This window comes from Anguilla rostrata, chromosome 5 (assembly GCF_018555375.3).
Source record: "Anguilla rostrata isolate EN2019 chromosome 5, ASM1855537v3, whole genome shotgun sequence".
Taxonomy (NCBI): domain Eukaryota; kingdom Metazoa; phylum Chordata; class Actinopteri; order Anguilliformes; family Anguillidae; genus Anguilla; species Anguilla rostrata.
In genome coordinates, this window is record NC_057937.1 from 36,383,721 (window position 1) to 36,527,899 (window position 144,179).

The 144,179-nt window shown below is 42.1% G+C and overlaps 1 protein-coding gene and 1 long non-coding RNA gene across 2 annotated transcripts; both read left to right on the forward strand.

Annotated features, from left to right (window-relative positions):
- The first annotated feature begins 28,242 nt into the window (after window positions 1-28,242).
- Window positions 28,243-86,963, forward strand: LOC135255177 (inhibitory synaptic factor 1-like). Its single transcript, XM_064336005.1, has 3 exons — window positions 28,243-29,257; window positions 29,483-31,368; window positions 85,623-86,963. The coding sequence occupies exons 2-3, from the start codon at window positions 31,222-31,224 to the stop codon at window positions 86,496-86,498; spliced, it is 1,023 nt and encodes a 340-aa protein (XP_064192075.1). The 5' UTR covers window positions 28,243-29,257; window positions 29,483-31,221; the 3' UTR covers window positions 86,499-86,963.
- Window positions 86,964-116,284: 29,321 nt separating this feature from the next.
- On the forward strand, window positions 116,285-123,367 carry LOC135256122 (uncharacterized). Its single transcript, XR_010330389.1, has 3 exons — window positions 116,285-116,452; window positions 117,267-117,315; window positions 122,872-123,367. It is a non-coding gene; the product is annotated as an uncharacterized LOC135256122 (long non-coding RNA).
- The last annotated feature ends 20,812 nt before the right edge of the window (window positions 123,368-144,179 follow it).

The window sequence follows — 144,179 nt, forward strand, 5'->3', positions numbered from 1 at the left end:
TGGGAGAACCTTTGTAATACAATGCATGAGATTTTTAATTTTGTGCTCCCCTCCAGCCGGACAGCTCACCCTGCTCCTAATTGATTGGTGAAGTGCACCTCTAATTGGTTTAAACTTTGCTCCAGCTGCCAAGGGATTCACACGCTTAATTTTAGCAAAGGTCAATATCACTAAATCCTGCATTTGGAGATGCAGCAGATGGAAAGAGCTCCTCCATCGCCTCCCTCACCTGGAGGAGAAAGAGGAATGGGAGGGGAGGAAGAGAATAAAGGGAAATCTGACCCCACATCCTGCCAATGCCAGGGGAGGAGGGGCGGGGGAGAAGATTGAAATTTCAAGCTCGGCCAGTCCACCATGGTGTCAGCTGTTTATTGCCACTGACCTCTGCCAGATGAGGTTAGATTTTCATATTATAGCAAAGCAACTCCTTTGGCACAAGTGGTAGCAATATATTCAACAGAGGCATAATGAAACAAACAGACGGTAGAGGGAGAGAGAATTACGGGGAAAATGAACTCGGTGTGTGTGTGTGTGTGCACGTGTGTGTGTCTGTGTGTGTGGTGGGTAGTGGGGTCATGGTACAAGGTGGTAATCACGTGGTCAGTGAAGAGAGAGAGAGAATGAAACAGTGTGTGGTAGTCTACAAGTTGTTCCCTGGGTGAACAGGGCATTTCATATTTGAGTGCTGTTCTCAAAGGCCCCATAATGAGCTTTCTCTCCCGCTCCCTCTCATCATTTTTCACCAGTATGGACTGAGCATGCCCAGTTCTCAGAAGCTGCTTGTACTTGTGGGCTTCCCTCAGGAGTTCAGTGTGGTAAGCTGAAGTCATTAAGTGGGTGACAAATTAAATCTTTAATGCTTTCCAGGTATTCTTCATTTTCTAATACCCTGGAGCACACCAAACTCCAAAGATAAATCAGAGACGGACCAACGGAAATAGCTTAAGAGCCCCAACATTTTGAAAACCGAATCATTTTATAAATGGACGTATATAATGAGCCCATCAGCCGGAGGGTCAGCTAAGGGGAAGCCCTTTTTTTACTTAATTATCACTTCATGCCTGCAGTCAGTTTTTTTTTTTTTTTTTTTTAAGACCGAAGTTAAGGCTAGCGGACTTCGACTACACTTCAGCGCTTTTGTTCTGAATTTGAATATCAGCCGTAATTGTATTTTTTTTTTTTTTATCTGTACCTTTTTTTTCTTTAATTTGACCAAATAAATGAGGTGCAGAAGGGAACGGTGCCGTACTGCCGATGCGTAGACACAATAGAGCAGTAGCCGGGTAATTATCTCATCTGGTCATCCGTGCTACGCTGCTTCAAAGGCAGGCCTTGGCGGGCAGGGGGAAATTAACTGCTTCTTTACTCTGTTCTTAAAAAAGACCGCATGCTACATTCTATTTTTCGCTCAAAGATAATTACCCTCCATAAGGCCCGGAGATCCGGGTCGGTGGGCGGGCGAGCCTGCCTTGATAGATTGCACGCAGGTAAATATAGAACCGTCTAGGCATAAGACTGTATTGTTTCTTTTTCTCCTTTGCAGACAACTGCAAGCCACCACACACGTTTGCACATAGACCTATAGCATCATACGTACACACACGCACACAGTGTTAACGGCTCGGAGGGTGTTGGGAACTCCTCACCTCACATGCCCTCGCAGCACAGCCTCCTACCCAACGTGTCATCATTCGCTGCTTCGCCCCACAAATGGAAATAAATCAATCAGCCATCTTTTCTGCAATGGCAGAAGGCTCCAAGCGAATAGAGAAAGAGTCGCTAGAAACAAGGAGAGACACTCCGCTGGGTGAAATGATTTTACATCCATGATCACAGCATTGCTAAATCACTTCTTAGGACAAGCGGTCTTCCGACGAGTATGATTAACGTACTCTGTGGAGAGGCGCTCTCCCGCTACAGATCACAATAGGACTGCTTCTACAATGACAGACACACAATGCGCCAAGAGGACATTTACAGCTATTCTTCCACTGTTCATCACTCTACAGGTAGTGCTGAGGGTATGGATGAGCAGAGGGGTTTACAAATAACTGTCGATAAGGTCGATTAGAAGGTTAATTTGGTTTTACATTATTGAAATATGACGATATCATACTCTAGTTATACTGATGGTTCTTCATCTTCGATGGTTCTTTATCTTATTATTACTATCATTAGTATTACTAGAAATATTTCAGAACTATTTAATGTGATCATTATCACCATCTGTAAAAAAAAAAAAGGTTAATATTGTGATATAAACAGTCCACAATAATCCTGCACATAATCAAGATGTAAATCACTCAGTTATAGCTATGTAACACTAACTCCTTGTTCCAGAGACGCATAGCTATAGAATGTGATGAATACAGGACAAATTACTAGCTCAGAACACATCACAGTTTTGGATCGTTATTGAACAAGGTATTACAAGGCTGACTTAGATTTTTAAGCCCTGACTGATGATGTCTTATCTTCTTCATAAAGGGGTGAGGCCATTTGGAATTGCATATTAAATAAGCTGTTGATGTTGGGTGTTATCGGGGCTGGGGGTGGGAGGGCATCACTGGGTGGTGCTTCAAGCGTGGTGCCATCATTTGCCAGATTATACAGCATTGGGTTTGCGGTTAGAAGAGTAGCCACACGCGGCAATGATTTGCGCCCGACGTCTGCAGTCCCAGCTGAATGGTCCAGTTTTCTCCAGGATCACGGGATTGTCGCTTAATAACACTTCGTGTCTGATTAGGCTAGGTGGCCCCCATGGGGCTCTCCAGAGACACAGCCCTGTCATACCCACTGACAGGACCATGCGGGAAAAGATAAGAGGGACAACAATGCCTGATGGGAGTTTTTTTTTTTTTTTTTAATCGAGGTGGTTTATAATCCAGGATTTTCACAAAATGGACTAATCATTTGTGGTTTTCCAAACACCTGAGCCAGTCTGTCCCTGTCAGCCTCTTTGTAAGCCTTACTGAGCGACAGAATAATGGTTAAATATTAATTATCGCGGGTTCATCCATTTACCAATTGGACAAAATAGCTTGGCTCTGAATTCAGTGACACGCCAGCAAAGCGGTGAATCTCAAACACGCCCGAACGTGGCTGCACGGGTGAGGGCCCTCGAAATGATTTGGAAAAGAAAAACAAAACAACCAAAGACGGAGCACTGACCACCGAGGCGTGTGATGCAAATTAAATTCCTGTCACAGGGGGAAACCAGCCAGGCTGAACGGCAGACCCCCGACGAGACGTCCTCCAGCGCCGCGGAATGCGGCTGCTCTGGCGCCGTTCTCGCGGCCAACCGGGCGCTAATGTGGCAGGCGCATTCGAATGCCCCGCTCAGAGGACCCCCGGCGGCAACCTCCCGAGCGGCAGACCGTAACTACGCGTGGCAGGGCCCGTCTCCCGTCGATTATGAGAAGCCATTGTTCGCGTATTCAGGAGTGTGCGGACTGCCTTTCTTTTTGATACGGCAGGGCGTTTCATTAACAGTCGGTTATGGGAAAACCTCTCTCTGACACAGGCGGGGGAGGCGGGCAGCTTTAAACCGAGGAGACGAGCGATAGACCCCGCAGACGTCGAAGCCCGTTGACTAAATGAAAGCAGGCAAGGTTCCTCAGATATAATGGCAGATATCTAAACTCAAAGGTGCATTAGCGCTGCTTACTTTAACAGTCACGGGGGGGGGGGGAAGCGGGCTGAATATTGCACTTTAAATCAAACAGAAATAGGCCCATCAGAGCCTGTGAACTGGGCTCACCCAAGCAGCGGCTTCCCTCGGCTGAAAATGTACGCAGGCTCGGTAACGGCACTGATTAACGGTAAGCGAAGCTGACTCCGCGGTAAGACAGCGGCGGCAAGATATGATGGCTTTGGAAGGAGGAGGGAGAAAAACTGAAAAAGAGAAAAATATTTTTTCGGGATTTATATCACCTTTAATTTAACCTCTTTTAGTCAAAATTGGTCTTTCATTGTGTTTTAGAATTGGTCTGCCAAGTCATCCCCCATTCACATTTTGGTCGTGTCTGACTCCAGGTCTGGTCAGTTCATTTGTAAGTAGGGGGAGTAACATTTGCTTCAGAATGATGAATACAGAATGCTTCTGCAGTATATAAACCGTCCTTTTCTACATTAATTCTGTGGTAAAAAGAAAATTAAATTTAGTGCATGTTTGCATCATATTATTACATTACATGTATAGCCAATAAATTTAAGCTGAGTGCAAATTTAAAGAAGTGAGTGGACACACTTGGGGTCAGATGGATCATCAGTTATTTTTTGACTGAAAGGTAGAGATGGGAGACTTCTCCAGCCGTGTAACTTATTGGATCACATACTCAGGGGTTTACAAAAACTCAACCTACTCAACAATCAACCATCACAGGCCGTTTGCCAGTAAACGCTCAAAACAGAGCTATGCACTGTTACGGCCTGTATCCAAGCAACATTTGTCCTTAACTTTGACTTACATAAACACAAGTTTTTTTTTTACTTGTTCTTCTCAAACTCAGTTTGGAAATTACGTTTTGATTGATGATTCTCCAACTTGTGTTTATGAAACAAAGCTTGCTTGTGTCCGTTAGTCAAAGGTGAGGACAAATGTTGATTTAATCCTATGCTGTTTTCTCAGGCAATGGGAATGTGCACCAAGGTCGACATCGACTCCCAAGGAATTTAAGTTCAGGACCAGGACCACCGCACCCACCTCCACGCCCCCAATGGCACCGCTCGTCATAGCAACAACCTTGAGACACTGCTTGAATTCACCAGATTCGTCTACCTATATGTCTCTTGCCTTCTCTTTTTTTTTTGCTGGTGGCATTTTCTAGAAAATGGAAGACCCCTGTTGTTATTGTGTATTTTTCTCCTTTTTTCCTTCCCGTCTGTTGTATTAACTTACAAAAGTGTTCCTCCAAGTCTTCCACCTGCTCCCCCTCACAAGCTAGAGAGCTGCTGGCCCCTCTAATTTCTTCTCAGGAGAGCCACGCTTCACAGATGGGGACCAGGTTGAATACATCTCCTGGAAGGCGGGTTATCTTCTGTCTCGCTCTTCTCTCTGAAGCAGCATTAGCATTCCTATATTTGAGAAAGAAGAGGGACAAGAAGCTCTTCTCACCTCCATGCACCACTCCATCCTCAGCTGGAGGCAAAAACAAAAATGCAAACAAAAACACGTGCAATACATGTTGTTTTAAATTATATTAGACATTCGAAATGACATTTGAATGTGCCAGCATGTTTTCCTTGAAACTGACACGAAGGCACATTCAGTGGCCTAAAGTATTTGACATAAACTGTGTATAGTCAAGTAGTGTAGAGTAGTGGCATATTATGTAAAGTTGGCATGGTTGCACATTTGATAGTTTATCAGCTGAAAGATTGGGTTGCTTAATATATGACATATACCTTCACAAAATATTTTATCATTCCCTGATCATCAGCATCTCCCTACTAGGTCAATAATAATTGTGACTACAGATTTAAAATACTATAACTGGAGGATAACATAAAATAGTTACTAATTACTGAGAAAAAGCATATGTGTCAGCATCTGTTTGCCTCAGTCAAAAATCTGTTTTTAAAAATAAGTTTTCAGATCAATTTCACTTCACCTCATGAAACCCAATCCACATTCCTCCCCAAGGACAACTTGTGCTGGGCTCACATAAACAATCCCCTGGATTTAAATCAAATGCACTTAGTTTAAGGGCGTATGCAATTAAATCAAACCAGGCGTGAGTTTTTTCAAATCCAATAAAACAAACCTTAAAGCTGGAAAATCCAAGAAACAGCTTGTTTTCTTTTTTATTTATTTTATTTTATTTTATTTTTTTAAGCAAGTTTGTGTTCAGCTTTGCAAACCCCACTGTTCTAATGCTATTAATAAAATATAATGGTTAGGAAGGCCTGGAGACTGGAGGCTTTACAAATGGCTGAGACGTAGATTTAGGAACATCGGTGGTTTATTTGCAGCAAGTGCAATCCCAGTATTCCATGCTCCAGTGCAGAATATTTACTATAAATAGAGAGTAGAGATCACACACATAAAAAGGAAATAACTAAAATATAAAAATTTACAAACTGTACAAAACCAACAAAACAGGGGTTAGGCCATGTCTATTATATGAAACCAATAGACAGTGCTTCTCAGTTTATGCAATCTCTTCTGAGGAGCTCTACCCTAGCACAGCAGCCTCTTCCTTCAGACAAACATAAAAATATGTAAACATTAAGAAGTCTGAATTACAGTACAAAAAGTTATAACACAAGATATATTATCTATTCCACCAGACAACAAATAAATAACATAAAATAAAGGCATTTAACAACTTCTATAATGCAATAAACATTTAACAGTCACAAATCTCCCATTGCCTCCTAAACATTGGTTGCACCCATAGCTACCCCTCTTGAAATGTCCCTTTGTACCAGCTTTACTCAGTGTGCCATTTTTCAAACATGGTACAAATTGGGAACGTTAGTATAACAAGACAGAATATACTATCAATGAAATACACAACACATCTCATTAGAGTGTCAAGCTTTGAAGGTGTAAGACACTCTTTTATTATTGTATGTTTTGTTACTATTCTTCCATAGTGGGTGTCTACGGCAGCACCCATTTCTGGCTTCTTTTTTTAACTCGGCATACTGCTAGAGGGGCAAGTCATTATCCCTTTCCCCCACTTTTGGGTTAATTAGCCCATGCATCTAGCTTTACCATCAGGGCAAATTCTCAATTTGCAAAGGGCTGGTTCTCCCACAACAAGTGACATATAGTCATGAACCTATGATCTGAAGATGCTGCTGGGCTTGGAGAACAAATTTGCCTAAAGGACCCATAACTTCCGCCATGATGGATTTTCTGCCATTTGGAATTTGCTGAAAAACCCCCTTTTGCAAACTAGCCCTGGGGTTGTTTTTGCCCATCATCACCAAATTAGGCTTGAGAGAATCTCTGGAGTCTGTCTTTCAGTAATTATCCAAATTAAATCAATCAAATTTTGTGGGCATGGCCTCTTGACACAAATGGATGTAAATCATGAATTCTGTGTCCGATCCTCACCAAACTTGGTACTCAAGTGCAATATCTGCTTTGGATCCTTTTTTGGATGTAAGATGTGGTTGAGTATTTTCACCAACAGATGGCCCTATAAGGAGCAAATCATTGTAAATACCAATAATGCCTCAACGGTTTTACTAATCGTCTTTGCGCAAGGTCCCACCAGTACTTACAATAATGAAACAATATATTTAAAAACATGGCAGCCATCAACCCATCAGTTATCAGCAACCATTTGACAGGCCAACAATGGCAAATCATTATAAAACTTGGAGAGTATGAATGACCTCTTCACTTAGTACCATGTAAAATTTGGGATCAGTCAGTCATTAGGGGGCACTATATCAGAAATGCAGGTTTTCAAAAACAGTATATTTGACTATGGTTAATGTAAAACCTGTTACCCTCAGCAATAATGGTTCTGGAACTGGTGTCATGTGTATGTATCAACATCGTATTGGAAACAAGGCTAAGTATGCATTTACCATAACTATTTAGTCTTACCATTATTAGCCTGCTGACTAAAGCACGGTAAGCTAAGTAGTTAGCTAAAGCAAAGCACAGTCAGCTAAGTGGTTAGTTCAAGCAAGTGAACTGTAGAACGGCCTGTTTGGTATTTCTGGCTAAAGCACTGTAAGCTGAGTAGTTAGCTAAAGCAAGTGAACAGTAGAAAGTATGGAAGCCCTAATACATTGAGGATGATCGGAAACTGCAATTATGACTGGCGTACTGATAATCTTAGAAATAGAAGTGCAACCAGATCTTCACAGTGCATTCAAACTGTGAACGTTAAAATTAAATAAATTCAGCCAAATTTAACTTGGCTTTATCACTCATAAGTTATCAGCTAGATACAGAGTCTTGTTAGCTAGCTTTATAGTGTGTACAGCTACGAGCAGTTCCAATGACTATGTAGTTTTCACAAGCTAGTATAAAATATTGCAACGGGCATACTGCCAACAGAAGCGCAGCCAAATCTTCACAGTGCATTCAAACCGTGAGCGTTACACAAGTATGACATTAGCTTTATCAAGGTAGCAGCTAGCTACAGAGCCTTGTCAGTTAGCTTCATAGCTAATACAGCTACGTACAGGCTTAGTAAACAAACAAACCAGTTACTTGTACATACGCATGCACAAAACAACGTACTGTCATTTGATAGCATTTTATCCAATAACGGGTTGCCTGGAAGCGGAAGGCAAGCGTTATTTCAGAGCGCAACAGGTTTTGCAGTGACAGGGGATTGAGCAGGTTTGTGATAACTGCAAGATGACAGAAAAATCACTGGGGGAGGGGGTAGTGGCGTCGGTATGTGTTTCTGAAGGCCTGGCAATGTATTAATATTCCCTCATGGGCAACACTTTAATCTGCACCAAGGTGGGCCAGAGCCAAACAGCTCCTTGTTAACGCCATGTTTTATGTATGCCCCGCGCCCACCACAGCCATCCTCACAGGGCGTGCTCGTAGTGACATGTCCTGTTGTTTGCGTGGCAGGCCGTACGTCACCTCACCGGTGGTAGTTGGGGAGGGTGGTGCTTTTAAAGGTGACAGGGATAATTTATATGTTAATGAAACACAATTGCTCGTGTTACCAGCTCAATTCTCATTCACCATGCGCGCAAGAAAACGGGGCAGGGGGTTCTGTGATGACAAAAACACAAATTTATTTAGGCTAAGTTTGACATCCTGAGGATGTGTTCTGTTTAGAAAAAGGAGCTTAAAGTTATTTGCAGGGATGCACGGTCCTGTTTTCTCTCTTCTGCATTCAGGCTGGGTGGACCTGCTCCTTGAATGGGATGTGAGTGGACTAGTCATTGAAAAACAAGCTATGTGCATTAAAATACACGTGCTCACTTCCCCTGTTTGATATTAAAAAGTCTGCGCTCATGAAAACATTTAGGCTATGTCATGCAGTGGTGCAAGGAAATAATTTAGGAAACATTGGGTAGCATTGCTTTGGAATACACCTTGTTTAATTTGTCTGAACTAAGATGGGCAATATTGTTGCATGTAACTTGGCACAATTTTGATATCAATACTGTTAATGACAGGCCTACATTAGAATGCATGACTGTGTATGTGTGAGTAACATGGCATTTTTGTATGTTGAAAACGTATATTTTTCATCAGATAACCTTTAGCAATACAAAGAGTAAAACATGATTTCTATGAAATAGGTAAATTAGAATAACAATAATGATAGAAACATGTTTAAAACTGTGAAAGATAACCTCTGAAATGTATAACACTAATAATTAATTTGATAATCTTGAAACTATATTTAGAAAATGGTTAAACTCTATTAGTCTGATTCAAAGTTGGGCACATACAGATGTCACTGCAGTCAATGTGTGCCCAGGACCTGCAAAACAGACAAGACAGCCAGACCTCCCTTCGTTTTGAATAGCTCTCCAGGCAAACAATTCAGAATTCATCATCCTCCTCACTTTCATCCTCTTCCTTTTGTGCACTTCTTTCTTTTCCTCTTTATGTTTTTTCTTTCCTGCAGAGACCTTTTGCTTTGCTTTTGAGGAAGTTGTTTTGTTCTGCTCCCCCTCTGGTGAGTTCCATTCTTCCTCCCTTCTCTCATCCTTATTTTTTTCCCACTGTTTTCTTCTTTTCTGCAAAGAACCTTCATTTTAGTTTGGACAAGGGTTTCTTGTCCAGGTCCTCCTCAAGGGCCTGTACAAATTGTAGTGGTCTTCTGTCTTCTAGCTTTAGCTGTCTTTTGGGGCCCTGCTTTTGGGAGTGGCCTCACCATGACAGAAAAAAAAGATATCAGGAATCAAGGAGGATGGTCCAACAGTAGGCATGGTGCAGGTCATGGAGAAAGGCCCAGTGGCAGGCATGGTGGAGGCGATGGAAGGTGGCGCAGTGGCAGGCATGGTGGAGGTGATGAAAGATGGCGCAGTGGCAGGCATGGTGGAGGTGATGGAAGGTGGCCCAGAGGTAGGCATAGTGGAAGTGATGGAAAATGGTGCAGTGGCAAGCATGGTGGAAGTGATGGAAGGTGGCGCAGAGGTAGGCATGGTGGAGGTCATGAAAGGTGTCCCAGTGGCAGGCATCGTGGAGGTGATGGAAGGTGTCCCAGTGACAGGCATAGTGGAGGTGATGGAAGGTGTCCCAGTGACAGGCATGGTGGAGGTGATGGAAGGTGTCCCAGTGACAGGCATAGTGGAGGTGATGGAAGGTGTCCCAGTGACAGGCATGGTGGAGGTGATGAAAGGTGTCCCAGTGGCAGGCATCGTGGAGGTGATGAAAGGTGTCCCAGTGGCAGGCATCGTGGAGGTGATGAAAGGTGGCCCAGTGGCAAGCATAGTGGATGTGAAGGAGAGTAGCCCAGTGGTGGAAGCAGTGGAATTTGGACAGGTGACGAATGTCTCAAGGTGATATGGATAGTCGGTGACACAGGATGGTGCAAAATCAGCATTGATGATAATTTCCCTGTTACCGGCCAAATCCCCATGCACTTAAAGCCAGCCTGGATATTTGAGAGTGTGGCATGACAAAGCATCCCAGACAGAAGCCATCCAGGCCAGAAGGTTGTGGCAAAATGCAGTGATTCTGCAGCACTTGTTCTGTCTGCCAGAAAACCTCCCAGGTAAGGTCCACTACCCTGGATGGCCCATGACCACCACTACATCCTGGTCATACTAGATTACACCACCCGATACCCAGAGGTGATACCCCTGCTCATGGCCACCTTCAAAGCCATTTTGACGGAGCTGTGGCAGCTGATGAGCCGCATCACCCTGCCCTGCAAGATCCTAATGCACCAGGGCACACCATTCATCTCTAAGATCCTGACTGACATCTGCTGCCTCCTGCTGCGCACTTCTGTATACCACCCCCAAACAGATGGAATTGCAGAATGCTTCAACCAAGCTCAAAAAGGTAACCAAATCCGAGGGGTGCGATTTGGATCCCCTTTTACCTAATCTCTTTTTTTTCTTTCAACCTGCTGTATGGCTGGCAACCACAAGGCCTCCTGGATTTTTCTAAGGAGGCCTGGGAAACACAACCTCTTCCCACAGCAGGATCTATGAACATGTGGCTGGTATGCCGGAGCATATTTCAAAAGTCATGCCCCTTGTTTGTACCCATATGGAGAAAACACAGCATACCCAGCAACGAGTTTACAACTGCCCTTCCCAAGCCCGCACTTTACAACTGGGTGTAAACCCTGGTTCTCATTCCTGACTCATGAAATTCATTTCTTGCTTTCTGGTGGGGGCCATACACTATATTGGAGCAGGTCAGGCCCACCTGGAGCAACCTGATCGGCAAAAAAAATAACAGGTATACCATATAAATCTGCTGAAGATATGGGTACAGGGGCCCAGTGTTGTACCAGTCTCCACCACTGCGCCACCACCAGCGCCACCACCAGCCACAATCTGCCAGAGGCAGCGAGAGTATGTATGGGAAAGGACCTTTGGCCCTGCCAAATCCAATTACTAAAAGAGCTGTTGTCCCAGTTTCAGGACCTGTTTTCCTCTTGTCCTGACCGTACCAACTGGGTCAAGCACTGCATCTGTATCCTGCCTGGCACGGTGGTAAATGTGTGGCCTTACAGAGTGCCCGAGGCCTGGTGGTGTGCCATCTCAGAGGAAGTGGTTTTGCAACGACTTCAGGTGCCGATATCCAACTTTGATGCCTATCCGATACCCCAAGCAGATGAACGCGTCGAATGCCTGGGTGCGTCCTGCTACATCAGCACGTTGGATCTGACTAGCTTTTTCTCACCCTGGCTGACAAGGAGAACACCACCTTCACCACCCCTGGAGGTCAATACCAGTTGAGAATCCTCCCTTTCGGCCTGCATAGAACACCTGCCATCCTCCAGCGGCTAGTGGATGTGTTGCTCAGGCCATTTTAGTTCTTTAAGGCAGCCTCTCTGAACGACATAAAAACTTAAGAATTGCACCCAGAGACTGTTAGCCTGCAATGGACATTTGGTTCCATAAGGACAGCACAGTGTTTTAAAAAGAACAGCACGGAGACTAACAAACTGTTTACTAAAAACATTTAATTTCATGCTTGAAGTAGAATAATAGTATGAATTGATGTAATTGACCCAAACATTGTAGTGTGTAAAGACGGTCTGCATTAGTGCATGCAGTTCCTTTGCTTGACTATATCATGCCCCGTAACAGCAATGTCTCGCTATATCCCTATAAAGTCTAGTGACGAAACGGGAAATTCCCAGGAAAAATTATACGCAGGGAAGAATTATTAACTACACCTGGTCAGGTTTCTGCAACTCTGCAATCTGGCCCGTTTCCCTCTAGAACAGTCCTGTCGGTGCCTGGGGGCCCAAACTATTATGGTACCTTGAACCCTGAACCAAAAAACATAATTGACAAGCAAATACCTGCATCTAAAGAGGGGTTAGGTTTGTGCTGTTTCTCTGTATGGGTCTGAAAGTAATGTACAGTGCTACATTATTCATTGCAGTATCACAGTGATTTACTTTAATTTGTTTAAATTTGTTTAATTTAATTATCACAAAAATATGGCCAGTGCAGTTTTTACCAAATTTACTTCAAAATTGAGCAGATTGTTCATGTCGATGGAGACTATTTTCAGTATGACAGCACTTGTACTTTTATATATTTCAAACCTTCCACATATCGAATCAAAAAAGCATTCGCTATCACTGCATAAAGTTGTTTGAGCAAAGAGTACAAGGGCCAGGTTCATCAAAATGATTAATTATACTGACCAAAGCAACAAATGGAAATGTAAAAATATGCTGGTCTTGTCCTTTAGCCCACAATTTTGGAACCACTATTTTAAACTGCCTGCAATCACTAGTATCTTGAAATGGGCGACGGACAAAGAGGTTATTGATGAAGAAAAAGCGTCCCGTACAATTAATGAGAATCTGGTCCTCGTTATTGGAGGTTTGTGCCTATTTGTTTTTGTTTTGTTTTTAAATACCCCAAAGTACAGCGACGGTGTTAATTATTAATAGAATGCTTTGTTCTTCATCCCATAAGATAATGCAGTTTGTCCACTCTTAGTCCAACTCCTACTGTTCACCCGTGCAAAAATGACTGCAAATAAAGGGCTTTTTTCTGCTTTCCATATCACTTAAATATTATGTCTGGTCTTTAATCTAGCAATTAATAATGCACATTCAGTTTTGAAAAAAGAAATTCAGCACTCTACAATGTAAACTAGAATGTTTACAAATAAATCTTACATATCACTAACTAGGTTCATCTGCCCAGGCTATGGCTGCATTGAGCCTCATTTTAAGTTTATGTGGTGCTTTCTGATACCTAAAGAGAATACAGAAAACCTTAGAGATATCTGAAAAGATATCTGAATCTGAAATGGTTGTTCGTAAACACCTATCATAATTAACATCTTTCCCTTTAGTAGCTAGCTAGGTATCACCAGCACGACATTGAGAAGCTAGCTATTTTGGCAAAATCCATGCTAGCTAATTGTGATATAAACCTAGTTAGCATTAGCGTGTAATGTTCATAGTGTTCATACTGTAGTGGCTAGTTAAATCATATTACTGTAAATAGACTTTCCAGGTTTGAAAGGATGAGTATGATTAAAGAAAACATCTATAAGCTTATAATGCTATGGATGAAACCAGTGTTAGATATTGGCAGTAGTTGTACTATAGTCTAGGGGTGGAGGGAGATGGCACTATTTGTATTTGTATTTGTTCAACGAACAAAATGATTTGTATCTGTATTCATCTTCAGATAAAAACTGGAAGTGGGCATGGCGTAAACCGGACGTGGATGAAAACAGTGGGCCTCTTTCCCTTTAATGTGCAAAATACTGCAATTAATGCAGGGGTTGGGAGGGCTTCTCTCAGGTTTGAGACACTTAGACAAGCTGGACATCTTTCTTCTCCTGGATATATAAAGTAACCAAAGGGTTGCTACTGGTATTGTCCTTTGTGAATATTCAAGATGCATCGCATGTAAAGTTTCAGCTTCAGGGCCTCAGGGAGACATACAGAACATAATGACATTAGGGGTATATGAAGCTGACCATCTGGTTGGTCTATAGCATCTGTGAGTGGCCTCTCGTTCTCGGACTTGGTCATGGACTGACAACCTGAGAACCTGTATGGCCTTTGTTGTCAGAGATACACAAACTATGACTCAATCTCAGGCCCAGTAGTGAACGTTTAAGTGATTTTATCCATTGCCTAAAAGATGTGATGAGAGGGTAGTGTACGTGAGTTGTGAGGAAAGTGAAACCTCATTCAGGCTGCACTTTTCTGACTGACAGCCACTTCCTTTTTGACCCCTGTTAAGACGTGTTAGCAACTCTGGGAACTCAGGCAGACAGTGTGTGAGCAAGGTAGAGATGGCTCTATTCTCTTCACTGATTGATATTCTGGGCTATTGCAGCCTTGATACATTTATTTACAAGCCATCAGGGGTGGCCTTCAGCCATCATATATAATGAAATGCTTCCTCTAACACACACTCACTTACACACACTTGCCTGAATTTGAAGACTTCTGTTCTATACACGTTCATTAAATAATCTTGGGATTTTTGCTAGGTGATCAGTGACAAAATCCCTGATTCAGTTTAGATTCTAAAGCTGTTTCCACTAAAAATACCAACCACCTTCTAGACGTGAATTGCGATACAGCTGTACTACAACTATATCACAATCTATAGTAATATAGTCTGATAAAAGTATGTTATGTGCTTTCTCTGAGATATTCTCAGAACAGTGACATGGAAGGCTCTATCTTTTGTCTTCTGAACAATGTTGGTCTCCTGGCAATCTCTGCAGCAACAGCCACCCTGCTGATAACTCTTCTGGCCATGGCTTTGTTGAGGCGTAGTAAGGAAATTGAGGGAAATCTAGCAGCAAATATATAACAGCAGCAACAACTGAACTCATTACAAGTAAATTAAATGGAATAAGATATTGCTCCTTCAACTAGCAGTGAATAAAGTAGAATAATAGCTGCAGCACGGTGGTGTTAGGCCAAAGGACTACAAGGCGTACGAGTCCATTATGATTTATTGACTTTCCCTGTTTAGCCTTTGTGACAGAAGGCTTTGTCACTGGGCTCCCATACACGCACACTTACGCACACACTCAGCACATGCTCACACACATTTCAGTTTCCATAATTTTAGCATTTGGTGCAGCATCTTGCTACTGCTATCGATCAAGCGTGGGGATATATCCAACAGGGGTGTAAAATAACAAATTACATTTACTCAAGCTGCAGTACTTAAGTTGTTTTTTCAGTCAAATAAATATAAACAAAGGGAGTAGAAAAGCTTCATAGTATATATATATATATATATATATATATATATTTGTTGTTATATAGGGTGCAGTCACTTTGTTACTGCCAGCTCAATTAATGAAAGCATGACTTCTATTAATCCTAGTAAAGCTGGCTCTGCTAATGTTGTTCAACAGGTAGTGACGTTGCTAAAAGGAACTGATAGCCATTTGATTTAGAATTACTGTTTTAAAAAAATGCTTTGTTCGGTCAAAGTCAAACACACTAGGCACAAGTTTCTATGATCAGCATCTAGAGGCACTATTAACGTACCCTGGGTGATGCCAGCATAGTGGCTCATAGTGCCCTGCTTTGTTAAAATTCATACCACTCACAATGAGTGTCTTTCAAGAGGTTTATGCTATTCAGTAATGTGTATATTTCACATACTGTAATGTAAGTGGCTAAGTCATAGGTTGTATTTTATGTTTATCATAAGCTAGAGCATTGCCAACATTTTTCTGATGGTGGAATATTATTTTATTGTAAATTTACTGTACATAATATGGGGTATTAGTGTATACATCGACTATACTTGTCATTTGGATATACTTGGATAAACAAAATGCTTGTTTAAATTTACTGTGTGCTGATATGTGCTGTATGAATGCGAAATTTCCCATGGAGTGATCATAAATAGTAGCATTTATAAAATATCATCCCATCCACATGCAAGAATGATTAAATTTAGGTATGTGTACCACAGTGTGTCACAATGTTTTTGCATGATTTTTCGATGCAATATCAATGTTTCATCTTGCACCATAATAAGAGGCTAATTTATATGTTATATAATGTACAGAACTAATTTTAGTCATTTTTTGGAGAGGCTTTGGATAGGTTTTCGGACTCCTAGATATCTTAGACCCCTACACTGATGAATAGATAGTAATTCCCTTGGTGCAAAAGTGAGTTTCATGAGTCACGACAGTTGCTTTAAATGGTAAATGGACTGCATTTATATAGCGCTTTTATCCAAAGCGCTTTACAATTGATGCCTCTCATTCGCCAGAGCAGTTAGGGGTTAGGAGTTAGGTGTCTTGCTCAAGGACACTTCGACATGCCCAGGGCGGGGTTTGAACCAGCAACCCTCCGACTGCCAGACAACCTCCTGAGCTATGTCGCCCCCTTTATATGATTATTCTATGATTTACAGCAGTGCACAACTTAGCCATTTTGGATAGACTTGGAGACCCTAAGGGACACCAGGGTACACTGCTTACATTTTGCATCATATATCTTCTGTTCTGCATGTCAATCTCATGTTGCACTCCTTGTGGTCAAGGACTTTATGATCCAGGAAATGTATAGTTTTACCTGTTTTATATATGTGATCTGTCAGTATTTAATTTAAAACTATAGGATAACATTTTTGCATTTACGGTATGAATATAAATTAACCTGCTGTTGTTAACCTATTGTAAATGACACAAGTGTCTTATTTCATGTGATACTCACATCTGGAGTTATAAAGCCTTAAATAGAACACCCCCTAAAATAGGCGAGGACTGGCCAGATTAGGTATCTGTGCAAAGGGGTTAATGGAGGTCAGGGGAGAGAAAACATTGTACAGGATACAACCACTAGAGCTGCTAGAAAACAGAAATCTGCCATACAGTATCTGAGCATGCCTGCTCATTTTTAGAAATATGACATGTGGCTAGAGAGATACTTCCTTGTCCATGTTCGCTCCCATATGTAGTAATTGCAAGGCCTGTCTCCCATCAATATAGTACTCTGACCCAATCTGACGACATGCATTCAGGGTGGATTTCTGAATCCCTCCAAGCTTTGCATATTCTTAAAATGGGTGTTATTAACCATTCTAATATAGTACTGATTTATTTATTTTTATCAGCGTATTAAATTTAAAAATGTAGTTATGTTTTTGCATTGAGTTTGATTAACTGATGGGTGCAGAGCTAACAGAGTAAGATGGCCCCTGGTATGCCAGAGAAACTCAGTCTGTGAGTTTGACTGCGCCATAGGGCAGTTGGCTGAGTGCTTGAACCTCTGTATATATGATGTTTTGATTTTCTTTGGTTGTTTTGTTTTCTGTTATTATTACACGTATTGTTTTTGTACTCTTACTGCGATTGTACTTCCACGGGTAATTAGTAAGCATCATTTCACTGAAGTGCTACTTGTGACTTTGCCATCATTGGATATTTAAATGTTTTATTCAGGTTATTTTGTGACCCACGGTACCCTGCCTGTGGGGATTTTAGCATTTCATGTTTTTGCATAATATGAAATATCCTTTCCATCCATGAGGTACATAAGTATACCATCTGAAACTCTGTAGCTGGACAAAGTTTTTCCACACAAAGGAATGCAAAATTTAATACTTTTTGTCAGCAGGTTCCAGTGATGGGCAACGTGTAAATTAAATGTAGCTATGTGACAAATAGAAAAACAGACAAACATTCTGTGTTTTGTTTTCACTGTAAATATTCAAGGCACCCAGTGAAGGTGAGAATCTGTTTGTGCGACTATTGATTTGTTTTTTTGTTAATTCCTCCCTGAGGGAGTCGTGTTTGTGGGAAAACTCCCTACTGTTTCAGCAGCTCACCGGCGGTTTGGGTGTAACAGGCCTTCTGTGTGGCTCTGACAGACTGGACAGGAAACAGTTTAACTGCCTTGGACCCAAAATGGAATTCTCACTTTCAAGGGTAATGGCTCCCTGGCATAATGCAGTTTGTCTTAAAAATGACTCACCACCCCCCTTCCCCGTCCCAGCCCCCCACCCCCCCCACCCCTTGTATTCCTCTCAGTGCCAGACATGGCTGGCTGGTCCCGTGGAAACGGATGGTGGGCGATGGCGAGGATGACAGACATTGAGAGGCCCTGATGAGTCGATGACAGAGGCAGGGAGGGAAGCGTTCCGTCTGGGTGATTGGTGGACATGTCCTCGCCCCCCTCCGCCTCCGCCACCCCCCTCCCACCCGCTGTGCAGACAGACTGCTTTGTGTAGCCCTGCACAGTGCTGCGTCGGGAGGGGGCCTCCAGACCACTCCTTGCGGTCCGGGGCAGCTCCCGCTTTGGTCCTGGCTGCGAGTGTTTTCTGCTGAGACGACAGCTGCCATGGACACCAGGAGGCGACCAAAATCAGCGCCAGCAGCTTCAATAATTTGGGGGCTGTGTTAAAAAAATAAATAAATAAATAAATAAATAATATACTTTGAATATTTTTTTTTTTTCCTCTGTGGATTAATTAGACTTTTTTCCTCCTCCCTGTAGCCCGAACCTTCACTTCCAGCACATACTTTACACTTCAAATCCCATGAATATCTGAATAAAGTAATGGCTCTTCTTGAGGGAATTAAATGAAATCATTAGCCGGTACCTGAGAAGCACGTCCGGTGTACTTGAAGAATGTGTTGCTGCAAAAAAAAAAAAAAAAAAAACACTCCAGCCATTTTAGTTCAAATGTTGCAGTGAAAAGGGGGATTGAACAATAGTCTCACATGGACCCGTGTCATCCAAGAACAGAAATATGATTTTTTTTTTCCATAGCACTATTCTGTGAACAAGACAAATGCTTTGTGCAGTAAATTGTGCAGGTTCATCAAGGCGGGATGTCAGTCGAATATGTCATGGAGACTCCCAAGAAACAAGCTGCGGCCGCTGAAATGCATCTAACTGGCTCCCAGTTTCCATTGATATACCGATGAGAAGGAAGCCTATTCTGGCTGCTGCAGAAACACAGGTGACATGAAATCTTGAAAAATATCAGCGCTAAATCAACTCTGACATGGTTTATATAAGTCATAGAGGGAACAATTTTCCATTCACATCGCACTGGTTTCAGGTTCTGAGATGTGATTGACCCTCTCTGACCTTCAGTAACATGAGCAGCTCTGCTGTGTTAAATGACAGAATTCCAGAAGCACCCTTTTTTTCTTTTCTTTTTTTTTCTTTTCTTAGTCTTCCTACTTGTCAGGTCTGCTTTCACAAACAAATGACTCATCAGTGTGAGCTGAGAATGTCTTTCTGCTGATAGCTGAGATGAAGTGTGCTGGGATTAAATGAGCACGTGCTGTACGTGGTGTGCTGGAAACCAGGGAACCAGTTTGCCACAAGGTTAGATAGCCGAAGATGGGAGATGTTTACTGATGCATCTCAAGATGCTCCTGGCGGTACAGGTGGCTGGCAGTACAGATGGTCAAAAATTTAGCTTGGTGGTTTTTATTAAGCAGGTGGAATGGGGAGGTCAGTGGGGGTCATTCCACGGGATTCTGTGATATGAAGGAGTGGGAATGAAAAAGACACCGTGATACAAACATTGCCACATTCCCTTATAGAGCTGTGAAAATGTTACCTCAGATAAATGGCCACTTTCATACAGTCACCTTGAGAGCCAGGAATCTGTTTGTGTTTGAGGATCTGTCCCACCAAAACAGCCACTCTGCCATCGGACAGAGGCTGTATCAGATTTCATTGCCTACGCATGCAGCGCGATGACACACAGTGGGACATGAGCAAACTAGCAATGCACGATGCACTGGGGACAGCCAGGTGTGCAATGTGTGCAGTGTGAGTCTCGCCACCAGAGCAGACATGTGCTGCTGGAATAAAATAAGTTCTTGAGAAGGCGAGTGAAAGGAGAGAAAGAGAAAGATAGAGAGAGAGAGAGAGAGAGAGGCGAAGAAGTGGCTGGCTGGGGTGGAGATGACCTACATTGGCGGGACTCCCTCTGAATGCACAATGAAGCACCCGGGCTTGTTAGCGCACGGGCGGGGAGGGCCAGGTTGATCAGGGATGCACAGTCGGCCGTCTCGACTCGCCCCTGTGCAATTCTATTACGCTTGTTTACAGCTCTTGGCAAAGGCTGGTCCAGAGGCACTTCAGCAACCGAAGAAAGGGCGAGGGTTAAGGGGGGGACGGGTTTCTTAGAATCCTGGAAGGCGAGAAAGAGACAGGGTAAGGGAAGGAGAAAGAGAAAAGAAAACAATGTCAACAGGGAGCAAAAAAGGCCAAAGAAAAGACGGTTAAATTGAAGGAAGAGATAGCAGACATATGATTTGGTAAACAGCCATAAAACCATGAATGGATTTTTATGCATAATATAGAGATACTGTGACTGCAAGGCATGACGCAACAAGAAAAGAGCAATGTGAAAGCAATGTATGACAGGGAAACATTAACATATGCCGCATAATACAAAGGTGCATAAACAAGGTTGGCATGGGTATTTCAATAAATCAAAATGTATGTCAAATGTCACAGTCTCACTTCTCATTTATGCATCCATTGATAGAACTGAGCAGCCACAGTATGGCTCATCCTGCAGAATTTCTGCTTCATCAGAGTCTGCAGGGCCCAGAAACAGAATGCAATCCCTTTACCATTGCTCTTCGCTTTGGTCACTATGGCCGAAGAACAATCAATTCAGTTGAGACGACAATGAAAATCGGTGAGTCGCTTTTGCTGTGTGCATATGCAAGTGCTTTGCCTTTGGCTATTATATTCACACACACAGCACTTTTCCCCTTTCATTGGTTAATTTACCAGTGGATTAGTTACAGAGTATAAGTAGGGCTGGCAAAAGCTCCAGTGAGAGGGTGATGGGGTGGTGGGGGGTGGGGGGCAAATGCAAATATTGCGATATTTGAGACAATGTTCAATGAGATATGTACTTTACTTATGTTCCACGTTAAATATTTTCAAATTGATAGAAGTGCAATTACTTTAAATTCAGTTGGACATGCACAAGTCCCCAACAGGAAGTGCATCTTTGAAGGCGCTCAATTGTAGCTACCTGTGTCTGTCAACACGTACTTCTATCACAACTGAACATAAACATAAGGACAAAATCATCAGCTGAAGTAAACTGAGAAAGCAGCTTGCATGCAAGTGCACACATTTAAAAAAAAAAAAAAATTCCATAGCATTTGCGGCTAGCTAGCCCATTGCTTTTGATGTATATTCAGTACAAATATATAATAATAATAATAATAAGACATTGTATTTAAAAAGCGTCTTTCAGGTCACTGAAATTCACTTCACAGGGAAATCAGCATAAGACACAGTACAGAGGATAAACAAACAAAGATGTTAGGTTCTACAGAATATCATTAAGGGAAAAGACAAAACGATAAAATTTACTTTGGATTAAAAAACAAGAAAGTAAATGTATTCATGTGTGCCTGTGTGTATGTATTTAAATGCCTTACCCGTACACTTGCCTGAATAAGTGGGTCTTGAGCTGTTTTTTGAATGAAGAGAGTCTGAGGTGGGAATGTAAGAGAATTTTGGAGCTGCACAGCTAAATGCCCGATCACTAAGTGAGGACAGGCGAGAGGAGGGGTTGGGGAGTAGGCCAGAAGAGGAGGAGCGAAATGAGCGAGAGGGTGAATAGTAGTGAGTTGCAGAAGGTCAGAGAGATAGGTGGGAGCTGGGTTATAGAGGGCTTTGTATGTTAGGAGGAGGATTTTGAATTGAATTCAGAATTTAACTGGGAGCCAGTGGAGCATGTGCAGCGATGATATGGTCATGTGGTTTTGTATGGGTCAAGAGACTAGTAGCAGAGTTTTGAATTTGTTTTAGTTTATCGAAAGCTTTGTTTGGGATACCTATGAGAAGTAAATTGTAAAAATCCAGTCGGGATGTTACAAGTGTATGGATTAGAGTTTCTGTGTTGTAATAAGTGAGAGAGGGTCTGAGTTAGGAGACGTTTCAGATGTGGATAAAGGTTTTGGTGATGTTTATTATGTGTGGTTGAAAGGAAAGTGTAGAGTCCAGAATGACACCAAGCCTCCTGGCTTGAGCAGAGACAGGGAGAGGGACATTGTTGATGGAGATGTTGAAATGAGAAGTTTTAGATAAGACAGGTTTGTAGACGACAACCTTGATTCAGTTCTTGGTACTGTTGAGGTGAAGTACCAAGAAGTGAATCAAGGTTGTGAAGTCTTGGGTCATGCAGGTTTTCAATGTTATTTAAACATTTAGTGAGAGATAGAGTGCGAGAACAGGAGAGGAGGGTTTGGAGCTAATGTATAGTTGACTATCATTGGGGTAACAGTGAAATCCACTGCCGTGAGATTGCATAATCTGACCAAAGGGAAGAAAATGAGTGATGAAGAGTAAATGGCCCAGCACCGAACCTTGGGGGACACCTCTAGTGACAGGAGCAGAAACAGATTTGACATTTGACTGATTTGAGAGGGAAATGTATTGTTGCCTGTCAGACAGATAGGATGTAAACCAAAAAAGTGCCAGTGACACAGAGGCTAGCTAATCTTTGCAGATGAATGTGATGGGAGAATGTGTCAAAGGCAGCACTCAGGTCAAGTAAAATTAAGATGTTTATCAGGCCAGGGTCAGCTGCACGGAAGAGATCTTGGGCGATCAGGCTGTCGCTGTGCTGTGGTTAGGACGGAAACCGGACTGAAAGGATTCAAAAAGATTATTGGAGGTAAGGTAGTCGTGAAGTTGAGCGGCAACCACACACTCAAGCCCTTCAGCCAGGTTTGAAATTACTCAGAAGTTTTTGAAGTCTATTCTTTTGTTGTTTTCCTGTGTTCAAAACTGCTAAGGTTAGCTGTTAACTGTTGTTATTTAGCTTACAGTTCAAGACAGATGATTGAGGAACTTGTGCTTGGCTCTGTTTGTGTGCTAGCAGTCTTGTGTTTATTTGTGGAATTGATATTGTGATTGCATTCTTGAATGGATGGGCTCATGGAATATTTGGCTAGTGTTGCCAAAGATGTTTGATTTTAACTTTTTCTGCTACCTAGCTAGTTGGTAAGCAAGGGTTGACTGCTATGTTTATGGTGGTTCTCAAGTAACCAATCAGTGAGTCTGCTGTCAACGGCAAAAACAATTATCTCTCACATCACCATAGGTGCCTAAGGGGGCTGGCCCACCATTTGCACAATAGCCATGCTTTTGGGAATATGTACTGTAACCTCACCAATTTGGGGCAAGTCATGCTATAGGGGTTTAATCACATGTGGATTTAATCTAGAAAGTGTGTCATTCTGGACAGTGAGTACCTGGGGTTATTTTTTCCTTCACTGATCCTACATCTTCTTGCAGCTGAAGAAAAGAACAAAAGAGGAAGACATCACATTTTATATATTTATCATTTCCCCTGTGAGTATAGTGACCTCTATTTGTGAACCAAAAAAAGGGATAAAAAAGCAACGCAGTGGTTCCATTTTTAACTGGCCTTAAAATAAAGGCGCCAGGCCCGGAGGGAGATAACCCCTGATGGGGAGTCAGCTGCGATCCATCACATCCTGTTCCTGTGCGCAGTACTGCGCTCATCCTTCATCTACATCACAGAGAGAGAGAGGAGACTGTCTCCCACATACACACACACATGCACACACACACAGACACACACACACACTCACACAGACACACACACACACACTCACAATGGGTTGAATCAGAAGAGGTTGGTGGAAACACAGCTTTGTGAATATGGTGTGCTCATACATAGAGAGCAACCTGGATCTAATGAAGGAGAGGCCATAGATACATGTTGTGTTTCGTTCCACAAGGACGTCAAAAATACACCTAGTTCTCGTCTCCTTTCTCTAAGAGAACATCGTCCCTGAGGTCTGTGAGGTTGATGCTCACTGGCAGGAAAATAACAAGCGCAACACGGTATGCGTAATGGTTAGCGCTGTTGCCGCGCAAGGAGGTTTGCCTCCTCTCTGCGTGAAATTAGCATGTTCTCCCCGTGTTTGCCTTGGTTTCCTCCGGGTACGTCGGTTTCCTCCCACATCGAAAGACATATGCCAGTTAGTAGTACACCTAACCTGCATATCAGGTTAGGTATACCACTGCCATTGCCCTTGAGAAAGGCACTGACCTCAGAACTGGAGTTGGTCCCGGATACTGCACTGTGGCTGTCCGCTGCTCCTAAGTGACTAGAATGGGATAAATGCAGAGTACAAATTACCCCACAGGGTTCAATAAATGTGTATCTTATCTTGTCTAAGCACTTTGTATAGAGGTTTTTCAGCCTCAACAGCCTCAATAGTAAATATGGGCTGATGCTCAGGTGATAGCTGTGAAATGTACCAAGCCTGAAACCTTGACAAGCTACAGATGCAATGCCTCCTATGCACCACACTCGTTTTTAAAAGTTTCATTTAAAAAAATACATACATTTTATAAATATGGTATGTCACGACTCGCCCTTGTACCAGATTTCAGTCTTTTATTTTTTTTGTCTGTTTGTTTTTTAAGGGTAGACCGAGGCCTTTGTATAAAAATACATTTCTTACAACCTGCTTCTGCTGCAGGTTGAATCTTTAAAGTAATTAATTATCTTAATGAGGCTGATGTAGATTAATTTAGACAATGAAGACTCCCAAGGGTGCTGGGTATTTTGTACACACTATAAGCACACTTGCTATAATCCAACCTGGTATTCGACTTCATCATAGTGTACAATGTTGTGTCTTATCTCATACAGCATTGGTAGTTATTTAATTTAGTATAACTTTGTTGGAACAGTGTGTAAGGGTTTAGTTCTTCAAGTATAAAATTAAATAGGATTGTGAATATAGCACTAAGATTTTTACACTTTAGTATCTTTGTTTTATTTTCCCAATTTTATGTGATTGTTCTGTCCAGTCCTGTGCAGGTGTGACAATGGAATGTGAGGCCAGCATCAACATGGCTGCCCCACAGTGCCCCACTGTGGACACTCATAGAATGCTGCCCAGTTGACCAGGAGAATATCTCACATTTAGCAAATAACAAATGAAATGAATTACATTAAGGGATTAATCCATCACCCTTGCTTAACAAGTGTTTGAATCTTTATTTTCTTTTTTCTTATACATTTATATAATCCATGCATTTCTCTTTCAGAAATGTATGTAAATAAGCTACAAAGTCAAACACCAAATATTCTTTGTGGGCAGCCATTTTGACACAGGTCATAGCTGTGTTTGAGGAATCAATAGTGTCTCTCCATTGATCCTTTTGTGTTCATCTCACTCAGGTTTATTAGAAAATAAATCGGAAACATACCCACAGTTGAGCTGTTGTGGATATGGCGGCTGCCACTGCAAACAAAAAATTTTTACAGTCATAAAAAGACCCGTGATGCTCATAGTATCACATGGCTACCGTTCAACTGCTGACTGCCAGAGAAACAACGACTGAAATAAACTTCCAAGACAATGTTATGCTTCCACATTAACAAGACAATTTCCTCCTGAGGTTTACTTGCAAGTGGATGTGAGTGCTCAGAGAAAAAAAAATTACTGTGTTCTATAAACTTTCTCCATAAATGGCCTGGCACGATAAATCCTAGGTAGAAATCTGAAGTGGGACCAATATTTCTTTGAACTCATGCCAGCTCCCTAGTAAAAACCGCCGGGCTGGATGACCTTACTATTAAAAATATATATTACAGGGGGAAAATATAATAATGCAATTGCTTTTCAATGAAGGCATCTCAAGGATGAGATTATGTTCAGTGCACACATGGTCACTTACAGCAGGTCATCTGGTGAGCTGATTTCTTATTGGGGACAGACGCATTAAAACACTTCCACTGTGGCCCTTGCCACTGGTGATACCGGTTTTAACAAATCAAGTTTTCAAGCCAGTGGGCAAAGAACAATGGAAGAAAACTGCTTTTTCCTTTAGACCTATAACCATCTTGAATCTGTTTTTAGCAGTTAAAGGAAGGTTAGCCCAGGGCTATTTTTCTTATACTTATACAGTGAGCTCCATAACGTTTGGGATAAAGATATATATTTTTTTGATTTGGCTCTGTACTCCACAATATTAGATTTGCAATCCATCACATATGGTTAAAGTGCAGATCTTCAACTGTTATTAAAACGTATTTTTATACATTTTGGTTTCGCCCGTGTATGACTTTACGTTGTTTCTAATTAGTCAGGTGTCTTCAATTGCTTCCTTAGTGCAGTTATAAGACAGCTTTCAGTATCTAATCTTGATTTTAATTGCCTTTGGAGTCTGTTATTGGCATTTGTCAAAACGTGGACCTGAGTTGTGCCAATGAAAGTCAAAGAAGCCATTATGAGACTGAGAAAAAAGAACAAGAAATAGTCAGACATAGGCCAAACCTTAGGCTTACCAAAATCAACTGTTCAGAACATCAATAAAAAGAAATAGAGCACTGGTGAGCTCTGTAATTGCAAACCGTCTAGTAGGCCAAGGAAGACCTCTACAGTTGATGACTGAGGAAGTATCACCAAAATGAAAAAAAAAATAAAATCCAGCAGATCATTAAAAAACTCTTCAGGATGTGGGCATGGATGTGTCAGTGACTGGTGTCCACACTAGACTTTATGGACAGAACTACAGAGGAAACACTGCAAGATGCAAAGCGCTAGTTAGCTGCAAAAACAGGATGGGCAGGTTACAGTTCCCTATGAAGTACCTAAAGAGTCTGCAGAGTTCTGGAAAAAGGTCTTCTGGAAAATGGACAGATGAGACCAGTATTCACGTGTATCAGAGTGATGGCAAGAGCAAAGTGTGGAGGCCAAAAGGAACTGCCCAAGATCCAAAGCATCACTTCCATGATGCTTTGAAAAGTTACCACACTTTCCCTGTACATAACACACATCTCCTGCACGGAAACCTTTCGGGTAAAGATCCTCCTTCCCAAACAAATGTAGTACATAAGCTGTGACTCAAGCTGCCACTTCCTTCGCCTCTGCGCAGTCTGAATGGACATAAGCAGATCACTTGTACACCCACACACTCACTTGCACGCATATGTACATCCATGCACATTCACAAAAAACGCACACACACACTCATTCCTCTCTTCATTACTGGTTTAATTGTCTCCTTGTTCATGAATCTGTATCAAAGCCAGAGAGCACATTTCTGTTTCGTACATGATCGAACTAGAGACAGCATCCTGAGGAAAATGTAGCCGGTAACACATTTCTTTTGTGTGCTGATGGGAATTGAAGTCCAGAGCCAATACAAGTTCTCCGAAAGCCTGTGAGTATTAGGCTTCAGCACTTCCTCTCCTTTGCCTGTCGAACTCACCTCAGGACTGTGATAAGTCACAGATAATTCCCCTCTCAATAACCACGCTCTGCACCAAGGCATGACCACGCTCTGAACCGAAGCAGAACTGTACTCTGACCCAAAGTATAGCCATGCACCGAACCATAGCATAACCACACTGAGAACTGAGGCGTGAGCACACTCAAAACCGAAAGATAAGCATACTCTTAAACTGAACAGAAAACCACCCAATAATTTTCTTTTCCAAAGAATAATCTACAAAAGATGTTTTGATCAATGAAAACTATGAATTTTCTGCAGTGGTTCTCAAAGCACTGCAGTCTAAATGTAGGCTCTACGTCCATTTCTGTGACATAATTCCTTCTAAAATGATTGAAAAATATAAAAAAATCCATAAGATGTTCACATACCGCAGCCGATGCTATTAGTCAACCGTCATGCAATGTGTCAGAATTTCCCCCACCTAAATATATTGTGATCTCATAAATAATTTAATATGTCATTCAGGTAAGATTATTTGAAAGGAGTTCCATCGTAATATGTGTGTCCTGCATGGCCACACGCTTAAGTGAATGCACAGCACGCATATACACACCCACACGCGCACAGACACGCGCGTCATCCCTGTGTACCTGTCATAGCTGCGGACCTTAAGCCCAGCGCAAACTGTAATGATCCTGTAGCGACAAAGAAAATCCCAGGATTTGTGTCAAGCACCTGTTTTCCCATCTGATTGTGTGCGTGGGACGGGCACGTGTCTGGAGGAGGAGGCGCTGGAGAGGAGCAGAGATAACGACACCGCGGGGGTCATTGTGCCTTTAAACGACCGGGCCCCTCCCCCCTCAGAACAGCTGAGCCGCGATCGCGCAGCGCCGGAGCCCCCCTTGACTCCAGCGGTGACCTCCCCCCTTACCGGGAGTCTGTGGGGACACGGTGGGTCACGGGCAGGAGACAGAGAGAGAGAAAGAAAGCGATGGAGGGTTTGCGATTTTGTTTTGTTTCTGCCATCGTTGATGTCGTCACCCGCTTACTCATTTGCGGTTAGCGTTTGACTGTATTTTACGGCGCGCTGCTTTAGCGGCACAAAGGTCTGTTGACGTGCAAATAAAGCATATTTAAATTTGAACTTGAGAGGGAGGGAGTGAGGGAGAGGCTGGGGGTGGGGCGGTCAGAAACGGGAGGGCCAGGCCGCTGCTTCTCCACGGCCCTCCTGTTATAATGCTGAGCCGCTTTCACAGAACAGCAGTGCTGATGACGAGAGAGAGAGAGAGAGAGAGAGGTAGAGAGAGAGAGAGGGAGCAGAAGGAAGATCCAGCCACAGTCTTTTTCTAATTCCCTCCTCTTTCTTTTGCCGCTTTCAGTGCTCTCTCCTGTCATCCCTTCCTACCTCTCCCTGCCTCCACAGCCACGACTCCACGCCTCCCTCTCCCTGCTCCTCATCCACTGAGCTGCAGCAGTGAATGAGCCCCCTCTATCTCGGACTCAAGCAGACAGTAAGACAGAGAGAGTGAGAGACAGAGAGAGAGAGAGAGAGAGGGTGAGGAGGGAGAGAGAGAGCAAGAAAGGGTGAGGAGGAAGAGAGAGAGCGACAGAGAGAGACGGGGTGAGGAGGGAGAGAGAGACAGCGAGAGAAAGGGAGAGGAGGGAGAGAAAGAGAGAGCAGAGAGAGAGAGGTGAGAGAGAGCAAAAGAGAGCGTGAGGGGGAGGGAGCAGGAGCGTGTGTGTGTGCGCGCGCGCTTGTGTGTGTGTGTGTGTGTGTGCGCTTGAAGGATACAGAGATTGAGACTGCAACAGAAGTAGAGGGATGTGCATGGCTTGGCTGCAGCTGTCCTTGCAGTCTGGAGAGAGCGCTCGGCGGCGTAGAGCAGACCGGCGTGGAAGGCAAGCCCTGGACACGGAGCTATAAAGAGAGAGAGGTGTGTACAGCCGGGGTGGGGGGGGGGGGGGTGGGGGGGAGCAGTGCTCCGGACAGGGGGGCGGGTGGTGGGGTGGGGGTGGGGGGATGGATCAAGAACACATTTTCAATGGAGCTAAATCGACAAGTTGTAGCACTGCTGTTTAATGTCTCTCTCTCTCTCTCTCTCTCCCCCTCTCTCTCTTTCTCTCTCTCGCTCTGTCTTCCTCGCACTCTATTTGCAGAGCTGCGCACCCCAGAAAGAGGAGGGCAGAAGTGCGTGCTTTTCCGGTCCCTCCAGGTGTCATGCAGGATTCTCTGAGCGTTTCTCTGGCAACGGCGCCGTGGATTTTGCGCGAGCCGCTCGGTCTCTCTCCGGGGAAACGCTTGCAGGCTTACCTCCTCCCGCCAGACTGCGGTGGTCTTTTCCCTCGGTGAAAGCCCACAACTTCTTGCTGAGGAAGGGGGGGGGGGTTTGAAGAGGGCAATCGACAAGAAAAATATAACTGAATGATACATTAATCTGCAGACCCTGTATGACTAAGGATTCCCTTAGCAACAGCTGAAGGAGTTATATTAATTGGTCGTTTTTTTGTTTTTGTTTTTGGCTTGCTCCCAGCTTCCTGGTTTTTTGGTGGTTCCCCTATGGACGCGTGTCGGGGAGTGGATTGGGGTGCTGGACGGCCATGAATAGGGGCATGACAGACGTCGGAGGGAGAGCCGAGCGTCCCCACTGCCTGGACCTTACGCCCTACGTCCCCTGCTCTACCTGGCCCCTCTTCTGAACGGGCAACATTTTTTGACGAGTTGCTGTATCTCTTTTTTTATACCAGTTTCTTCCTTTTCTGCAACCCGAGAATCAAAAAGATGCTAAAACAGGGACTGTTGATTCCAGGCTTCCTTCCTTCTTTCCTCCTGGACAAAATAACAAACAAAAAATAAAAGGGACGTGTCACAGAGGTCCCAGAGGAGAGGGCCACGTGCAGCCAGTGAATTTTTTGACGTGGGAGTAAAGACAACTCCAGCCCAGGGCCATTGGAATAACCAGGGATAACATCATTGCATTGAACACTGTCCAATGTTTTTTCTTTTTTCTTTTTTCATTTTTCTTCCCCTCATTAGCCCACAAGACAAATTCACACCGGGGAGATAAATTTAGAAAGAATAAGAATCTCATCCCTACTGGCTAACAATGATTTAGGACAAAACTATTTTAAAGAAATTGAGCTAGCGCTGGGAGTTCTATTTTTCCATTAGCGCTGGATACCGCAGCGCTACAGGGGAGGTCAGAATGAATCCCTTGTTCGGGTCGACAGCCGCGGTTGCTCACGCTTTCCCCGGGTGACCCGCGACAGGGGAACGACCGAGGCACAGCGCTGGAGAATCGTTTAGGAATGACTGACAGGGGAAAGTGAAGAGCGACGGAGGAAACTCCAACATACAGACTACAGTGACACACACCGCTCTGTACGGTCTCCATAGAGGCAGAGACACACGCGCATGTAAAGGCATAGACAGTACACATATACAGGCACACATTTGTACACGCAGACACACACACACACACACACATACACACGCACACACACACACATGCTCTCAAACAGCGATGAGTAGGCTCCGTCTCTCATTATGTAAGGATTCTCGCCGACTAGGTCTCCCGCCGTCTTCCCCACCGGCTTTGCGGCGTTCCCCCGGCGCCCCGCTCCCTCTCCCTCTCCCTCTCCCTCTCCCGCCGCGTTTCCCCGCCGACCGAGGGACATGGGCCCGTGGACGCGACGCGCGGACAGCTAGACGACAGGAGCGGCGTCCACTGCCCAGGTGCTTCTAAGATGTTGAGATCTCCCTCCGACTCCGGGGCTCCCGTTTGGATCAGTACCGCCGCCGCCGCCGCCGCGGCTCCTCGTGGCCAGAGACATGGACCCCGAATCGGCTCCCCCCCGACCACAGCGCGCCGCCCCCCGGCCCCACGCCGCCCTGTGAAGGATGTCCCTCAGCAGAGCGCCAGCCCGGGACACCTCTGAAACACCTCCCAGCCAGAGAGAGCGAATCCGCAGCCACATGAAGATGGTGATCGACCAGCTGGAAGGCATCCTCAAGGAGCTCAAGGATGTGGCCAAGGAGCTTCGGGAGGTGAGTCTCAGGACACGAGGGAGGGCTGCCAGTCTTTTCTACTCTGCCATTGAGTTAGCGACAGGGGCGGGGAGGGGGGGGGGGGAGGGTTTCGGGGGACAGGCGGTGCTGAAAGTTTGGGTCGGAAGCGTTTCGGGATGCAGCAGTCCTCTCGGATAAGCCACGAGGGTGGGTCTTAGTCCCAGCCCCCCCACCACCCCCCCACCCCCCCCCGCTTCACGCTCGGAAAGTGGGTCGTTTGTATTTACGCTTATGAGCTTTGCACGTCCGTGTTTACTTTGGAAGACTGCACGATATTCAAGGCTGTAGGGCAACAGTGAGGCACGGAGTGTTGTTCAAAGGTGCGCATGTTGCGGATTTATGACACAAAAATAGAACAGTTCCGGAAGAAATGATCCCATGGTGCTAGCGATAGAGAGAGAGAGAGAGAGAACCAATCCGGTCTAAAATACGGAGGTTCACTGAGGTAAAACAGGACCCGTTACCACTCAGGTTATGTAACTAGTTTGTTAACAGTTGGATTTTTGGTGTGTTGCTTATTGAGGACTGCCATGGTAACAAGATGGGACGATTCCAGTGTTTGTTTGTGTGCGCGTGTGTGTGCGCGTGTGTGCGTGTGTTGCAAATGTAGCATGTTTATATATTTACTAGTTGTGAGTATGAACATGCATTTGAGTGCTTATGTTAGTTCCAGAGTGTGCATGTGTGTTATCATGTGTATGTGTATGAATGTGTATTGGTGTCCCCCTGTGTGTGAGGGTTTATGAGTGTGTGTATGTATGTTGCATGACTGCTTGCTTCAGCATACAAGTGCGCATTTGTGTGCTTGTGTGGTTGAGTGAAGAAGTGCATGTGTGTACTAGTGTGAATCTTTAAAAGTGTGTGCATGTGCGTGCCTCTATATGAACGTCAGCTTAAGTGCATGTGTGTCGTATATATTTGTGTGTGTGAGCGTGTGGGGGGCAGCTGTACGACTGCCAAGTTGAGTCAGCGTGCGAGTGTGTGTGTGCCTGCGTGTGAATGTTCAGCCGAGTGTGTGTGTGTGTGTGTGTGTGTGCGTAAGGACAAAGCATCAGTCTTGACCATCAGACTCGCAGCTGGATGCCTTCCCTCCTGCAGTGCTCCTCTCTCAAAGCCTTTCACAAAGAGCAGCTCTAATTAAACCCTTTCCTCCAGAGGTTATCCTCTCACTGTCTGAGCACTGAGAGCTTCTGCCTCCGCCCTGCATCAGACCCCCCCCCCCTCCCTTCCCATCTCCGACGCCTCTTATCCCCCTCCGCGGGAACCGGACGCCAGCCTGTTATTAGCTCCGGCCATCCATCTGATCAGGGCGACGGGGGCTGTCAGGGGGCCGCGTTAAACACGGGCTCCCTGACAGGCGACCCGGAGACCGGCCGTGGAAGAGAAGAACGGGGAAGGCGGGGCGGGCAGGGCAGGTGACTGGGGCGGGGGGCGGGGGGGGGGGGGCGGACGGTGTGGCCGTGGTTCAGTCCATACCCGCGTATCCCCACCCTGATCGCCTCCCGCCCCCCTCGCTAGCCTGCTCTCTCTCTCTCTTTATTTACCCGCACGAGGCACAGAGGCGAGGCTGCTCCTGTGCTGTGATAAGCTGGCCATGCAGAACAGCAGTGTTGGGCACAGCTGTGACTGATGATTATGGGATGCTGGCAGAAAGAGTAACACACTGTATTGTGTAGTAGCAATAATAATAATACTTTATATAATAATTATTATTATTATTATTATTATTATTATTATTATTATTATTAGTATTATTATTACTACAGTAGTGGTGCTAGTAGTGTTAATAATGTAGGCCTAGCAATGTGTTTTAATTAGGAATCCCATCACGAGTGTGCAGTGAAGTGGAACGCAAATGGCATTACAGTAATGCACCGTACAACTTTAATGGGTGTTCATACAGTAGCACAACCGCCATACGCAAAACAGGTAAGAGATAAAAACCAAATCGATCACGATAAATCTCCCATATACGTTCAATAACTGTAACGTGCGTAAATGAATCCGGCGATACTGTGATTCGTACTCGGTCGATTTACAGCATTTCAGATACGAATACGCTTTCAGGAAGGAGATGATTATTGGACGCTGGTGATAATTGAGGGTCTCCGGTGGCGACCGGGGAGAGCAGGGAATTAAGCGGTGCCGCGCACGTGACATCGCCGTCCACAGAGACGCTCCGTTTCTGCGTGCGCTGTAACCTTAGCCGGGTCCTCCCGGCGATTGTCAGGTCCACGAGCTGCCCCCTCGCGACAACGAGCCGCGCGAACCGGCGAACATGGCAGCGAGTGACAGCTGAAACAAACGGGACCTGTCTGCTATTTGGCTCGTTCGCGCGGCACCTGTGGCTTCGCCGCTTTGTCCGAAGCTTTCCCGAGAGGAGTAGGAATGGGAGAAACTGAAAGTTGCGTAACTATGCCGGTAATACTTACATAAATACAATGCTAGTAAATGAATAATTGCAACATATTCCTAGTTTAAAAAAAAAAACGCATCCTATTTACCTCATCCACGTGTCATCAAGAATATGGGAACAAAAAAGTGTTAAAACCACTACTTTTTTTAATATTGGCTGGAATAGTAAGCGAGTAAACCAGTTCTCTGTGATCACTGTTGAATAATTAGTTTTCACTGCCAGACACTGTAGCTGTAATTACTGTGCCATAGCTTTGCTTTTTTACATTCATTTCACATTATCAAGTAACACTGGATAGCAGTTACCAAACTGATTGTAAAACCGCCAGCCAAAATTGAAACATTTCTTGCAAAGTTGCTGAAACGACTACTTATTATCAATGACAACGACAAAAAAGGAACAACACTTTGCCAATTGTGTATCAGTTTTTGTTCTTCTAACAGCATTAACCCACTTAAGCCATTGCCAACAGTTCATTTTGATATATTTACGTCAGTACTTTTTGACATAGAAAGAAAGGCTAGAAAGGACACTTGCAGCTATCAAGATTGGAACGTTATGTAGAATGCATTGGAGTACAGATTCTAAATGGAAAATGATGTGGAGATGGCAAATTATTTTTCATATAGAATATTTCTGGGAACATTAACATGTTCTCTTCAGTGTGAGCACATACCTTTACCTTCGATACTGAAAGAGGAACATTCACGTCCTCCACTTTACCTTTCCCTATGGAGTTGCTGATTTTGATCATCATGCAATCTCAGGCTTGCTTAAAACATCAACAGTTAAGAGTTGTGATTAATTTACAATGGAGGCCACACGGAGAGAATCAGCCCATTGGCTTTTCATCCTTGTCCATTGCTCTTCGCATCCTGTGCTAGAAATTGTGTTTTGATGGAAGTTCAGTAGGCTTCCCAGCTTGTCTGTGAACATGCAGTCACCCATCTCCATTACATGCTGAGGAATAATTCCATGACAGAGCACCTTGGAAACTGCCCATATCCATTCAAAAAACAAGCATAATCAATCATTTATAACTTGGAAAATAATAATCAAATGAAGAGTATAGATAATTTGCATGGCCTACAGTATATTGCTGAAGCCAACCTCAAACCTAATTCATCAGCATGTTTTCTCCATAACAGAGACCTGAGGGGAGGAACTCCATGCTTTGTATTCTGGTTTTGTACTTACATCTATGGCCCTGTTTTATTGAAAACAAGTTGGTATTCTAATGATATCGCAACATGAAATTTAATATGGTTTATTTAATGCATCTTTTAAAAAGTATATAAAATTCACATAAACAAGCAAAATTGCTTTTGGTTCATGAGAGCATAAATATAATGCAGGACTACGTGACATACATTTTGTATTCCGGAACTCAGAAATGAAACACTAACTCACACAAGTATTATGACCATGGTGTCATGCCACAGTAAACATTTAAAATCCACTCTGTTCATTTTGTATGGGTGAGAATTTTGTGAACAGTATTTTATTATTATTTTTTTGGTCCAAACCTTTTGTCCTGTCATGTACAATGACAGCATGTAGTTATAAAAGCAAAAGCAGAGCACAGCAGGCGTACTGCACTGGTTGGTCATTTTGAATTTCAAAGGTAGCAACCATACTGTTGGGGTACACCGGTGATTTGGACCTTGATCCTGAGTGTTCTGTGCAACTGGGCGCATGATACGCCCTTCATGATCCTGCCCGGACTGAGGAGCAATCACCTACTGCTCACGTGGCCTGTGCAACGGAGAGCACAGAGAAATCTGTCGCTGGCACAGGGAAAGCCTCGGGGAGCCTTAAACCAAAATCAAAGCCTGCTGCTTTTCCAGGCTAGTTAGTCATTTCCCCGCAATTCCCCAGACCACAACAAGTACCGCAAGGCTTTGAGAATTGCTGTGAATGGCCCAGTGATAAAGCGACGTATTTACGGTCCAACTAGCACCGAGTGGTAATGTAATTTTTTTTTTTTCCGATGTTGTATCAAGTTTGTTGTGGATGACAATAGAGCCGTGTCTTTTTCATGACCTTCAAGCCTCAACTTTTCAGCTACAGCATGTTGCAAACATGCCCCGATCACGCTTGTTTACTTTTGTGTGATCAAGCATAGCAAATTGTGAGAATATGTTTTCACAGCTTTCCACAAGCTAAAAAAAAAAAGATGTTTGAACGTGTTATTTGGCTTGCTGGCTGATGTAATTGTAGGCTAGCCATTGTGTGCTGCTCACACAAACCGGTCTCTGTCAAAGGACGCTGGGAGACACCAGCTCTGTCCACCATGTATATTCTCTTCCTCTTTGAAAGAAGAACAATGTACATAGAATGCTAAGGTTTCACAGCAAGCTCAGGGTGGAATTCCTCATGGATTCCTCAAATGGATTGCGTTGCTTTTCCTCCCAGTAAACCATGGCATGTAGCAGAAAAACTTATGCATGCCTCACAAGGCACACACAGTGGGTGGGAAGCACGCGCAACTGCACCAGCAGGCAAATAACCACACAGTGCTGGTCATTCAACCGTTATTCAATCAATTCTGTGGTTCCTTTTTAAGCCATTATGATTTCTGCACCATTATTTGTGCACCAAATTAAAATTAATCCCTAGTAAAATGACAGGGATACAATGCTATTGATGCATTGCTCGCTCAACTTCAAAAACAGGTTTACTATATTTGGGTATTCAGAAGCAACTTGATACCAAGGCTTGTCTTGAGTTAAAATAAATAAATAAATACATAAATAAATAAATAAAACTGAGCTCAGACAGCTGAGGCGAGATGCAGCCACAGATGTAAACTAATACAACAGAGAAGATGAAACCTGGCATGACCCTGGCTCAAAAATAATTAATGAAAGCTTATCCGATCTGATGGCTGAAATCTGATTGTGTTTTGGAACTAAAAATGTCACATATTTTTGTTCTTGTGAGTGAGTGTCGCACCCGTTTCTCCTCGAAGACCTGTTTGTTGTAAGAGGTCAGTTAAAATCATGGGCCGATGCCAAAATAGCAGTAGAATTTGGATGGCGGTCAGATTTAGTGCATTAGTGCATTGGACAGCTCTCCCAGCGACTGCCTGAAAGCCTGTGACAATGGAATTCCCAAGAGGAGTTGACTTTGTGATATTCGGAGTTTATTATATTCAGCCTAGGTTGCGTGAAGCATAACCGTCAAATCTGTGTTATAAGCAAAACCAAACAACACTGCAACATGTCATTTACTTCATCTTCAATGTGTGTCTTAGGTATGTCAATATCGTGTTCTCCAGCCACTGTCCCTGGTTGAACACCTATGTTTGACAACTTGTTCAAGATTACAGATTATAGTAGTGCTCAGAGACATGAGCAAACGTGAGAAGCAAAAAGAGTACAATTGTTTCCCTTGGCTGAGGCCGTGTGGTCTTATTGTTTGTCCGGCAGAGCGGCCATTGAGGGGTTTGGATTCAGACTGCAGCAGACCTACCCCCACTACCCACGTGAAAGCACTTTTCATAGCATTTACATAATTGTATACTAACACAAATGGAAATATGGTTTCAATGCTGTGCTTGAACAACCCTTGACAATACATAATCTGCAACATTACAGTACCTGCAATGGGTAGCAGTAAAAGCAGCATACAATGGCTAAATATCCAGTTCAAGATATTGTATTATCCACCACTGTACCGTGCTGAGATGTACAGCCACTGACTGTGATTCTATTAAAAGTTGTATTTAACAATTAAAAGCAAGGCTTTCGAACACAGTTCAGAAAAAAAAAAAAAAACAGCAATCACTAAAACAAAATGAGTTTGCGTAAAGCTTGAATTTACTTACAAGTCAAATTTAAAGACAAATGCTGGTTGAACATCTGAAGAACAGGACTAAGCCTGATCTGATGAAACAGCCTATTAATCATTTTGAGCTTAAAAAGTATTTGAAGAACTTTCCTACTGCAGCTATGTATGTGTTGCTTTACCAGTTAAAAAGCAGTTTCTGTGGGAAATTGCTATAACACATGATTTCTGTTGCTGATGTTGATGTTGTTCACTGTGTCAACTGAGAAATTAATAACCATGTTAAATTCTTCCATGGGTAGATCATATTATATTTCCGAACATAATATCGTTCAGGAAACTATTGTAGTGTCAGTCTCCTAGATAGCCGGTGGTTTGGTGTTTTACAGTCATGGTGACTGCGGTAACTTATAGCTTGATAGCTTCTATTTCAAATACCAACGGCAGAACCTGGCATCCTTTTCAAACTTTCATGGGTTGCCTGGTTGGCTTGGTGACAGATTGCCTAGCAACAGTGGCCTGGCTTGGCTTGGAAGCATAAGAGTTCAACCTGTATGTACAAAATGTTACAAAAATAGTTTTTTGTAGGTCACATTTTATCAAGAAATCAAGACAAAAAAATATGTGTATGTGGCTTAAAAGCTCCGGGATGAACTCATGTTTAATGTCAAAAGAAATATGGAGTGTAAATTCCAATTTCAATGAAAATGTAGTTTTACATACAGTCTGAAGTAATCAGCAGTTTAGCCTCTTCTGCCTGGCATTTATTCAATCTAGCTGCCGCTGATATTTGTACAGAGTGCCATCATTTGTTTTGGGGAAATTCCAAGTTAATTGGAGATCAATATAATACAAAGATCCTGTCTTTAAAGTCACAAAATTAAGCATGGTTTATATCAGCGTTTGTAGCGATCTAGCTAAATCTGGCACATTTACATCACATAATAGTGATGTTGATCAATGTGTATTGTCCCTGTCAAATAAATAAATAAAATAAAATAAATAAATTGTAAAATATGTTCTCGAGACTTGCAGCTATGTACAGCGTACGTAACGTCAGTGCACACCTGATTTTTTTCAGGTGTGTCATTGCCTTTAGTTTTTGTGGTCCTCAAACCACACCGGTTGGCAGTTATAAACATATCAGAAGCTTTTCCCCAGGTGAGAACTTACTCATCTACAGCCAACAGACACATACTGTCTAGTCAGCGTTGCCATGTCACCATTGGAGAGTCAATTTACTGTAGATTAAGGGGAGGATTTGGCCAAGCTGGGAGCCTTCAAACAAGCTCACAAGCTACCCTGCAGGCAAACAGAGCTCACTGGGGTCTACAGCGCGGGCTAAATGACACAAGCAAGCAACCAAAAAACTCAGATTAAGCCTTATACACTTTGAGAGCTCTCGCTGTTCATTCCAAACCTGGTTCGTTCCCAATTTTGTGATCGACGTCCTTCAGCCAAACTGATTCTCCTCTGCGTGTGAAAATTCTCTCCCATTCCCCGTCTCACGAAACAGGTACAGCATCTGCAACAGGGCCTGTAAAATATGTGCTGGAGCAGGGAGTTAATTACAGAGATGTCTATGTCAACTGTACAGTACCTATGACAATGCCCTGTGTGACTGGAGCACATTAGTCTTGCTGTCCAGTCTAGGTGTGAATGGAATCACCCCCGGCAGATCCCAGAGAGAGGGGGTTTGCCAGTGCGACTCCCGAGGGAGCCATTTATTTTCGAGAGCAAAATATCTCTATCAGCTGAAACCGTTGAAACAAAAAGAAACAAGCAAGCTAATGGATGCCTACCAAGAATCGGTACCTTTTAACCTTCGAGAGCCGCATACAAACAGAGCCGTGACAGACATGTCATGCCTCCAGGCTTTTTTGTAATGATGCCCCATAAAGCAAGGGATTCATTAGGACAGAACATTATGCAACGTAATATTGAGCATTGCACCATTCCTGTAAAACTCTTACTGGAGAAGGCCTTCACCCATCCACATTCTCACAGCCACAGCGGTGGATCATTGTTAAATACGACTTTTTGGGCGCAAGGAAAGCAATGAAAAATATATACGGGCCTTCCTCTCTGATTGTCTTTACTGTTTTATGCACAGTTAATGAGGAGGCATCCTGTTACAAACCCTTTCCCTCATATATTTCAGGCATCTGCCGCGGTAGCGATGAGGCTGTACCCATCAGCCCCGCACCTCTGCTGGGAAAGCTCGTTTTGATGAATGGGGATATTAATGAGATGCGTATTAGCGCGTCATCAGGCAGAAATGGCCGGACGCACCGGCCTGTGATGCGGGTGCGTTCGGAGCTGCTACGCTCTCCAGGGAGAGATTATGCCTGTGTTTGTTTTGTTTGTGTAGGTGGTGTTGGTGAGCTGGGGGGGTGGAGGGGGGCAGGGGCTTTTTTTTTTTTACCAGGGCCCCCTAATTCTGTACACAGAGTCTCAGTTCTGGGCAGGGGGCAGCCTTTGTGTCGTGGTTTGAGTCACTCCTCGCAATGCTGCACCCGTGCATGTTCAGGATGATTTTTCGTAAATCTCAGTGCTATGAATAATCCCAACTAAAAGGCACGAGAGCCAGAATAAGGTATAATGGGAATGCCACTCAAGCCTTTCATGCTAAAGGAGCCACACTGCTTCATGATTTCCTTGTAAATGGATTGAGCGGGATGATATTACCATCATGTTGCCATGAATAAGCATGGTGTTCTGATCTCTGGCCTTCAGAGCGGGTGGACTAACTCTGCAGTTCGACCATCCGAATTGATGAAGAAAAGAAAACAATGAAAGAAAAAGCATACCATGAAGCAGAGCATACCCAGAGGTCTGAATTTTACAAGCAGGGGAAAACGGCCCGGTGACAGTTTTTCTCCTTTATTTTGAAAAAGATGGATGCATCGCTTTAGGACTGATGCCACTTAAACACTTCAGTGACAGACTCAAAATGGTGCCCGTTCTGTACTCTGTCGCAAATCACATGGGTTTGGCTCTGCTATTTATAAATCTAATTCCCATTACTGACCCTGGCTATTACGAATCAACCCAGTTTGAGATGATCCTATAATGTGATTGTTCTGATAAACCCGAAGGTAATATTCAGGGCTTAATCAGTGGACTGCAAACCATCTGCGTATCTAGGACTTTTTCAATATATTCTATTTTTTATTTAGTGGAGAACATGTTGGCACATTGGTAGAACTGTATGTTAACACTTAATTAGGGCAAAAGTACCCTTTATAAAAGTTATTTTCTGTCACAAGAACAAAGACTCTCATATCCGTGAACTTCAGTGCAATAGGAAACTTGGATTAGTGGGATTTGTTACTAATCCATCTAATTAACATGAATCCGGGATACATTTTGCGTTTAAATGCCATTAATTATCGCTTTCCGAGGAACCTTTTGCATACCGAGTGACACTGCAAGGCCAAGCAGCATATAATACCGTGGAAAGGAACTTCGTCGAGGCCTGGAACGTCGGGCTTAAGGCTACCTCTGCAGCACGGTCATGGAAAAGGATGCTAAGTGGTCATGCAAGGACAATCACGCTCACCTGGGCCGGACACGAATGCTCGCTAACGCTGTCAACGCGAATAAATTCCCCCAGCGCAGGGGTCATCTGGCAGCCAGCAAGACGAGCGGCGAGCAAAAAGGCAGTTTAATTATTCGAAGAGCCGGGCTGAGAAAAAATAAAAAAATAATAAAAAAGGTGGGAGGAGAAGAAAAAAAAATGTCAACGTATTATTTTGATGACTAACCTTTTTGTCAGGAGCTCGGTAGAGGAAGGGCAATACCCTTCAGGGCGGCTGATGCGAGTTGTCACTTTGCTCACCTCTCGTTGTCGCCCCCCCCTCACCTTCAGCGATCCGCGCCCTTCCCGTGCGACGCGCGGACACGGCGGCCATCTGTACGGGTCACGCGGGCGTCCCCCCCGGTGCGCCGCCGGGGTGCGTCCCCGACCGCCCCGCTCCGCGTCGCTCTCTCGCGTTGGCACGGCCGTTTTTAAGGCCGCGTCTGGAGCTTCCTTAGTAGAGCTCTGGCCTGCGAGGTAACAGAAAACCTGTCATCTCTGGTTTTCCTCCTCTCTGTGTGAGTAGCCTACCCTTCTTCTGTGTGTGTGTGTGTGTGCTTGTGTACGTGTTTATAAAAATGACTCTGCCGAGACCTCCAGCCTGCCTGATTTGTGTACCCTTAGTTTCGCCGTGACTTACAATTGCGTTACGCTCCAGGTTTCTGATGCTGAGGTAAGTCACTGAAAATGAGCCGTATTCCTGATTAGGCTATTTTTACCGGGAGTAGAGTTTGGGCCGGACTCAGCCTAAACGAATTTTGTGGCTTAGCCGGGCGCTCTGTGGCTTTGCTGGTGTTTTACGGCTCAGCCAGGGCTTTTAATGTTTGAGACGGGTATCTTGCGGCTTTACCAGGTGTGTTGTGGCTTTGCCAACAGTTTTGTGGCTTTGCCAGGCCTAATGTGGCTTTGCCAGGCGTTTTTGTTGTTTAGCCAGGCCGCTGTCCTCAAGCTGAGGGTCAAAATGTGACGCCGTCCTTCCGGTACACCATCTGTCACTTTGCCGCAGCATCAACACTAAGGTCAGAAGTGGCCGGGCCGAGACGGGGTGTGCCTGCAATTTAAAGTTATATCATGGGTCTCAGACTGTCACAATCAATTATGTGAAATCCTTAAGGAAATGTCTCATAATGTCTCTCAAAATAAATACAAACATGGCCAACGCCAAAAAAATTATGATAATGTAAGTGACATAGTCATTCCGACTATCACCTAGGGTGGACTGTTATTGAATGAAAAAAACATCTGACATACTGCGTTGCTCATAGAACACAAACAATGTTAAGATGCTTTATGAAAGTGTGTCTTTTTTGGCTCCTGATTTGGAAGGTTCTGTAAACTGGGTAAACTCAAATGGACAAAAAATGCACGGGGATGCAAATTGTTTACCCCCTCCGCCTCTGCAGTCACACTGTCAGCCGAGGCAGCCCTGAGGCCACTTTCACTGCAGGACAAGCGGCGTCAACCCGCAGCCCTACTGGCACCTCCTTTCAGGAGCTGCCCCTCCTGTGGAGCTGGCTTATCTTCGGCCCCCTGAGCGCGAACTGAGCTGCCGCGTCCCTGCTGTTCTTGTCACGTGGGCGCTGGTGCATTAAATGATGTCACGAATACCAGACAGCTCAGTCGGTCGACGCTTTGCTCGAAGAACCTTGTTTTTTTTTTTTCTCTCACTTCATTAGCTACCGGCAGTCTCGCGATGAGCTGCGGACAGTATGGCGGGTTGAAACTGACTCCGAATGGCTCTGTAGGAGGAGGTTCGCATTCTCACGATAAAGACGATAAAGTTAGCTGGGAATAGACTGAAAGAGCTTTAATGCAAAAAATGTGAACGATGCTCAAAAAAAAGGCCAAGCAGCTTCGCCTTGTGCAACATGAATGATACTGTGCCACATCAGGGATTAGTCTGTGTCAAATCTATCTTTTTGGAACCTCACCTTCAGTATTAGATGTGGAGAGAGGGGACGTGACCTTGAATAGTTATGTGCATGGCATTGCTTCAAAGCAGCAACCCAAAGGCTCAGACCCTGTTGTATCTATACATTACACACACTCCATGTCATCTCTCGAGGCAACATTATTGCTCAGAGAGAAATGGAGCAGAACTGTTGTGTCATCTTCCAAAGGATCATTTGCACGATATCCCATTTGCATTCAGTCATTCTCCCAGCAGAGTGCCCCGTCGTTCTCTGTGCCAGAGGCTCACACAACAGCCAGGGATGTTTCCACGCTCTCATTCTACAGGTGCACTGGAGAGGGTATCCTGGCAATTTGTTAAACTTGCACCAAGACCGGATCATTAGAAAGTGAATCTAAGATTCCATGAAATTGTGAAATAATGCTACTCACTGTAATGCATAATACTACAATACCCACAACACATGAAATGACACATTGCATTAATACATGCATAAATGCAACAAAAATTAATGTTTAAGTGTTGTCCGCTGGTTTGTGTGGTAAATGTATTTGGAGATTTACAGCCTTTGGAAACAGTTGTGCATCACTTTTTATACATAGCCCCCATTTCAGGGCACCATAATATTTGGGTCATATTAATGTTATATTAATGAAAGTAGTCATGCTAAGTACCTTAGGTACTCACATACTTGAAATATGCAACCCACAGACATCACCAGATGCTTAGTATTTTCTTTGCGTGACCTGTTCTGCAGCCATCTTCAGCTACTGGTTGTTTCAAAATGTTCTCTTCAGCATATAAAATGCATGTTCAACAGCACTCAGATTGGGTGAATGAATTGGCCAGTCAATCATTTTTCCAGCTTTTGGCTTTGAAAAACTCTGTTGCTTTAGCAGTAGTAGCAGTTCTGTCAGGACCACTGTCATCAAGTAGAACTTTATTGACAATAAAGGCAATACAGTTATGTTTGGCGGTATGGCTCTGTTCTGGAGCTCTCCCGCCAACCACGCAGCCCGCGTGGATAAGGCCGGGAGGCCAGCAGCCAAACCCCCCTAGAGGGGTACACACAGAACAGATCCAGCAGCAAAGCAGTTTTTAACACATAGGAATGGAGCAAATGCAATTTCTTAACACATAAGGATGGAGAATGTAAATTCTTGACGCATGGGGAAGGAGCTGGGGTGGTGGAGGGGATTTACGAAGCAACGTGCAGCGCTTGCATGCAGGAGGAGCAGCCGAATGAGTAGAGGGAGGCTGTTTAAGTAGACCGCCCTGTTAGTGAATGTACTGTGATAGGCTAACATCACTCAGCTGAGCCATCAGCTGATTCGGCCGGAGCGCTTGACTCTCGTGACCTGCCAGAACTACGCGATGCTCTATTTTTGGATCATTGTCTTGCTGCAGGATTGCTTGATTGCAAATCTGAGATTGTGGAGTACAGAGTCTAATTGAAAAAAAAATATGTTTTTGTCCCGAACATTATGGAGCTCACCATACATGAATGGACCCACGCCTTGTAGAACAGCGCTGGTAAAAGTCTCTTTAATCTACATAAATACATGAAAGTGTAGGCTGGCAGGGGGATTCAGTCACACTCAAAATATATATTTATTTTAATCAATGGCTGACATCAGGATTGCAGATGTGATTATCCATACATTCATTATCTAACCCACTTATTCCTGTTCAGGGTTGTGGGGTGGCTGGAGGCTATCCCAGCATGCACAGAGTGAGAGGCAGGAATACACCCTGGGCATGTCTCCAATCTATCTCAGGGCACCCACACCATTCGCTCACACACTCATACCAATCGGCAATTTAGAGCCTCCAATTAGCCTACCTGCATGTCTTTGGACTGTGGGAGGACACCGGAGTACCCGGAGAAAACTCCCATAGACATGGGGAGAACATGCAAACTCCACACTTAAAGGCCCCGGCTGGGATTCAAACCCAGGACCTTCTTTTAATGAGGTGCTTCATAACACACCACTGTGCCACACCAGATTATCTGTGCCATGTGATTAATTGGTCAGATATAAGAAAATGCACCTACCTGTTGTGTTAAGTGTGCTAGTTTGGTTTGCAAATTTTTAGCTTGCTAAATTCAGCCCAGTCTGCCGTGAAGCATGGGAAGATATCAAACTGTGGGAAAAAACTGTTGCTACTTCAGGATGAATAAAAGTTGGCATGGTTTCATTGGTTAGCCTACATAAAACATCACAGGGCAAGGACAAATCTAGTTGCGTTTTTAAAAATATAGCCTAGGGTTAAAGAAGGTTGTAGTGTGTTCAGACTTCGTTACTACAGCTTGTGCATTTTTATAAATGCTTTCATTTTCTTCCAGCAAGCTTTTTTGTTGACAGACTTGTACATGAACCCATACAAACAACTATTTAAAAAACCTCACGTAGATGAATCTAGACTTAGAGATTTTTGTTTTTAGTTTCTATGATGTTAAAAAAAAGTACATCTTGACGGTGTCCTATCATTGCCATATTATATAGAAACTGATTCCGAATTGTATATCAACATTCTAGTAATTGCCGGTCCAAGGTCATTGACTGGTACTGACTGCTTTGCTTTAATGTAATATAAACATGAGGCAAGCTCAAGTTTATTATGCAGTGAAACAAGGCTTGACAGAATGGTTGAGCCAGAATGAACTGCTGATGGCAAAAGCAGTTTCACCCAGCACGTCACCGTAGACTGTGCAACAACACATTTTGAGTCCACTGATTCCTCAGGAAGCAATCGCAATGCTTATGGTTCAAACCAGGCACATGCTATAGTGCATGAATGTATAACGTCTGATAAAAACTTTGATTTCCTAAATCAACATCAAACATTAGAATACATATTACGATCGAATACGTGAACTCATTGGGCCTAATTCACGAAACATCACATTTGATCGTAAATTGTGTTTAAGAACGTTTCCAAGATCATTTCGACATTCATCATTTATTTCTTATCTGTGTCTGTTAATGACTGTTTCCTTATGCTAATCACATGAACAGGATTGTGCATAAAATGTACCAACAGTCAGAATTCATCATCTCATGCACCTGAGATATGCACAAGATGAAAACCATATTGGTTTTTCTCAGGAAGAGAGAAAAACCAATATGGTAAGAAAAAAAGTAAGAATAATTTAAGAAAAAATTTTGTGAATGAGGCCCATTGTGTGTAAAACCTGAACCAATATTTAATCCTAAATTCTGTTGTTCGCACAGACTTTTTTTTTTTGAGCAGCTTATGTTGACTTAATGTTTGTTTCCCATGAAAATAGTTTTCTACAAATCATATGTCCCAGATATTACAGAACAAGTGGGAAATTAGTATTGTTTAATTATATTTTTCCCAAAATAAAACAAGTATGGTGGTAGTACTCAAGAGAAAACCATTTTTAAACGTTGTTCTTTGTTCATTATGTTATATTCTATTTGTTGAATAAAAAACAGCAAGCGAGAAACAGGCCAACTGATTCTTTGCAAAGGGCAGGTACACTTGCTCTTTCAAATATTCCTTTCTCAAACTTGGGCATCGCAAAGTTAAGGCCATATCTTTTCCTATTCCATAGACATTTCATCATTAATCACCAACAATTTGTTTGATTGAAACAAACTTAAGTCTGGTTTGATTGCATTACAAATGCCCTCTGCTTAAGTGTGTTTGAATCTGGCGGTGGGAAATTCATTTTGAATAGAAATGTGAAAATAAAAAAGTCACATTGCTGCAGTGCTGTATATGTCACAGAAATTAAGGCAATACATGAAAATAATTCATACGAGTTCATATACAAGTGCTATCTTTATATATAAACTGAGTCCTAGTCCTCTTGCTACAGATTCTATATAATGTTCCTCATTTGAGGACATACAGTATCAATTTATAACAAAAGAAAAGCAGCTCTTACCGGTTGGTGTCATGCTGCGCTGAACTCAGTCATTCTAAACTTATTATTTTGCCATATTTGTCACATTTACGGATATCACAAGAGAAACTGCAGGTTTGTCTACCCAGAGGCTATATACTATAAAACAAGGCAATGGAGAATTTGCTGACACTAAACATTACTTACAAAAGTAAATATTGAATTTCTGTTGAGACAAAGTTTATATTTGTTCCAAATGCCAAACTAATATTTAACACTAAGACACCATCATATATTAATTTGTTTGCGAGAACTCTCCAAAGAGCCGTTTAGGGAAGCTGTTATCACCCCCGGAGTAGTGTATTGTGACAGAAGGAGCTGTACAATGCAGTTTCACAGTACACTGACAGTATCAGAGTTGATTCAGTGCAGGGTTTGCAATGAGCTTAGGTATTTATACAGTGTGAAAGCAGGGCACTTCAAAAAGAGCACGCAACGGCAAATCCAAAATCACTTGGATTGTGCTGCGGGGGCATGCGAGGTAAAGTTTCTAGCCCCCTGCAAGCATTTAGCAGTGTGTGCGTGTGCGTGTGTATGTGTGTGTGTACGAGATATGAGCGCGTGTGCGTGTATAAGCGTGTGTGTACACATTTACTTCTGTATGTGCATTCTGAGGATGATTTTGGATCCTCCTGCAATACAACAACCCTCCCGTTTTTTTTTTGTTTATACTGTTACCGAGCCTAGAGGCAATTAGCGCTGCGCACTGAAAGCCAGAGTTATAAATATACATTATATCAGTTTGAGGGTGTATGTGGTACCCCGGGTGCATGTATGCCATCATTCATTCGAACCCCCTTCACGGCCGCTGCGTCATAAATCACTCACCATGACCCCCGCTTGTTTTCGGCTGATTATTAATGCTCCGCGTTCTTGCCACCGCCAAAAGGCAAACTATGACTAATTGGCAGAGCGTTAATGTCTCTCCTCGCCTGGCCAAGAGCTTCAATTGACATGGATTAAATAGGGAAGGAAGGAAGAAAAAAACAAACCAAAAAAAAAACAAAAACAGGCTTTGACCCCCAGTGCTGCAGCCAAGGTCGCGAGATGAATTACACGGCGGGAAGACGGGGGAGCGGGGAGCGCGGGAATCCGCCGCGCGGGCGTGCGAGATGCGCTCCTGGGAGCTCGCGCGCGCGTGCGTGTGCGAGGGAAGGAGGCTCGCGGACGCTTATCTCCGGGGCTGCAGGCGGCGGGTCGTCGCGGGCGCCTCGTCGCGGGCGCCTCGTGGGACGGTACCGGCGGCGGGCGTGCGGTCCCTCCGTCTCTCTGCGGAGCCAGAGGGGCGCTGGCTCTGCCCGCGTCTGTTTTGGCGCCGTGTGAATCAGACGGATGCAATGCATTGTTTGGGAAAAGTGCACGTTCTGCCTTTCTCTCTCTATATATACACAGGGACTGTGGGAGCCAGCAGTCGCAGGGACAATTTGTAGCGGTGATTGGCGAGGTTCCGGAGCTGTTAGATTTGTGTGTATTTTTTTCTGTGACTTGAAATGGTAAAAACAAAAACACACTTTTAAAGTGTGTGCCGATAAATACCATTAACTATTAAAATGGGATTATGATGTCATATGTGCTGTCCGGCCAAAGGTCTGGTTAGTTGCATATTGCCTGTACAAATACTATACCCCACCAAGCCAGTATTAATTTTCAGGATTTCTCACAGAAATGACCCTGGGGTTTCAGTTCTTTGAAAAATGTAATTTTGTTCTGTAAGCTCATTTAAACACATAATTCTGATGCAACTTCAGAAGGCCTCACAATAAATTGCCAAACTCATACTATAGTACTCCTTATCTTCCTCCCATTCCACTCCTGAACTTTATTGCCCGTTATATGTCAAGGATTGGTCTGTCCTGTATAGATAGACTAAACTTGAAATCTTGAGCCGCAATTGCTCTTTGTAGCCAATAGCAACATAAAGAGAAAATTTACATTTGGATGTTTGCAAATTGCAACTGGACCAAATTAAATTAATTTTAAGTCCATCTTCTTAGATGGAATACTTTGCCTTATGCTCAACCATACACATTTTCAAAATCCAAGTTATTCCATACCATGACATTTACAGTTTTTATTTAATTAACAGGGTTTATAAGGGGTGAAGGAAGGATGAAAATAATGTTAAATATATATGATGAGTTGATTTGATGATTAACATTTTCCTGCACTGCAGAAATTTCTTATATTGACACTTGTACATTTGTTTTGACACCAGAAGTTAGTACTTGATTAAGATCTATTTTCACAGCACTTCATTTAATTACATGCATATGTGCTTACACTTTGATGTGACAAGTATGCCTTGAAAGGCATACACCTAGATTCAATTAAACACACTTGGCCAAGTTTAAAGGCATTTGAAATTCAATCCTAGGTTTTTCAGATTCAAGAGTTAAGAGTTGAATTAACACTGGACATTTTACTGTGTATTATTTCAATGGTTTTATGATAACATTTTATAATAAAATTACTGGAATAGTGTTCTGCACAGTGAATTAATAAAGTATTTGGTTGTAGTGTCTATTCTGATGGGTTGAATGAGGACTAAGGATAACATAGGTCTACATAGCCTAGATACAGTAGCATACGTCCAGTTTAGATAGTGGTTTCAGACCAGGTTGTGGTTTCAGTTACAGTGTTTCACACAGACTAGTGTATCATGCAGTATGCAAGTTTCTTTGCTATAGCTCAAGCATTCTTTCTTAAATTTCACTTAACACAAGTTTCTTGCCTCATTTCTATACACAGACAGGTGACAAATTCAAGGAAAAACCTGAATAAATGAATGGAGAGACATAACGAGAAATGTTGTGTAAGTCACTGGATAAGAGCATCTGCCTAAATAAATGCATGTAATGTAATGTAATAAGAAATGCTGATGCTTCCATACAGTTGTACTGCATGATACAATTAAGCAGTTGACATCATATCATGCTTTGTGGCATGTATAAAAATGCTGAGCAGGCCCAGTTGACCTCGATTTTGGGTCAAGATGGCAAGAGGAAAAGATCTAAGTGAATTTGAAAGAGGGTTAATTATTGGGGCACAGATGGCAGGTGCTTCAGTCACAAAGATTGCTCAACTGGCTAGAGTTTCAATAGGAACAGTGACTAAATGATATCTACATTTAGATCTATAGGAAAGACATCAGTAAATAGGGTCAGAAGTTGTGGTCGAAAGCACACATTCGATGACTGTGATGCTCGTGCATTAGTGTGGTGTTTAAGGAAGAACAAAAGAGCAAATCTTCCTCTGGTGACTGAGAATGTCAATGCAGGACAAGATCAAACTGTGTCAGCAAGAACAGTCAGTTGACAACTCCACAGAGAGGAATATTATTGTAGGGTTCATTACAAAGACAAATGCACATTTGAGAGTTTGGTGGTGCAGAAACTATAGGCACTGGTTGACAAAGATGTGGAAAAAAAGTGATATGGTCAGATGAGTCATCCATCACCATATTCTTGACAAGTGGACACTTGCATGTGTGGCGTACACCAAGAGAACAGTACAGGCCTGAAAGCTTGACCCCTGCAGCGAGGGGTCCGGTGGCACTGTTGTGCTGTGGGGGTCAATTTTCTGGCACGGTTTGGGTCCACTTGTCCCCTTAGAGGAGGAAGGGTCACAGCACATCAATACAAAGTTATTCTGAGTGATAACCTTTATCCAGTGATGAAATATTTCCATTCTGATGGGAGTGGTCTCTTCCAGGATGACAATGCCAATGAAAATGATGTCAACCATATGCTATGGCCTTTGCAGTCACCCAATTTCAACCCAAATGAACACCTATGGGAGATTTTGGAACAACATGTTAGACAGCACTCTCTACCGTCATTATCAACATATCATTTGGAATAATGGTGTTCCATCTCTCCAGAGTTCCAGACATTCTGAATCCACGCCAAGGAGCATTGAAGCTGTTCTGGCAGCTCGTGGTGGCCCAACACCTTACTAAGACACATTATATTGGTTTTTCCTTTAATTTGTCACCCGTCTGTTACTTTAAAGCAAAGGAGGCTGTAAGTCAGTGATCTCCGGAATCTTGAGTTTACTCACCTTTTCTACAGCTACGTCCCTAGTTGTGATGGACAGTTTGGGCTGATGTAGAGTAGTGTTTAGTGTTTGCTGATATAGCCAAAGTTGTCAGTTGTAACATCTCTAAAGCAAACTCTGTTTTTACAGTTAAAGGGTTATCGTGATTTTAAGATGCCCCATCGTGTTTGACTGTAGACGTGCGCCATTGTGGTGAAGAAGAGACAACAAAATCAATCATTCGAACAGTCAGATTAAATATGACAGTTTTAAAAGAGCAGTTCTAAAGCTGTGAGTTCACTAAATGTTATGAAGTGCCTTCTAAGGATTGAGCATTCAGCTTTGACATGTATTATTGTTCATTTAGTTTTACATCTGTTAGTGCAATCAGTTAATGGTTGTGACAAGTAGGATATATTCTAGAGCTATATAGTTCCCTCGTGGAGACTTCCACATTCTGATTGCGTTGTGATGTGTGTCTTACAGAAAACACAAAGCTGCTTTCTCTCTGTAATGTGCAATTGAAGACGTGCAACGATCATGACCGTGAAGGGGTGTGGCAGTTTCAGATGCATTTTATTATAACTATAACTGCATGCGAACCCCAATACATAAATCTGTTTAACAGCAGCAGAATGTGCTCAGACATTTTTCTGTCAGAGTACATTCGGGGGAGGGGGGGGGGGGGGAGGTGTTGAAACGTTAAAAAAAGGTGTCACTTTACTACAGGTTTAACTAAGCACCCCCACCCACCATCCACCATCCTCCATCCTGATATTGTACCACAATGCTCCCATAACACCTTTCGAGTTCTTTCCCACAGTGTGCCACATATGGATCATCTCATCTATACAATTTCAGTCAAATAAATACAGTTATAGACATTGGTTATGAAAGTCAACATTAATCCATTCACTCCATTTTGCCAGGTTTTACCTCTGACTGGCAATATTAGTAGCTTGCAGCCTGTCGGGAATGCCAGAGAAAGTTTGTGAAAAGTACCTGAACAGCCGTCATCCTATATTACTACCGTTTCCAACAAACATGAACAGATATCTGATATTTGAGTCACATGCGCACGCACACACAGACACACACAGTCGGAGAATGGCGTCAGACACACAAGAAAAGTAAGCAATGAGAATGGTACACTAACACAGATGCACCAGGCTGTACTTGACTCAGGTCAATATTAGTCATTCTCTCTTCGATGATTGGGGAAGCACACCCATTCACACTTTACAATTAAGTCATTTAGCAGATGCTTTTTAGCCAAAGTGACTTATAGCATTTGGGGTATGTGGGGGTGCCCTTGTAACCATGTGGGTACTCTATTAAATGATGATGAAATGATAATGTTTTTTTTTTCTTGTGGTGCAATCAGGATTAAATGATTTTCTGCTGGTACAACTTCGCAACTCATCCAAGGTGCATGAAAAAGAAAGGCAAACACTGAACGGAAAGATTTCAGCCACTCTGGGAGAGCAATGGAAATTAAAACTGTATTTATTATAAAACACATTTTGGCTAGGAGCCTTCTACAGGACAGTTCTGCAAGATACAAAAACGGATTCACTTACGCACCAGCGAGAGCGCTCACAAACTTGGCCAATAGGGTAGAAAGCATCAATTAAGCACAGTAACCACTTTCAGCTGCAAAGTAGCTGAGTGCATTTGATGGAAATAGGAAACAATTAAAATAAATTATGACTTAATAACAATCGGAGGAAACGAAAATGAAATAAAATTAGATGACAAACAGAAGCATACCTTATGAGAAATCTTTAAGGCTAAACTCTTCTTCCATACCTTGTGGGTGGAGACATTTAAATAGGAAGATGTAAAAAGCTTCTCTACATTTTCTAAGATAATTAATCTCCACCTCCAGGACCTATGGTAACTTGGTCTATTCCTGTGAAAGAGAACATAGAGGTTTGGCCTATTTTTAAAATGTTTGGCTACAGGGTTTTTCCATCCTTACGTTGCACTTCTGAGTTCTGTAATATTGTCTTTTAGAGGATGCTTAGTCTCTCAAATATACAGTTTACCACAAGGACAACTTACCATACATACAACATTTTTAGTTTTGCAGGTGATAAAGCTATTGACTGGCATTCTTTTTCCATTAAATGGGTGTTTGAACCATTTAGTGGTACTCGTAAATTGACAATTAACACAATTACCAAATTTTAAATGACCTACAGAAGAGTCACCAGTGAGACTATTCAAGTTGATTACTGTTAGGGGACAGGCCTTAATCATTGTAGTTGTAATATTACTAGCTTTTTAAAAAGTTACAATTGGTTTGTCTTACAAAACATTCTCTAACAATGGATCACTCTGTAATACTGTAGATGCCAGTGCTTAACAATATGCTAATGCTTTGTCTTAGGTGTAAAAGTTGTACAATATATAAGGGAATGTTTTTTCTTGTTATGTTCCTGACTTAAAAACAACTTCCACAGGTCCTTTGCACAAATTTCATTTCAGTCGCATTGGAACATTTTTTCAAGGTCATGTTTCTTTTTTTTGTTATAAAAGAAAGAATCATCAAATTGTCTTAAAACTTCCTGGTCTTATTTACATTTGTCCAGAACAATTGTACCTCCCTAATCTGATGGTTTTATCACAATGGATTTATCATGTTCCAGTTCCTGCAGTGCAATTCTTTCGGTCTTTCGATATATTATTTATGAAAAAAGTTGTGTTTTTAAGTGGTTTTCAAACTCTCTCTCTGTAAGTGTGCAATATGTCTCAGTTGAAATATTTCTGTTCTTAGGAGGTTAGGAGTTCTTCACCACAGAGAGTACTGAGTATTGAGCCTGAGTGAGTTCAGTCTGGCTTGAGTTGATAAAAGATGATTTCTTACAAAATCCTGAGACCTGGTACAGGGGCAGTGGCGTTTTCCCCTGTGCGTCCTCCTTGTCTTGTGTTGTGATTGGTATAGTGTCTGTTGCTCTTGTGTTTTTCAAATCATGGTGATGGAATGTGTCTTCTCTCCAAAAAGGAACACAGTGTGCAAGGCGAGGTGTGGAGTCATCATGTTTTTGATTTGGTGGATGAATTTTCCTTCAAAGTGCGCGTTCTTCAAGTGCATTTTGAGCTGTTGCTTGATCTGCTGTTCAGGGTAAGGTGCTGATTTAGACTCAGGTCTACTGTTGTTTTTGGCCCAAGAATATACAAAATCACTTTAATAATCTTTCTCATCTTGGATAAATTTCTTATGTGTAAATGTGAGGATGAAAAAAAACCCTGCAGCCAGACATTTTAAATAGGATTATAGCAATTTACCTTTTTATAGGAATAGAGCAAGTTACCATTTCACATTACCTCTCAATGGTATCACTGCTGTAGGTAATTTTGAGTGTTGTAAATGTGGTAATTGTCAATTTAGGAGTGCCACTAAATGGTTCAAATATCCTATAAAGGGAAAGAAATGCCAATTAATAGTTTTGTCACCAGAAAAACAAATACGTTTCTATATAAAAGTTATGCCTGTTTCCTGTTCCTCTCACCCAGTACATGCTGGAATAAGCTTCAGCACCCTCTACACCCCTGCCCACGATAGACGGTTATACATAATGGATGAATGGAAGTTGTCCTTGTGGTAAAGTGTACATTGGATAGATGGTGCATCCTCTAAAAGAACGTATCACAGAACAAAGAAGTGCAATTAAATGCGAGGATGAAAAATCCTGTAGTCAGACATTTGAAAAATAGGCCAAACATCTCATGTTTATGTTTTTCTTTCATAGGGATAGGGCAAGTTACCCTGGGTCCTAGAGAGGGGACATGAATCATCTTAGAAAACACATCTTCCGATTTAAAAGTCTCCACCTACAAGTTATGAATGAAGAGTTTAGCCTTAAAGATTTCTTATAAGGCATGCTTTAGTTTGTCACCTTATTTCAACTTACTTTTTGTTTTCCTGTCGAAATTGTTATTAAGACAAATCTCTTTTAATTGTTGCTTAAATACATCAATTGCCCTCAGCTACTTAACAGCAGAAAGTGGTCACTGTGCTTAATTGACCATTTCTTCCCTATCGGTCAAGAGTGCTCTCGCTGGTGAATCACTGTTTTTCTCTCTTGCAAGACTGCCTTGAAGATGGCTTCCAGCCAAAATTCATTGGTATTTTTATTTTTAACTTCCATCACTCTCTAAGAGTGACTGAAATTGTTAAATTAATTTATTGTACTTGAGTGACAAGTCTAAAGGGCAGTGGTTTAACTTAAATCTCTGCATGTGCCTGAACACTGGACCTGGAAGAAAAGTCTGGTTTCTTAGCTAGCCTGTGTTTCATGTCGCTTACAGTATCACTATGGAAAAAAGGACGAAAAAGTTTTGCGTTAGAAACTAAACTGAAAAATATTCCAACAGTCCTTTACCTTGATTGAAAGAGAAGTAATTGCAGCATAATAGTGGTGAACGTGCCTTTTACACTGCTCTATAGCAGCTCTAACGTAGCAAAATAAAACACAGCTTTCTTTGCATCCTTAACTAGTCCTTTCAGTGAGACAAGTGTACTCAATGACCTGCACACCCGTGGGACAATGGCTTTCTACCGGACCACCAAACCTGGGATGGCTGATTTTCCTGACTCTTACAACAAGCCCAACTTGAAAAACAGAAACCCAGCGTATTAAAAAAAGTTTCAAGAACTGTGCATCAAAAGAAAAGAGGAAAAATGAAGCCTAGATGTGGAAACCACAGAGGTGCTTTAAGACTGTGCAGCATTGACAGACAGGAGGGAAGCAGAGAGGCTTTTACCGGAATCTCATAACTGCTGTAATATGAACTGATGTGAGGGAGGAGGAATGGAGTGGGAGTGGGAGTGGGAGTGGGGGTGGGGGGGTTGGGGGAGGCGCGGAATAGTCCTGACGATTATGGAGGGGGTCTGATTTGAGACAGGTTGGGACCACCATTGGTCAGGAAATTATGCTTCTGCCATGAAAAACACAACATTATGCTGCTCTGCTCCAACTGCTGCCTTTTTACAAGTGTGATACATTTTTACGACTTCATGGCTGAAGTATCGTAAGGGACTACTGCTAAAATGTACACGTAGTTCCAGCTCAGGAGAGAAAATGCTTTTTTACCCAATATTCTGTCACTCATAAAAAATGTATAGTCAGTTGGAGTTCCAAGAACTTAAGGATTGCTTTCCATGTTTTTTTCAGTATCTGTAAGAGTTCACTTAATCAGCAGGATCATGTTAATGAGGGCCGGAGCCAGACTGTGTGTCTGAGATTCCGCACAGCATCATGGCTCATCAGCGTGAAGCCTGCTCAGGTTATGGTTTGGCAGGAAATGGCCCTGGGACGATGACCTCAATTCCTCAGACCAAGTTTTTGCCTTCATACACCTCAACCTTCACTGCACAGCACGCCAAATTCGACACAACACCATGCTTTCTACCACCAATGTTATCTTGTTCCGTCCACCAGTTCTTTGCAAAGGACCCGGTGACGGCATTATGTGTAGTGAATATTGAACTATCACTTTTAATTCTGGAAAAAAAGGTAACGAAAATCAATACAGTCTTATTTTTCAATTCACAAAGATGTTCTTTCTTTATCGCTAAGGGTAGGGCAGCCAGAAGATGCATTATTGATCTTTGACTCCAGGACATGACTGAATATCCTTGTGGAATATCAAAGTGGAAAGCCAAAGTCAGACACGACTCGTGGCTCCGAACACTACACTGCCGGGGCGATGTTGAGAAACAACAGGGCATCTCTGACTTGCAGATATTATCGGAAAATATCCACATCCAAGATGCGTGACCTTTGAGGCAAACCAACCCTTGCGCTGCTAATGGTCCTGTAGCGGCACGGACCAGGTCGGCTTTTATGCAGCACAATGAACAATACCCAGGCCACGTGTACTTTTACGGTGGATTTGTTTTGCAAGTCCACTGGCTGCAAATGTGATGCAGCCAGCTGTAAAATGGGCCTTGCCAACTCCTGCCACTAGTGCTTAGATGTCAGTATAACCAAATTGCCTCTGGGTGGAATGCCCTGCTTGACAGGTCGATGTGTTCAGTGCTGGAACCCTTAAGGCAAGTGCTGTATCTGTACCAGGGAGGAAAATATGGTGTCAGAAAACAAAAATTAATAAATTTACTGATCAACATCCGACTGCGGAAACTGAATTTGCACACCGAGCCCTGCTAAGATCAAGGTTGCGTTTCTGCAATTAAAGAAAAAAACTGCAGAGATGTCTTACAGCCATCTTATGCTCTTACAGTATATGCTATCTTTTACCAAATACTTAAATTAGACCACTTCCTTTTTTAAAAAAAATATGGACATGCTGTATATATCAATGGGTAAAAAATATAGTATTATGTGAAGTTACACATTTAATTACATTTTCAGGGCATAAGAAAGAAATAGAAAACTTTGTTTCATTTATCTGTTTTAAATACATATACAGTAAAATTCATTTAATTCATTTAAATTCATTCATTAAATTCAATTAACTTCAGTATTTACGTTTCTTTTTTAAGGGGCACATTTTTTTATTTTGACTCAATCTTTCAACTCACAGTTATGGAGAGGATTCCAGTATTAAATAAAATAAAGGGGGAAAAAATGTGTAAAAACTCAAGTGAGTGAACTTTGGTGCGTAAAATATATAAAAATGAGATAAGGACCGCATTTACATAAAATATTTTTATATATTTGTTATTTGCACGGATGTTTCGGGGCAAAACGCCCTTCTTTTACGTGTCAAATGTAGAAAACTAAATTGCAGGTCATCAATCAAATATCGATCTCCTGGAACAGCAGGTTAGATGACGTAATACATAATAGGGCCAATCGTGCGCAAGAAACCAGCAACAAACAAAGCTCAAACAAGACAAGCCAATGGCAACTCCTCATTAAGGCCTTTTGGTATTGATGTATCCAAAAAATAGTTCCGAAAGGCTTCTCTCTGAATAAGGATTTTTTCTCGATTGCCGCTCCTATACGGCATCCTAATGGGATTCAAGTATCTAATGGCAACTCTTCCAGCTACCTCAAAATATTAGTAAAACATTAAGAGTCTAGAAAAGTGGATTATCTGCTAGGCAAGTGTGGGCCGTTTGTTTGTGGTCTATCACAACAGTGCTTCTACTAATAGCAAAATATATTTTCTTTTTGTTATCTCTCAGGTTTTTAAACTTTTGTAAATGTATTATTATCTATTTGTACGATCAAAAGGAAAACAAATCATATATTTTTTCCCGATGTAAATCTGAAACACCCTTATTTATGAAATGCAAATGCAATAATTGTTATTGTGTTTTTTTGTTTGTTTTTTTTTGTTGCAAATTTGGAAAAGTCTCCACTTTGCAAAAGTCTTTAAAAACAAAGAGAATTCCCCAAGATGCCAGCTCAGCTAAGAGTTCACTGTGAGCATTTAGAAAACAGCACTTGTACCTGCAGCAGCCCATCAGCATCTGTGTTCTAATGAAACTCAATCAGAGTCCTGCTGCCTGTTTGCCAAGATCCCCGCCAGTGGCTAAAGAATCCCCAGCAGAGAGTCTGCAATCCAGCTCCATTCTTCAGGGCAGGCGTCTGCTCTTTTCCATTAGCGCGCCCAGGAAATAGGCAGCTACTGCGAGTCATGAGGGTGCAGCTGCTTTAATGTTTTTTATTTGCTATACGTAGACCCTATCTGCCCCCTGACAAAGTCAGAATGCCAATCAGTCTGCTGCAAAAATCAGAATGACCGATGGGCGCATCCATCATGCCCAAGTGCGGAGCTGCTGTTTGCCCATGAAAAAAATAAATAAACTATGCTGCCATCTTTCACAATATATATCCATAAGGGCCAACAATGACAAATACAAAGTAACTGGACTCTTTTATTTACCTTTATCAGTGAAGTGTGAATGCACAAAACAAGAGTATTACTCTTGTGGAATAAATGTATGTGGGGCAGGATTTATATTGTATCGATGTGTCGTGATGTTTCAGTGATATACTGATGATTTGTTTCTCACTGATATACTGTACGGATTCATAGTTGACAGACAAAAAGATGCTCAGTGAAACTTTAGGAAACATTATAGATCCATAGTTTAGATGAATGATGGGGATACATCAATCAGGTTACAAAAGTGATAAAAGCGATGCAAGGTTGATTGATTTAGTTGGGAAAATAGTGACATGTAAATCATAAAATCAAGGTGATGCTCCACAAGCAAAAACAAATATGGATAAATGTGTCGTATAACTAATGGCTGAACTTCAAACAATCTGCTGTAATATAGTTTTGTGATGTATGTACTGTGTATATTATAATGTCATATATTGGGTGGCTCCTTTTATGATGGAAATAGGCACAGTTCTTTTGTCACATTATATAGACATGTAAGACTGTAAAATATTGTCTCATTCTTTTTGTGAGTTTTTTTTTGTGGAAATGGATGAAAAACAGTCAGCAAGGATCATTTAATTATGAAATGCTATGCCTCATTTAATTTCACTTTCCTTCCTACCCACATGCCGAGATAAACAGAGCATAATGTAGCATTTCATAAATAGACATGACATTAAAAAACACCATTTAAAAATATGAAACAATTAGCAGAATTGCTAAAGATATTTCCTTTTCTGCTCGTCCCACTTCCATCTCAAAATCTTGGATCTGTCAACAGGCACTGTTTGGCAAATGCGTTGCCACCTAGTGTGGAAATACAAGTACTGCTGGTGCTGAGAGGGAGCTTATTTTGTGATGGAGTGTGGGATTCTAACATGTTATAGGGGTTGCAGCCTACTGGGTCATAGCCCAAAATGTAATTCATTCATAAAACAACAAAAACCTACAGGAATGTGCTATTATCACTTCATTAATCCAGAAATGTATAGAAGTCAACTTTGCAATGTAATTTAAAAAAACATTATGAACACTATACAATAGTTTAATTGAAACAGCAACTTATAAAGGCATGGTATTTGGAAAGGGCAAGTTAGTTCCATATTTTGCTGTTGTGTGTTTCGCTCCACATTATCACAGCATTGTTTGAATGCACAGAAGCACATATTGTAATATCATTATTTATAATGCATTGTGTCTATGAATTACACTGGGAGCCGAGGTCTGCAATGCGGTGCTTTCTGCATATCAATAATCTATATCAACGAGATTAGTTATTATTTTGTGACTCTGTCTTTGGGAGGGAAACCTCAGTGCTGCCTGGTATTTCTCCTCAATTTAACAAAATCGTTGCTTCAGAACTCCATGGATCTGCAATTTCGTTCATGATGAATGATCATGAATGAGCGAACGCAATGTTTGTTATTTATTTTCACAGAGCGCCTGTCATTACACTCCATTATGCACTACGGTTTATAAATTCTTAATAAAATGTCGATAGATTATTTATAACAGCTTTAGATGGATATCGCAACACCAGAAAACGCCTGGCGAATCCAGTCAGGCAGAAATAAAATGAGCTGTATCTTTGTCATGCTCTGTCTTTCCCATTTGGCCCCGTTGTGCATATTATTTGTTTACTTTGGCAGATGCCCTTATTCAGGGTGACTTACATAACTTTCATATTTACATATTATCTATTCATATGGCTGGATATCTACGCAAGCAATTTAGGCTGCCTCCCTGAAGTACTTTGTTCAAGAGTTTGAGGTCAAACAGTTCCTGCCAAGGTCACAAACCTGCAGCTTTTGAGTTGCAAGCCCAGGCCCTGACTCATCACACCAGGCTTATTATTGGCCAGGAGAACTTTGTAATAAAAGAACAACACAGATGCTGTCTTGGACACTCTGTGCTACCACGTTCTAAATGAGCCTATCCAGTAGAACAGGACTGGCATAAGAACAAGGTTCTGCTGTTGCTACTGCATAAAGAGATGTACAGTGATCTGGCAAAGTGCAGGGGCCCCTTGTTTAAAATGTTTCCACATTGTCGAGATGGCTCGATTCTGTGCTTGCTTCTCCTTGATGAGGAGCATGTCCTTAGAGCAGTGAATCCCAAACTGAGGGTCAGAAGGGAAGGTTACACAGTAAAATGTCCAGGGTTACTTCAACACTAACAGAGTTTATAGGAGTCCACTCCAGCCAACAGTGTACTGTGTAGAAGTGGGCTGAGAGATACTTGCATTTGTTTGGGGACCCCTGTCATGGAGGGACAAAAGAGGGACAAAACCGGTTCCCTAAGGATAGTCCGGGATTTGCGCCTCTGTTCTGACGGGCTCTGTTTTCAGAGACGAGCATTCCTGGCAGCAATTCAGTCATTCTCCAGTGAGTTATCATGAAAAAATGGACCATGTACACACGCACATTTCTCTTTCTCCCACTCTGTCACTGTTCCAGAGTCCTTGAATCCTCAAACTCCAGTTCATAAACTGACCCTCTGGGGTCATGGACCATTATGTAGGATTTGCTCCTGTCTCTATTCGACAACCCCCCCCTCCCCCCCACAAACACATACACACGCATACACACACTTTGACAAAAAGGGTTCTTTATCTTCCCTGGTGACAAATGCACAGCAGGCAGGAACTACAAGTCTGTGTGTAATCTGCAGCTGCACAAGGCACCCCCCCACAACGGTCACTTCACAGATGTCTAGCAACCCCTGCCCCCCCCCCCCTCCCTTCTCCTGGCAACATCTAGCCATTATCTAAGATGGGGGGGAAATGGTTTTAATTGCGTTTGTTTTCAATCCAGAGCTAGGTGCACGAGCGCCGGTTGGGAGAGGTGGTGGAGGGAGTTAGATTACATTTACATTTTGATCATTATCAAAGAGCCCCTTGCACAGATGGGAGCAGTACAACAGAGGGGTGATAAAAATAACCTCTCGGGCCCATCTGAGCGGGGGACAAAATTAAGCGGCGGCGAGCGCGTCGTAATTCTACACGGAGGCGGCAACCCAAAAATGTAAATTGGGCCGTCTTTTTGTATTTGTCATCAAAATGGAGCCGTTACAACCGGGTCTTGTAATTATTCACTTAGCCATCTCCCCCCCCTTCGCTCTCCCTTAAGATCTTGCTCATAATACCACGGAGCATGACAACCTCTGCGTCTTCGCTTCATACCTTCATCTTCACGTTCGGAAGAGGACGAAAATCCCTCTCCCTCTCCATAAACATGGAATAATTATAGAGGATTTATGTTTGAAGCTTCTATTAAATTAATCATGCATACAGACAGGGGGCTAAGGAAACATGGAAATGGATCTCACGCCGATACCGCCGTGCGTACAATAAAAAGATAGCAGTGATGCGTTAAAGATAGATTGATGCGTTCCTTTGCCATTGCTACACAAACCCACGGTGAATTATAATTTCAAAACAACATATGTGCAAAGATCCACATGCGTACAAGTACATTTTACGGAAATACAGAGGACGAAATACAGAGGAAATACATTCCAATGATTCACATGGAATCGGGCTTTGAACATGGGAAATGTAGTTCAGAGGAACAGAGGACTGGTGGATGCAAATTCTGGTTGATGGGAATTGGTGTTTAGAAGGGGTTAGCAAGGGATATCACAGCCAAAATATCGTGAACTAAACTAAACTCTACAATTAGCCAACAATTTGCATGAATCCAATCCATTTAGGGTCCACCTTCAAATAATTAATAAAACAAATTAACTTTGGTTAACTTTAAGAAATGTTAATTTAAAAAGTCTCATCAATCAAACTGTTTTATGAAAGAAAACTCAGCCTACCCTATCATTTACTGCGCATAGCTAATTGAAACTTGAAAACAAAATGAAGTATTTCTGGACAATCCATTCATGTTAAAAACAAGTAACCAACAAGAAAAATTGATTGGATATATCCAGCAGACATTACTTTAATGGCCCTTACACAAAGCAGCCTGCAGTAAGTGTTGTGTTTTTTTAAAAATGGATCATCAGGTAAATAGTGCAGGGCTGTACATGGTAGTTATAGGTAGTTTATGGAGACTGTGGCAGCAGGACTGTACTTGTGGGACCTGAGTAGTACTGTTCACTCAAGAGGAGTTTGAGAAAAGCAGCACTCTAGCATCACGTCTGCAGTGAGAATGTTTTCACTCCTGAAAAATTTACCAACAGGTGTTTTGGGAGGATAAACCAAAAAGTAAAACCACAAACCTCACTATATAACAGAAAGCTCCCACACACTGTTTCTGGCGAATTCGACTTTTTATTGCCGCACTGACGTTACACTCAGCAGCACTCGAAAAGATAAAATATTCACACTTTTTAAGCGGGCCTGTAAAAAAGCAAGAAACTGCGCAAGAAAAACAATTTGTGAGAGCAAATCTGTCAAAGTCTGTCTTCGCCACCTGCTCTTTTTTTGGCTCGACGTTAGCCTGTACTGCAGAGCGTGTTCAGGCTGCTCGGTGCCTATCCTCCTTAGCACGTGGGGGTTCCCATGTCACTCGGGCTACGACGCCGGAGCAGGCGAACGAACCGCACGCGCGCGCACAGCAGCTGCAGCAGCGCTGCCGTGAAAGCAGGCCCAGACAGAACGAAAGGAGGATGATGAAAATGTCACCGAGAGGAAAAGAGGGCGCCCGGCTTCTGAAAGCACCTCCAAATTAAAAGACCGAACAGGAAAATCGGTGAACGAGGGAAGAAGCGAGGAGCCACGGGATTGGCTGACGGTAAGGCTCATAAATCCGTTGGGTTTTTAAAATGTGGCAGCCGAATGTAACTGACAGCTCCAGGGTCCAGGGTACCAAACAGTGCATACTAGGCAGGGGGAGAGAGCCCCGTAAATCTAAAATCTGTCAGAGGCTGAGAGACCGTGTTGGGGTCGAGGCTGTCAGAACTGCTGCTGTCGGCACATAATATCTGTGGCTATTTAAGGAGGGATGGTCCAGCTAGGCACACTGGCAGTATCGATACCTCTCTGCTATGTTGCCTTATTTTGTCTTTTGTTGAATCCCATTCCTTCGGTAGGGAAAGTTTTGGAAGGCTTGCACAACGCAACTATGGTTAAGAACCACCAAAAACTGCTACCGTACAGCAAAGCCAGGTCATCCCATACAGGCCTTCATTATTCTTTGGAACTGAACAACCTGAGTAGCTGCAATCACTCCTATTCACATGGGGAGGAAAAGTGTTCAGGAGGAGAAAACGTGATATATGAATATTTTCCCCTGCCTCAGTAAATCATATGGGAGCTAAGGTCTCGAAACCTCTGAACTCATATCGTGGTGGTGAGTCTAGTACCCTGAGATAATAGATCATTCGCTGCTCGCATAGGTAAATGTAATTACATGCGAACATCCCCAGCATTCGGATACTGTAGTCATTCCAAGATCTGTTGTAGAGCGGGAGCAAGGGCATCCATCACCACAGTCTCGCAGAATTGGTGTGAATGAAACATGCTGAAAGCATCGATGCAACAGCGATTCATGGTGACTTAGATGCCTGCTGTGTTACTCTTTCCCCTTAACCAGCCCTAAGAGAAAGCGCCACTTAAGGAAAAGGTGTAGAAAGAAGACAGATTCAATCAATGATTTACATGTCTTCCTGCATATATCATGCAACAGACGTGCATACGCCAAAGATGGAAGAACAGAGTGAAATGAAAATGCTCACGTATACCCCAGAATACATTACAATCCCCTTTGGGCTCCCCCCTTTCTTGCGGAGTCCCCCAAATCCATAATGCTGCCATTACCAGTGAGGTGTAGAACCTCAGCAGTCCCAAAAGGTGCTGATGCTGAAATGCTTGTCGAACTGGACAAGCCAGCACCCAAATAAACACTACCCCACATCAACTAGCTTGTCTCAGCAAGTGAGTCACATACGGTCTGTGAGGAGATGCCACCCACGCTGTGTGTGTGTGTGGTACATATATTTGTGTGTGCATGTGTGTGTGGGTGTGCGTGCGTGTGTGCGTACGTGCGTGTGTGTGGGTGTGTGTGAGTGTGTGTGTGTGTGTGAGTGAGTGGCAGCCTTGCGCTCAGGTGTGCCAGTCTTACCCCATACAGCATATTGATTATTGTGCAGTGTTGTGAGCGCTGAACCAGGCCTGCTAAGAACACTGACTGGGCTTTCTACTCGGGCAGAAACGCTGTCGCTGTCTCGCGCAGTCCCAAGACATTAAGGTTCCAGTGTGACACAGTGAATGACAGACAGAGACATCCCAAACCGTGGGGGCTGCGCTGTCCTGCCATACCCTCTCACTTTCTGCCTACCTGCTTCCCTCAAGGGTGGGTTGATGCCGTAGCTTAGCAAAGTCACATGGGGATATGCACAATATCCATGGAAGCCCTCAAACTTTCAGTCCTTGCTTTACTAACTGTGGAGTATAATGAGAGAGTACGAAATTCGTCACTTTACCTTCGGACTTTTCGGGGGAAGTGTTCTGCAGTCTTGATTGACCGTGCCCTCTTTGGCTCTCAATAGTGAAACATTTCATGCATCAGTGATGTAAATCTCTTCAATGAATAATTTTATCTTGTTCTAACCAGATAACTGAGAAACTGTGATCTTTTTTTATTTTTATTTTTTTAAAGCGAAAGCAGTTTGTGGAGGAGATTTCACACATAAACAAAGGCACTTTAGGAAAGATATATAGATATTGGCAAATTAAGTGCAGATAGTTTTTTCATAGATAACAGCGATGTAAGCTTGATGAACCACATTATCTTTGAGTAAGTAGCTCAGCTGACTATCAGGACACATCAAATATCAATCAGAGGACTCCCAAAATAACTGCAAATTTTGCTAGAGAAAGGATTTTTTCTGACCTCTGATCTATATTTTTGACCAAGTAATATGAAGTTCTGACTGCTGTTTCTTTATAGTAACATTTTAGATCCCTTGCCAAGATTCACCTTGTTTTAATCGAATTTTCCAAGTTACAAATGATACACCAACAAATAAAACAGGCCTGGCAATGAACTGTTTTACTTTGGAGCATTTCTAATCAAAATCTGAGATTAGTTTTTTTGAAAAGGGGGAGACCATCAACCCTTCCTGCTGTTCTGGCAGGGTAATGTTATCCTCCACCACCACCTCCTCCTCCTCTTACCTCCTCCTCACAGTCAATCTGATGAGAGAAGTGAAGCGTGGCAGGGCGTTATCCTCCTCGAGATGCATTTACATGATTGATGACGTTGGAGAAAAGTATTATTATAACAAACTATCAGAAAAAATAATATATGGACTCCTTCCTCGTTACAGACAGTAGGGTCTGCGGTGGGGGTTTCTTCTGTGCTCCAAGAACAGCTGCAGTGTTTTCCAGTCTTGGAGGGCTCTCCCGTCCTTATTTTATTCTGGCATTTTGGCCTTTTGAAGTGCACCGAAAGCACCCAAGAACAAATAATTGGATAACAGCATTCCAGAAACCGGAATTACAGTCATTTTATTTCATTGCAATAATTATATTTAGGCATTTAGCAAGCAGCTTATGCGGCTTACGTTCTTTACATACAATCCATTTACGCTGCTGGATATTTACTGAAGCAATTCAGGTTAAGTGCCTTGCTCAAGGGTACAACGGCAGTGCAACGGAATTGCACCTAAAACCTCAGAGTTACAAGCCCAGTCTCCTAACCGTTACGTTACATTACACTACAGACATTTTGCGAACGCTCTTATCCAAAGTGACTTACACAATTGTTTACACAGTATTTACATTGTATCCATTTATACAGCTGGATATATGCTGAAGCAATGGTGGGTAAGTACTTTGCTTAAAGGTGCAGTGGCAGGGTCCTACCTGGGAATCAAACCTGTGACCTACAAGACCAGCTCCTTATCCATTATACTACACTGCCGTCTATTACCCATTACATTACACTGCCGTCCACAAGTGTCATATTTCACTAGTGGCAAAAGTTTTTTAGGTGAACTTAGGTGAACTGAGCAGGAATACACTTCTGTAAAAATGAAGTTCTTACAATCCCAATATCTAGAACTGGAGAGACAGTAATGCTAGCTGCAGATCCAGCTTCTAACCACACGAATAGGCTCTCTATCATGCATCATATTGGCAAGTTTTAGAATTTGTAAATCAATGTCCTTATGGAAGTCCTAGTCTGGCACATTCATCCAGAATTAAGATCTATTCATAACTTTGTTAGCAAATACATTTCTGTTCCTGTTTATGTCACCACAAGCACAGTTTGCCAAGTACAATGATCACCCAGAATTAATAAGGAAAAAATGTTTTTGTATTGAAAAACTTCCACTTTCATTTGCTTGTCAAGTTGAATTCAAATTGGATTGTTGATTGAATCCAGCTGACATTCAGGGTTTTTTTTTCTTTTTTCAAAGACACATTCAATCTGAGAATAAGAAAGCACAATACAAAATATAAGTTGTCTCTTTCTGTAGGAAGTTATTCTTGTCAAAGCCATAGGAATATTTGCTTTGCCTGCAGAGCAGCTGAACCTTGGGTTGATAATGAAACATGCAAAGGCATTTATTGCTAAAAGATAAGCAATTGCATTGTTTCTATGTCTCTATAAGTGACATGAAATGAGTCCACTCTCTCATAATGGTGTATTTCCTTGTCAACATGTTTGCTTTAAAGTTGTTTGTGAGGGATTCATATTAATTCTGACATTTACTGTACCTGAGTCAATTCTAATGACAAATGTAGAATGTAGAACAATTTTAGCATTTTCAGTAATGTTGTTTTAAGAATTTTGTAGTCCCTAACCTCGATGTGGGTCTCTAAGTTTGTATTTAAATATGAATTTCTAAACGGTATCTTTTTAAATAATGCAATCCTCTACCTTGGCAAATAACAGTATTACCTTTTAGAACAACCGTCATATTTATTTAAAATGTAGCTGATTTTAAGCAATATAATTTTATTGTCTCACAAATACTGTTGTGGTCTGAGAGTACATTTCGTCCCTCTTGGACTATATAAATAGTTTTAGAGGTAAGCTAACACAAATAATTTTGTGTTCCTTCTAACTATGAATGGGTCCAGAGAGGTATCACCGAGTGGACCTTATATTATGATGTGCCACAGATTTGACAGTGTAACCACAGTAGGAGTGTCAACTTTGTTCCAGCATCTGAATGTCGAAAGTTCCTCAAAATGCCTCATCCAGTCTTAGCATTGCCTCTGTCAAAACAAGAAGGCCTCTCACAGCATGAATCTATATCAACTAAGCCAATAGAGTGTGATGGCAGCTATGCCTAAACAACACAATGTATTTTTCCTTAAATCTTATTCAGGTTGACTCTTTTGACAGAGATGCACAAGTGTAGTGTCTGATGCTCGGGAGTAAGTTTGTGCACGAACAGGTGTCATATTTGTAGTCTGGAGTCGCAGTGACTTTTCCCCTGGGCAACAACAACTGAAAGTAGAGTGACACCAAACAAACATAGCTAGTACATTATTTATGAAGTTATATTGTAAACGTCAGCCCAAGGTTCGCTATTGAAAGGCTAGTTGCAACATAATCCTACTAACCTAGCCATTCAAACACTAAAAGGACTCTGTAGGACACATGGCAAATATAATGGATCACTCTTCTATTTGACAGTCACATTGTTCTCATTTCCAAGTACTGATTGAAAGTAGAAAGGCTGGAAGAACTTACGAACAACCGCTTGCATCATGAATGATATGATAAATCCACTCTGTGCTGCCAGTGTGAAATTTCACTGCCAGTGGCTGACTGCATGGATTTACCAGTCCGTTCTTCCATTTAGGGTGTGTTGGGCAACCTGGGACTTCAACATTGCACAGCACCTCCGAAAGGTCTAGGCAGTCAGAAAGCCAGTGACAGACATCAGGATAATCATGAGGCAAAGTTGGATGGCCCCAAATGAGCACGTGCCATAATTTTCTTGCCAGAGGAACTAGCTGTGTGCGTGTGCTCCGGTTTTAACCTGAGATGAGATGCAGAGGTACTCGTCGCGAGGCTTCAAACCCATTTCTTATTCAAGTGCTAATGTTCTCACGCTCTTCCGACATAAAATCTGAGGAGCAATCAATAGAAATTGAGAGGGACAATGGCGCTATCATTTCCTGGCGCCTGCAGCTATGTGGTTCTCAAGCTCACAACCTCCTCTCTAATTTCCATGCGCTAGCTGCTGTTTTTGCCCGGGCAATTCGCTGCGTACATTTCACACAATTGCACATTAAAGAACCCGGTGTCAGAAACGTAATGCACGTTTGGCTCCGAAGAGCCAAAGATTGGCCGTTGTTTTCCAGCATCGACCTCATTGCCCTGGGGCGCCTCAGAGGAGAAAACTGCCCCCGCAACCCGCTCCCCTTTACCGAGCCTCGTGCCCCGTTCGTCAGTTTAACGAGCCGCGTGCTATTTTCGCGATATTTTAATGCCGACTTTGGCAAATTGCCGCAGCCACCGCCGGTGAAATTGCTGGTCCTCGCTAGAGCCGAACTGCGTCTCTCGACTGCTGCCACGCACAGATCACCCGGCCTGACTGCTCATCCTGCCACAGCCCAGGGCTGTTTCCCTGCCTCTCCCATCAGAAACGTCTCTCTTCAGCTTGCCCTGTCATAAAACAGCGTCCTCATTTTCCCCTCGCCCCGAGGTCTTCTCATGTGGCGGAAGTTTTTTATTTTAAAATTTATTTTCATTCGTATCCGCTTTGCTGAACGCGGGTTAAAATAGGACGCGGATCAAAAATTTGACTTTAAATCCAACTGACAAGTGTTTGTTTTTCTAGTGAAACAGCTTGGGGAGTTCAGCAATTTCCATAATTAACTCCCCAGACTGCATTTGTGAAGGAATAAAAAATTGAAAGATTGAATTTATTTGTAAATCAAGGACAAAGGATTGAATTCAGGCTAAGGTAGTCATGGTGATTACAACAAAAAAGGTGAGTCACTGCCTGTTAGTCAGCAGTTTACCAGAAAGAGTCATCGTATCAAAGTGGAAAGATATGATTCTTAAAATACTATTTTGCTTCTGGTAAGCGCATCTGATAAACGTTGTGCAATGCCATGTATGGTAAATAAAGATTAAAGAGAATAAAAACAGTGTAACATATTGTAGCGCTGCCCACTTTCCAAGAGTGCTACGTGGTGCAGCAAGATCCAGACTGATATTGCGAAATAAATGTTGAATTAAAAGTTGCAATTACAGTTTACATGTTACAGTACTAAATTGTGTTTTGTATAATTGCATTTCGTGTAGATAGTTATTGAGCTAAAGTGTGAATTAGCACCATGTGAGAGTTTGCTGCTGCATGTGTGAAAATGCCTCCCGTACATCGAACTAAATAAAAACACTTTTCTTGCTGCTTGAAAACATTACATCTTTTTGAAGATGAATTACCTACACAGTCTGTACAGTCCCTCCCAAACTGTTATGATTTGGAAATCCGACAAACTTGTGCATTGCATCTAAGGAGGGAAAAGATCCATTTCCACACACATTAAATTAATAATTTTGTCCTAGATCAGGACCCATCCCAAACCTCTCCTGTGACCTACTATTTTTGAACCACTGATCTAATGTGTCATGTGACAGTCATTTCCGTTGACTGATGAATGCTTTCAACAACATTGCGAGAAGCCAGTAAAGGGATTTGTGCTTTGACAGGCTATTGTGGAACAGATGCATTGTGTCTTTCCAATTTTTATAAAAGGTTCATTTGAATATGATGCAGGAGTAGCTTTTTGCCCTTTACTAGAAGAACTAATCTAACAGTCAAACTACATGTCATGGGTGTCAAGAGCTGAACTGAGCATTCAAACGATGTCATTGTCTTGACTGATTCTACCCCTGGTATTCAGAATCTTCACCATTAAAAATACAACCAAATTAACAATATTTTATTTATTCATAAGGTTGCATATGATCTCAAACTTTCTTCAATATTCTGTTACATATAGTCTGTTAGTATAATGTTGCATGTAAACATGGCCAAAGGCAGCTGAATTTGATGCTTAGTTAATGGGCCGTCATGATATTTATCTGTAATATACGTATATTGGCTGAGCAAGGTTCATTGTGCTTCCCCCCGCATAACAGCAATAAAGCCAGAGCTAATACAGTAAGGGAGCTTTTAAATATCTCGGTGATGTGAGCACAAGCTGGCCCAGGCGCAGGATGCGTTAAACGTCACAGCCTGTTAGCTGGATTATTATGGGCTACCACGGGAGAGCGCTGGTCTTTTCCGGCCCTCTCCGATTGGCCAGAGTCAGCGATGTGCACTGGAGAGGAAGTCTATGAGCTTGGTGGCGCTTACGCACAGTCTGGCACACACTGCCCCGCACTCCGCCTCTCCTCTCTGCACAGCCTCCCCGCAAGCGGCCCTGTGGATCAGGACTCTCTCGCCTCATTTGCCCGGCTCACAATTAACCATCAAGAAACAATGAGCCTGACCAGAGTGACGCGTCTGCCCAGCTTCTGTGGATGCGCTTGGCTAAAATTAATGGACATCTGTCAAATCACAATCTTCTGTTGTTGGGGCTCCATTTGGTGCTGGAAATTCAAACAGACCCAACTACTGAACTATAACGTAACCCCAACTAAAACTTGCAAGACCCAATTAGATCGCCATTAGATTCCAATTAGTGCCAGTTTCACAATCTGTATCTACCATTTCTAGACGCTTTAGGGATAGTTCATCTGGTATTGAGACAAAGGGGGCACTACCATTGCCACTTAAGGGATTTTGTTTTTTGGATATGCGCCATAAAGCTCTGTGCCTTTATGATGTTTTGTGCATCATGCTAATTGTGGGTGTTTGTTTACTAGTTCATTTGTATCTGTGTCCTAGCTCAGCATAGCCACTTAATCGGAGCTATATCTCGGTGCCAAGCTAGCAAGGTAGCTAGTTGGACATATCACAACTGTAAGCATAACAGCTGCATGTTGCAAATGAAATTATAAAAACAATGACTGCAAACTATGTAGCCTACTTGCATATCCAAAAATATTCACTCGATAGAGCATATTTGAATTAAAATTGGAACAGCACCACACACTCAGTGCAACACAGCAGCCTTGTGAAAAGGACATATTAGATGTGCTGGATCATTCCAAATCCAGAATGGTAAAAATGTATTCTACTCCCAAATCAATCAAATCCAGTGAAGTCCTTGTCAAGCACATAATTTGTATTGTGCTTGCAGTATTTGTGGTGAATGTACTGTGTTTAATGATTAGTGTTTCATTTTGCTGAATTTTAAATGTGAAATGAATTGTACCTACAGACACGTAATGTAAGTGATGTGACAGTTCGGAAAGACAGATCCTCGTATTCATAGGACACGAACGATAGAGCTGGACAAAAGAGCTAGCATACATGTAGACCTACTGTGCGACTGTAACCAACAACTCATATACTGTATATTCCATAACAGCACTGCTAAAAAAATTGGGAGTTTTTACTTGGCAGAACTTTATATTTGAAATTGTTTTTTTTTGGTTTTGTCAGTGTTGCTCCTTAATTTGCTAACGTGTCTTGCAAAAAAACAGCAGGCTGGTAACGTTCACCAGCCAAAGAGAAAGTCTCTTTACTTCCACAGCTAACAGTGAATGAAAAACTGAAAGAAAAACTGAGATAAATTATGACGTCAACAAATAAAAGTATGAAATATACACACCTGAAATTCACATATGTGACAGGTGCTGGTGTTTTGGTCCGCAAGTAGGGCAAGGTCATTTTTCAGTTTTTTACAGATTACGAAAGTGCAGATTATAAGCTTTCAAATGATGTGTCATACATTGAAATCTGAAAATAGTTGAAGAAGATATTCTTATTTGAATGTTGGTACTCCTAAAATCAAGTAGCAGAGAAAATCCCCTTGAAAGATCTTGAACTTTTCACACTTCTCACAGGGAGATAATGGGTGGGAACAATAGCTAGTTAACTCCACCCCAACCACTCCCCCACTAGAGTACCTATAAATCCTTGCCCATTTAGGGGTTACCCTATTTAAAGCTTTATAACTCCAGATGTGAATACCACAGAGACTAGAAAAATGTCTTAAATGAAGCAATACATTTGTACCATTTATAATACTAGCTTAGATTATTTCTTACAAAATTATGAATATAAAGTAAAGTGCCACAAATGCAATGGTCAAGGCAAAAAATCTAAAATGAATTTGCTCCTTTTTTAGTTCGCAATGAAATACTGGGCGATTGTGGGTTAAAGTATACATGTCCTGGATCAGAAACTTCTTGACCACAAGTTCATAAAATCTAAAGGTGGATATGTAGAACTACTAAAGATCTATGAAGCAAAAACTAAGCAGTGTACCCAGCATCTCCAAATCTACCCACAATGTCTAAATTATTAACACTGGTCTAAAATAGCTAAGGGTCCAGAAACAAATCCAAAATCTCTCCAAAAAGGAATATAATGCTTTTTGTCCATTGTAAAGCATATGAGCCCCTTATGAAGGTTTAAGATGAAACATAGATATAATTTAAACATAATGCAAACATATAGTCACACAATGCTGCACAGTACCTAAATGTGTAATAATTAACTCTTGTATGTAGCCTATTTCTATACTCTGTACACTCCTAAGTTTTCTTGTATGGGAATGGGACGATATAAAAACATTTTTCAGCCGTCCACCACGTTTTGGCAATGTTTCAACACTCTCCTCATCACTGTTGTATGCGTCACAAAAACCATTACACTACTAACTAATGCTTACATTACAGTGTGAAATATCCACATTACATAATACCACTAACCTATTTAAAGACACTCAATTTCTAAAATAACGTAATAACCGAAATATTTTGAGCAGTAATACTTGCATAGCAATGATGAAATCTTATATATGTTCAGTAGATTGAGACAGAGACAGTAAATCAATGACAGTTATATCCGCTTCTGTTTTGCTCCAGAAAACGATGTCAGATAGGTCTATCAGCAAACATATGGCTTAGCTATGCCCAGAAGTCCTCAATAATAATGGTATTTTCCAAGGAATTACGAAAAATCGTTGACGTTTCGTTAGGTGCAACTTCTTTTAATGCTACCATATAGAGCGAATGCCATGGTAAGAAAATGTTCGGTTACGCTAACCTATAAAACGCTATTCCAAAAGCAAAATTAGACATGTTATACATCGTTAGAAAGCTTATACTCTCACCTACTGATTGAGCGTCCGCCATTTTAGCAACCTCACACAGTAAACAAACATAGGCTACTACCACACGGCTTTATTTATGGGCGGTGGCTTGACCGAAACAAAGTGACAATAGCCAACGAAATCAAACATGCTAATTAAACTGCACCCCCATCACGCCTCCAAAACCCGGCTGTAAGAATCACCAAATTAAAAGAACAAAGTGATAATAAGTCATGCAAGTGATTTGCTGTAATATGCAGTCATAGCTTTGGAGCATTTAAAAATAGAACGTTTTAAAGCTCTTAAGAAAAAAAAAAAATGTTGAACACTTCAATAAAAATATTTTAAAATAATTTCAAATGCCATTATCTGACGATACATTCATATTTCTAAAAAAAAATTAAAATTAAATAAAATCTAAAACCGTGATTAATTGCAAAAACCCAATTGAAAGTTGTGGCATTATGCTCAGAATCCTTCCTGTTTCAACTTGTAGATGTTGACCCTGACCACATTAGAAATTTTATAATTATCTGAGGTAAAATTTGAACCACTGAACAATACCAGTCCAACACAACCAGCTGAACGATTCTAACATGGCAACAAAACAATTTAAGTGATCACCGACACTGGAGTCTCAATTGCTATCTCAAAAGGGAGTACCACGGCAGACACAAACAATAGGCTTCAACCAATCTCAAGTTTTTCAGCTGAAATAAATCTCCACACATTGTTCATCCTTTCAACTATATTCACTATTTTTTAAGTGGGTTCAAGCAATAATAATAAATAATAAACTCCTGCTCTTAGCTACTACTAGGTACTAGGATTCATCTCCAGGGCTAGTTGTACTGCTGCTATAATAGTTGATAGCTTCAGTTAGCTAGTCAATTTGAATATGCATTTCTGCACCTATAGGCAGTATCTATGCATGCTTATTCATGCAACACTTTGCATATATTTTACATCTATATTGGTACTTATCGCAGAAGAACCAACCTTTTCCATTAAGTCTGATAATTGCAGTCCGGTGGACACTTCATGTCAAAAACGTAATCAGACGACATAATAAGTAAAAGTTTTATCAGAAAACTATAGTTTTAGAACGTGTTCTGTTCATATCTATGGGATGCCAATTTTTCGGAAAGCTTATCCCAATTTTACAGATAACCTTTTTCATTTTGGAGATTGGAAACGCCTTAACTGTGTCAGTGCTCTTTTTACGGCACTTGTTTGACCAATTAAAGCACCTGATTTTAGTGTCTGAAAAATGAAAACCAGGACATCCTGTGGCTGTCCAGGACCGGGGTTGGGGAAGTCTACTCTATGCACTGCAAGCAGTGAAAGGATGAAATAAATATTACAAATAACATTATTGCTATGTCACATATACAAAGCAATTAAAATGCTATTATCAGAGAAGCCATGCTACGGAATTCAATTACCTTACCTGTGCCAGTCCCTATCTACTACAGTATGTGCCTTGTGATTTTAAATATTTGCCCTGAAAATCAGTTTGACATCAATATTTATCAGGGTGTACCTTTCACACTCCACATTGTTGAACTAATGAATATGTCAATGCAAACAGAGTAGAATGGCTTCAGCCACGGCTGCTGTAGCGGTAAGCTCAGTCATTTAAAAACACTTCTGACAAAGTGTTTCACAGCAATCACAGGGATATAGAAAACTATGCCGCCACGGCACATATTCATGATTTTAAAAACATAAGTACCACAATGGCAAAACACAAAAAAACAGGATTGAAAACGAAAACAAGACTTAATTGCAATTCTGATGGACTCTCACTGTTTTACACATTTCAAGTGATTATGATTTGCTTTTCATTTCACACTCGAATAATTGGAAATGTGTTCTTGAAAGACAAGTTTAAAGAGAACTACAAGCAGCGTGAAGCTGTCTTTCTTCATTGATGCATGTGTGTGTGTATATATATTTGTGTGATAGATAGATAGATAGATAGACAGATAGATGGATAGATACTGTAGATAGATAGATATATAGGTGTGTGTAAATCAATAATTACTTACAGTAAATACCTGATGCATCAGCTGTTGTAATTTCAGATAATAGTTCTAATAGCTTTCCCCCCACACCACAACCAACCCATCTTCAACCAATGCATAAGCTGTAGTGATGGGCAAAGCAGTTCTTTTCAGTGTACTGAATCATTAGAGTCAGTTCATTAAAAAGATTTGTTCAAAAGATTTGTTCACCGAATCGTTCAGTGCTTGACTGGAGCTCCGACTGCGTAGTCCCACTCACTGAACTGAAACACGGCTGAAAATAATAATTAAAAAAATAAAACAAAACAATAATAATAATAATAATAATAATAATGCTTTTATTCATGACGTGCATTTAATATACTCATAGCACTGGATGCCAACAATTGTGCAAACATATAGTGCAGTCATTTTTACAATTTTTAAGTGTAACACAGCTGAATTACAGATTCCTTCTACTGTAAATGATATAAATTTCATGTGACACATAAAGTTTGATTGACCACATTGTCTTCAGATGGTCAGATGAAAAAAACCCAAGGCCAAGTTACATTAAATAATTTATGAAACTTTGGGTAGCATTGCTTTCTAATAGAGCTTGTTTAATTTGTGTGAGCTTAGATAGCCAATATGGTTTGCTATAACTTGGCCTCGTATTGATATCTTGATATTGATAGTATTTTTGACAGCAGGCCTAGATTTTGTAAGTTTTAATCAATGACTTACAGACAGTAAGACATTACTTTGTATACATGAGCAGCTTGGCATTTTGTGGGTTGAAAACGTGTTTAAGCTGAGATTAATCATGCGCCGTGCTCTCTGCAATCGGATTCATTCAGCCTTACTGCTGCTGGCCTTCTGCCACACAGAGCTTATCTCAGTGGGGCATCACGCATCATCCAGGAGTTCCCTGATGCTTCCAGGACTACGCAGGTCCAAGCTAGCACGGTCCGTCACCATCCAGCCCATTTCTTCCTGTTCCGGGAGGAAATTTGGTTACCGTTTAAACGGTGTGCTTAGCAATTACGTTAAAGTACACATGCTCCCGCAAGCAGTTCATCATGTCACAAGTGAAAAAGGTGACATTGTGCCTCCCGGTTATTCCCGGTCAAATCAGGACAGGTGTCCATTTTTAAGAATTAATTTACGACATGCTGCTTATGGGTGTGGAAAAAAAATCTATATTTAGTAATGTTATACTGATATTGCGGAGGTGAAGCAAGCATAGCAGCCAGATGGTGGCTCACAGGGGATTTTCAGGATGTCTCAGAATGGCAGCGTTTGTATACTGCCCTCTGCAAAGTTTTGTTTTCCCCTCACCCCCTGCACACACACACACGCACACGTGCACACACACACGCACACACACACTCAAACACACACACATGCACATAGACACACAACACGCACATGCAGACACACACACACACACACACACACACACACACACCTACACACACAAATATACACACACACAGCATTCCAGTGAAGGTTTCATGGAGCAGACAGGCCTGATGAAGGTGTCCTGGCTTCAAAGACGTCCCCCCACATGCGGAAGGGAAAGTGAGGAGGATGCGGGGTGGCATATGTTGTCAATCTCTGAGGTGGCCGTCCCGCCGATTGTCAGAGATAGAAGCGGAGGAAACTGGGAGGAAATGACAAACTGTTTCGGAAGGGAAGAAGGAGAAGCAAAAGAGAGGAGTCGCATCACTGCCAAGGTTATGTGCTGCCAGACACACCAAGTTTTTCAGCTTTTGCTCTCTTTGGTTTCTCTGTCCCTTTTCAGACTTGCCAAGACCTGCATTAAATCAACATGCATCCTTAACTTTGTCCCTCAGTAAAATGTAGTCAGTATTTTCCTTCAGTGCAAACATTGACAACATATTTTTCAATGGGTTTTTTATTATTGTTATGATCACTGACTCCAACCTGGTTTACGTCTTCATTTTTCCTTAAAAGTGACTTTTATATCACAATTTAATGGCTGTTCCCCCTTAAAAAACATAATTTAGATTATGCTTTTGAGGTGAACAAATGAATATTTGCATGTAACTTTCGGAGAAAAGGATAAATTGATTGAATCCAGGGGAAATTCCCAATTTCAATCCCATTTTCCACTCCACATACATGTTTTTACACATTACAGGACATTTTTTGAGTTAAGATTTAATTTATCATTAGGTATAAATATACAATGTATGTTTGAAATTCTATAAGGCTGTAATTTTCCAACTTGATACATACTTTAAATTAAAATCAATAAAATAAAATGAAGCTTTTGAAAACATTCTTTTCATCATACATAGATATCTATCGTACTGGCTAACTGATTCATGAATTTGACTGGCATTAAATCAGACATTTAATCCATTTCGTTTTAACCACTTTGTCCAGTTGAATCCATTCAGTTTGTCTTTCACTGCAGTCCACCACTACATTCCAAATTATTAGTTTATCACCGAAAAGACTTGAGATGGACAAGGAAACACGCTTGTCATTTCTGTAGTGATAAAGAAAGTAACATTGACTGTAAATTTGTTTGGCCTCTGGATATTTCTAATTCTTTAGGTGCTGTACAAAACATTTCTGTGGCTTTATGATGGGGTGGTAATGACAGCTTTATAGAAGGCAGTGAAACAAAAAAGGAAATAGAATGTATTCACCTCAGATAAGAAACTGCAGAAATAGCATGAATGGAAAATAGATTTTTCCATCGGGCCTCAATATTTATACTTCGGTTTGATAGAAAAGTGAGCAGTGGGTGAGTAATGATATGTGGATTTTACAAAATACTGCAAAATGGAATGTGTCTCCCGTTAAAAAAACATCTGCTGGCCACAGTGAGTGGGATAGGCTTGCAGCATATTGATCACGCAGCTCGTGCTGTGAGTTTGGCGCGCTGGACGTTCGCTCCGTCTTTCCCCCTCTTCTCCTCCCTCTCTTTTCTCGGTTTGCACCCGAAGCCATAGAGGGCGTGGAGCCTCTCACTCATGGAGTGGTGCTGGAACTGCGCATAGATTTTTAACCAGCGGTGGCACATCAAAGGTTTATGAGCCCTACGGTTAAACACATGGGTTTTTATAAACATCCGAATAATGAGCATGCGCACACACACACACACACACACACACACTCATGCACGCATACATTCCCATTCTCTCTCTTTTTCTTTCGCTCTTTCTTTCTCTCATAAGCTCAGAGCTGCACTAAAGCTAAAGAGTTTCGACATTAGATGCAATTGACGATTCTGATCTAAGCGTGCTCTGCGTCCCACTCTTCTCTGTAAGAGTTGGGCGTCTGTGGTGTGGGATTTATGGTGTGTGTGGCATCTCTACAGACCAGTTCCCACCACCAGCTCTGGCTGCCACAGTCAAGCACCACCCCCCAAATACCCTGTCACCCTGTTAAAGCTGGGCCAGAAGGCTTTCCCCTTTGGCACTCTCAAAGTAAATAAATTTTAAAAAACAGCTGACGCCACGCTGCGGCTAAGTCATTATGAAGAGAGTCGGTCCAAACTTTTTTCACTCGGCAGACTAATTTCCTGAAATGCACACAGCATGACCTACTTAGGTTCCTGGTTTGGCTTAATCCGGGCAGTATCACAGGGAAGCAAGCATGGGGCGACTGCATGGAAGCCACATCTGTTTCAGTTCGCTCTGAGCACAGGAGCCTCTGGCTCAGACATTTCCCATGATACAGAGAGGAAGAAAATGTGTACTGGTGAACAATGAGTGGTGGCAAAGTCTGTATGAGCTTTGCACATTTGGATTTTGGGGTTTTACAAATTTGTAATTTGTAATTTGAAAGCAATTTTCTGATTATTCCCCACATTTCCAAAGGGAATTCAGTTTGGGACAGGGTTTGGTTCAATTCCCTTTGATTATTTCCACTTAGCTGGCAGCATTTGAGGGCAGCATTGTCACTATTTCCTCAGACTTCCCACTTTCGTTAAATTAATGGCAGCTCAAACCAGCGAAGTGGTGGAAACATGAATATACAGTGAACTCGATAATTCGTTGTTGTCACATCTAAAAGTACATTTTAATGATTTAATACATTGGAATAATGTAAATAATGTTCATAAGCCTTGGTCAGTTTTCCCAGAACTAGCCCACTAACTTGCTAGTAATCATGTTACATCCCAGTAGTACAACATAGCTAGCGTTAACTTGGCTTACATACAGCGAACATACTGAAATCATGATATAACTATAGGCTATTGGCTGGTTATGTAGTTAGCTGAACTTAATTTTTTTAAAATAGAGAATCAGGACAATTAGAGCTATACCCACAGAATCTGTATTTATTTTACTTTGGGTCTGTCAGTTGGAAAGTAAAAGTGGTCGGCTGTAACAGTAAACATTAAGCTCGTGTCGGTTTTGTGAACTCTCTGTGATGTCATTCTGCCTTCAAAGTGCATCCCAAATTTGTTGCCTTTAGAGGTTCCTTGACCGTTAGGATGCTGCCTTCAGAGGGAGCTCACTTCTAAGGATGCAGGCAGCGAGGCGTATTGGGACGCAGCCATCGTGTCTTTCTCCGCCCATGCACCAGTCAAGTGTAACCTTGGGTCCAGGGTGGCAGCCAGCTGCCAGACTCACCTGCTTGCCATGTCACAGCATAGCGATAACGTCTGACATATGGAGTGACTCCCAGGTGCAACTTTATCAGCCTGGCATCAGTTGATTCTCTCGTGTCTCGCGGAGCTTTCTGGTGAGTGGGGGCTTGAAGCTGTGACACAACGTGTGAGGGGATCTGAAGAGGTGACCTCATCATCTACCGCTGACTATTCCACCACGTTGCATTAGCAGCCTGGAGCTTCAGATGACCCTCAAAGATTTTTGGTGCTCTTGTGGTTTTGGGGCAAATTTATGAAAACTTTTGAAGTATTGCCATCACGTTTTTTATAAGGCCAGCTTGTTCCAGGGCACATGCACCACAAGTTGGACAGTGTAGATGAAGCATGGGCTTTTCTCAGGTTGCAAATAACCCAGTTCATCTATTATACGGATCTCCATGAGGTCAGCTTTGTCATCATCATCATCATCTTCTGTGTCACTGTCATGAACCTTCACTGTTGGGAAGAGAGTGAATGCCTTCACATGTTCACAGCTTTATCGATCGCAATGACGGACACTTTGTTGACAATGTTGTAGATGGCATTCTCACATTTCTGAAAAATGTTCTCTGCTGTGTGTCTACCCTTGAACCTTTCACAAGCCAGCATTACTGTGTGAAGTTCAAAGTACACAAGCAAGTGACTAATTATACCCAAAAAAGACCATATGTCCCTGCTGGACCAGATGTCCAGTGTAAGACCAATTTACAGTATTGAGCCTTCTGCATTTGTGCTGTCAGGTCATCCTTGATGATAGATGTGAGCTGTGGAATACGCTTCTGACTCAAGAGCTTGCGGCTTGGCATGGTGAAATTAGGTTATTCTACATTGAGAATTCTGCAAAAGTCCTTGTTTTCAACAGTTTTAACAGGTTAAACTTCAATTGGTGACTTTTGTTGGCAGGGCCGGACCGTGGCATAAACGCTGTATGCGGTTGTTTAGGGCCACAACCGCTAGGGGGGCCCACATGACCACGAGGGGGGATCAACATTCCATGTCTATGTAAGGTAAATAACGTTATTTTCATAATTACGTTATTGATCCCCTATCGCAGAATTAGCGGTATAAATTTGAAATGGAATAGCACGACATTGTATATACAACGTATGTAAAAGGATTTACCAAGAACCCCAGGTCCTGCAATGCCGCTGCAATACACCTGCTGATAATATATTCATCATAATCCAACCCGTTTTCCACTTGTTCCCCACCTCTGATCATGAAAATAGCCACACCCTGTCCACCCAGTTGTTGTGCCATTGACTGCGTCCCTGTGATTCTGGAGCCCATAGTTTAGTGGAAGTATGACCTACAGTGTTCTTTCCAACTAAAGCGCTCTACAATTTTCCTTGACCTTATATTTGAATAGCAACTGCAAACATTTTTTTTTGCTCATGTATTAGCAATAATGGCAATGCCTACTCAACGCATGAATGATGTATAATAATAACAACAACAACAATAATAATAATACATTCAGATATTTTGACAGGGATGAAACAAACTTGTTCAATACTTCACTGAATGCAGGCACACCAGAATCAGATTTTTTTCTTTTTACATGGCTTTAATACAGCATAAATACAGCATACATTTCATCATAAGCTATATTCCCATTTTTGACAGACTAAAATGGTCAGTGTTAAATCAACTCTTAGACTACATTTTACATTAAGATAGTAGATATGGTCCCTAGTGGACTCTATATAAACTCTGTTAGAGTTGAATTAACACAAGACATTTTATTGTGTACACTTGAAAACTGTGAACAAAGGCCTCTCTAGTAACCCAGTGTGTTTCTCCGAAACTGGTGGGCTATTGCAGCAAGTAACCGTGGTAACCGAAAAAGCACCAACATGTGCACAGCAGCATCCAAACTCACCCCTAGCTGTCTGTGTGATTATGGGTGCAGGCCTTACTGTGAACTGTGACTCACTACGGGCAACTACACAATACCGGCACGGTTCGAAGGATCATCTGAGGCAAAACCACACAGCTGGAAGGAAGAGGCGCCGCAAGGAACCAATCGTACGCCTGCGTGCATCATCGCACCAAATTATTGTTATCAAACAGACATACCACTGTGAGCAGCATGCTGACAATACAGTAACATAAGGCCACAGTGGACTAATGATGACATCACAATGTGATGTCCTCAGACCTGGCAGGGTGAAGGTAAACCATGAATACACATGTATTTAAGCAGACTGGTGAAGTGGGACAGAATGACTACAATTTGTGTCTGGTGCAAAACGCACATTGTAAGTTGTTTGTGTTATATGAATGGAAACAACTACCAATGTGGTTTTGCACTGAATACGCTGGGTTTTAATTTCAACAACAGCTATTTACAAGGACTTCAGAACGACAAACGACGCGCTCCAGCCTATTTGTACTACAGTGTGCTTCCTCTATAATTTCAGAGGGCTAAGCGGCTTAACAATGACATACAAAAGGGGAAAAATGAGAGTTGTCAAAAACAGTAACTTGTCAAGACAGAAAGGAAGGGCCCAGACGGGGGAAAGTTAAGATTGCAAGTTTGGTTGTCAGCCAAAAAAACATGGGTCAAGCACAAAAACAGCTGACGGACTGTCACACAGTAGACTCTTCAGCAAATCCCGACTCCCACGCAGTCCTCGGGTGCGTGCGTTTATTTTAAATGCAGCCGACAAGCCTGGCAACTCCGCGCGTCCGTCGATGAGGAAAACACGGTCCCTCCGATACCTCTCCTCATTACGCCACGCCGGTTGGCAAAATGAATGCACTATACCCATAATTTCCGCTCCCGAAACCTCCAATTTGATGATTTATTTGTAATCTCGGGGTTCTACGAATATTAAATGGCACAAAGGAGCATTGAACCTGCAGCCTGTAATTATGATCAAGTCTTCAGTCTGCTCTTACCTATAAAGAACAGAGAAATGTGCCCTGACTCCTAATAACATATTTCCTGATTTATTTGAGTAAATTGAAATTCTCCTCTGAGCTGTGTGTAAGAAAGTGAACATAAGAGTTAAACAGAAAAATGTAGTTTCCTTTGTTTCCAGAATGCTTTACCGTATGCCCTGTTTGTCTTTTGGTGTACCTCAGGGTAACCCTGAGTTGGGAGCATATGACCTCTAATACATTTAGTTTTATTTTAATAATAGTAGAATTTTGTGGCAAAATTTGTCCTGCTGAACAGAGGGACTGAACTGCTATTACTGCTTCTACCGTATGGTGGCAGGCTCTTTTTAAATCTATACACAAACACTTATACAATATTGTCTGTTGGAACTGCATATATTTATGTCCGAACAATCATACTTATCATATCATACATATGATAAAGTAATGTTAGTAAAGGAGATTTTTAAATTTATTATGGGAACCAAAATCAGAATCAAGATTCATTTGTTGGTATTAATATAGTATTAATTTCAATAGCAATGTTGGAACTATACGTTTCAACACTTTACACCTTTGTAGGACAATGATGATGTGTTGATGAGGTAGTTCATTAAATAAACAGCAGCTGAATAAATCCCCCATCAAAGGAGGAATAATAAGGTAAAAACGCTGTTCTTCGTCCAACATTCCACATGCAGTTGAGAAATGAACACAAGAAATGAACATTCTGTCCAGAAGGCGCTCCATGAAACGCATCAGCACACTGTATCAACATGCTTCCCAGGACACATTCACAAAGACAAACACAATAAGAGGCGCACACAGAAATACACCTAGGCACTTACACACACGCATATTGACACTCATATGTATTTATACACACACACACACACACACACACACAGTGTTTATACACACTGGCATGCAGTCCCACAGACACACAGTTTCAGCTAACATAAAAGGACTTCTGGGGCCGTCTGTATTCACCGATGCCGAACATCGAACCGTCAGGGATCGCGAGCGTGAACTCAAGCAAGCGAAGGGCCCCGGATGGGCCTATCTGCAGGGCACCGCTCAGAAGATTAGCGCAAATGCTTCTTCAGGGTGCCGTCCCCCCCGTCCCCCCGCCTGCTTTGTTTGGTCTGTGGGGGGGGGGAACCCGGCCGTGCGTCCGTGGCCTGCGAGCTTTCCACCCTTCAGAGGTCGCTCTGAGCCCCTCTCCAGCCCCGGGCTTTTCTTCTCCGTTTCCGGGGATTTGTGTGATCTGTAAAGGTTGCCTTTCTTTTAAAGAGTCGCCTCGTATTTCATTAAGCCCCTAAATTCACCACCTGATTATCAAGTCGCTCGGCGCGAGGTATTTATGTTATCTGCTCCGGGAAGCACCTGCATAATCACTCAGTGCATCTGCTGATGCTAACGCGTCCTTCTTAATCACAGACTCATGCGCAGGCTGTGGGACTCTTAATTGTTCTTTTTTCTCTCAATCCGCCGGAAGAATGATTTAGGAGTTAATCCCCGGCGTAAGACTGGATTTGGGTTTTTTCATAAAGTCATAAATGAAAGAGTATAACATTTTTGTAGGCAAAAAACTGGATCGCGGATGAGGCCGCAGCAAGTTAAATGCCAGAGCAAAAAATTTGGAATGCGTTACTTCATGTACCAGACACAATGTACAAATATTTAGCCATTTTGGAACTTTATAATAAATAACATATGGGAGCATATGGCTTTTTATTAAGCCGGGTGTAGACTTCAGGCGTTCGGGTTTCTTTTTAAATGCCATAAACAGGGGAAGGATCAATAGAAAGTCAATGGGGTTTAAGTGCTTTTTAAAAACGCGCCATAAACGCTGAGGCAGGATGCATGCTGACTGGAGAGGATCAGCCTATTTCATGGGCCCAGGCCTCTTCTGGAACCTTCTATTGGCAGCAGTCAGGACTGCTGAAAGTCGGTAGATTGCTCGCTCCTCTAATTCTTTCATTCTCTTCTTTTTTTTTCCTCCATCCTCGTTTGCCTGCCCTGCCCTAGGTGGTCGGTCAGATTGACCAGCTCACGTCCGACTTTGACTTTGACCTGGAGCCGGACGACTGGACGGTCGCCACGGCGAGCAGCACGTCCAGCAGCGAGAGGGGTCTGGGCGACGCCTTCCGGCTGGACTTCCTCAACCCGGACGTGCTCTCCGACAGCTGGGAGTTCTGCAGCTTCCTGGAGAGCTCGCTGTCTCCGAGCGCCGCGCCGCCCCAGAAACCTCCCGAACGGGCAGAGGAGGAGGAGGAGGAGGAGGAGGAGAAGGAGTCGCGGCCGGCGCGGGCGAGAGCGACCGCGACCTCGCCCGGGACCGCGCCCGCGACCGCCACGGCGTACTCGCAGATGAACGGGGGCCTCCCCATCCCCAACGGGCCCCTGATCGTCACCCCGGACTCCTCCAGCGAAGAGGCGACCAGCTCCACGCACAGTCACAAGGCCTCCCGCAACTCCGGCACCAGGGAGCGGGTCCGCTTCAGCGACAAGATCCTGTACCACGCCCTGTGCTGCGACGACGACGAGGACGAGGAGGAAGAGGGGGAGGAGGAGGAGGGAGGCTGCGGGACGCCGGAGACGGACAACGAGCTCAGCCCGCCGGTCGCCTCGCCCACGGCCACGCCCCCGGCCACGCCCAAGCTCCCGCCCTCCGAACACTCCCACCACAACTGCCTGGACCCCTCCCCTCTCCCCTCGTCCTTGCGGGCGGGCGGGGGGCAGACGGCTTTGGGAAACCCCACGCCTGCCAAAAAGGGTCTCCTCAACCCGGGCTGCCGAAAGAAACTGGTACGGAACAGCAGCACGCAGACCGTGTCGGACAAGAGTACCCAAACTGTACTGCCCTATATACCAGCCAAACAGAAAACAAAGGACCTGCATTGAGACGACACAAACACTTCAAACGAGACAAATAAAGGGACCGTGTACACTTTAATATCGAATATATAGAAAATAGATTAATATACGAATAAGTACATAAATATTATAAAATTAAATAAATGATATGTGGGAAATCTCTCGACTACCTAACGTCATTTTGAGGCTCAGGGAAATAAAGACTAGAAATAATATTCCACAGAAATGGAAAACCTGTTCCTTAGAACCGGACCAAAACGGTGGGAGTCCTGAAGGTTTGTTATCCCTTAAAGCACTAATGTAGTTCCCTACACCTTCAGAATTTACTGGAAGAGTGTGATTTATTTACGGGAGATGTGTGAGAAAGATCAAATTTTTTGGTAAGCTGCCATCTAACAGCGTGTACAATTTTTGTTCTACGAAACCATACATGGTCAATCAATGGCATAAAGTTTTCTTGCAGTACACACACTAGGTGTAAACTTTAGTCCTGGGGGGGTGGGGTGGTGGGGGGGGGGGGTTGGGAAGGGGGGCTTGAAAGGAATGTAAGTGCTGCTTCTTGTGTCCCCCTGTCGTGAGGTCATCTTGCTTACACCACGCATGAAATGTTTGTCTGTATCTGTTTGTCTGGACGCCAACACAGTTTGGCTTTTCCCTGATTTTCTAAGTGATTTCAATAGTTTATTGCCAGTGTTTGCAATCTGAAACTGTGAGGGAGTAAAACAGGTATTTTCCATTTGCCATGTTCCGTATGCTGACATTTCCACTTCATTCTTCTCGGCAAAGGAGAAAGGTTGTTAGGGGTGACGGCTTGAATGGAAGAGCACAAAGGCATGATGGGAAAGGGTACGGCTGCTCTCTCGCTCCCAGTAGGGGCTGGCACTCAACAGAGTTGCTTTTTTCCACAGGGATACCGCCAATAGCTCCGCTGATCAATATGAGTTATATAAAATGCTCAGACTCACCTCTCTGCCATATACACGCCCTGCTTTACTGGAGCCCATTAACACAAACCTCTGCCAGGCTTTCTGTTTCTACACAAGAAGAAAAAAATATGATAGGGAGAGCCAAACAGATTATTATTATTATTATTATTATTATTATTAATATTATTATTATTATTATTATTATTAGTAGTAGTAGTAGTAGTAGTACTAGTAGTAGTAGTACTAGTAGTAGTGGTTATTTTTTCCCCACGTATTGTTTGGCAACATTATATTCTCTTGAACAGTCATGCCAGTAAAGCATATTGCATTGAATTTGAAGGAGAGGGCGAGGCATAGAAGGGGATATGTGTACGTCAGAATCAAGAAAGTCCTGTAAGCATGACAGTCGTCTCCTCGAGAGAAGACTGAAATGAACAACCTCCATCATTAAAGAGGCAGAGAGAGAGAGAGAGAGAGAGAGAGAGAGAGATGGCAGGAGGAGGGGGCGAGCAGGAAATGGTACATCGTTGAAAACGGAGATGTACGCGGCAAAAAGGAACACTGACAGAGAGAACGCTCACCCCGAGTCAGGTTGTTTTGCCTAATCTCCCATCCGGGCTGGTTCTCCGCACAGTCGCTCCCCGGGTATAAATCTCACTCGTCTCTCAGACGCCCCGCGCCCTCATCCCCCCAGAGAGAGGGGCGCACTTTCTGTAATACAGCCCTGATTGATTTCCTCCTCTTTCTCAACGGCCCTCCCAGCTTTCTGTGGCACCTTTCTGCATCCCATAATGTAAACCCGCCGGCTTCCCTTATTAATCACCTTTTAACACGCCGCGCTCGAGGCCGGCACACAGCGAGGGCCGCGTCTGACGTTCTGCATCCTCTCCCACATCCCCACCGCCCCCACCCCCCCCCCGTCTGCCTTCCTCCCCCAGCCTCACCCACCCTCCGTCGCTGCACTTAGCCTTGTGTACGCTACTTTCTCCTTTCAAACCTTTTTACATTTTAAGCCTCCAAAATGTTCATTAAAAAGAACCACGGTGCGCAATCATATTTGCAACAAAGAAAGAGGACTGGTCTTGTTTGCATGTGCGCGGAATTGTAATGATTTCACTTCATCGTTGGCATTTTCATAATGCTGTCCCAGGTAATGTAATTAAATATTGGGGTTGACTGGGGAAGGTTGCTCTGACTCCCCTGGCATGGCTGTGACTTCTGCTGGCTGGGTACCATTAGTACTGCTACATCCGTATCACTGGAGCCACTGCAAGAAAACATGATTATATAACACACCACTGAACAATAAAACCATTACCTTTTTTCCCCAACAATGCCTATGCAAAATTTTAATAAATATGGGCAGCCATGCAAAATATGATCAACAATAGTTTTGTATGTGGTATGGAGTGCATATCCGATGTGGAGATTAATGATTAAGTATTAACATTGGATTTTTGACTGGATTGGTTACAGAGGCCTTTTAAATCAATGGTGCTGACCAGACCTGGGTCCTATACGTATTTGTTTTGGATTCAAATGTTTTTCTACGCTTTACTTGTCTGGTGTATTGGAACCAATGAAATACTCCCAAAAAGTGCAAACCCCACCTTCTGGTCATATTGGCAGTCTCAATTACACCAGGAAAGATCAATAGAGCACAGAAAAGTATTTGAATCCAAAACAAATACCGTATTTGACCCAGGTCTGGTGTTGGCTGTCCCTGCAACACAGCGGACGTGTTCTCTCCTTGGCTGAGGGAACGCGAAACAGAGCAGCATCCCAAGGTTAGATAAATGATTACCTAAGCACGCCGACAGATAGGAACACGCCAGAACTCGGGCCAAGCGCTCACCAAAAGTCACCCCCGTCGTCCGCTGCCAAATACGAAAATACACACGCATAATCGATAATTTTATGCAAATGCCCAAATAAACAGATGTATCTTTATTCAGATGTCATGGACCGTGCTACACTGCTGGCAGCGGTTTAGATCACAGCAGTGTGTGTGTGTGTGTGTGTGTCGGGGGGGGGGGGGGGGGTACCCATGTTAGGGCCGATGAGAAAGATACCACTGCTTTCAGCGCAAGCTAGTGAGCTGTGACATTATTTCATTCAATATTTCATATTTAACTGTGTGGAATTGATATACCCCTCCCACCCATCCAGCTAAAATTGCAGCTGAATAATGAAAGTATCATATCCGCAAATTTGGGTTATACAAATTTCATTTAGATGAAGTAGGTAAATATAAACTCAATTAACATGGCACTGCCTCTTGGTAAGTTATATTTTGAAATGATTATATAAAGAATAATATAACAGTAATATTGCACCACATAATATTACATCACTTAGATGAAACTGCATAGCTGCAAAGGGTTATGCTCTTGATGCAAATCTCTCAGGTTGAGTGAACAAATCTCCCTTTATTCCTTGTGTAAAATAGTAAGGTATCGATTAAGCACAACTTCAAATGTCAACTTATTGACAATAAAACATCTCCTTTTAAATGCTTGGCTGTGATACTAGGTTGCACAAATCACTGTCTATAAGGTGCACAAGCTGTGTCAGACTGCTTACTGAAGAGCAATACACACTCAGTCCAACTACTCTGCCAAGCTCTGCAAACATATGGCATACATAACATGGCGTAATTACATTACAAACAGACGAGAACTTTTCAGTGCGCTGAGGATCCGGAGAGAAATATCTTTGTTCCGAGAGAAATGCCATGGTGGTGACTGGGAAGGGTCCATGGGAGTTAAATACAATCATGCTAATTACTATGGATCGGCTAACGGACTGGGTGACCAAATGTTAATTTGTTTTAGCGCTGTGCCATTTGTTTCTCCGCTGCGACTAGAACAAACCATTTCTCTCCCTGCCCTGCCCACCCTCAACCTATCGAGGCCTTCCCTTTCCGCCACCCACTTCCTGTAATTCTCCACCCATTGACTGCATGGTGTCGGGGGATGTGGGGGACGGGGGGGGTGGAGGGGGGCTGGTTGGGGGTGAGAGCAGTAACCGAGTCTGTAACAGTGGGATTTTATCCTGAGTTATATTTATGGGGTGTTTTAGTTTTCTGGTTCATAAATTCTACAGCGCAGCTTCATTTAAATGAGGCCCTGTGCAGTCCTGAAAAGGATCACTGGGCCGAAGTCACAATCTGTCAAAAAATGTAGAATTTCCATACAAAAGGAATGTGTTGATGTTTTTGATGAAATCTGTGTGTGTGAGTGTGAGTGTGTGTGTGTGTGTGTGTACGTGTGTGTGTGAATGTGGGTGTGTGTGTGTGTGTGTGAATGTGTGTGTGTGTGCAAATTTGGGGCAAAAAGTGCATCAGAGATGTGTAGGGCGCCCAACAGTAAAAACTTAACTTATAAATTAAAAACTAGTCTTTAATATATTCTGTCAAAAAAAGACATAATAAATTTTAGAAAACATTAATTGATTTTGATACAGAATATGGATTACATTGTATATCATTAAATAATACATTCTTAGTTGGCATTAATAAATAAGTAAATATGTTACTAAGGAGGCCAGGATTTCGAGATTTAGAAATTCCATACAGGGTTATAACATGCGCTGTTGCAACATTCTGCTCCTTATTTCAACAATGTACAATATACTGCAGATGTGAGGAGTTATGACCTCTTTCTAACACGTGCACTCATTTATTAATGCCAACTAACCAGCAGCAATGTACTCTCTATTTCTTTTTACTTTACCAATGATTTTATTTCTGTGGTTCCACATCAGGCCTGACTGACCTTAGAAAGGTGTTTCATGTGTTTGTTTGTGAATGTCTACAACAGCGGCATCTCATCTGAATTTCAAATAAAAAATCCCTGAACCCGTGGATCAACCGACGCGTCCGCTAACCGGCCCGTAGCGTCCTGCGCTCGCTCCTCGCTGCAGACCTGCAAAGCAGGGGACCTCGCGCGGTCGACGGTCGCTGTCGAAAGGAGCCTGACACCCCGAGCGACCGCCTGGGAGCACGTGTGGGTAGAGAGAAAGAGGCTGACGGTGTGGGCAAGGTCGCAACAGCATCATTCAGAGCCTGTCAGGCTGCTCAGGGATGATTGGTGCATCTCCTCTGAAATGGCTCCCAACGAAATTGCGCCTTCGGGGGGGGGGGGGGGGTCGAGGAGCGCTAGCCTGCGGCTGATGAGATTTCTAAGACCCCCGTTTCCGGAATTGATTCGCAAACATATTTGCGCAGCTGACAATGCACGCCCGCCGCGCGAACCTGTCTGTCTTCCAGAAGGTTCTGCTCATGTGAAAAACAAACAAACACACAAATAGCATAAACAGTGCTTTGTGATGTTCTTTCGGTGCTGGGATTGGGGGGTGGGGGGTGGGGGGTGGGGGAGGGGGTGGGGGCAAGTCTGGGTCTGGTTGTTGTTGGAGGAACTGGCTGTTCACGTGGCCGCCAGCACCTGACGGCTCCATTATACCCAGAATTCATCACTTTTACGCCAGGGGCCGTTCCGACTGCCATAGGACAGCCACGATAAAGACTGGTGAAAACGCCTGCCAAAAATCCCAGCTCCTTCAGATTACAAAGAGACAGTCAGAAATTAATGTAATAGCCTGACCCTCCCAAAAAAAAACTTTATAGAAAGCAATCTAAAAATGTCAGTCTGTTACTTACCATAAGAACATAATGGTTTTACCGCATGCATTGCAATCAACCAGGTAATGCAGTTATGAAGATAAAAAATCATGCAGTCGCTATCTCAGTCAATAAAGAACCTTCTTCTGACAGATGATTATTAACAGAGACACCCAGGTTTTTCCCTGCCAGACATGGCTTTGGCAGCCTGTCAGGCCTTTTATGGCATTTACAGGTACAGGCTAGTATGCCATAGCATTTCTGACAGCTTTGTAAGATCAGCACACGAGAGTTAAACGATCATAAAAGCCGCAGAAATGGCCCTCTTTCCTCTTTCTGTTCCTCCCTGACATGCACATTTGCTCGCCTTTTACGAGATGTCTCCCTTACAGAAACGACGGAGCAGAAAGTTGCCATTAAACCTATTATTAGTGCAATCTTGTGCTTCGGGGAGTAGCATCCTCCTCAAAAAGGGCGAGGCAAGAGTCGATCCTCAGAGGCCGAACACAGAAGGAGGGGGAGCGGAAAGCGGGAGAGGGCCGTGTCAGACGCTCAGACACGGACTGAATCACCTTTGGATAGACGACGAATGGGAAAGGGCAACCATTTCAATCGACGGTCGAAGTCAGACCGTCAATCGAAGTCAGACGATCTCCCGTCCATTTGTTTAGTCCAATGGAATCACCGCTGATGACTAACCGCACTGTGGGGTGATATTTAGCCTTTGTTCTCGCTTCTCTTTCTGAAAGGTGAACAGTGAAGTAGGCTGTACACCTGACGGGGGGTCCTAAGTGTTGCATCACATCACAGTGTGGCTTCGCTGGACCCCTGTGAGGCGATCATTCTCAAACGTGTCCAATTAGCAAAAAGTCAGTTTCCGATCTCCTGCTCACCACCTCTCAGTGCTGTGCTGACAAAGTAGCTCTAAGGTATGTTGCAAGATTAATAGTTATGGGAGTACAGTCAATTAATTACAGTCAATCAATTCACATCTTTATCAAGGAAGATGCTGAAGAATAAACAATTATGCATTAGAATTTCACCATTTTCCCCAAAGGGCAAAAGTTTGCTGAGTTGCTTTTTTGCAATTAAAATTGCTGGAACATTATGTAACTTGGTTATGGAACTAGGCTTGTAGCCTGAAGGTCGCAGGTTTAGTTCCCAGGTAGAACACTGCCATTGTACCCTTGAGCAAGATACTCAATCTGAAGTGCTTCAGTATATACCCAGCTGTATAAATGTTTACTAAGGAAAAATGCAGAAGCTCTGTAAGTCGTACTGGATAAATCATCCACTTAATGCTTATAATGTAACGGAATGTTACATCTTAACTCAATTAAGCATCAATTAGCAACCTACACAGTGCTAATAACGCTGTATAAAGCAGAAAAGATGCTTTAAAATGAAAAAAGGCATTTGCTTAATGTATCACATTAAATTAAGAATGGCACTGGCTAAATTATGATTTTTATACTTTCAGAAAATTGCAAACGCACCCACAGAAAAGAGAAAAAAACATCTATGTGATATGTCAAACCTGTCTGCTTTAAAGGAGCTAAGTTATGGTGTTTTGGCAGCTGCTCAAATGTGTATTTTAGAGAAGTCGTCAATCAAATCTCCCCCGATGCTGAGCCCACAGTGCCGGCACTGATCTTAATGCACCTATAAAACACCACTGATGGTGCTTCATTCTGAACCGCGTATTTGCGAAATGAGGCCATCGTGTTGTTCGTGTTTAGTCGTGCCCTGGCCCCACCCCCCAGCCTCGCATCACAGGTTTTTGCGTGCTTCAGGTATAAATCCCAGGGCTGCCTGATGGATATTAGACGTCACTGACAGATTTACCTCTGGCCAGAATAAACCTTGGGGGGGGGGAAACTGCCTCTGATAGCAAAGCAAAGGGTACTGCTGGATCAATAGGGCTTTACATGCAACAGATGGTTAACAATCAAATAATAATTCACATGATTTTACGGTTGGTCCCTCGCTCGCCCCGTTACCCTGACCCGAGAGCAGTTGAAGCATCCCTCGAAAGAATGCAAAAGGAGATTTATTTTTTGAAGCATTTTATGACTTCCACTGACAAAGGAGAAAAACTTGGAAAAGAGTCAATAAAAATGTTTAATTTGTTCTGAAAGATTAAATTTCGGATGAAACCCTCAAGCCGTTCATCTTGTACCTACTTGTGACATCAGAAAGTTAGGAAGAGGACAAGAGAGGACTCCCTCCCAGTTGATTCATGAGCCAAAAGGTCTTTCTTGCACTCATCAGGTATTTCAGGTACATTATACCTTGAATAGTTTATTATTATTTTTGTTTGCCAACCCCAAAAATGGTTCAGCTTCTTACTCAATCACCGTCTGGCTTGGTGACCACCACAAGCACACTGTCACTGTCTACCCGCATGCCTTCTCTACACATTTGTCATGTCACAGGTAGCTCAAGTAAGGAGGGCTAACGTGGAGTTTCCCAAGGCTGAGTAAACTGAAATGCATAATCTTGAGTATTGCATTAAAATGTACACTCTCATGTCCTGTTAACAGTGCAATTTAATCTTGGTGAACTATAGACATTTAAGTTTTGCTTTTTAAATAACTGAATATGTAAAAAGCCCCCCAAAAATTAACATGTGTACCCATATAGGAAGAAAGGAGTAATTAGGGTAAGGGTTTGGAGTTTGGAACGCCTTAGGATTGAGGCGAGATTAATGTTACATTTTTTCAAAATAAATGACTTCAAACACATTTCCATGGATTTCTTTTATTGAAGATATCCATTATAATAGGAAAATAAGATACTTAATATGACTTATATGTATAGAAATAGGGTTCAAATGAAGGTAAGGTATATCATACATACAAATACATTTTTATTTATAATAAAAATACTTCAAATATATTTCCTTGTATTTCTTGTTGACTGTATTGTTGACCAAGAGTGAAATATCAAGGACTAACATAATCAAGGACTAACACTTGTTAATTCTTTTTCAAAGCTAAATATAACCCCAGTCCTGCCACAACCCAAACAGCTATAGTTTTCCGAAGCCTAACCATTGCCTTACTATCTTAAGCCCACACCCTAATTCTAGCCCTAGGTGTGATCTCAAATATGTGACCCGTTCTATCATATTTAGTCGGAAGTCACTATGGCCGACTTCACAGAAATCAATGTTAATATCAAAAATGTTTTGGCTGTTTTAGGATTTAATCTTATTTTTGAAGAACATTATCTTGGCTTTCATAATTTTAAGTATGTCGTAATGTCAAATACAGAGTAAAACTTTTTGAAGTTTTTAAATGTGGATCTAGCCAATTGTCACCAGTCACATGTAATGACTACAATCATGAAACTAAACTTTCAAGCCATTTTTCCTAAAAACACTGGTTTGGTGGCACTCAAAATGCCACCTCCTTTGATGTCTGGAGTAGAGATATAATTTTGGTATCATTAGAAAGATTACATCACATTTGTGTATAAATCTCAAAATATGTTTTGGGGTCAATGTGACTCACTTTGATAAAGCAAGTCACATATGTGATTTTTCTAGTAGAACTGAAGAAAAACAACCTAAATATCACCAAGTCAAAGACAGAAATACAAGGGAAGGAGTGTTAACCCCTTCTCAAGTGTGATGTTTTTTAATTATTATAAAAATGAAATATTATGAAAAAATATAACGTAAAAATTATGAAATTAAGAAAAGAAATTAAAATAATGAAACTAATCAACCTGAACCTACAATAAATAAATAAATAAATGAATAAACCTAATCCTTACCCTAATCTCTCCTCAACCCTAATAGTTACCTAATACTTTCCTAAGAAATGTAAAAAAATATATATATATATTTTTTTTAAAGTTTAATTTTAAAAAATAGTGTATTTTTATTTTCAGAGTAAAACAACCTGTCAGTCAAAGAATGGGGGAAATGTTAAGGATAGATTGCATTTTCAATTTGAATTTTGGCAGGGTTTTTTCATGACCACGCAAAAATGATAATGTAAACGAAAGCAATGCCATTGCATTTGATTTATGTCACCCTTGTGCCACAAAAACATGAAAATGAAATGATAAATGACCAATTGAATGGTTTCATTTTTGTCATGGATAATGTGGTTACAATAAGAAACTGCTATTTAAAATGTGGTTTTTTATTTTCATTTAAATTATGACAAAAACCGAATGCGATTGCTGATTTGCATTTTCATTACAATTTTGGCATGGATATGCTTCCTTAGATGTCTGGTCAGCCTAGCCAAAATGCAAAAATGTTGTCAGTGACAGGCTTTTAAGTTTAGCTTAATTTTCTCTACGTCGTGAAAAAAAAATGTCACAAGCTTAATTCATTTCACACGCTAACTGCAGGCTACTGTACACACAACACCGAGTCAATAGAAACTTTACCTACAACTGGCTAGCTTATGGGAAACGTGCTGTGAGAGAAGGACAAAGTAAATAACTCTTATTAAATCTTATTAGTTTCAGTCCAAAGATTAGTTAATTACAGCATGATCTATATATTTATTTATTTATCTTCTGTAATTAAACTTTGACTATTTCCAAACAGTGAAGTTCACATTTGTCCATTGTACTGAAAATGCAGCTGGACTAGTTAGCAGACTAGCCTGCCTATGGATTGTACTTTACTGGTTCCACGCGCTTGGTGGTGGTGTTGGAGGACAATCCTCCGCATTGGTAGAATTATAGGCTGTGATGTGCAGGCGGCTGTGGTGCAACTGCTGCTGCTGCTAGCCCACTGTTAGTCTGGTGTGGGAGCGATGCTGTGGCTTCCAGCCGGGGTATGGGAAGTGTTTGGAGATGGACTTTTGGTCAGCCGCGAAGTGGTTCTGGAAAACCATTCGGCACCTCAGGAGGGGAAAGTGGGACACCGTCCAGACTGATTTTAGCAGGGATGGTGAAACTCTGACCGGGAATATTGATGGAAGGTGGAAGGAACAATTTGGGGAACTGCTGAATCTAACAGACATGCCCTCCTTTCAGGAGGCTGAGCTGGACCAATCTGAGGGATCAGAGTCCATCCCTGTGGCAGACGTCACTGGGGTGGTAAGAGAGCTCCTCAGTGGCAGAGCACCAGGGGTGGACTTATACAAATTCTCAATATTGCGTGGAAGTCAGGAACAGCGCATTTGCAATGGCAGACCGAGGTGGTGGTCTCCATTTTTAAGGAAGGGGACCAAAGGGTGTGTTCCAATTATTGAGGAATCACACTCCTCAGCCTCACAGGGAAAGTCAATGCCAAGGTGCTGGAAAGGAGACTACAACAGATAGTGGAGCCGTAGATACAGGAGGAACAATGTGGGTTCCATCCAGGTTGCGGAACAGCAGGCCAGCTTTTTATCCTCTCACAGATATATGAGGGGGCATGGGAATTTGTCTATCCAGTCTACATGTAATTTATAGATTTGGAGAAGGCATATGACCGTATGCCCTGGGGTATCTTGTCAGTGGTGCTGCAGGAGTATGGGGAGCCGTGCATTCTCAGCATTAAGTCAAGTTCAAAGTGGATGGGGGAATCCGCTAAGGGTGCGCTTTCTTGGTATTTGAAAAGTACCGTATAGATATTCAATGTTGATATGTTCCTCTTGGGTGATAGTTACTCACTGGTAGGAACCTCCACGGATTGTCTGATAAAAACACAGGATGCACGATGTCCAAACAAGAAGAATTTATTGTGATCTCCACACCCACATCAATTATATGCACTATGCAAATGAACTTAATTTTTTCATTTAGTCTTCTCTAGAGCTTAATGCGTGTTCTTAAGTTTGTGGGGTATGTGTGTCTGTGGGTGTATGGTTATTCAAAACGGAAAAATAGAAGGGAGTACATTTTCATTAAACCTGTAGTCCGGCTAACAAATAGGCACTAACATGAAGGAGCTAAGTTTTTCAAGGGCCTGAAATCCTGCTGCACAAGGTAGCTATTCTTTAGCTTCATGTACAAGTAACCTGTTGCCCTAACAGTGCACAGCAGAACGTAAATGACTCAATGTCAGCAACTTTTAACTGAAGAGCTAATATATGAGTAGTAGTGTATCAAAAAACTTCGTTTTAAGTTAGCAAGCTAACCTTAATGCTAAACACCAACACTAAACACAACCAAATCTGCCCCTAAAGTACAAACATAAAAATTGCACTACTGACAATATAATGAAATGCAAGTGAAATCACTATTTACTGCATGCACAACTCAACACAATATAAAACTCATGGAAACACAGAGGGAGACAACTGCATTCACTACCAGACAAAAGTGCATGGCAAACTAAGGTATGCTTTGGGGCCTTTACAGAATTCACAAGAGTCCTTTCATAGGCGGCTAAATATGTGCCTGACATAAAATTCACAAGGCATTATGGCAATCTAATAGGGAAAGGAGCTGGTCTTTTGTACAGTACTCATGGACAGGATCTCAAGGCGCAGCTGATGTACGGAATCTAACCAGTTTGGGGACATAGGAGTGGCATCTCTGCTGTTTGTGCATGATGCCAGCCTCATCATACTGTGACCTTCCATGTGTACTAGAACGGTCTTCAGCTGCTGAGTGTGATGTGGTCGGGATGATGATCAGCACCTCCAAGTCTGTGGCTATGGTCCTCTCCCAGAAAAAGAAGGCTTATCCCTTCAAGCGATGGGGGAGCAACTGTCCCAGGTGGAGGAGTTCCCAAGTATCTCAGGCTCTCAGTCCGTCGAGGCGGTTCGGCCATCTGATAAGGATGCCTCCAGGCAGGTGTGCTGGGCACGGCCACTGGGGAGGAGACCCAGGGGCAGACCTAGAACACGCTGGAGGGATTATATCCCCCGAATGGCCTGGGATCGCCTTGGGATCCACTGGGATGAGTTGGCGGAAGTCGCTGGGGAGAGGGAGGCCTGGGCTGCTGTGCTTGCCCTGTTGCTACTGTGACCCTGATTAAGCGGTTAGGACATGGATGGATGGATGTTTTTTTGCTGTTTTGTTGGGCGCCTTTTTGTTGTGGGCCCCTGGGCACGTTTGGTCCGTGCACATCAGTTGGCCCATGCATTAATCCGTCCTTGGCCTAACCCTAATTCTAATGCTAACCCTAATTCTAGCCCTAGGTGCCATCTCAAATGTGTAATTCTTCTGGTATGAGTGATGGAAAACCCACCTAAATATCACAATTTCAGTGAAGGATGAAAAAAGGAAATGTGTTTGAAGTCATTAATATGGCAAATACATTTCACTGAAAAAATATGGAAATAAATGAGTCTATTATATTTCTTTTCTTAATTATTTCAATCATATTTCCTTGTAAATAATTAAATGTGTTCAGTATACATAAAGTTTCTCAGCTATCTTAATGGAAAAATCACATATTTAAAATGACTTCCTTTTGATGTTTTTTTGAATTAACGTGGACAGGATTAATGTTAGGGTTAGGACAGTTTTAATGCTCAGCCTCAACCATGCTAAGGCATGAATAGCAGACTGAGAGGTGGTACATTTAATTTACACCTGACACTTCTTAATCTTTTTTACACTTTAATTACACTTCTGCATATTTGTTCATCACTCTGGTATAGTTTGTGTCCCTCTTTACCGATGCCATTGAAATGGAGATTACCCGCAATTAATCAGCGGTCCAAAGGCTGCTTTTCTCAAAAGTAACTCTCGGCCGGAAATAGCTGCCTGGGGTGCAACGAAATGATACATTGTCACCCCCTCGAGTGAACGAATGGCACACAAAGCACCGCGGCTGTCCAGGTGGAGGAATCCAGACAAACAGGAGTCCGTGTCCCACATGACAAAAAGGGGATGTCGGAACGCTCGCGTCCTTCCCCTTGGCCGCTCTGTCATAAACCGTGACTTTGGGTGATGCAAACCGGCTGCAATTACTGGGCCGCGGAAGGACGGCATTATTTCTTCTCACAATGACACACTCAAGAGATTGGTCCACAATGGCATTTTAAGTGCCCCATAGCTCCTCTCTTGATGTTCTCTTCACCCTCTTGCCCTCATGGCCTCTTGTTTATGCCCCCCCTGTGAGGCAGGCAGAACACCAGTTGGTAACTGGCGTTATTAGTTAGAAGAATTAGTGAAATGAACAAGCCTGGTAATGAACCAGGAAGGAAATCTTATTTATTTTATAAATGCTCTCATCATCCCTCCATGACCTAACAATCAGTCTAATAAATAACTGCACAGTGTGCGCTAAACATTGTAATTTAACCACAATTCAAAATATCGCGTACATTTCATGCTTATATGAATAGGCAAAAAAGTAATATTGATATTAATAACACTTCTTGCCTTTTTATTGGAAAATACATTCCTTTCTGACCATACACAGCAGTAGCAGTAGCTTTGCTGTGGACGGAGGGCTTCCTTGCCAACTGCAGGATCACTTGAGCTCTAGGTCTCGAATGGCTCTCGCCTGATCAGAGCCCCTGTGATGTCCCATTTGCCATCAGAATCTGGATCAAAAGTGTTCCGATAATGTTCCCCTGCTGCCATCCATGTCATCTACAGTACAGCACTCCAGAATCTTTGCTGCAGCAGCAAAGGAATTTCCTTTGCGTGTTTCCTTAAATTGCTTCAGTGCACTCCCCGCTCAGTGGACTCTGAGGCACTTGTGCTCTGCGCCTCTTTCTCTGAATTATTTTGGGGACAGATTTTCCAGCATAAGATTTGGCTTACTGCAGGACCTGTGGACTGTCCACCCCCAGCCCTCACCCACCCAAAATCCACGCACACATACACACACATACAGACCAAAGTAAACAAACCCATTCATAATCCTTCTGTTCATATCTCTTTAAGTTATTGCAGGTCCAAGCTAGTTGTTAGAATGCTATTTTTTTAGCAGAATTGTTTGGAGTGTTGTTTTTTTTTATTTTAAAGAACATAAGCTGATGGAGTTATCAGTAGTTACATGCTCACCTCTGGTTTGGATGAACCTGCATGACACTGTGAGTAGGCTATCGTCGATGATCTTCAGCTTGTCTGTAACCAAGGTGTTCTTTTGTTCATCACAAATTTCTTTAGTTTTTTTTAACATTAACCTTTTGTCCCAAGTGATCATTAAATTCATTCAGGAAATTCATTATTTTGTTTTGTATAATTGTATGCCAATTTATCATAATTTGAATAGTTAATTAATAAAATGAAGAAAGATTGTATAAAAAATGTATTAATAAATCTTCCTATTATTGATGCTGTCCTTCCTATTATGATTGCTTGTCCTGTCTGTATTTGCTTGAACAAACAGCTCTTGTGACAATGGCCTCATGAAATGCATTTTAAAATAATTAAATGCGTGTTTGTGTCCGATATCTGCTGCAGACTTGCAACAGAGACGGCAGAAATCTTAACTTTAAACTCATAATTGACTTCAGCTCAAAACTGAATGCAACAATTTGAATAGCAAGTTGACCTTTCGATTTCCTCCTTCCATTTTGGGAAGCTGTTACACTGGTTCTGTAGTCACACTACAGGTGGCAGGTGTGAATTACTGAGAGAATCGAGAGGAGAATGAACTGAATCTGGATTCATTTGCAAAATATCCTACAGTATAAATGAAAAAAATAAAAAAGTAATAAAGCAGCCCTGTGAGAAATGCTTGTTTTTTCTTGAGAATAAAACACATTTTTTAAACCCATTGTCCTTTTAAACCAGTTTTTGTGTTTGTTCACTTGTCCATTATTTCAGTCATTTGTTTATTAATTTATAGCACTATTTTTTCATAAATTTTCATATTAATTGTATTATAATTGCATTCCTATGATCTTCCATTTTTTCATTCCTCTTTTTTTGTATTCTTTTGGGACCAGCGGCTGCAGACCGGAAATCCATTCTCACATCATTACTAGTCATTCCCCCAAGGTCCGAACGACCGTCAGACACTGTTTTTAGAGGGTGCGAAGAGGGGACTTGGCAGGGTAGAGGAATACATTTCTGCTTAATTAATCCCATTCCTTACTTTAGGTATTAAAAGGTAATGGTCTGTTTAACAACTTTCAGCGACACTAAACGGGCAATTAGTCACAGCCTAATCATTTTTCATACGTTTTATGGATATGTTCTGGGCGGAGTGTGTATGTGAGCGGGGGACTCCACGCACCATCGTGGTTTAAGTTCCTGTGCATGGGAGGAGCACCATTAACTCTGTTTAAGTCCCCCTCAGCTACATTCCCTTCCCAGCTTTCTAAACCTATATTTATTGTATTATTTATTCACGTTACGATGTCATAATCCGCGCTCCAGTTCTTCCCCCGTGAAGTATCTCCCTCTCCCCAGCAAACTGAATTACACGTAGCATGTAGAAAAAGGACAATATCACGTTCCCCCGCTTTTTCACACTTTTTCATCAGTTGGAGATACGAGAGATTTTTAAGAAGTGTGTGTGTGTGTGTGTGAGAGAGAGAGAGAGACAGAGAGAGAGAGAGAGAGAGAGAGGGTGTGTGAGATAGAGAGAGAGAGATTCAGCTGCAATAAGCGTCAACGCACTGACAAGCTCATTTCAGCATTACTGCATCTGCCAGCTCGTTTAATTAACGAGTGATCCCTGAGTGTGATAGTCCCTTTCTTTTGTTCATTCACATTGAAGGGAAATTAGCACAGTTTTAATGAAGAGGGCAAAACAGGTATCCGTGCTGCACCCAGCTGTAAATATTATCTCAGAAAGACTGACTGTGCAATAAACAACAGCTGCTGGTCTGTGTACACCATCAGGTTCCTGGCTCAAAAAAGCAGATGCCATTTTTTTTTTTCTAACAGGAAAGAATCAGCTTTGTTATTGTGTCTGATGCTAATATGTTTTAACACCCATGTAGGGAAAGGCTGCAAATAAAATCAATTAAGCAGTTGTAAACAGCCAATTTAAAAAATGCATTTTTGAAATCCAAATGCGTTAAGCATTCAGTATTCGGAGCTGTTATGTAAAACGACATTAATATCTGCATAGCATCATGTATTTTTCATTCCATATTTACTCCTATGCTTAATAACATTTGCCAACAATTATATGCATGTTTTTTGTCCTTCACCATGTCCTAATTAGCTTGGAAGGGTTTGTGTGATGCATGCAAAATTAATTTGAAGCTTCTACCGAGAACAGGGCAGTATCGATAGCCTGTGATGAATGCACCCTGGTTGTTCAGACGTTTTGGCTCAGATCCCTATTTCATCTCAGTTTATCACCACCCCCTTTCTGTTTCGCAAGCAGACCCCCCAAAGAAAAATGCAAACACACACACAAACTGTATCAGCAAGTCACCGTCATCAATAACCAAATGTCAAAGGATCATCTGCATGTATGCCACACATCATTCTGACGAATGCAAAATTGATTCACATCTTATCAATCAGTTCGCAAACTTGTGAGACCCCTCTCTGACTCCAGCCACCCTTCGGACGCTGAGGTCAACCCCAGTAAGCGCGCGCTTTCCCAGCGGCTTACCAGTCAGCGTGTCGCCAGAGGTCGGTTCAGCCAAATCAGCGGTTCCTGCAAGCTGAGCCACATTCTCAGTACAGCCCCGCTCTGTGCCTGTCCCAGGTTACTGTTTTGCTATGGTTTCTGCCATTCAATTTGGCATAAGAACATAAGAGCATGCGACGAAGAGAACGGGGAACTCAGTCCACCTAGACTTGTCATTTGCCTGACAACTGATGTAATTTTGCAAAAAGGCTGGACCCCTTCCATGACCGATGTAAAAGCCGGTGGCTACAGATAACCATAAACTCATTCTTGTGGCAAGTGCTCTGTGCGCATCAGTTCATTGCTTTTAATCATTGTCATGTGTTACGACAGTTTTCCTCAGTCACAAGCTCACAAAGCACATTGGCGAATATGCATGATTCCTGATGAATCAAAGCCATACATTGGTCATATATCAGTGAGGGTCAAAAATAAAATGAAGCAAGTATCTGGCAACCAGAATTATTTCATTGCTCGTAAATACTAAACCTTACCGAGACAGCTCTGTGACTTTGGTCTATTGCTTGCTGGCAGTTTTGAGGCCTGTATATTTGCAGGATGACTATGAAAGTTGTATCGACTGTAAATATAAAGAAAATGAGAATAAAAAACCTTTACTTACCATGCAAGAGCATTAGTCATGCTGGCATTGACACAGCACAGTTTACTTAATGTAATACTCTCATTGCTCTAGAGTCTGTTCTTCATGCAGTCTCTAGAAAGTTGTAAAAAGGCTAGGATATGCAAGAGCTTGACTTTGCAGCTTCTAAATTAACCCTTATGTTCTGTTTACTTATTAGCACCTGTGAAACTCTTAGCCTAGGTCAATATACCCAGGTTAGTTTTAATACAATACAGATAAAAAAAATGTATACAAAAATACTCAATATATATTAACTTAAATTTGAAACAATATAAACTAATGGTTGTTATTTACCTCTGCTAGATCACTTTTATCTATGAAAGTGTAATTAACTTTTTGTGATAAAGATGTGATTTATATAAATCCACTGTAATGAAGGCATTGGAGGCATGTTATGAAACATTTAGAAGGTTTTCATGCAGTAAATTGTTGATACTTATTGTTTTGAACTGACATTTTCTATTATTTTTTCACCTTTATCTTATTATTTTCAAAGAAACCATACAGGCAAAAAAAATACAGTGCTAATACAGGACAACAAATAGAAACACAAAACAAGTACCAAATCTACACTGGTTTAATCAATGGTTATGAACCACGCATGACAAAAGTGTGATTACTTTTTTACGAGGTTTAAAATAGGTCAGCTTGACACAAACCAAACTTAAAGCTTAAAAGACCACTGTTAAATTTGATCTATGATCCTCCTTTGACACATATTTTGCATGTAAGCATAATGCCAAAAACTGGTTTTCAAATCCATGAACCTTGATGACACCATTTGGCAAACACTTTCCTTAACCTTTGTTGAATGGCTCTCTTATTTCTGAACGTAGGATCACTTTTTTTTTTTGTTTTGTTATGCAGTGGGGATTGCAACTCCCAAATATGTTGAATTGACCGATAGTAAAAACCAGGCTTGCGTTTGAAAACCATTGCTACATTTCACAAAATCTTGGTTGTTTCAATGGATTCACCACAGCACATAAATACATTTAGTTTATTTTAATGACAACATGTTAACGCTCTTTACATCTATAACTAAGGTTAGAAAGTCAGAAAACATCAGTTATATGAGAATTAGCTTTAAACGGTTGGGGAACATGCATTTGAATTTTATGAACTTTGACCCCTTTTCCCCATACAACAGAACATGCTGGGGTCAACAAATGTGGTTTGTTAAACTCTAATTAATGCATGTCATTGTGGCCAACATGCCAAAAATTTCAGTGAAATGATGCAGAAAATTGGAAGCATTACCATTGGTCAGTGGAAGGATATGGGCAGAGGTGTGATGTGGGTGCATTTTGGGAGATCGCAGTTTTAGAGTCTGATAGCACAGGGAGGCAGACCAGTGAGGAGAGGACCTGAGTGGAGTAAGTGGTGAAAAGGGGCAATATTCTTCAGATGATTCTTCAGATGTAACAGGAAAAAGCTGCAGGACCAGATGCTATATTCTCAGTGAAGGTTAGGTTGCTGTTAAGCGTAACTCTGAGGTCATTGGTATAGATAGCAGTCACTGTAGTGTTGGTCAGGGTGACAAAGAGGGTAGGCTGGGGTAGGTATCAATGGGGAGGAGGCTAGAAGATTATATTATTGTTGATAACGCCTGCTACTGTCATGTTACAGATGGTCACAACGTCACCTGCAATGAGAGAACAAGGAGGGGAGGAAGGAGGGGTTGGGATGAGAAGGGAGCAGAACTACAGTTCACATGGGTTACAGTACAATATTGTTGGCATACCTGTAGTGTTTCACCAGTGAAAGAAAAATAGCAGATTTTCATTTTGGTGCATATTGCTTCAGAGAAACTCATCGAGTCATCGAGACGTGAGGAGTCTCATTCATAGGGTAAGGACAAATTTGATGGAAATGTGTTGAATTGATATGAATGGGTGGTAAGACCAGGTTGGGTTAGGGCTTATCAAATGCTGGGCGGTTAGCACACATGTTCACATATTATTTCTACACAGAATTCATAGGCCCATTCCATCATAGCAATGGCACACAGCGGGCTCCTAGGGTTATATATATATATACACACTTTTTTTTTTCCATGGATGATATATATTTTAATCACCAGGCTGTCCTCCCCACAGCATGCTGAAGATCAATGCACAGGATGCCAAACCATGTTTACTCTGTTGCCTGTATTGTTTCCTGCACTCTGTCCTGCAATTGGCTGCAAATAAAGCTATTTTAAAGCTACAGTGGAAGATAAGAGCAGATAAAAGAAAAATCTGCCTTTGTTACAGCAGGGAAAATAAACTAGAAAATGTTTACTGCCTCTGAACGCCTCGGCTTCTGAGTTATTTATGCTCTTTATTTTTCATTAAAATATTTTGTCCTCAGATGATCTACAAAGTGAATTTTTTATTTATGGCTTTGGTATATTATCAGGGCAACTGCCTGTACGTTGCTCTGCACATAGTTTTTTTTTTTTTTTGGTTGTTAATCCCCTCTGTAATTAAGATAACAAAAATTGTTAATGGTTCTTTCTTATCTTTACTAGCGCATTCAGAATCCCTGTGAGAAACATGTATAATTTAAAGGAAACTGGATGGGATTCGGAATGCCATCTTTTGGTTTGTTTTCCACCAGCTGTATCTAAATATCTGAATAAAGAAAGAAACAGAAAGAATGAAACATTTGCATTTAAAAGCGAAAGAGTAAATACGCAGAACTACAGTGGGAGACTAAATACTGTTTGTTTTTGTTTTGAAATATAATTTTTCACAATCAACACACCCAGAGGAATAATGACAGGAATTTAAAAATATGTGTCCATAACTCTTTGATGCAGTGCAAAGACCAAGAACTATGATACTGACCAGAAGTACTTACATAATTACATTATTCCCATCAAATATTAGAATATGTGTTTGGTAAAGACAATTCAATAATTAAATATCAAGTTACATTAGATTACATTAGAACAGTGTGAATAATATTCAAAACAGTAGATTGCATTTGAGGAGAAAGCATTGAAATTCAGCAATGCTTAGATGAAAAAAAGGAAAGGAACTACGTTACTGAACAAATAAAAAAAACACAAACATGTACAGACATAGCATGTAGAGAACTATGGCCATACTTACAAGTAGTGAACAACAAAATGACAATTTGACTCTCTCACAGTCTCAATGGGCTGAACATAATGCTGCAGCATTTCAACTGTAAATTATAATTTAATCAATTTCCAGACTATGGTTACTATGGCCCAGTGCTATGCCTTGAAATGGTGAGCCTGCGCTGGAAGCCATTACCAAGATTGCACGACTGGAAAACTAAAAAAAGGTTATATATATATAGACTCCAAACTCCAAATATAGAGTTCCAGGTGAGACCTTCACATGCTATTCTATAATTATATTTGATGCTTGGCTTGCTTTGTTTCAGAAGCACCCCTCTGCAGTCATTGTGTAATACACTGCTCAGAGAATATGAGGGTTCTCTAAAGTGTATAAATATTCACATATGTGTGCTAAGTAATAGTGCACCCTATAGGGAAAGCAAACTGATATGGAGATATTGAGATAGATTACTGCCCAGTGCATTAAATCACAGCTGTGATTGGTTTGTGCAAGGAAGGAGAGCAGAAAGTCTATCCTCACCTTGAATTTTTTTCCTTTATTTAAAACAGGGGAAAAGCAGAAAGGGTTGCAAATGGGAGACGGTATTAGTACAGAAAGTGCCACGGCCAGGGATCAAATCCTGAACTGAATGGAGGGGATTCAGGACATGGCTTGTGTGACAGCCACCGGAGGGTGGCCCTCTTACCTTTCAAGGAAACTTACTCATTTACCCTCACTTTTGAGCCATTTCCAAATGTCTGAACATACAGTGCCATGAAAAAGTGTTTCCCCCCTTCCTGATTTCTTCTGTTATTGCATATAAGTCACACTGAAGGGTTTCAAAATAGTATAATAGACAAAGGGAAACAGTAATTTTTAAAAATTATTATTTAATTTATTTAGCAACACAAGTTATCAAACACCCATGCAAAAAATATAATTGCCCCATTAGTTACTCAATCAACTAATCAACCAAATTTAAAGGCATAGTATGCATGATTTTTTTAAGTCCCTGCTGTGGTCCTGTGTTTACAATCAAATAAGTCTCTTTCTCTGTCTTCAACCCCACCCACTCACCCCACGTATCCCACCTATCACACCTAATGCATCTAGCTGGATAGCTAAAGGGAATGTTAGTATTGTGAAGTACAGTACGAAGGCTGATTCAATTATTTCTCAGTTAATTACATTAGGTTGAACATATAGCTTAATTAATTCCATTATGTTGAATGTAATAGTGGTTTTATCATTCAGACTTTTATTTAGAAAAATTCAGACCCTCACAGAAGTCCTTATTGTCACTAGCTTCACACTTCAGGTAACATTACATACAGGTCCAACTGAAAACCAGCCAACTATGCATCGCATCCCCTTGCCGAACTTCAGCCACCACGGAAAAGCAATTCCAAGGTTAACTAGTTGTACTGTAACAAATGTTTTTTATTTATTTTCTTATTTAACCTTTATTTACCCAGGGTAGGTTCGCTGAGCACCGATGCTCTTTTGCAGGAACGCCCTGCTTCACATTCACACCTGGTACAGCTGCCCAGTACAACCACAATCCTCTGTTGTTGGCCACTGAGCAGCTCCACTGGAGGGAGAGGACATTTTTTTAGCCAATTGAATCAGGGGATGATAGGTGGCAAGTTTTTGTGAGAGCCAGATCTGGGGTTTTAGCCAGGACACCGGGGAACCCCCTATTCTTTGCGATAAGTGTCATGGGATCTTTAATGACCACAGTGAGTCAGGACCTCGGTTTAACATCTCATCCGAAAAACGGCATCTCCTACAACACAGTGTCCCCGTCACTGCACTGGGGCATTGGGGTTTATTTGACCAGAAGGAAGATTCCCCCCTGCTGGCCCACCAACACCACTTCCAGCAGCAACTCAGTATTCCCTGGTGGTCTCCCATCCAAGTACTGACCAAGTCCACACTTGCTTAGCTTCAGCCAGTCGGCAGGAGCAGAGTGCGTGGTGGTATCCTGTCGGCTTGTCTTTTTACTTCACTCTATTTGGGCTTCCTCACTAGCTAGCTAGCAACAAACACTCCACTGAAATCTGATCCCAAACCACAGGCTCTGTAGTCACACTCACCCTCCCCACACAGAAAAGAGTGCCATGCCCAGAAACATCCTGAACACATTTTATAATAACAAATACAGGTAAAGGTGTACAAATTCAGTGAAGGATTGCTGGTGCATCATACATTCTGGCTTGACTGCAGCCAGCCCTGTTGAATATAAACCTTACAAAGCCAATTCTAATGCTCTGGGACACCACTGAATCACAGTGAGAGCCATTATCTTCAATTGGAGAACACTTGGACCAGAGGTGAATCTTCCCAGAAGTAGGGGTGGTCAGCCTACCAAAATTTCTTCAAGAGCGCAACAACAACTCATCCAGGAAGTCACAACATATCCCAGAAGAACACCCATAGAACAACAGACCTCTCCAGCCTCAACTAAGGTCAGTGTTCATGACTCCACAATAAGAAAGAGACTAGGCAGAAATGGGATTCATGGGATAGTAGCAAGGCAGAAATCACTGCTAACCAAGATAAATTTCAATGCTCATCTCACATTTGCAAAAAAGCACTTAAATGACCCCAAGCCTTTTGGAGTAATATTCTATGGACAGATGAGTCAACGATGCAATTTTTCGGATGACATACGTTTCATTATGTCTGGCATAAAGCAAATTCACCATTTCACATTAATAACAACATACCAACAGTCAAAGAAGGTGGCCGTAGTGTGATCGTGTGGGGATGCTTTGCTGCCTTGGGAGATGGATGACTTGCTATTATTGAAGGAATCATGAATTCTGCTCCGTGCCAGAAAATTCTTAAGCAGAGTGTCCGGTCATCTGTCTATGAGCTGAAGCTGAAGTTTGATTGGGTTATGCAGAAAGCCAATGATACGAAGCACAAAAGCAAGTCCACATCCGAATGGCTGAAAAGAAACAAAATTAAAGTTTTGGAGTGGCCTAGTTAAAGTCTTGAACTTGAAAAGAACTGTTTGAAAACCTAAATTAGAGCAGTTCTGCAAAGAAAAACAGGCAAAAATTCCTCAACAGCGATGTGTGACCAATATTTAATTATTGTAAGTATTTGGTTGCAGTTATTGCGGTTAAAGGTGGCACAACTAGTTTTACATTACATTACAGGCATTTACCAAACACTCTTTCCAGAGCGACTTACGCAACTTTTTTTCTTTTTTACATTGCATCCATTTATACAGCTGAATATATACTGAAGCAATGCAGGTTTAGTACCTTGCTCAAGGGAACAATGGCAGTGTCCCACCCAGGAATCAAACCTGTGACCTTTAGGTTACAATACCAGTTCCATTATACTACACTGCTGCCAAAGTTGTAGGGGGAAATTACTTTTTCATTTGGGTGATACAGGTGTTTGTCATTAAATAAATGAAATACTTTTAAAAATGTGTTTTGTGTTTACTCAGGTTCCCTTTGTCTAATATTACATTTTATCTAAAGATCTGAAACCATTTAGTATGACAAATATGCTGTAATAGAGGAATTCAGGAAGGGGGCTAATACTTTTCACAGCACTGTAGGTGGAAGCGAGCTCCACAAATAGGGAACAGTGAAGCGACGCAGTATTGCAGACTTCAGGCAATACCTGGGCACCTCCAATAGTCATCTGCCTTCCAAGGATCGAACTGGAATGTGCTAACAACTCTGCAATGTTTGAAGGCTCATTCCCATTATAGACCTTATATGTCGAGGTTGCTATCTTGCAGTCAATGTGCTGTTTATCAGGCTGCCAATGCAGTGATTTTACAACTGTTGTGACGTGTTCAATCCTGCAGGCGTGAGTCAATACCCTGGCAGCTGCACTTTGGACAAGCCTCAATACATTTAGTGTACTGTCGAGTAGACCAGCAAACAAAGCATTCCAGTAATCCAAATGAAACTTAATAAAGCAGTGGACCAGCACCTCTGTGTCTCCTGCTGAGTCACAGAATAAGATTTGTGATTCTAGTAATTGATTTAAAATGGGAATAAACCAAGTCAGAGGCAAAAAGGGTACTCAAATTCTTAACCTGTGTGGCCAATGAAATTTGATCTTCATAAAAATGTATTTCAGGCTACAAATTTAGAAATTTGACTTTTTAATCAGTAATATTTATGGTTTTTATCAAGGTTTTGTTTCAGGCAATGTGTTGCCATCTATGTTTTAATTTCAGTAAGGCACTCTGTAAGGGTAGATGCTGCCAAGTCAGATTTAACTGGAAATTATGCATAAATTTGTGTTTCATAAGCATATAAATGGATCCCAAAATGACACTTGCTGATGTGACCCGCTGGTATCATGTACACTCTGAATTGCACTGGCCCCAGAATGCATCCCTGGGGATCGCCATATCATTGTTGATGACTAGCCTCGGCTAAGGAAATGAAAAGGAAGCTCAGTGAGTGAAATGAGGTAAGCTACTCAAGCTACTCCTTCCTGCACAAGTGAAAGTGAGACTATTTTGAATCGCAGACATAGGATACCAAAAGTATCAAAAATTGTTGATAAATCCAATAAGATTAAGTCAAGCATTGGTGATGAGATGGAGATCAGTGCAAATGGGCAGTTATGATTGTCTCACAGACAACAGTCTCACAGTCTGCATGAAATCCAGTTGGAAATTCTCTAGCAGATCATTTACAGGATAGTAATCTTTGAATTGTTTAGGAGAAACCTTTTCAATTATCTTACTTAGATATGGAGAGATTGGTAACCCTAGTGACACCACTGATGGGAAATATATTGTGATTACAGGTAAGAAGGATATATAAATATTTTGACCCCCTGACCTGTTGTTTTTACCTCTTATGGGGGGTCCAGGTCCTCTTATATCCCCCGTAATTTGAACCCTGCATACACTTGGGTCCAAGTAGTATACTTGTCCGAGAAACTCACCAGGTCTAAAACTTCTTACTGGTACACATGGCATAGGCCTGAGGACCTAGTCCCAGCACCTCGAAAATTCAGAAGTCCAGTGTCTAAGCCCGTAGCATGTAGCAGATTCCGGATGGTCTCCAGACTTGTTGCGGCCAGTGGCTGTACTCTCAGAAGACTGGAGATCTGTATCTGCGTGGAACCCAGGGGTCCTCTGACATTACACGAGCTCAGTATTCAGAGGTCTACTGACCACTGGCACCAATAAATTAGGTCACAAAAAACATCCCATGCAGCTTTAATGTTCATGTTCTACTGTATTGTTCTTCCAGCCGCCGTTTACCACCTCCCGTGTCCTGTGGCGTTGGCTTTCCAGCTGCCGTTTACGACCTGTGGCATTTTATGGATCCATCCATGTACAGCAGTGGAATTTGAGGGCTGGTCTGACGAAAAGAGAAAAGATGCAACTTGATGGTTTTATGAGCCAGTTTTTTGCCTTACAGGACCAAACCAGGAATTCTGGTTGAGGTTTAGTCAAAGGTGCTCAAGCATCCATAATTGATTAAACATTGCCTCGTTGTTCTCTTTTGTAGGACATACTAATGGAATCCAGTTACAGCAAAGGTACTTTGCAATGCATAGTGCTAAAACTGTCCCTGAAACAAAGAAAGCAATTACTGATGTGGGTGGGGTGGTAGGTTGGTGGGTAATTTATGGAATTTCTTTTTTATTTTATTTTTTTTTCCGTTTGGAAACAAGAAAGGTTTAAATATCTGACGAGCTTGTCATCTTCCACAGGCTGTTCGTGGCATGGTACCCTCCATTTTTAGTTCAGCTTTTTAAACAAATCTTACAAAGTGCTTCGACTTTTCCTTGTACCACCCCTGTGCTGGCACTAGCTAGAAATTATTTGAATATCCTCAGATTTAAACAAAAAAGATGATTCCAGCTTTCTAGAGATAATGACCGCTTTGCTATTTTCATCAACAATATATTTAAGAAAGATATCAAACTTACCCTGTGAAGAACAACTAGGGATTTTTAAATATTTCTGCCTCTCCCCTGTGGAGCTTGATACATCTATAGGTGATTTGAACACACAAACATGCATGTGCTTTTTTTATTAATAATGTCTTAATAAATACTCTCTACAGAGACAATGTATGGCTTTGCTAAGGATACAAATATTTATTTGCAGTTTACAAGAATGACATTAGCCTGAATCTCACAGTTATGGCAGTTGCATGAACCTGTTAAACACACTCTTGCTGGAGTGTATTTCAACACAAACAGAAAATAAAACTGATCTAGGTTCATTAATATTAACCCTGAGAGAACACTGAGAGGTTCTCAGTTGCTTTCTCACACTATTTTTAATCCGATTGCAGCTGCATCCTTGGTTATTTCCAATACCTCAGTGATCATAGGCTGTACATGTCTTGCATTTATTTATTTAAAATGAAACAGCAATGGCACCAGCCCCTTTCATTCCCTCTGTCATTACCTTAGGCCACTTTTATGGGTGTCAGATATTCCAGTAAGTTCCAGCATTTAAAAAAAAGACAACGTCGATCATGTCTTAAAGGATGATAAATGGCTATTTTTATGGTTTATTCATTACCAAACACCAAACGCTGTGACTGTGCTAAACAATATGTTCAACTTTAGCTTTGAGTGGATTTTAAAACCCTGTCTTGCGGGCTATATAGCCCACATTTATTTATGCTAGCAATCATGGCATCAAATTGCAGCAGTAAAGTAATTCATGAGACAAAGCCATTTTAGATTGACTGGCTTCATTTGTTTTGCTTTTATAGTGCTTTGTGCAACATTTCACGGCATTGTTCTGCCCTTGCCAAATCAATTTATTGCAACTCAGTAATGATTTTATTCTGGTTATGGTGTATGCTGAACCCGGTGGGGTGAATTGTAAAGGGGCATCACGTGATGGCGAATTTCACACATACAATACCAGCCAGAAACATTAGGTGAGACGAGAGAGAGAGTGATGAATCCACGCCATACGGCAGTATGGGATTGTCGATTGGAGATCAGCGGTAAGCCACTTTTTTAAACTCCCGTTTCATTCGGCTTTATTGGATCACATTATCTACGATATCCCTTCGCATCCTATTTCATTTCGTTTCATTTCATGTCATTCGATTCCAGTCTCATTCCATTTCCATTCCTGATCTAACAGAGGCCTAAACGACTCCTTAATTTGCTAATTGACCTTGTAGCATCAGAGCCGTGGATATCCGAGCATATCTCTTACTCTGTGAAAATGAAGGATGAAAAGAGAGTTATTAGAAGCTGAGATGCTAAATTACATTAGCGATGTCAAGTCAAATATACACACGCTTGCCGCCGCGCAAGGCTAATTACCACCGATGCAGAGCACACGTGTTATTAGAAGCGCGATCTGTCATAAATACATTTTATTCGTTTAATAAAAAAAGGGCGAAAGAAAGCAATGATCCTGGGACGATAACGGCACTAACCAGCGAAACAGACACATAAATAGAAGTAATGAAATTTCTGGCAAAGCTCGTCTCGTTTCTGGCCTGATTCCAGGATAAGCCGAGATAAATGAAACGGTTAGGCCATCTCCCCCATGATCTCGCACACACGCTACCCGCTGTTTCCAGACTGGCGAGGGAAGCATTAGCCGCTGTCAGTTCTCAGGAACTCGTCACGCCACACCAGAGTAAGCCGGTCAAATGTCGCACTCGATAATTCTTACCCAGAATTCTCTGTTATTACTGTTCGCGCAGAAAATGCATACTTCCTCAATAATGGACTGCAATGCAAAGAATTTCATAGGGCCATTTTTTTTTACATATGGAAAATGGAAATACGAGCACTAAACATCAAATTCAAAGGCTACTGTTTGCCTGTCAGAATACAATGATTTTACTATCTGTGGTATGCTATCTATTCTGTTGTATTTTTCCAGTGGAGCACAAAGGCTTACAACTATGATCAAGTTAATTGATTGGGGGGTGAAGAAGACACAGAAGATTTAGAGACACAGAGTAACAAGCAGTTTGTTTTCATCACGTCCATTTGCCATGGATCCAGATGTAGTCATTTATACCATGTCAAGGGATATCTGAACTACAGAAGGAAGAGGGTATTATGCCTCTATAACATTTCACCCTCAGAGCATGTAGGAAGAACACTATAGAGACTGTGGGACACATTGCGCCCCCTGACGTCACCTCCCAGCATGCAAGCTAATCTGGTATTGTTCTTTTCTCTGTGACAATACATGGTTCAGCTTTAATGAGGGATTTGGCCCCGTTTTGGCATGGCATTATGTTCAAGTTTATCATAGTCCCTCGGCTATTGCAGATTTCCGACATACTGTAGAACTACAGCCTGGAAAATGCTTTTGCGTCATTTCACAGGGGTAGTCAGGCATGTTGACGCTTTGTCATCACTTGGTGTTCTGAACTCGTCCCCGACTCATTAAAGCTTTAGAGCTTTATGAAGAAAAACCACTTGAAACCGTTTTTTGTTTACAGAAAGAGCAGTTGTTATTGTGAAAGAATCAATTGATGTTTTGCACATATTTGTAGTGGTCATGATCCTGGATGCCTGGGATGTGGATAGGGGCCCGAAACCTTGTGAAAAAGAAATTCACGTTACAGCTTTTGGAAAATCAAACGCATTATATTATATAATTAACAAATCTGTGATTTTAAAAAAAATGTAATCAGTGGGAGATAAACTGCTTGTTTACTTGTAAGCCAATTCCAGACTCAGTTTAAACTGAACTCCAAAACCTGTTTTCCTATATTTTAATATTTTATTTTTCGAAACACATGGCACTTCTTAGCGGTATATTCTAAGCAGCCAAAATAAGCATGCGACATCTCAAACAAGAATGACCTGTTACATAAATTTCACCTTGCGGCGTGATAACAGATGGAAATGTAACCAAATGGCAGCAAATAAAGGGAATATATGGCACCAGGGTGCGACGGCGGCAGGACTGGAATAATGCCACGCAATATGTCCTCACAGAAGACAAATGAGACCTGTTCTATTTTCGGAGCATTCCAGAAGAGTGCACAATCGTGACCCGTGTTGCTCAATATCCTGCAAACATACGGGAACTCCCCCGCCATCCCCCGGGGCCACCTGGACTGGAGATTCGGCCGCCACCGACTCCCGGCTCTCCGTCACGCTTCTGTCCTCCCCGTCACCTCCTGGCACCCCTCTCTCAGCCTCTTTCCTCTTCTCTCTTTCGCTCGCTGTTGTTATGCATCTATCTGTCCATCTGTTTGTTCAGCTTCTCGCAATCTGATGTTTAGAGATCGCAAAGAACGCGAGCCAGCAGGTAGGTGCATTTTGGATTGAATACAGAAAAGTCAAGGGAACACCACTGAACATATCAGTGAGCACATATCTACAAACTCTATATTTATCAATCTGTGATTAAAATTCCATATTTTCCACTGTTGGTGTATGCTGTAATTATACATATCCTCACCTTCTCACTGCTGACAGCAAATCATTTCGTATAACGTTATTTTAAAGATAATGTTATATGAAATAGCTATAGTTCACTTTCTGGGTTTTCTTAATATTATTTCACGTTTAGCATGTTTTTCAGTTGACATGCGATGAAGGAATATTTTAAGTAGCAGAGGTTTCTGATGACCTACCGGCTTTACAATTGCTGGTATAGGGGCATTTGGGGTTTGTGGTCTAAATCAAGAAAATGCACTTCAGGTAACTCAAAAGTAGCTTTTCCAACACTGTTATGCCTCCAGGGGTTGTATGTGTGTATATTACTAGATTAGTCTTCAAAAAGATTACATTTAGTCTTATTTTCAGTTGGAACTGTTTCCTATGGCACATGTAACCTAAGACCTCTGCAGGAAAGAAGTTCCAACTCGAATAAAAACTGAAATTTATGTTCGTAATTATGAATAAATGCACAATTGTGGAGCCTCTGGAAGCAGAACCTCCCTGTAAAGTTTCTTTGAACTTACTTGAACTATATGTTCATGCTTTAAAAAACAAATCCCCAGATACCCCTATACAAGCTATTGTAAAGCCAGCTTCTTTCTTTCTTAATGGTGTTCCAAACAGTTTATAGGAGCCTAGGATTTTGTCTATGTCCCTGACTGTTTATTCCTATTTCTCAGCCTCATAATTGGTCCTCGTTTTGACAAATACCAACAACAGACTCCAAAGGTAACCACAAACCTAGAATCAATGTTAGATACTGAATGCTCTCTGTTATCTGCACTAAGAAAGCAACTGCACACACCTGACTAATCAGAAACACTTGTGAATCAATTTGTCCCAAACTTATGGAGGCCTGAAATGGAATGAAATTTCTACATGATGATACCAAAGTGTATAAAAATATCCTTTAAATAAAAGCTGGGAATATGCACTTTAACCACTTGTGAATTGCTTGTATTGAAAATCTAAAATTGTAGAATACAGAGCCAAATCAAGAAAAAATATGTTGTTGTCCCAAACATTATGATGCTCACTGTATGTACTGTAACTATTATTATGTGTAATTATCACTATGTGTATTTAGTTTTAATGTGTGAAATTCCAGTTACAGTGGAATTGCAGTTATTTGGATAACCTTAGTAATTATATTACACTTTCTTGAACCTTTACAGCCTTGTGTAATTGCACAACTTGTTATATACTTCCCCCTTAATACAGTGAATTCTTCATGAGACACCAAGGTGTGCAATATATAGAGCAGCAGATACTCAGCATGCTCAACTGACTTTAAATGAATTTTCAATGCAAAGTGAGTGGAGAAAAAAGCAACCTTAGAACATAAAGAAAACTTAGAATTCCAAAAACATTCAGCTCTTTATAAATGTTTAATTTTCTAAAACATTACATTACAAGCATTTGGCTTCCAAAAAGAATTACACAACTATTACATTGCATCCATTTATATAGCAGGACATATACTGAAGCAATGCTGGTTAAGTACCTCACTCAAGGGTACAACGGCAGTGTCCAACCCAGGAATCAAACCTATGACCTTTAGGTTACAAGTCCAGTTCTGTAGCCATTACACTACACTGCCACCCTAAAAAACACCGGTCTCTCTGTTACACGGATGCATGTTTTAATCGAGCCCTCATCATGTGCATGATCATACATGTAACATGCATTTTAGATTAGTGATCATCAATCAACACCCAGATATACAGAGCAGCTCAGAATCTCTGCCTCCTCTCTGTCCTTTTCTGGCAAAGCCCGGCTGCCCTTTATAGAGCAGGCGCTAGGCCAATCGCAGCCCCCTGCGTGAGCTGGAGGTCTCAGGAGGCATGAGCTCCGGACCGAGACCGGACGATGCCCTCTCCGTCTTGCACGGTCAGGGTGGCAGCGAGCAGACTCTCGGGGGTCGCCAAGCGTCAGGGACGGGGTCGGTGACACAGCGGGGGCGAAATGAGAGGGGGCACCTGCTGATGAAGGAGCGGAGGTCTCCCGGGCAACACCGCGGCCTCAGAGTCATACTCCCTTCCATCCCCGGCCTTGTCTCTAGTAGCCGCTAGAGACAAGGCCGGGGATGACCCGCGCTGTATTCATCATATCGGAAGGAAAACACGTTTTCAACGTACAAAAATGCCAAGTTACCCTCACATACAAACCACTATAAGTCATTACCACATGCAAAATCTAGGCCTGCCATTAAAAGCACTGATATAAAAATTACGCCAAATTACAATTAACAATGTTGGCTATCTTACCTAACACAAATTAAACATGCTGCATTCCAAAGCAATGCTGCCACCCAATGCTTCCTAAATTCTTTCAAGTAACTTGGCTCTGTGTGCTCTCTTCTTACCATCTAAACACATTCTGGTCATTCAAACATATAAAATGTTACGTCACAGTATATGTATGGGGCATGCTGCCGCGCCAAGGTGTAACTTGGCAGCATGGCGTACCTGCCATCCCAATGGCATGTACAGCACCTGATGGGCTCCTGCTCTGAAATTGTACTCCACCCGGGGAGGATGAGCTCCGTGTCTTTCCCTGAAACATCCGCGATCCGATCCTAATTACGTTTCCTAAATTGGGGTTCAGTTTTGCATTTCAAAGCAGCCAAAGCGAACTTGGATCCATGGGCTTGAAATTGGCTCAGTCAGGAAAGGTGCTCATTATGAGCACAGGCTGGGCCCTGTGAAGTAGACCATCAGCCAACTATGATGAAGATGGACACATCTGGTGGAGGATGGTAGTTTAAGAGCGCCTCAGGTTACCACTGCATAAGCTACTCCCAACCAGACGCATAGTCAAGTAGCTTGGAGGGGATGGGGGGTGTGGAGATATTGATAAATCATGCAGAATTTCAATGTGAGGAACCCAACCGCCCCATCCCCCCACCCCCTACCCCAAATATTAATGCACACAGAAGAGGATTACAAGAAAACGAGAAAAGTAGAAAACTAATCATCTCCCACCCACCCCCGCGACCCTTCAATTCTGAATTTCGAGCCCCACCAAATTCCTGGCTCCGCCACTGCTCCCAAGATTTTGCCAGGGACCCTTCAGACTACCTATTATCACAAATGAGAGATACATATCTGCTCCAATCAGTGCTAGTTCTCCTGTGGTTCTGTCTGGCTTGCAGAGTGGTCTCTGGCTCACATGCAGGAGTATCAGAGTTTCAGCAGCACTGTTCTTTGCAAAAGTGTGGGAAGCGCAATGGCGTCTCCCGTTCCAGGAGAAAAAGGCTTGGAACCATATTTGGCGCAGAGCTTTGCCTATGTTCTGAACTGCTCATGTCAGTGAAGATCCCATTGCATCTGGTGCCTAATGGTTTGTGTTAGCATTTTTGCAAATAAAAATCTGTTTCTTTCCAACTGATAATTGCTGCTTAGAAATGAGTGGTAGCCAGAGACCATGTGAGGAAAACCAGGCATATCAACAGCGAGGCGTCTATTTCAGTCAAAGAAAAGATTATGGCTTATTTCCCACAACAAAGAATATTCCATTTTGTCACTGTCAGATTTTCTTTTTCTGTTGACACTTGCATAAGCATAGCAATGTACAGAAATGTTGGAAAAAAAATGCTTTGCTGTGAAAGCCGATAATCTATATTTCTGCAGAATATAGAAGGGTCCTAAATAGCAGTCCTAAATAAGATGGATGTGTCATCAGGAGAAGGATGCATGCTTTCACACAAATTTGTTTGAGCACAAATGATGTATTTTCACTTTTTTAATTGACTGTCAGCATTTTATTTCTTTCTTATTACTTCTTTTTTAATGGAGTCCTGTAAACAATATCATCCATTTATCATGTCCCTTGAAGACGGGTAAAATGGGACTATATCTATTGCATGACTCAACAATGTAGCAATTACATTTTCCATTTCACTGAAGAAGTGCACTCTCAAAAACCACCCCCCCCCCCCATCAGTGTTTAATGCTTTAATGTATTCTACCTTCCTTTCTGCAGACAAATGGAGTAATTCAATAGCATCCACAATTAAAACAGGGAATTCCCTATTCACCAAAACCAGAATTGCATTTAGGCCTATATTTTATAGATCTGTTCTTTATCTTGCATAACATTAGATTTTTTATTTTTTTTAATTACATGCCCTGATTTCTTTGACTTTTTAAAAAAACTTTCTTGCCCGGAATATTTAACAACAAATCCTCCAAACGCATTATCTGTTCGTGCGGTGCAACGTTTCCCTTGACGTGTCAGACGGAATCTGAACATTCACCGCACGCAGTTTCCTTCGCAGCAGGTCGGAGACACTGTAGGCATGGCGATGATAGCAGTAAAGCGTTATGGTCTCATGGCATGTGCACAATATTAAAACTGTCCAGGCCCTGTCAAGAGGTTGCCCAGTATCTACACAGGGGTACGGTACAGTCGGGTCGTACTACTTTCTGCTGTCCATTATTGCTCCCATGCAGTCCAGGAATGCATCTCTTCCCATGGACCTACATAAATAAATAAGAAGATGACTACCTCATAAATTATCGCCGGTCGCCTGAGTACGTAGTAATGAAAAAAGTTACCACATGAATAAAACACTGAGAAAAAACCTGCTTGAACCTTAAACTTTATTAATTAAACATTACCAGGCAAATTCACTGTGAACATACTGTTCCGTACATTAGGGTACAGTATATCCCTGTGGTATTCCACTTTAGAAAAAGGAAATAGAACATTCAAAGACTGTGCCGAAGTTAAAGTAATAATAAAGAAAATATTGTATCGTGCGCCAAAAGAAAAGATGGTAAATGGAAATATTTGGTAGTTAAGAACAAGTGAGGAATAAAAGCTTTTTTGCGCCCAAAATCATAGGAATGAGGATATGATGTGAATAGGATATGAGCAATAGTCGGACCAGCTCTTTCTTTGATGCACACAACCAAACTGGAACATATTATTACATAATGCAGTGGATGTTCCCTCGCTATATCCATTTACACTTAAGCATAAAATCCAATGTTCAGCAAGGCATATGGCAAATTATTTTTGTTTCATTTACAGATAACCCACATTTGACAGTTCATACAGAGGCTGACTCCATTTGAACATGGGTTATAAACCATTACACCAGGAACCTGTCCCCAAGTTGTGCTTGTGCTTGTAATATCACATAGAAAATTGCTGTTCTTTGCTAATAAAAGTGTGTTCTGCAAGATAAACTCAGAATAAATGGGGTGAGAAAAAAAGCAGAAATATCACACAGAGCAAACAATCAAGAAACACAAAGAGTATAACTTCATGAGGGCTCCACAATTAAAATTAGACTGTGCCTCTATCCCAGCGTGCATTGGGCGAGAGGCAGGAATACACCCTAGACACGTTGCCAATCTATTGCAGGGCATGTAAGTGACCATATGCCTCAAAATAAAATGTGTACCACAGAAATGCAGAGCACTTACTGGCGATGGGCTTCAATAATGCATTACTGTTCAGTTTAAGCATGTTCAGTCCATACCACATTCTGCTGACTAGTGATGTCAGCTAATGTTGATGGGAAGCGCTGAAAATAGTATTGAGGGAGGTACCTAGAATTATATAGCATTAGTATATTGGGAAAGCATTGATATGAGTTGATTGGTTTCGGAAGCCATAGTACAGAGCAGTGTTGGCTCTTAATTTAATTTTTAAAAAAGATATAACGATCAGTTTGCATTTAAATAGGATCATGATATCAGTGTGCTTTACAATAAAACAAGAAAACAGCCATTTTGCACCTTTGTGCAAAATGCAGCTAACATGAAGAGGGAGAGGGTCTGTGTGTTAGTAACGACTCAAATATAGTAGGCCAAGGAAGGATGTCATGTATTGATCTAAAAGCCATCTGCAACTATAAACTGTTGGGAAAATCAGGAAATACACAGTTTCTTGTGCTTACATGTGAGTGTGCATGTCTGTGTGTGTGTGTTTGTGTGTGTACATTTATGAATCATTACAGACCATTCAGTCTGTTCCCGGTCTCAATTCAATGTTACTCTGTTGAAATTAAAACCGTTCATGATTGAACTGTATGTTTTTTTCTCAGCGTCCATTTCTTTCGAAATAACGAAATTCAATAGACGAGCTTCTGAAACTTGTCTATCGAACAATCGTGTTTTTCCCCATCTCAAAAAGAAAAGGCTGCTTCACTATTGCGCTGCTAAAAATAGATCCCTGATTGCTCGCCTCGCGTGTCTCTTTGAATATCGAGCACATTTTGTTTGTCGCTGCTAAGGGTGCTTAAAAACCCTGACCTCTCGTTCTCTCGTGCAGAAACCGGCGATGGAGATCTCAGAATTATCTGCCGCCTTCCCAGCGAGAACCCTCAGCGAGCGGTTGTCATGGAAATGCTTCCACTAACCACGGCCCATACCAACCGACCATGTCCCTCACAATTGCCATAACAAACACAATAAAGAAGAGAGAGAAGAATGGGGGAATGCAAAAAAGAGAAGAAAACATATATGTATTAAACGGTGTGATAACCAGACTGCCAAGAAAAGATTGAAATGAACCATTTCTATCTTTAGGACATGGGCTAAGGATGCAGGAAAGGGTCAAAAGAGTAGATTAATGTGGCCTGTGTTCACAGTCTTGTCTACAATAACAAATCTGAACCATATTTTAAAAAGAACACTGATCCCTGATGTTTCACCACCTGCCCTGTTGGATCTTTATATGAGCAGTTTGCGAGACATACTGTATGAAACTTTCTGAGCATATTTAAAACAATTTAAAACAATTTACACTGAGAAGAGATAAGATGAAAGTTTAGTGACATGCTTCATATGAAGGGGTAAATAAAAAGAAACAATAAAGAATTAAGGGCAGGAAATCAAACACTGAGCGGACTCTGTGTTGCGTGTGACTGGAAACTTAGAGCAAAACCTTATTATCAAAAGTCTGATGCCAACAATTTATACCCACATCGCAACAAGACTGTCTGAACTATTTATGCCAGGAGGAGGGTAAACAAATCCTTTGCAAATCCACCATTGGGCAGAAGTCTGTAACAACATTGCTTAAGGTTTCCATGTTAAGTTGCCAAACACAAATGCAGAAAGTAAATAACACGTGCCACTTTGAAAAGGAATGAACTCAGCGTTTGGTGCGCTATAACCAGCAGGGGTTTGCTGTGTTTGCCTGTCGCGTTTTTTTCGTCTTTCTTGAATTTGGCACTGTGGCACGGCAAAAGGGTCCACAGAGTGTCTGAAACAGTGGCGCGAATCTATTTACACCTGACCTGAGAGGCGCGGTTAACTTCGGTGTTTCACACCCATGCCCGAGGACTGGGACTCTCGCTCGCGCTAAAACCCTTTTTTTTATATATATATAAAAAATGCAATAATCTGGAGTGTTTCGCACATGAACGGATCGCTGACACCCCGTCAAATCGCGACACCGCCTTCTCTCGAGATGGATAAGCCACTCGATTTGATGAGTTAATTGCGTGTGGCGTAATTAATCAATGCATTTGCTCAAAAAGCAAGGTCGGAACAAGTCCCAATGTCGCTGGAAAGGGAGGGCTGAAATATCAAGCGCCTCAGTTATTTGCGAAATGCACCTGTCACTCCTGCGTCGAGCGAGAAGAACGGGGCATTCTGGGTCAGAGGCTGGGTTCGAAAACTCGCCTCAGCGCTGGCTCGCAGGAGAGGAGACGCGGACACGAGGTGGTGCAGCGTAAGAAACGCAGTGCCCCTGTGTGTCTCATTGCATCATTAGAGCACAGCCTTAAGTCATTAGAGGTTCATCTTAAGCCGGACACCCACCGCACACGTATCGACCGCGAGCGCACTACGTGCGTATTACGCGCGTAACTGAAGCGTAGTTGAAGTACTGCTATTACAACGGCAGCGGGCGACGTCGTCTCCACCAGATGCGAACGCGTCGCGTACCGGCTGCGAAGCTTGCGCAACACAAGCGAACTGAAGCGTAGTTTTTCGCTTCTGTTCTATTTTTTCGGCTTGTCGCGCGTCATGATGGCCTGTTTATACACTGAAATATGCTCTAAAATGCTAGGTATACATGCTCTGATTTATATTTCATCCTTATATTAGGCTACTGGGTGTGTGTCCATAGTTCCCTCCCAAATATTTTATAAGCAGCTAAAAAAATACAAGCCTTTTCGTTTTTGTATTGTGCTTGCAGAAAAAAAAACGTGTGCGGTGGGTGCCCGGCATTAATCCTACTCCTTTAGCTCTGGGGACTAGAGAAGGGGGTGAGGTACACTTTTTTTGGGGGGGGGGGGGGGGGGGGTTGGGTATTCGGCCAGTAACCATACAGTATAAATGTATACTGTGCGGCAGCAGCAGAAGCTATATGAGGAAGAGAATTCTGGTTTCGAGAACAGCGAGGCACTCATTAATGACCTTATTTTGCATAAGTGACTACTCAAAAGAAGAAAAACAAAATTTACCAGCACCAAAAACAAGCCTACCTCCACATTTCAAATAAGCTTTCATGGCCAAAATAAATAAAAAGTTTACACATTAATAATCAGAATCTCTCTTGAAATTTATAAGTATATATTGGGTCGGATTCAATCAAACACACTTGTTTAAGGGCATATGTAATTCAATCAAACGCCCCTGATTACTCTGAAGTCTACTCTCCTTAAAGACTACTGTGCTCACCGCACTGAGATATCACAACCAGAGGTTCATACAAATGAAAATTAGTTTCCATCGAATGATTGCAATTCATTAGTCAGACCACTATATAAATAGCTGCTTTTTCATGCTGAAAGCTCAATGGGGGTTGTGCGTTTTCCAGCACGCTTTTTGAATTTCAGTTCAATGTTCTCCATAGCACAGGAAGATATATAACGGTGGGGAAATAGACTTTTGCCACTTCTAGATGAATTTCTACAACCATGGTACTGCCATAGTAAATAAGGAGTTAATTTTGTTTAATTTGAAACAACAAAACGGCAGGATAAGATCTGCTTTGCTTGTTCTCATTACAAATCCAGCCTAATTATATAATCCACAACCTCCTAAAGACAAAATGTTTGCATTTGGATTCTATTGGCTGTGCAGATATATAAATGGCTTCATTTACTTCCAGCAAACTGTTTTGTTAATGGCAGACCTATACCTGGATACATGATATTTTGATTTGGAGATGTTATGCAGAAATTAAAAGACTCCAAAACAGCATATAGATAATTTGGTTACATATGTGTTCCCTAGTTCCGCAGATTCCATTATTTTTATAAACTATTTTTAATGTTCTTGAGGTGTAGAGGGGTTGTGGTTAACTGTTTTAACTAGGCCTAACCTATTGTATTGTACGCATGGAGTCTGCAAAAAATTTGAACTCCTTAGTTATTAGTCAACACAACCACTAAATATCTTCCAATTAATTCATTTCAATGGTTTATACAAAACAGGGCTATAAACAGTTAACTTGTTAAAATGCTAACTGAGCTTTTACAAGATTTTGGAATCTTAAAAGCGATCCGGGATGCAAGAACAGAATTAACAAGCAACAATTAGGTTTAGCCATCATCACTCTGGGAAGCTGCCCACCCATTACAAACAGCAGAGAATCGGATTTCCCCTGCTCAGCATCTGGATCAATGCAGTCTCTCCACTCCATCTACTCAGCTTCCATTACAGCATAAACAAGCAATTACTGTCTACATATATGATTACCGACAGGCCCTGACCGATTTCCGGGAACGATGGCAGGAGATCTTTTTGAGTAAATCTTAAAAACAAGAGGCGGGATCGATCCGGGGAGGTGCCGTTGTGAAACAGGATTATTGGCGTTGAACTTCACGGTGGCAAATGACAATCCGAGCTGTCACAACTGTGTCAACGACTCTCCCCCTTTTTTCTCATTAAAATTTCATTGATTGGCAAGAAATGACATAGTCCTCCTCCAGATTAAGATTGACGTACGTTTTTGCAATCGGCAAAAGAGGGAAATTACTTCCACGAGGAGCACCGTCAAGGTTCCCGGCACCGCGCATTCATTTCGGGCGCGGAGAGCGATCGTTTAGCCGGGACTGTGGTGCATATTCATGGCTCTCGTTGAGTTCTCTGGCCTTGAGAGTGCCTCGCATTAACAGTGGAATGCGTTGAGAAACACGCCGATTTCTGTGGTTTAAAACATAAGCTCTGCTTTTACATTTTAACAGCAAGTGGAATTCCATTACGCACTTAGGGCCTCAATATTTCTTCATAACTTTGACTTGTATCTTTTTTCTTAAAAAAAAATTATTTGGCACCCAACGTGGGGCTGAGTATATCCAAGTCCCCCCCCCCTAATTTAGAAAGTCCAATTACCGTTGCAGCCGTATTCTTGTGTGATCCCTCGCTGTCAATTCAGGAGAATGAAGACATCCACAGTTTTCCCCAGAAACCACCAACATGCTTCTGTTCATAACACAGCTCACAGCCAAGCCCACGTAGAGTTGGGCCGGAGGAAGACATTGCGTGCGCGACTCTGGCATGCAGTCCCTGGGCACCTGCCTGGCCAGTGGGGGGTCGCTAGAGAGCAATGAAATGCAGACCCCTAAGCAGGCAAACATACTGATGGCCTTTCGACCTTCAAAACATTCACCAATTTTGCTGGTGTTGTTTCTTTTTTTTTAAAGGCCCTTTTTCCCAACTCGACTCAGCCAACCTTCTTGATCTCCCCCCGACCCTTCCCTGTTGGCTTCAGGAGGAGAGAGCCGTAAGCATCATACTCCTCCGATTCACGTCGCAACTATCCTTGCTTCGTTTAACTCTGCAGACGCAACACCAGTTACATACCGCCCATGTCATCGGAGGATTGCGAGGTCAGCATGTTCTTGGGGTTGTGTATCTTCAGGTTCCCCACCTAAATGGGACTGACCGCTAGACAGCAATGAGATCAAGGGAAGCGTGTAGACGAAAGGAGGGGTGGAGACGAGTTCGAAGCCGCTTCACCAATGCAGTTCTACGCGCTTCTCTTGGTAGTGGAGGAAAGGAGGGTACATTTTTCGAGTATTTGGACCCACTCCAAGAGATGGTCGCTGGGGAGTGATGAGATCAAGGGAAGTGGCTGGTTTACCCCTCGTCATTCCCCAGCGAAGGCTGGGCCAATCGCTGTCTCGCCGATGCGGACCTCCAGACACGGCGGCAATGATGCGGCCGAGACTGGAACACCCAGTCACATGGCTCGCGCTTTGCTTTCCCTGGCTGACCATCTCTGACTAAAGGGTACACTCTCTTTGAGAATGGAAGGTTAGCAGTGATAAATCTTTTTTTTTTTTACCCGCTTACAGTACACTGAGTCAGATGAGTTAATCGTGTTTAACTAACAAAATAAAATGCGACAATATTGAGTGTGCAGAAAAAATAAACTATTCCATATCTATGCTAAAGGCCATATTTACATTTATGCACAATTTCCCATGCATTTGTTAATCAATTAGTGCAGCTGTGACAGGTTTCAAAATCCATAGACTATATGAACTGTATGTAACATTTTATAATTTATCTGTTAAAAGTATGACCTGACATTGACTAAAGTAAAATTTGATTTAATTGACTATAATTTTTTTCTTCATTTCTTACTAATCACTGTTTTGGCACTGGTTTTATTTAAGGCGTAACCAAGGAAACATGTCAGTTCTTTAAAACTATTACTAAAAGTTACAGAGGAAGTACAATTAATTGAGGCCAGAATGTCATTTACTCAAAGGAAAAAATTTGGATTACACAAGAGAAATAATCATTTATAAATGAATTAAATGATAACCAATAATTATTAATTCAGTCATATATCTAATGAGGGGTCATTTATGGGTAAAAATAGGATGCTTTCAGAGTCCAGTTGTGCAATATGATTAAAAGAGAATATTATTTGACATTTTTTTCAAGGAATATTAAGCCAAGTTTGAGTGGCTGGCATCTCAGTTTTGGAGCCCAAATCCCTTTGATGGCTGCCAAGATCAAAGGAATAAGATTCTGCTGCTATCCGCAGTAATTTTATAGTTTTTTTTTCATCCCTGTTTTCCCTCCTATGTAAAACTAAAAAAATAAATAAAATAAAAAAACTTTGTGATGATACTATCAAACTGAAATCCTCATCCCCATTTCTCTGAGCCACCACACAGTACATCACTATGAGCTCTCTCTCTCTCTCTCTCTCTCTCTCACACACACACACACACACATCCTCATCTCCTCTCTACAGGAGGTCAAATCCACAAAATTCTAAAGTATACACAGACTAACTCTTGTATATCCGGTGGTGAAGACAATGGTGCAGACAATGAGGATATGCCAATGTCATTGTGGCTGTGTAATTTAATATCTATTTACAGTACATAGCCTGCACAGCTCAGAGTGGGAGAGACAGAGAGAGAGAGAGAGAGAAAGAGAGAGAGAGCTGTGATTGTTTCAGTTCTTTTACATTTACATTACAGGCATTTAGCAGACGCTCTTATCCAGAGCGACTTACACAACTTTTACATAGCATTTTACATTGTATCCATTTATACAGCTGGATATATACTGAAGCAATTTCGGTTAAGTACCTTGCTCAAGGGTACAACGGCAGTGTCCTACCCGGGAATCGAACCTACGACCTTTCGGTTACAAGCCCAGTTCCTTACCCACTGTGCTACACTGCCGCCCACAGTTCTAAGAGCTCAATCCAAATTACTTTACATTTCTGTATCTCTGCACTCTATATACATACATATTGCATGGGTTGCATTTACAGTAAGTCCTGTCTGTGGCAATGCTTTGTCCTTATAAAATTTTGGGGCACATTAGTATGCTTAAAAGCATGCCAGTGCAGGAGCTAAGGCGGCTATTTTACAGTATACTTCCCTTTTGAGACTGGCAATCTGAGAGGCAAACACATAATGGCCAGATGTCATTATACTATCATGCGCAGCAGTAAAACATTTATGAGTCTTTAGGATCTTGTGCCAGATAGCCGGATAGCGTGAGGATTACAAAGCTGTCACCTCCGGTCTGGTGCACTACAGGTGAGGTCAGGCAATCGCCCTGTGAGCACACTGTGATTCTCTTCATCGGCTTTTAATTACTTTCACTAACATCATCTCCACCTTACTTTTTTGGACTGGAACATCGAGCAATAAAATCATCAGGCATTTTAGCATTTTGACGCTCAATGCCCATTTTTAGGTTGAAAGACACAGTTAAGTACTGTGACGTCCAATCACGTCGCCAGTTGAATTAAAGCAATACAAAGGGCATTTGAACAGCGCAAAGGAAAAACCTGTCGGATGGTAATTGTGCTGCCTGAGTGCGCCATTTGCAATTTGCACTGTCAACATTTCAATGGCTAAGATGAAATCTCATTTTAATGTCTTGCATAAGGGAAGCAGCTAAGTGGAATACGACAGGCCTCTGTCATAGCAGAAAAATTGGGGTTACACAATTTTAATGGGTTTCACTAATCATCATAAGTCTTCAAAAGCCTTTCCAGTTACTGAGAATGATTCAGCTTTTGCTGTATATACAGTAAGCTCCATAATGTTTGGGACAATGTTTCTTGATTTGGCTTTCTAACTAAATTTTAGATTTGTGATCAAACAATTCATCAAGTGGATAAAGTGCATATTCTCAGCTTTTATTAAAGAGCATCTGCTCAAGTTCAAGCAAATGCCTTGAAACCTACTGGACAGCACTTTGTAGGCATACTTTTCAGGATTTTTGCCTGGAAAATATTATAAAATGACCATGTTCAGTCATATCTATGATGCACTGGCAGTCTCTGCATTTGCAAACATTTGCGGAATTTGCTCCTCTGCCCGTATTTCTTCTTCTGAAATATGCTTGGGATGATTCCGAGTGTGATGCTTTTCTGTTTGGGGAGGGGAGGGTGTGCCTGCAGTGCCTGTTGGGTGGGATCAGGTTTCAGTGGAGCATTTGTGGCTAGCTACTGCAATGGCGCAGGTGAAGACACATAAGCACAGCGAAGCAAAACGACAAGCGCCAGGGCTTGTTCAAAAAGCAGAATTAGCCTTGGAATTGCTTTTCCTCGATGGCGACAGCTGAAGTTTAATCGGAAAAGTGATGAAAAGCGACATGGAGTTGGCGTATTTGCTGTTGGACCTGTAAGTAACATTACCTCTAGCTATCCTGCTAGCTACATTGGGTAGTTTGACGGCGAAAGTTGGTTATCGGGGTGAGTGGGCGGGTTTGATGACAGAGGAGGAGATGTCTTTGATTATAAATACAGGACCACAGCAAGGCTTAAAAAAATCATGCATAGTATGCTTTTAAAGTCTTAATTTAAAGAACCGTATATTCTGCTGTGCTGAAACATATACTACAAGGGACATTCAGTAATACATTTTTGAAAATATTTTCACTGCAACATGTTTTGTTATCCAGGATACATGTACTATCATGTCAAATTATTAAAATACCTAAACTTTTTTAGGATTTTAATATTTTTTCATATGCCTCAAGGTAATATAGAGACAAGGAAGCCTAAATCATTTCACCTTGCCCTTTCACACTAACCATGTGTGGTACATTCCACGGAGTAAAGAACAGCAAAACAGTTTTAGTGTTTAGAGCCTTGTCACATATAATTGGAACAGCCATGAACAGAAGTGACAATATGCCAGAAAAATCTACAACGAAAGCAGTCGGCTTGTGCTTCCTCATTAACGCTGCCACATCCAGTCTCCCACAATTCAACCTGCCTTAGTCTCTCCTGCTTTGAATGTGAGCTGAGGCCCAACATCTGTCAGCAAAATTCGGCATTTTTTTTTTCCCTAGTTAATATTTGCTGCCTGCTAGAACAAATTTTAAAAGCACGGTACGTAAAACGGCTTATTATCTGCTTGAACAGTGTGCAGGCATGGACGGTTTGCACATTTTTATGAGCGGTGTTCGATCAGCTAAAACGAATCAATAGATATAGAGACGCCGAAGCAGATGTTAAGGCAATCTTCCGCCTTGGATCTTCTTCTCTACGCGGGGTTCGCTTCTTTTCAAAGTCTCTACAAAGACAACCGCAGGGTCGTAATTACTGTCATTCAGTGCGCACTTCTCCTGGTCTCTCTCTCTCTCCATCATATATGCGCAATCATTTTCTGAGCTTGTTATGTATACGCCCATTCCTCTTTCTCATAAATGCGGTTTCCCGCTACATCAAAATATTCTTTTTTGTGATCAAAGTTTTTATTCACGCAGTTAGAAAAACAGATAGATTTACATATAGTCAGTCCTCGTATCGCGATAACAAAACCAGGGGCATAGGAGTGAGTTTGACATTGGGGGGGGGGACACACTTTCTCCTCAGCCTCTACCCCTTCCTGCCCCCACAATAAATATTACAGTGAAACGTTCATTGGTCCCACCAGAGCCAGCAATGGGTATTAAAGATGCAGACACATTCTAGCCTCATCCATTCTCTAAGGCAACAGCTGGCTTTGTTGTTTCTTTATTGTTCTGTATGTACATGAGATATCTACTTCCACCTTCGCTAATGTGTGATGAGCTTTCTGGCGCAAAATGGCTGCCGTGCATCACTCAGGTGGGTGCCACACATTGGTGGTGGGTAAGGTGAGTTCCCCTTCACTGTAAAGCACTTTGAGTATTCGGAAAAGTGCTGTATAAATGTAAGGATATTATATTACTTGTCAGTAATAGGCTAACAGTAGACACCCTCAAGAGGGCACAAGAATGAAAGTATCATGTTTAATCAACCTAATTAAACCATATTTACCCTTTGATATTGAAATGCTTAAATCAAATGAATCACAACCATTATACATTTAGGCGCATAACTAAATGCACACATCATAAATGTGCAATAAATGTGTCTTACACAGAGTGTAGGTTGCAGATGAGGTATGAACTGAACAAGGTTGAAGAGGAGATACTGCAACACCACCTCCTCTCCACATCTCTACCCATCTACCTCTCTGCTCATCCAAACACTAACACATATGGAATCAATAAAATCTATCAAAACATATTTATTTACATTATCTGAGAATACGACACAGAGACAGATAGATAAGACAGTTTGTCTTCAAGAGGAAATTCTTTTCAGCTATGTGCAGGCATATGAGAACATTCCAAAAACCTAACACAAATACAATCGTTTCTAAATTCCCATTTCTCTCTACCCAACTTTCACTCTCAAATATTTGGTCACAAAAAAAAATAATATTTGGACTGCCAAAAAAAGCAGTCACATAATCTGTCCAAAGACACCAGAACAACAGAAAGAAAGATGTACAACTATGGAGGAAAAGGAGTAAAGCTAGTTTTGTGGTGTGATTCATTCCTCAATATCAGATAAGGTCCCTGCTCGTGCCTGCATAGTGGGGGTGTGCTTTGTTAATGATAACTGGGGTTTGCTCAAGATAATATAACGGAATATTGTTTTGACATCAACACATCTGGATTAAACCATCAATGGAGAATACACGCTTTTGCCGCTGTTAAGCCATCTGTCGTTTTTGAATAAGCATGAAACTGTATACTTTTTTGTCAGAGAGAAAACACAAACAAGGGACCTAAAGCTAGCTGGATTGCAGTCAGATTAGAAAAACTAGACAGTACATTGCCCCAGAATTGGTTAATCTATGATCAAATGCCTCCTGACCTGAATTTCTTCAGAGCGATGGTATAGATTTGGTTATAACATCAGTGGGACACATTGTCCATTTACCACATTTACCATTGTCCCACAGGTCACTAAAATATTTGCCTCCCCAGCGCAAAGGTACGCACATACACACACATGAACATGCACACGTGTGCGCAAACAAACACACATACACATACACACACACACACACACACACAGGGTAACCTAATGTACAAGCAGAGCTCCAAAAGATTTTTTAATGGCCCCTACACATTGCCTATGTTTCTATGCATGCTAATATCTGCTTGCTTTCTTTTGTTCTGTTGGCTCAGTAGATTGTGACATTTGGTTTTGGTTTAGTCCAAATCTCCTTTATCATTGTGAATTCCCAACAGTGCCTCACGCAAACTCCAAAGAAACTGCAAGTCTCAACTCTATTATTCCAGTCTGCTGACATCAGCAAGATACTCTCAGTGTATGTCTCTCTGCAGCCAAAATGGATACCCGCCTCTTTCCCCAAGTGAACCTTCACATCTTCTGCATGTATAAACAGAACAGTGTACAGAGCCTTAATTCTGCTTGCTTTACAAGAAAAGCTGGTAGAGAAAAAAAGGTAATTCTCTTTTTGGTTAACAGTTTTAGCTTTGATACAAGTTTGAGTGGGTAATTTCAGTTCTTGGAACACCTGAATGAGATGTGTAATTCACAAATCAGTTTGTTTGCATTGGCAAAGGTTTGCAGTGCTAGCAGAGGATGCTAAATTTCAAACAAACGCGCAAATGCGACTGTGTGGTTGTTCATCATTCCTCTCCACAGTATACTAAAGTCCATAGGTTTTCAGTCACCTGACCCTTGGGCTCAAACCCCTTTTGTATTCAAAATAACACTGCTCATTTACATATTTCAGTTTTTACATATTTGTTTGCTTTTGAAACAGCATTCCTTTTTTCCTCATATATTTTAGTGACATATCCTGCTTTGCAGGAAGGGTTACAGTTAACAATTAAAGTTTGATAACCTTTTTTTCAATATGTGATGTCCATGATCTATCGCCTCCTGTAGATTGTCAGAAAATCTGTGTGCTTCCAATGGAAAACATGGGAAAACATCATATGCTGGAACCGCCAGACCATGTACATGTGCACTCACACACACACACAGGCACACACACACACATGCATACGTGTAGACCCACATACATATGCAGAGGTGTGCACGCTCTCACACATGCGCATGGAAGCAGACGCACACACATTCTGTTAGTCACACAAACTCTGCGCATCTTTTCAGCTTTCAGCTTCATCAGAATGCATTCTACCCCTCCTTCCCCCACAATCTCCCCCCCCTCCCGCCCCCACGCCCTTCCTCCACTCCTCATTTTCATCAAAACGCTGCAGATGAGGTCCTGAGCCCAATTAATGACATTAAAAACCCATCGCTCAGTTCCACCGTTTATCATCACGCCGAGCCTCGCTCTCGAACGCGCCCCGCCTCATGCTAACGCCCGCGTGCGAGCCGCGCGCCTGTCACCGCCGTCGCCGCGGGAGCCATCACGGCCGACGGTCCGGCCCGTGCCCGACGCCGTCCGGATGCGACCGTGAGGACGTTTAACAGCGCTCTCGCCGGTCACTCGGGTGATCAAAGCGACCGTGTTCCACGTTTCAAACAGGACCGTGTCAGTTACCTCGCTCTGAGCCAGATCAAATCGATTCGCTACGGCGAAATGATACAAATCCCGGCCATCACAGATGACAACCGCCCGGGAAGAAATTAAAAAGGGCACAGAAACACTGAGAAAAACAAGAAAGGGAAAAAGAAAATGTGACCCAGGCGGAAAAATTAGATCAGACTAAAACACGACCGCATTTCTGTAGTTTTAGTGCCATTTAGCCTTTTTTGTGCACAGCACGATGTGATTGTGTTTAAGGAGAAAGAAAAGGTTTTGGTAAAAAAAGGACTCGTATACAAAGACCGACTGCAGTTTCTCCCCAGAATACTCGAGAATACCTGCCCTTCGCTAGCAGACAATGAGGTGATGCTGGGTGCCCGGCGCCGATGTTGCTCGCAGGAAAACCTTTTAATGACCTTCAAAAGCTGCGGTTACAAGCGAAGCCTACAATCTGCACCGCTGTGCCGTCAACTACCCTGCAATTTCAGTCTTTACAATATGTTTGACTGAAAATACCCCCTGAGACAGATCATGTTATATAATGTGTCTTAGGAGACCTTTATTTCTTGGAGCTTTTTCAATTCACCGAGATATTTTTTTTGTTTTCTTCAGCCCGACCACCGACAGGGGTAGGATATTTGTGACAGAGGAACTAAACAATGGGAACGATCATTCATCTCGCTGAATCAGGCAGTCCCTGTTGTTTGGCCAAGCATCAGCGCTGGGTCCAATCCCTGTGTGATAGATCATGCAAATTTTCCTTTTTTAGTTCCCTTCTTCCCATCCAATTAATTATATGCAGCCAGTGTCAGAACCACCACTGTAGATGTAAATGAACCTGCACGTGAGCCCTGGAGTCTTTCAGGCTAATCAAAAGCACGGGCATGACATTTTCTACCTTCCCCACGGTCCCTATCGCTGTAACAGGGGACGAGCCGCTTTGGGGAAGCGCTCAGATGTCTGCATTCGCGCCGGGCCCTCTCCCCCAACCTTAACGCGCGCTCACGTGACACCGATCCCGGGGATTCGCGTTCAGCCAGACCGAGCCTAGCCTCCCGAAATATGAAATATTTAATTCCGAGCTAAAGGTCAGCCGGGCGCCGCCGTCGCGACGGAGGGAAAGAGCGAAATTCGCCGCTCCCCCCGGATTCGATATGAAGAGGTGCGAAGGGCGAGGGAAACGAGAGCCGCAGTGTCCGCGGGGACGAGACTCCGCCACGGCGAGCGCCGCGGCGACGGCGGCTTCCTCCGGCTTTTCCGCTTTCTATTTCCCGGACTAATTGCGAGCTACAGGTGGGATCTTCGTTTTTTTCCGTCGCGACGTTCGGTCGTCCTTGGGAGCCAAGGAAGGAAAAGAGGGAAATAGTCCAGCTCCCGTCAAATCCAATCACTCGGATTTCAGAAAATACGACAGACCATTTCCTGAACTGTTTCTGCGATTAATTTCATTTTCCTATTAAGTTCGTTTTTTTTTTGAGGTGCCTTTATTATGCGCTTCCTGACTTCCTCCAGTAAGATTATCCCCACTGAGCTCCGAATCTCTTCACGTCCTCCGAATCAGTGTTGAGTTATTTTAATAATTCATATTTATTTATCATTTCCGCTTTTTTTTCCTTCGCTTCCAGTGGCTTCTTAATGCAAGGAACGTAACGCCGTCCCTCCGAACCCCGTCCCAAAAGGCTCATTTATATTCGGAGCGCGAGCAGATAAAGACCAGCTTGCACACTTTTGTCCTATCTGCAGCTTCCTTAATTATAATACATTTGTATCTCTTATCTGTCCTCAACCAACCTTGGTACTTTCCAGTGGGTCTGCATCACCAGCTCGCGTAACGTGCGGACTTACCGGCGTTTTTCCTTTTTTTTTTTTTTTTTTTGTTGTAACTTATCTCTTTGAAAAAGAAAGAAGTAAAAGAGCCGAAGTAGACAAAGGACTTATCACTCGAGCGGATAAGAGTTATGGGAAAACTAAAAAAGATCATTTACAACCCGTGGGTCACTTTTCAAAAAGTGTGTATTAATCAACAACCGAATGTAAGGAGGGTGTCAAGACCATTCACAGTGTGTGGTGATATATGGCCCATATACAGCATTACAAGAAACACTGATATTTTGATTTTGAGCAACAGATGGATGCTAATCTAGAGGGATAGCATATATCCATCGGGTCTCCACATCATATACTTCACCCATTCATGCAGTCACTCCTTCAATATAATCCGCTGTAGGTACGGGTTGCATTCCCACGAAAGCCATTACGATTACCCATCGCGACACATTATTCAGTCGTGCCTCAATCTGTGGAAACGGCTCAATTGTAAATAATCGGGAAAGGGGAAGAAGCTTATTGTAAAGGAGAGGGACCCGGGAGTCCGACCCGCTCTGACACGTTCTGACAACGAGCCGCTTTCGGTGGCTCCAGGAAAAAGGAGAAGGTTCTCAGATCTGGAGCCACGCGCCTCGGCTCACAGTGAGCGGCGAAGGCTCTGAGAACTTAAAGCGGCCCCCTGGTTTCCCGGTCTTTCAGATCAAACTCCACTGAAGCCAAAAAATACCCTGCAGCGGTGGCAGGGGTTCAAATGAGGACCGGACTGAACATTTTTCCCCGAACACTGCAAGCAGCCAAGAATTCATTAGACTTGCACGTCCCTGCAAGGCACTCTCTTGAGTTGGGGCGGACAGAGGGCCCTTAAACCAGCACTTTGCAGCCCATGTGATGTCATTCTGGGGAAAAAAAAACTAGCCAGGAACCCTCTGTGCCCTACTTCAGATTAGTTTGAGTTTAGCTTCAGTAAATTATGGTTTTGTAGTAAATTCAATGAATTCTGGTATAGAATCATACAAAATTGAAACAAATGCACCCATATGGAGACCAAACATTTGTGTTACTGCATTTTCGGAATGGTCAAAAGCAAGGGTCTCAATCTCCAGTCCTGGAGGGCTGCAGTCTACTGGTTTTTGTGATTTCTTTTCAAGCAGCAGCCAATTTTGGCCTTTGAAACAAGGCATGCAGACTCTCCAGCCAACCGGTGACTTAAATTATGCTTTTAAATGCAGGAACACATCAAAAACCAGCAGACAAAGTGATCCTCCAGGACTTGAGTTTGAGATCCCTGATCTAAGGCTTTAATGAAAACTTCATTAGGGATACATAACACAATTATGGCATAATGCATACTTTAAAAAAAACTTGAATTCAATTGACATAGGTTCTTGCAGGGTGTTCATCACCATTCATGTAATAAATGACCCTCATGTGCCAATCTGATTTCATGGTGACACAGCACACCTGGACAGCATATGTTATTTTGCATAATGCCTATGAATATTTATACTGTGTTCATGAAGTCCTATGTAGGGCACAGCATATAATTCATATTCATACAACATATTATTTCTCCTTAATTCTAAAAACAGCCATGCTTGACTTTCACAATGGCACATGTATTTAGAAAATCTTTTGAGTTGTTAGAAAACATTCACGAGGTTAATCTTTTGACCACTCTTTCCTTTCTTACCTGAACCCTCTACAGCAGGTTTCAGCATGAATTGGCTTGTACCTCTACCTTCATGTGTGAGCATAACCTCCTTCCCCCTATCCGTATGCACCTTTCTTTGCATTTTCCATTTCAAATTTTGTTCTTACTTCTGATGGTCATATGTTGGGTGGTCAATACTGGGTATTGGGTAGTCGATGGGTTTCAATACCAGGATCTAAGCAAGTTCAAATGTGTCAAATGGGTGAAATGCACAATGCAGGAAGCCTCAGTGAAACACATCACTGCATATCTTTCCTATTGGATTTTTTCTAATGACTTAAAGCATATGTATAAAAGATAACTTGAGGATTACGAAACAACACTTAACTTCAAATAAGTTGTTTGGTCATTTAAACATCTGCTCTGAGGTTAAAACAGAAACTTGGAGAATAGGTGAAGAAAGTCATGTTAGAGTCAAATATGACTCATGCTGTTTAGTTTTGAGTTATTCAAGTGTTGTCAGAGAAAATAGTTCAAATGAGAATCCTTATACTGAACCATGACACAGTTCAATTGTTCACAACCGTAAAGATTGTTCTTTAACTTCAGATGCTCTCAGAAGACATTCGCTCAGTTGAACTAGAAAGATTAAAATACCGCAGAGAACTCTGATGAGTACATGACCTTTTTCTTACTTTCACATGACTGACTGAAATTTTCATGCGGAATCCCCTGACACGAGATGTAAAAATCTTAAGGGGAAAGCTTTTACAACGTCAAACTGAAAATTTGTTTCCCTGAATTTTCATTGCAATATCGTTATAGGGGAGCACAGACAATACATTTCAAAAAAATTCTATATAGAAAAATAAACTTTAAATCTCCAGCATCCTTGGTTAAACATTTTCATTCATAATATAAAGATGTAAACAAATAGTTTGACAAATTCACAAACTAAAACTAGCTAAATAAACCAAATGATGTCAATTTATAATCATAATATATATTACTGACTACCAAAGGAGTGCTGTCAGCACCTGGTGCAAAATGGAAGTGGGTAGCCTGCTACTTCAGGAACTCATTACTGTAATTCCATTGTATTTTTGGCATTTTTGCAACATTTTATGTATAAAGAAAACCTATTACATCCTTCAATCTTTAATTTGGTAGGTACTGTATTGTGTTAAAGAAAGAATTTCCCAGCAGTACAGTATGTAATTCTCTAAAATCAGAAAGGTGAGGAGTTAGCTATTCACTGTGTCAAGGAAATTACTTTGCAGACCAACCTCAAGAAGGCTTGTACCTGTGACTTGGCGGGCTGAGGCCAGTTCCCTACCGCCTCCATCTACTTGCTTCCTGAAGGAAATGATGCAAGGAGAAGGACTGCTGCCTGGTGATTTCTTCTTTGGCCTGCTGTACCACAACACCGCACGATGAGGTAAGGAAACTATTAGTCCTGAAAGCAGTTGTCTCTATGGTACTCAGAGCAGACTCACTCACACCTTCGGGGGCCACCTGGGACAGGACAAAACTTCTTCAATTTGATTTCTGCTTCTGTCACTTTTGCCTGGCTCCGAGGTCTGTCCCGTCTCCCTCCGGCTTAACTGAGGATTTCGGTGTGACCCTGGATGACCATCTGAGCCTCTCAATCATATTGCAGCCAGCGCCCAGCCCTCAGTTCTCCATGAAATCAGGAGACGGTGGCCCTCGCTCACTTAAGAGGCCACACAGCTATTTGTGCAAGCCTTTGTGATCTCTCATCTGTAGAAACTGTAGAAACCAGCCTGTACCAACCCACGCAATAAATGCTACCTGCCTGGTCCGTCCAACTGGCTTCCAGTGGCCTTCTGCATTAATTACAAATCTTTTATCCTCCTACTACCTCTTCCTATCTTCCACACAGTGATTAAACAAGTCTGCATGCTGGCCTCCTCTCTACAGCCTGACTGTCCCATCTCTTCCCCAATGAAGGCACCCCAATGCCTTCCACAAAAGCAAATTGCACCTCAATGTTTTTATGTAATTTTAATAAGAGCCAGCTCTTCTCTCCCTTTATCTCATAGGTCATGAGGCATGCACACCAATGCACACTCATGCACTGTTTGCTACCGTGCGCTTTGGCTACACGTTTGTAAGTCATTTTGGCTATATATGTAAGCTAAATGACTAAATTATAAAATGTAAATGGCCTCCACTGTGATGAACAGTGCCAGGGTGGATGCCCACTGCCGGAGGTTCCACATCTCTTGCTCAGCTGTTCTCTCGTGTGCTTCAATGAGGAAAGCTTCAATGTCACCTCCCACCACTGTTTTCGTGAGCACATCCTTTCAGTGGGCGGTGGTATGTGGGCTGCCCCATGGATAGCCTCGATCATGGGGGTGGAGAGCCCAGGGGTGTCCAGTACAGATTTAATACAAGTTATCAGCCTCTGAGCCTGACATTACATAAAGGGGTGAGAGAGTCTGGACAAAGAGCATGCCAACTTTGGGAGATTGTTCTACTTCTCTGTCAGCCTGTGCCTTCTTTTATCTAGCCACCAGCTATAGGCTAATTGCTGCAGCTTAATTGATGCAGATGAGCTTTTCTGCACAGGCGAGCGTGGACCGTATGCACTGTGCCGCTCTCCATGGTGCTGAAACACTGTGGCTGCCTTCCACATTGGGTACGAGCTGGAGTACTTATTGCAGCACTTGGAATGGGCTTGAAGCAGTGGTCCTCTCCTTGTGCCACACACATAGTATAGGTCAGTGTCAATTACAGATGTTACATTTGGCATTGTGACATTACAAACACAAGTGAAAAGATTAGGGATTGAAGTGTGCCTTAATAGAGTGTGTTTGTGTGTGTAGAGTGTATGTACAGTGTTTGTGTCGTATAAGTTTTGCCGTAGTAACATGTCTCATTATTAAACTATTCAATAATGTGCTTTCATTTAAAAATGTGATTAATCACAATTAATTATATGTAACCCTGTAATTAATTGAAATATCCTTCATTACATATAAAAAATGTCTGGGCAAATAGCAAATATAGAACAAAACTGAAATAATATCAAAAACCCTAGAAAGTGAAATATCCCTGTAATATATTCTACACGTCTGCTAAACATAAATAAATCAGTATGATGTCCTGAGTAAGGAGGGTTTCCAGGGTAACCCCTGCCTTGTCAATTAAAAACGCATATCCTTCTGTCTGCCTTCACCGTGCTGCTCACTCACTGTACTGTGCCAATTCAGGCCATTTTGTGTGTTCAACAGTTTTAGTTTTGTCATGCATCCTTTGTCTAGCCTCTGTTCTGCTTAAAAACGCTACCAAGACAAAAATGACAAGCTTCCATATGTCAGTTTCAGAATGTTAAGTGTTGTTGGGAATGTAGGTCAGAGCTGAAACGGCACTCTATCAATCAACGCAATGGAATGCAAGAGGTCAAGTTAGGTCACACATTATACCTATAGGCCTGCACAATTGCTAAGAAACTAGTTTGGTGTGAACAAGGAAAGAAGAGAAGAGGATAAAAATGGCAGACATGCCTACCTTGTATGTCTAGAAAATATAGATGTGCAAACTAATACGAATCAGTTGACAAAATCAGCCAAAATATTGCTGTACAATCAAATTTTTGCCCGGGATTATATTTATCTTCTTTTGTTTTGTTTTTCTGTTTGCCATACATACTTCCTCAAATCTTATCAAAGCACCTGCGCTGTGCACAAAATAACAAGTATCCCATTGAAGGATTAAATTCAAATTCAAACAATACGATTGAAAAAAGTGCGCTTTTATTCTTGTTGGCAAGAAATAAACCAAAGAGAATTACTTGGGGGGAAAAAGTGCTGCAGGTAAACCTTTTTTATTGCTCTTCTCATATTACACATTTCTACTGCAGAGCTATTCATTTTATTCTGGGCATCTTTTGATCTCATCTGTTCAATTTTGTGCTTGCTGGGATCCAAGTGTGGTACGGCAGGTAGTCCATAATAAATACAATGCAATACAATAGGATTAAACTATTATCAGAACTTGTTGAAACAACTTTGTCTGGGAGTATCCAAGCTCCCCGATTAGCATAGTCATCTCCAGTGCTATTCAAGATATATAGAGCATTGACATTCAAGGGTAAACATCGCTGACCCACATATATCTCCGACTGTCAGCTGCCATTCATTTTGTAAGAGGCAATTGGAAACACTATCTTTTAGACAGGGACCGTACTGAAATCAAGCGGTACCTCCTCCCCCTTTCGGTCATAAACCAATGACAATCATAGGTTAATTGACTATATTTGACAGAGGAACTTTTTTAAAGTCACAATTAAGCACAAAGCCCCTCCGGGCAGTAGTCTGCCAGCACACCAGATTTCCATTCAGCTGCTCATATCCATCCATCACTGAGAATGAAAGTAACTTATGCCCAAAAAAAGTCTGTGGGATGAATTATACTATGGCTACAGTGACAAATATAGTGCTGCTGTAGTGAGCAGGAGAAATTAGATTTAATAAGTCCGAATGTCGTTTCATCTTCATCACGCATTGATCTGTGGATCCCTTCTTTCCAAGATCCCTTGACTGCTCTCTCTATCTTATACACATACACACACACACACACACACACACAATGTGTGTTAATATCCAACTAATTTGTGATGCTCCTGAAGGTTTAAAAGCTTTATTTTTTGCAGAGGAGAGAAAATCCTCAAACTGTTCTTCTTCCAAAACAATGTCACGTAACATGAAAAGTACAGCCACGAAAAGAAAGGAACTGCTAACATCAGTGGTGCTCCCATTGTCCTCCCTTGGTCCCGTGCGTCTGAACTCTGTTCTCTCTGTGTCGGCACTTTTCACTTCTCTGATAAGTCTATCTCGTCCACTGGGGAAGGCAATTAACGGGCGGAAGGATAGCGCGCGCGCCCGCTCGCTCGGTAACTCAAAAATGATCATTTGCACATCAAACGGCTCCATTTTTTCCACCCTCCGACAATTTGCATGAGATAGGACAAAAGGTGCGACAATGTCGAGTTGGAGTCTTCGGCCTGGGATCTGCTGGGTTGATGGAACTCAGGCATCGTGGTCTTCTGGAACAGTTTGGGAGAGTGGGGCCCTGGGGGGTGGGGTGATTTCTTGATTTCTGTGGGGATTACCTCCTTACCACTTGTATGAGAAATCATACGAAACAGACAGGCGGCAGACAGCAGACTACTCTGGCACACCTGAGAAGACGCCTGCTGGCGACCAATCGCGAGACTGGAGCTGAAGCGTCGACGCACAGGGAGCGCATTCGGGGGTTATTTTGGGTTAATTCACTCTCCTGAATCCTCGCCGCCATGGTGACGTGACGTGGGCGGGCATTGAGCGGCACCACGGACACATAATGATGTGCAGTGCAAAAATCAATGGTAGTCAAATATGGATTGGATACATTGAAGTGGGAGGCAGGCACAAAAACATTAGCCTGACCAGACATCCCCCTTTATCCAAGTTTTTCCCAGTTGTCTGTTTGTGACCAGAAATATCCGTCCAGGTGGAATTTCTAAATTCCAGTAATGTCCGGTTAGGTTCTCGATCATCCCATAGACCATACATGAACAAATAAATAGCCTAGTATTATGTTCATAATGCCTGCCTGCACCGTCTTCTTTTTTTAAAATTCAGTACACGGTCACTCTACAAAGAACAGCACAACAGCTTAATAAATCCTCTGCACTTCAGTTAAGGTGCAGTTCCTGTGGAAAAAGTCTCATGTGGAGGAGAGAATGCAACTGGGGTCAGCTTTTCACTGAACACCATTTAGGTTTGTGAACAGTCAGGGGGCCGCGGTTCCAGAGAAGGTTGTCAGAGCCCCGCTGGGTGACAGGCTTATGAGTGGTGACAG

Bases quoted from the DNA above. Each gene is read 5' to 3' on its own strand.
- LOC135255177 (XM_064336005.1), top strand. From the start codon at position 31,222: ATGTCCCTCAGCAGAGCGCCAGCCCGGGACACCTCTGAAACACCTCCC. The intron at 31,369-85,622 runs GTGAGTCTCAGG...GCCCTGCCCTAG, and splicing joins TGGCCAAGGAGCTTCGGGAG to GTGGTCGGTCAGATTGACCA.